This window comes from Parasteatoda tepidariorum, chromosome 4 (genome assembly GCF_043381705.1).
Source record: "Parasteatoda tepidariorum isolate YZ-2023 chromosome 4, CAS_Ptep_4.0, whole genome shotgun sequence".
Taxonomy (NCBI): domain Eukaryota; kingdom Metazoa; phylum Arthropoda; class Arachnida; order Araneae; family Theridiidae; genus Parasteatoda; species Parasteatoda tepidariorum.
The window spans coordinates 96,305,590-96,424,435 of NC_092207.1; the positions used below are offsets into that span (position 1 = coordinate 96,305,590).

The 118,846-nt window shown below is 28.9% G+C and overlaps 4 protein-coding genes across 4 annotated transcripts in view; 2 read left to right on the forward strand and 2 right to left on the reverse strand.

Moving 5' to 3' along the window:
- The window catches only part of LOC107437203 (nose resistant to fluoxetine protein 6), a 62,059-nt gene extending 19,395 nt beyond the window's left edge, over nt 1-42,664 (forward strand). Inside the window, exons 3-15 of the mRNA XM_043048748.2 lie at nt 6,454-6,568; nt 22,626-22,713; nt 23,409-23,518; nt 24,505-24,687; nt 27,766-27,859; nt 29,137-29,229; nt 31,752-31,917; nt 33,858-33,937; nt 35,557-35,679; nt 37,155-37,275; nt 38,741-38,927; nt 40,521-40,663; nt 42,310-42,664. Of these exons, the coding sequence (XP_042904682.1) occupies nt 6,454-6,568; nt 22,626-22,713; nt 23,409-23,518; nt 24,505-24,687; nt 27,766-27,859; nt 29,137-29,229; nt 31,752-31,917; nt 33,858-33,937; nt 35,557-35,679; nt 37,155-37,275; nt 38,741-38,927; nt 40,521-40,663; nt 42,310-42,579 (1,773 nt within the window). The 3' untranslated portion in view covers nt 42,580-42,664. The remainder of the gene's footprint in view (nt 1-6,453; nt 6,569-22,625; nt 22,714-23,408; nt 23,519-24,504; nt 24,688-27,765; nt 27,860-29,136; nt 29,230-31,751; nt 31,918-33,857; nt 33,938-35,556; nt 35,680-37,154; nt 37,276-38,740; nt 38,928-40,520; nt 40,664-42,309) is intronic.
- Nucleotides 42,665-50,664: 8,000 nt separating this feature from the next.
- On the reverse strand, nt 50,665-55,004 carry LOC107437204 (E3 SUMO-protein ligase PIAS2). The gene has a single exon (XM_016049126.3). It carries the CDS (start codon nt 54,837-54,839, stop codon nt 52,899-52,901), a length of 1,941 nt encoding a protein of 646 aa, XP_015904612.1. The 5' UTR covers nt 54,840-55,004; the 3' UTR covers nt 50,665-52,898.
- A 9,726-nt stretch (nt 55,005-64,730) lies between these two features.
- On the reverse strand, nt 64,731-111,262 carry LOC122268266 (adhesion G protein-coupled receptor B3). Its single transcript, XM_071180217.1, has 17 exons — nt 110,949-111,262; nt 103,909-104,696; nt 101,118-101,309; nt 99,656-99,727; nt 99,368-99,491; nt 99,139-99,234; nt 97,845-98,026; nt 96,060-96,112; nt 95,852-95,960; nt 93,614-93,723; nt 77,969-78,071; nt 76,458-76,675; nt 75,115-75,181; nt 73,587-73,672; nt 72,593-72,722; nt 71,395-71,436; nt 64,731-69,471 (listed from the first exon to the last, which is right to left on the reverse strand). Exons 2-17 carry the CDS (start codon nt 104,692-104,694, stop codon nt 69,253-69,255), a joined length of 2,589 nt encoding a protein of 862 aa, XP_071036318.1. The 5' UTR covers nt 104,695-104,696; nt 110,949-111,262; the 3' UTR covers nt 64,731-69,252.
- LOC107437206 (zinc finger CCCH domain-containing protein 14-like) lies at nt 81,519-86,133 on the forward strand. The gene is made up of 2 exons (XM_016049130.3): nt 81,519-81,727; nt 85,511-86,133. Exons 1-2 carry the CDS (start codon nt 81,705-81,707, stop codon nt 85,887-85,889), a joined length of 402 nt encoding a protein of 133 aa, XP_015904616.2. The 5' UTR covers nt 81,519-81,704; the 3' UTR covers nt 85,890-86,133.
- Nucleotides 111,263-118,846: the final 7,584 nt, after the last annotated feature.

Below are 118,846 nucleotides of genomic sequence, written 5' to 3' on the forward strand. Positions count from 1 at the left end.
AACTGCAGTTGGATTACAGCGTGACGTTAACCACAGAAGCAATGGCGGACAACATCCAACAGCACATTGAAATCAGCCAAGATTTTGATTTTGACATTAAACATAGCTTCTTCATTAAACATAGCACTCTTCATTTAGCTCAGCTATAATGTGTTTTTTCTTGGACAAAGTCATTATTTACTCTCTAAAACACTGGTCGACAATAACAAAATCAATACAAATTCAAAATAAATATTTGTTTACGTTATTAACGCATGCGCAATGAGAGATAATGTCTGCGTTGGACCGACTGCTCACGCTGAGCTAACAAAAAAGTATTTTTTTGGCGTCAGATCTACGTCAACTTTCCGCTGACGCCCAGATAAGGCGTTAGTTCTAAGAAACCAGGCCTTGAGCTAACAAACCAGTATTTTGTTGGCGTCAGCGTGACGTTGACGTCCCGCTGACGCCCAGATAAGGCGCTTGTCCTAAGAAACCAGACCTTTACACGTGTGGAAGAAAAATATTTGCGATTAAAATTGCTCATGCGCACCGAGATACAAAGTTTAGAAGTAGCAAAATAAATCATGTCTGGTTCTGGTTAAAAAAAAAAGTCATTATCTGATTACACACACAGGATAACTTTAAGATTTATCAAATGGTAATTCCTTGTGACATTTATAAATATTCCTCCATTAATTATTACGTGGACCTGTAACAACGAGCAATTTATCTTTGAGTAAATTAAATTTGGAGACTACTTTAATCTCTACTTTGTATTTTTAGTTGTAAACTTTGTGCCAAAATTGAGAAAGCAGGCATTAATGGACTTGGCCCTATATTGCGATGACAATCAGCTTTTTCGAAATAAAGATCAAAAATTGAGTTACAAATAATTAAATGAATAATTTTGAGTAGTCCGAAAAACAGCGATTATTTCATGATAGAAAAGTATTTTACAATCAACCGTGTTTGAGCTGCGATGGCTCAGGGGATAGAGCGTTCGCTCTCCAATGCGATGAACCAGGTTCGAATCCCAGCGATGTCTGGTCGTTACGAATTCCGCATTCGGCTTGCATCGACCACAAATATCCTTAGTGGTAGATGGATCAAGGGTTAGAGTCCCTTCCCGTCCGGATAACCGTTGGTTTTCGTGGTTTTCCACTACGTGTAACGCAAATGCTGGTGAGTTTTATCAATAAGTATTCCACGAAGTGAAATTTCTTCCAATACTTGATCCAGGAGTTCCATGTCTTCTGGATTTTGTTCAGAATTGCAAGGTTACGGAGTTGAACATTAATAGTCGTAAGCCCAAATATTGGGTCGGCAGTTAACGACTGTTATGAAATAAAATGTTATACGATTTGGGAGTATTTATACGATTTGAGAGTAATTTTGTTTCATTCTTATCAGTATTTATACGATTTGAAAGTAATTTTATGCATCATTCCTACAATGTTAAGATAGCAGCGATTTAGCAAGTTTTGACCTGCATACCTAAATTTCTGATTTCTTTAAAACATAAATGTGACTGAAAGAACTTTCATAAACTATGAACTTTTGTCAATTTAAATAAATCAAGGGTTCTTTTATTTAATTTGCAATTATTTCAAATCGTAAGCGTAGTGTTCCACAGTGGGCTGATCGTAAACAAACGGTTTTCAGTTGAACACTAAAGTCATGCATCACTGGCTGCGATCATTCAGGGGATGGGTGACCATTTAAAACAACCTGTGTATGGTCCTAGGGTACTGTCCACGTTAAACTGTTCTACCGTAAAGTGCTTGACATAGTAATTTGTCGGGTTTAATCTGCGTAATTTGTCGGGTTACCAAAGTGAAGGAGCCATCCCATCAACAAAGGATTTCAAAATTGTGATGGCATGTCTTCGGACCATCCTCAGGGATGTTTCCCAGACAGTTGCTGCTAGTCCATTATACAGCTCTAGTGCAACGCAATTAAAGTACCTACCTACCTAACCATCGTAATAAAGGTTATTACTATAATTAATTCTAAAAACTTATTTTTATAAATACTATCCGATATTGACTTTTTATGTATTTTAACAAATAATCAAAAAACTTTTGAAGTTGATACCGAATTTGAAACAGAATTCATTTTAGTTCACAATCGGTATTAAGAATGGAACCAAAAGTTATCGTTAACTTCTACACCTTGGAACTTTCTTTCCCTTTCGAAAAATTCAAAAATGACCAGATAATGCCATTATCAACTGAGATCTCCCAAATTTAATGACATGGCTAATAAAATAAATGTTGTATTCATAAATAAACTTATAAAAAGATCTTTCCCCGGGAAATCTCACCAGTTTCAAAAATGCCATTTAAATCTTCTTCCACTAATTTCTTCACTGTAAAATTAAAAATAAAAAAACAAAAACTCCATATCTAACTCTAACATCTAAAATCTATATCTTTTTTGAAAATTATAAATAGTTTTTTTTATGTTAAAAATAAACGTATCATTAAGGATAAGATATTCTAATCAACCATATGTAACTAGCCTATTTCTCTTAGTAACAAAATAAATCAGAGCTACCTGCTGCTTAGTACGTGCTCATAAAATAACGAATTTAGAATTAAAATATCCCACTTCATTCTTTAATGATTATACACTTAAAATTTAATTAGATAAAATGAGTAACGCACATTTACCGCAAAAATTTCAAGTCTCTAGCCAACCGCATGCACTGATACGAAACTCATAGATGCTCTTATTGAAAAAATTACCGCAAATCAGTGTGAGACTTTAAATGTCCATTCCCTTCTTAATGAAATCAGAACTGGGATACGAACCTCACCCACGATCTCTATTTCTGTGATAATTTCTTGCCAACGTGTTCCACACGTCATTGGCGGTTTCGTGGCAAAAGGTTTTGTTGTTTCTTTCAGATAGCAGGCAAACTTAAGACAAATGTTGCATTTTTATTTCAATTTGGTTGGCACAGAAATATGTACTAATAATTTTAAAAATTAATAATCACTTTTTAAATTTTATGGATTATAACGAGTTTGTCTCTTTAAAAAACTAAATAAAGGTATGCAAAACACTTCTCAAAAAAGTCTCATTTTTAAGCTTTTACTGTAAACCTTTTTCTCATTCTACCTTCGTCCAAGCTCTAAAGTGCAACATTTTGTTGGAGTTTGAATCATAATGATCAGGCCAACCTTTACTTTTGAAGTGCTAACAATCTATATATAAAAGCCAGCACATATAAACCTTTTTGCGGTGACGGTCATAAAATATAAACTGAACCCTGAGAAGGTGAAGTTATCCTCGGATTAAGAACGTTTTCTGCTCTTGCTTTGCAAACGAGGATTCATTCTCTATTTCAGAAAATTTTTCTAATCTTGTTTTGTAAAGGCAGATTCAATCTGATATAAAAAAGTTGTTTATACAAATTTAATGATTACCTCATAGCACTTAAACTAGCATAGTTAAATGTAACATAATTTCAAGCTCGAAGGATTTATTTACCAATCATTTATAAACTTTGTTAGTCTTTGAGATAAAGGTTGTTTCTGAAATAAAATCAAACTTACACAGCTATCTGGGATGTCATGCATGGTACGTCTTTCCTGCTCAAATGGTCAAAATAAACTTTAATTACAAAAGTTCAGTTAATATCAAAGACGCATAAAAGGTTATGAAAGTTCCGATTTTTCGTACAAAATAAATTTAAGTATGACAAATCTAATTTATCAAATGTAATGAATCAAAAAATTACACTAGTTCAGATTATAGAATTACATTAACGAACGAATAATTCAAAATAGTTCAAACTATAGAAATGTATTAAATACACATGATATTGACATTAAAACAGAGTGAAATGTGAAAAAGTGGTAATATTTGAGTCCATTAAATAACGGTGATATTTCAGACCTTAATTCCGAATAATAAACTGCTTACGAAAGAAAATCCTATTTTGTCAAAATCTTAAATGGAATATTTTTGATGAAGTATTTCTGATCAATTGCAAAAACAAGTGCCATTGATGCACATTGAAAATCTGAAATTCAATGAAAACATAAGTTTATTATTTTATTTTATTATTCCGTATTTATTCACTTACATTTGTTAGATGAATTAATCATTCATGCCCATAACATGATTCGAAAATATGAGTAACCAAACTCTTTTAATTAAGATTCGTTCGCTAATAATCCTAATTGTTCCCTAACATAAAAAACTTTTCATCGATAATATAAATTAATAATATCTGCTCGGTCAAAGTCATATGTCGGTAAACGCCCATTTCTATCAAAAAGACGAAGGCACCTTGAAAAATTCCTTGACTCTCCGAGATCAGTTTTCAAAGATTCGTGTGAATTCATAAAGAAAGGGTAACAGCCGAGTCCTTCATCTACAACACACCTGAGGAAATCTAGTCAATTAGTATGAGCTGACGTGTTTTCAAATGGCGAATCCTTCTCAAGGATTGACTTGAATCCATCGACTTTCACTGCTCAAAACGAGTTTTCCGGAAGTTGATTTATTCTTATTTTTTGTCATGTATTTTCGGTGAAGACCGCACAAAATTACCTTCATGAATTCTAACACTTTCTTCTCCTTCGATCGAATTTCTTAACATTTTTATTTTTGTTACCATATGCATTTTGCTCCAATATATGCATAGCGCTGCCTTCAATTTATATATTATTCTAAAAATTTGACTGATCATTTCACTACCATTTCATTTTGCCTGATTTTAGATCAGCTCCAATTTCTGCAAAACATTCCATACGGAAAAATAAAATTTGGAAAAATTCTGGAAAAAAATATATATAATTCTAGTAATAAAAAACAAAACATACTTCATTTAAATCTTAAACCATTCATTTGGTAATTTTCCGTTCATATGGCAACTGTTTACCGGAAATTCTGGTATTTGAAATTATAGTTCTTTCTACCACTCACTTTGTAAAAAATTCAAAACTCAAAGATAAATTTAGCCGAACTAATGGTTTTTATACCATAGTCTAAGTTATCATGATGAAATTACCAAGTCTTATCACAGATTATAAAATCATATTTCATTGATAATTTTACTAAAATATTTACCGAATTGCTTGGGTAAGAACTACCGAGCTTTGTGATCCATGTTTTTTTTTTCAGTGAGTGAAAGTGACATAAAAACTAAAACTTATAGAATTATGGTTAATTTTTCTATCACTTTAGAGACATACCATGAGATAAGTGCCCAATTAATATGAAATTTTGGATAATTTATATGTAGTCAAAGGTTAGATGGCATTGAATGAAATTTATTACATGAAGAATCATATATTAATTTATGTATTTTGCTGCAACTAGAAAGAATGCACCGATAAAATGGAATAAATTTGTATTTCTGTTTTCCTGCACAGGAAACTTCGGTTGAAAATTTTTGTCAGTCAGCACTTATCAGTCAGCAATCATAGGTAATTCAACTAAATAGAAAGGTATGATATACAATGCACAGGGAAAAATGAATCGCCATGAATAACTTTTAATCTAATAATACGTACTAGTACTAAAAATCGTGAAAAGCTCATAAAAATTGAAAACTCTTACGTACAATGATCCAAAGCGAAGCTGACAAAGAAAGAATAACTTTTGATTTAATGATCAGATTGTCACATTCTAAGACTCAATCTTAATGGCTCTAGGGTGTGACCTCAAATAAGCTAATAAAATTTGTGCACACTTTATTTTAAGTTTTGAAATCAGACACAAAAACTTACTTTCTCTGAATATCCATACTTTTTTCCCGGTGGATTTGAATTTCTTACCCTCTAAATGTAAAGAGGTAACCACAATTTTGGAAAATATGATCCTGATAGTTTGATCAAGAGAGCAGTACACAGTTTAGATATCTTAACATTTTTACTTTTTGTTTATTTCGCTATATCTCGAGAACCTTTTGAGCGCACAATTATAAAATTCGTTTATCCAAAGATAATTCCATGCAAAAAAAATTTATAAATAATCCTCATTTATTATTTTTTATAAATTTATTTAATATTAGCAGAAATAATTTTCGATTGTAAGGTACACAAATTTTTGCTTCATTTCAAAAAAAGATAATTTTGTATGATAAATATTTTTTCTTTTTTGCGGGGATGACGCAGGATTTTTGAATAACCGATTTTTTTNTTTTTTTGTGAGAAATTCTTAGGATAGGCGAATTTTATGATCGAGGGCAAAACGTTTAGCTTGAAAAATTCTCTGGTTACGGTGAAATGCGCGAAAAGGTCTGCGTGAACTAATTAGCCTTTTTAAGTTCTCCTCTTCAAATCATTAAGATTGAGTCCTAGCGTATGAAAATCCATTCATTCGATCAGAAGTACAAAGTTAAAAATATTGATTATACATATGATAGTTAACATACTGTTGACTAGAAACTTTTTTTGATAAGAAACTTTTTTTGATAATATATAATTTTTCATATTACTGTTTTTATTGTTTTAGTTTTTACGAAATCTGGTGAAAATAGCTCCAAGAGCAGATGTAGCTGAGCTTCGACTTGGTGTCTGCATTCCATCTGTCTGTGATACGAAAGATCTGCAAACCATTGTAAATGAAAGTAAGACTTCATAGATTTGATCCATAATTAAAAGTAAAAGAAGTAACTAAAATATTCATACTATACAATTTGTTTCACATTCACCACTTTTAATATATATTTTACATTAGTCAAAAATAAAGTAAACAAATATATACATTAGGGGCACTTAAAATAATGTATCAGTGGAGAAATTCAAACCATTATTAAAATATGAAGAATATTTTTTGTAGAAGGCGAAAGTAAAAATAACAAATAGTAATTGCTGTCGGTTGATTTTTGAAAATGCTCCTTAAAACCATCTTTCAAATTTTTTTAGGACAATCAAATAGAGTCTGGTGTTATTAATTTCGCATTCCTAGTTTTAAATTCTTCAAGTACTAGTAATATTTTTTCTGCATTGCTAAGTTATTAATTTATGCCCCTCAGCATGTACATATTTCGTACATATTTTATACATGTATACATTTTATGCAATATTTCGATATTTTTTATATTGTATTTTAAAAATAAATACCAAGGGGGAAATAATAAGACACCCTTAATATTCAGACTTATTCCCTTGAAGAAATTAGTGGAGAACAATATTCTGTATAAGTTATTCAATACTAATCAGAAATTTTGCATTTGTATATTAAGAAATATGTATGAATACATTTTTGGTTAAAAGTGCCCGATGCAAAATACTCGAGCATTTATATTCAAACATTTCTGAAAAGAAGAGTTTCTTAGTTTTTTTTTTCCTTGAAACTTCTTCTCATATGAAAAGTTTGAACGTGACCTTTGTATTTAGATCACTTTTTTATATAAATTATATGTGACCTTTGTATGTAAGTTATAATTACAGCTCTATTAATCGTAAAAAAATAATTATAGTTTTATTCATTCTCAAATGACGGAAAAATCAAATAATATCATTAATAAACAAAAAAAAGACTTTGGGTGACATCAGCATAAAATTAAAAGAATCTGTAACAAGCATTTACCTATAAAATATTTATTCATCATTCGTTTAGCAGTATTTACCAGTAATATTTATTTATTCACCCTTCTCAATGCTATTCTCTCTTATTATTTTTATTTTTAGTATGTTTCAAAACTACAGGTTTTTAACTAAAAGTAGTAATCTTCTAGTTTGTTATAAAGTCATCTTACTGTATTGCTGTATGACACTTTAGGATAAGCACATATAGTTACCGTTACACAGTTTTCAAACACTAAATAAGTTATATTTACCTTGTTAATAAGTTACATTTTATATGATAAAGTTTATATGAAACAGCATTCGGTCAAGGTTTGCAATAAAAATAATGAATACAAAATAACTATTTAAAATTATAAAGCAATATTTAGAAATAACATTCTGCACAACTGCTAAATAATCTCTTTTGCAAAAAACGCTTAATTTTGATAGTAGTAAACTAAAAATGAATTTGGAATTTAAGATACATGTACGGGGATGAATTTACAAGGGAAACCAAGCGAAATCTCTATGTTTAAATTTTTTCCCAATATTATCAAAAAATAAAAGTTTGGAAACAAATTTATGTTAATACAATAAAAAATTTTGGAATCTTTCAAACAAATTTTATCTCAAGCAAATAAACTTGAGATAAAATTTTGCTTAAACATCGGTAATGCATTAAATAAATTCAAGAAATCATGACGATTGAAAAGCAAAACAAGCAAGGATTGGATCCCGTAGTTGGGTTATAAATATATATAAAGATAAAGTATTATGTATTGAGATTATATGCTTGTGAAAACGCTTATGAATTTTTATTTCTCATTAGTTTTCATACAAAAACTTTCCGTACTTAAATTTGCTTTACAAAGCATATTAAAGAAATTAAATTTCTTAAGGATTTCTGTATAGGAACTGATCAGGTCTGTTACCAGAAATAGGATTAGATAAAGAGATATGCTGGAGGCCTTATGTGTCCGAAAGCACGATAAGGACAAGTAAAGGACTCCTCATATTTTAAACTAAGGGTTGTGAGGCACACGAAAAAAGTTTAGAAGCCCTAGAGAGAGACAGAGAGAGAGAGAGAGAGAGAGAGAGCTTCTCAATCGCCATGATTTCTTCCCTACTGCGCATTTTTTGTTTCTTACGTTGGACTACTAAAGTGGTCTGTGTGAAGGCCTTCTCTATTCTCGGAGGTATTGAGTCAAACTCCTTACCAGCCTTTTTTTTTCTTTGATCATTTCTTCACACTTTCTAACTCTGATGACTGTTCTACTCCATTATGCGGGTGCAAAACAATTGTTATAAAATTATTTATTTTTATTATATGAACTTAAGTCAAACTAAATTTTATGATAAACCGGGGATAATTGACTAAGCCAAAAAATTCTTTTAATTTTGAATACCAAAGCTTATTGATTTATTTCGCTCTAAACAATATAAAAAATTTTATGCCGTCATGCTTTTAATTTATATTCATAGCACTCAAACCTTTTAAGGAAGTAATAGATTTAGGAATATCAAAAAATCTTACCCTTTTTACCAATGATCACGTGTTTATTCACATGGTGAAGATTACGTAACAATACTAAGGCATAATTATAATTCAAGGCACGATTCTCTGCTTACAATTGACGCAAATTCTTAGGTACGATGGAGAAAAAATACATGTTATACGGAATATAAAGTAACTGGCGAATTCTTTCCGAATGTAAAATTCATATAGTAACAATAAAATTTCTCTGCATCGGTGCTCAGTTTCGATTGTATACAGCGTCAGTGAAAAAGCATGAAGCTTTGAATAATGTATACTAAACTGAAAAAGTTTAAATCGACTTTTCGGCGTTAGGCTTTTTCCAAGCATTTTCAATCAACAAACATCTTCTGCAGTGAAAGTTGGAAACACTATTAAATCGCCCACAGACATAATGTAAATTAGTGATAAATTTCCATCCAGTTACCTAACCTCCGTCAGTTGCAATGCGTGAATTAATTATTTACATTAGTAAGTCATATTTCTAATCGAAATTAACTTCTCTGATTTAAAATCAGCTTTTTTTCAGTAAATAAATAAGAATTCGTGTGTTGTTTTCTATCGATGAAATTTTCCAATTTTTAGTAAATCTCGTTTGTTTTTTCTTTAGTACCTATTTTTGAATGAGTTTACGTTATTTCCATAGTTCTTAAAATTTGATGAATAAAATTTTTTTAGATTATATAAAAGTCTAAGAAAAATAACTATGTTTGCTTAATGTTGTCGTAATTTTTAAAAGAAATCCTGAAGGCACAGATGTACTTTTCACTTATTTTTATCAGTATAGATAACGAGGGTCATTTTTTTCATTAGCGTATAATTTACACAAAATATATTATGAATATCCGTAATGCAATAATATCACAAACGCATAAGTTCCTTTAAATTGCAAAATAGCCACCATTGAAGATGAGTTTCCGCTTTGCAAAATACTTCTAGTGTTGCCAACGGACCCTACAAAATACTGCTCAATTTAAAGAACCACATAAGAGAAATATATTTACATACCATGTATTTAGAATTACGTATTTTATAAATTGGGTTTTATTAATATTAATTAGTATTAGGAATTTGACAAAGAGGAAAAGCAAAAATGGCAAAGAATTTGAGATTATGCCTTCATGTTTAAGATGGCATTATGCATAGGTTTATTTAAAAGTTTCCTGGAAAGCATGAATGCATATTTTAGCTTTAGAGATAGTTTTCTTAATGCTGGTTCAAACTACAATTGCATAGTTTGCAAAGTATTCCGTATTCATTTGGTTTAAAAATTATTACATCCTCATAAGACGTTAATTTCGATAACTGAATATTTTATCAGGTAGTTTGACATTCACTACAGTGCTTATCAAATGGAGCGAAATGAAAATATAATTTTTTTCATAACAACTGTGCTTTCATTCGTTCTAGGCCTAAATATACAATCATAAATGCAGTATATCTTCATCTCATAGAAATGAACTCTTCAATACGCTTTGGCATAGACTCTGTAGATATTAGAGTGCGTATTCTTGACTTTAATCATCATGATCAAAGCTTTTTTTAAATTTATAACATTATTATAATATGTTATAATAATAATATAATTACAATGTATAATTATAATATATAATAATAACACTGTATATAGTTATACTATATAACATTGTTTACAGTGCTACTATCATACAATTCATGCTACCTGTCTGACTCCACAAAATAGTTCAGAAGTTCTCATTTATAAATTTTGACTAGAGGCCAAGACGCATAGAAAATTCTTCGTTTTTTTTTTCATTTTTATACCGTCGTTGAGCAGTCGACACATTTTTTGAGTTTATGACTACTAATGTTCAACTCCGTACATTTGTAATTTCGGGCCCTATTCAGAAGACAAGGGAACTCCTGGATCAGGTATTGGGAAATATTTGTCCTCTCGAAAAAATTCTTTATAGAACTAACCAGTATTTGCGTTACATGGAGATGGAAAACACAAAAAGCACCTACGGTTAGCCTGATGGCAGTCTACCACTGAGGCTATTTTAAGTCGTAATCGATGCGAGCCGGGTGCGGAATTTGAAACGATCAATCATCGTTGGGATTCTAACTCGGTGCACCTTATTGGGAGTCGAATGCACTATCCCCTGATCCAGCAAGACTCTAAAATAGTGCTCGTTAGAAGTGAGTTTCGAACCCACACCCACATTCGTGGACCAAAAATTGGCGTTGTAATATTTCTCTATTGTTATATATTTACTCTGTTGTTAAGCATTATATATCATGCTTCACAGGAGACGTTAATATTACAGAGCCGTTTGCTAAGAAATTAGTACGAGCCAGTTTATTCTAAAGAGTTTTTTAAGGCATTCATTCTACACAGAATAATTTTTATTTAATTTCGTTGCATAATTTATTTTTTTATTTATATTAATTATTAATTTCATTTATTTATTCATTTCATTTATTTATTCGTTTCATTTATTTATTCATTTCATTTATTTATTCATTTCATTTATTGTTTGTTTGCTTATTATTGTTTAAGAAATTTTATAAGATTTTTAAAATATAAAAGGTAGTTTGAAAAGAGAGCTAATTTAAAATAATGCTAACTAAGAAACTAGTTCTACAAGGTCAGTGACTTAGCAAAGTAGTTACTGATTATTCCTTTTGAATTTTTCGCATAAATTTATCATTTTGTTCAAATTTAGGATTCAAAATGAACGAGGATAATATGCAAGTCATAAAATACTTTAAGTACAGCTAAAACTATGCATATAAAGTATGAAATTTTTTTAAGAGAAAATCAGCTAGAGCATATCTTTGAAACAATCTAGAATTAACAATTCCATCTGATAAGAGTGTTTTGGCTTCTTCATCATTTGAAATTTTAATTCCGCTTTAACTTTTGTTTCGTGTTTTCTTTCACAAAATTGAATAAATTTTCAACTAAATCATAAGTTTCTGTTTTTTATCTCTCTCATTATTAATCTCGAGAAATAGCTACTCTATTTGAAAAACATCACGTGATCAAATTTTTAAACTTGATTCATCATGTCATACACATTTTTTATTTGCATTATATAACTTCAAGTTATCCCCTTAGAAACGTGTAATGAAGAACAATATATCAAATTTGTTTTTCAAATATTTATAATATAATAGAGCATTTTATTTATAATATACTAGAGAATATAGGCATATCTGCTTTATTTTTTAAAAAAAATAATAATAAGTGTTTAAGAATATTTTTTTAACTTCTTGACAGAGAGCGTTTTTTTTTTCTCTGCCAAGGCATGATGCAGTCTAGTTATACACATTTGATTACTATTATTGATTACCATTATATATTACTGTTTCGATCAATATTTGAACACTTTTTTTTACCTAAAAAGCTAGAGTATCTAAAAAGATGGAAAATGGAAGGCAGCATACTATCCCTTCTTTTAGCTTTCTGGTTATTGCACTTGTATAAAGCCGCACTTCAGGTTGCCTTCTTCATTTCAAAGTTAGCATATTTCCATGCGTTATGTGTTTTTTAAGAAAAGTGTAAAGAACGACATTCTACCGAATATGATCATTAGCAAAATAAAAATACATTATGCGTGTCTTTGATAGAACTTAAATTCCGTGATTTTGCTGACTATTAACATCTACAAACGCAGCTCCGTGTGGTCGAGCGTCATCATGCAGTAAGGCGAATCGGGTCACTATCGATCATCAGAGTTGTCCCAAATAGTTATGATTACATGTAATCTTGATTATAGTCAGAGTAATTTACTACTAAATTCAATCGCATTTTGCCTTACTCAGCCCTACTTTGCTTTTAGTATGTCGGCTGAAAAACAATGAATTGTTCAGCGCTTGTCTAACATGACACCTTCCTCTGGTCGGTAGGGCGCTGGGCCCATATCCAAGAGATCGTGGGTTCGATCCTCGCCGGCCGAAGACACCCCGCGTAGTAAATGGTGACTGATGCACGTTAAATCTGTCGAGTCTCAAAGTCCTCCATGTTCCCACAACAAATCAATACCTCTGGGGGTACTGATCCAGGAGTTTCCTTGTCTTCTGGATTGGTTCAAAATTACAAGGCTACGGAGTTGAACATTAGTAGTCATAAACCCATGAAATTGGGTCGGCTGTTCAACGACGGTTATAAAATAAAATAACTGTCATTGAACAGCCGACCCAGTTTTGAGTTTACGACTGCCAATGTTCCGTCAATGTAAGACAACTCCGTAGCTTTGAATCCAATCCAGAAGATAAGAGAAATTCTGGATCAAGTATTGGTATAAGTTTTACCATCGTGGAGGACTTTTTTGATAAAACTAACCCGCATTCGAGTTACATTGAGAGGAAAACCGTGAAAACCTCCCACAGGGGGCTCTAACTCATGATCTTACTACTACTGAGAATATTTTACGTCAGCACTGAGGTCTGTGAGAGATGGGTGTGGAATTTATATCGACCACCCATCTCTGGGGTTGAACTTGGGTCACCTCATTGGGAGGCGAGTGGTCTATCGCCCTAGCCACCCTGACTTTGCTCGGGTTGGGTTTTTGCAGGTACTGGCGATCGCAAAAACTCTTTGAGAATGGCTTCATTGTAGCGTGGAATAGGGGTACCATGCTAGAAATAAACAACTGAATGTTTTCACATAACTCCTGAACGTTTTACTAAATCATCGCATGATAATTTTACCAGCTAAAGGTTTATTAAATAAGATTAAACACAACACTTATATGATTCTGTTTCTTGTGACAGCAACCAATAATAGAATATTTGATTCATTAAACACTTATTTGAACGTCCGATATTCCCCTGATTTTCGAGATGATTCAAAGATGAATCCTGAAGTTCTACTGTAGAATAATTGAACTTGTAAGCCATATGAATGTTTTTCATGACACTTTAACAATTCAAGTTCGCCTGCTATCGACCTTTGCGTATTAAGTCAGGAAGATGCAACTTTCATTTGACAAGAGAGAACCCCAAGGATGAAAGAACGTTTTAGCTCAAAACCTCACGGATAGATGGCAGCACCACTTATTCGTGAGACCACTTTCACAATTTTTACATAGATCTGAGGAGGAAGGAGATTTTCTTTAAATCCCTTAATTCATGGTACAGCAGTGACCGGCCACTGGACTTCCGATTCTACAGATTTTACAAACACGTATATCGCATGTACTCGGTGATCTTAGCAAAGTCGATGATCGAACCCTGACTGCTGCTAACCTCTGGGCTACCACGAACCCAGAAAACCATATTTTTACAGAACTCGATGTAAAAAATACTAATTAATTCGTTACGACTCTTTTTTCTACAATAATTCCTTTTATTAAAAATAAAGATTTATTTTTTTTAATTAACAAAACGGTAATTATTGTGAAAAATTTCGGAATAGATTCAAAAGGATAAAAATTAACTCGTTACCCAATAAATCACGCTATTTCCTTTATGAAATCAAGTTTAGTTAAACTTATTGTTTTCTCAAATGCGATAGCAAGTAGTAGATCAAGGACATCACAGTCAACTATTTTTTACAGATTTAAGGTCAGTCCACTTCGTATTTTTAAAACTCCCTTTACTACTTACTGCACAGTCATCTGACCTTTCTTTTATACACTACTTGAAAGTGACCTTTAAAAATTAAACTTTTTTATTTCACATTGCATTTTTTGACCATAGTTAGTTACATGAAATTTTAAATTATAACATTAAAAAATAAAAGCGAGGAATTGTTTAAAAATAATTAAAATTCGTTAAAAAAATTTCAATTAGTTTATTTAGGGGGAACTTTTGAATAATGATTTTTTTCTCTCATAAGTAGAACATTAGGCATTGTTTTAAATTTAACATTACATGAATCTGTTTTTTTTTCAAATATTTGTGATATATAATAGTTATCTCAAAATCACTGAATCACTCTTTTAAAATAAAAATTACTTAAAAAATTGCAGGATAATATATTTTAAAAAATTGCAGGATAATATATTTTAGTTATTTGGATTTTACGGTAAAATGGATTTTTCGGAAGATGAACCCAAAGTGTTGGTACTTAATTGCAAAATTTGATCTGGAATATTTTACAGTATGGTTGAATTCAGACTGTTTCGATCTACATTAAGCCTCTACTTTAAGCAGTAATTTGATTTGAAAATTTTTACATTTTATGTTTGCGTGAGAAAGGGAGAAGAGAATTTTCAATTTAAATTTTTTAATATATTCTTAGTTTGCATTTATTTCTCCCCATGAGTTTAAGGCGATACTTTAACCCTTATACCAGATGAGGTAGAGTACACTTTCGGAAGAGTATTTTCAACATTGAACCATAAATCAGCAAGATTACTGTAAACTCAATAATGTGCTAAATTGAACCATGTTTAAATAGAAGTTGAACCATATGTGCAGCCAAAATTAACATGGTTTCATATCCACGATAATACGATTCTTTCGGAGTAATTCTGTTACTCCGAAAGAAGATTGCAGTCAATTTGCTCTATATTATTGTTTAAAAGTTTTTAAATTTCTGAGAGTTTATTGAAGCACTCATTCCATAAAAAAATTATTTAAAAATCTCTTTTCCTCATATTTGCCATCTTTATTTTGAAAATCTCATAATATCGCGTTCGAATCTGAATTGAAATATTAAAAAAAAAAACATCTCATGAAAATTTTATGCAGTATCAAACTGTTTTATGTCCAAAATAGCATCTTTGAAAGCATTTTCTAAAACATATGAAAAATATAATACTTATAGAGGAAATTAAAATCATTTGTGAAATATAAAAGGAATATTTAATTTTATGTGAAATGCATTGCTATTCATCGCAACAAATTTTTCCGACAACGTTTCTTTTATAACCTTCTATTCAATGTTCTACGACAGCAGCACATACATATTAACTTAAATTTTCCCTGAGGCAGTTGGTTAGTTGCACCTGAGAGATGGTGAAAAGTTCTTTTTTAAACGGCTAGTTTCAGAAGTACATTTCATGTTTACATAATTTTTTCCTCCACGTATTCCAAGGTTTAGGACTAGTAGAAACTCTTAGCTCCTGGCATATATTTTTGAAAAATTAGCTGCCTTTTTCTTATTGCAAGATATATATCTATCGTCTTTAAACAGTAAACATTAGTAGGGTAGGCTCTGTTCTCTTTGTCTTTCTTTGATGTCCATTTTTCCAGTTTTTCTATCTTTTTAGATGTCGATTTGGTTGTGTGGTTTTTAAACTATGATTGACTCACTAATAAGAGATTCCACTAACTCATTACCTTGCAATATGATTAACAGGAGGGGAAGAATATGCCCCTTTGCAATTCTCACTTCGATTTAGTTGGCTGTTTATTTTTGACAAGGGTGAAGCTGACCCCAATTCATCTACTTTTTAGCAAGTAAAACTATAAAAACCTTTGCGAGATCTAAAAAAAAAAAAAGAAGAATGAAGTGATGAACCTTAGACCGCATGTACCTTGGACCAGTGTTGCTATTTGCTGCAGATAGTGGAGAAATTTTGCATTGAGTAGTTAGTACCTGTAACAACTAGTACTATAAGCTGTATTAGTGTATAAGGAGTTCCAAGAATGTGCTTCGGAGCTTTTTATTTTTATTTTTCAGTTGATTAGTAATTCTTTAATTAATTTTTTTTTTTGAAAATTAAGCCCTAAAATTTTTAGATTTTAAAACAGAAACGAAGTAGATCTGCATCAAAAAGATAAAATACTATTATTATTACTCTTTAAGCTAAATACCAATTATTTTCTGTTACTTTTGTTGGAAATAATAAAATAAATGAAGGTGTATTTTTATTTTACCTTAAACCAAGTATGTGCAACAGGTCCAATAAGCATAAATATATTTCGCTATGAGTCATAGCACTCATAATGGTACATATAAAAAAATTTATAATGTTAATAAAACTTTAAATTATTGAAATACCTTTCTGATATATAGTAATAAGCATGTAATCCAAAGAATAATATTCAAGGAACCAAGGTGCAACATCATGTTGTATCTTGATCTGATTTTCTTCGCTTAAAAAAAATCGGAAACAAAATTCTGAATTGTGCACTGTAAAAAATTCCAGATTACGATAAAGTGTCTAAAGTTCTTTAAGTGAATCATCCATTTTTACCGTAAATTCATTTCTGCCGTAAAATACTCTACCGTATTTTTTTCAGAAATAATTATTTAATAAGAGTAATTCAGTGATTTTACGGTAATTATTGTAAAAATTACGGTATATCAGATTTTTCATTCCGTAGCATATTCAGATAAAAACAAATTTTACGGTAAAATGTACCGGCACTCTGAATCCCAGTATTTTTTTACTGTAAAATCTGTAGTTTTTTACAGTGTAGGACAAAATTTGTTCATGAAAAAAATATATTAATAGACACCAGTAAAATGTCTTTCCCGCAATTGAGTTATTACTTTGATTTATTACTTATACATTAAAAAAAATATAGAAAAATAATTAGAATTATCCCAAGGTCTAATACTCTCCCCTGCAAATGATGAAAAATATATACTACAATAATGCCTCCAAAATACTACATACTATCAATAATATATACTGCAACATATGCTATAATATAGCAATATATACTATCAGTTACTGCGCATACAATATTTTAGCTTTTTCTTTTGTTAGTATAATGCTTAAAAGTCTGTACCTCATATGACCCCAACACGAAAAAAGAGCGTACTATGTGTCTATATATGATATTTTTTTTAAAAAACACATTATGACCTAACAAGTTGTTAAGTTTTTAAGAGATTTGAAACCCTTCACATACTTCAATTGCTTGAAACTGTATTTATATATTATTTCATGACTATAAAATTTTAAGTACCTTCAATAAAATAATTTAAAGAACAAGATGCTATAGTTTGGATCTTAAAATTCCGCACGATAAAAAAAATAACAACTGTCTACAAAAAGTATTAACAACTTTCTCTTTGAATGCGTCAGGCCTTAATATTGCTAAGTGACAATATCATTTTATACTTTTCAAATAAGTACGTGACGTTTCAATAGCAAAGTATTCTACAGCTTGCGTTTTATTGACCATTTGCAACAGTAAGAAAAACGTGAGTATTTTAATAACTTGATGCTTCTTAAGCCTAACCTTGAACCCCTTTGTCAACTATTAAATTTCAACAAGCATATCTCTAAAACGATCCGTTAAAACCCGTACCCCTATTGCCTGGTATGATATAACCAACTACGATATCAAAAACGATGAGCATGCGAATTTGGCGGCAACTGTACAGAAGAAATGTCAGAAGGTTACATTTTTGACAACGCTTTCATTCATTCGAAAGTGATCCATGGGTTAACATGGAAATTAATCAAAATTGCTTTTAAATTGATGAATTCTATTTAAAGTTGCTGAAATTCATTTTCCGGATGTTAAAACCTTGTCTGACACAAATAAATGATTTGTATTACCATATCACGAATTTAGCATTCCGAAATATTAGAAAATGTCCCCAACGATGACGTGTCAATCTTACGGGTCACGAGCCACCTTATAATTAGAAACTTATAAAATTATCATTATTAGCCACGTGAATATAAAAAAACGCTTATTTTCAAGACTTTGTAGAAAATGGGCGCCTATTTTTACACAATTGAAACATATCGACTGTTATTGCCCATTTGCATAGTTTTAAAGCTAGAAAAGTTTTTTAATCAAATAAGTAAATATAATGTTTATTGAAGTTATACTTCTTATGCGACTTCCAACAAGGTTGCGTTAAACGTTTAACGCTACATTTTTATTGGCCGGGAAATCACGTGGTAGGATCCAGTTTTCCCTCATTCATTTCCATATTGTTTTGGTTCTCACTAGCATAAAAATAATAAAAGTCATAAAAGTATTGTTTTTCTATAAATATTTTTTTAGTTTGTTTTGATACACATATAATTTAATAGGGTAGTATTTTTTATTTTCAAATTTAGTGGATAACAATTGTAAAAAATGAGTGAAAACAATCCCACGGACAATGCGACGGATTTAAGGTTATGTCAAGGTACGTCTCTTGTGAATATCAATTGATTGTTAGGTTTTCTCTTCTGAAATTACATTATGACGCATTCACATACATTATTAATACAAATACATTTTCCAGGGCGAGACGATGAGGCAACCACAAGCACTGGCTCAAGAGGGAAAAATGCACAATATTACCGTTATTACAGAGCACGGAAGAGAGCGAAGCAGGAAAAAGAGTCGTTGAATAGAACTAGTGATCCTTCTACGACTGCTGATTCTTCTACAATTAACGTCGCAGGTTACGAAGTTTAACTTCTTCCGTGCGGAGGGACTGCACGCACTGTTTTTTTTTTATTTATATAACTTTTAATTGATCCTAATTGCAGTTTAAAATTTTATTGCTCATTTTTTACACATTATATAAATTCTACACTTGCTACATCTTTTTACAACAAAAAAAAGAAATCGACGAAAGTATGTTTAGTAGATATATGATATAATATTGTTTAAGGAAAACAATTACAAGACGTTTACAAAAATAAAATAATTTTTTTCTGAAATTAAAAGGTATGAAGGAAGATTTTGAAAACTTTAATATTATTTTTTTTATCCTATACAACTTTTTCACGTTACAGAGTTTGTGACAAACAATCTCATAACAGAGATTGTGACAAACAATCTCATTTCAGAGATTGCGACGAACAATCTCATTAAAAAGATTATGACAAACGATCTCATTACTGACATTGGAACATACAATCTCATTGCTGAGATTGTGACATTTTCGGCTCACTCCAAAGATGATATTACTATCTGCGACAAAAAAAATTTTAAAAAACACTAATAATGAAGTTTTTAAACTTCTTCCAAAAATTTTAATTTTTTCAAGTTTATGCTTGTTTACATTTACTGTTTTTTTTAATAAAAACTTACCTCAACTATTAAAAACTCACATAATTCCTAAAATATAAAAGACGGCCAAAATCAAAAAATAAAACCAAAGTTCTCTTTTATGAGGAAATGAAGAAGATCATTTATTACCATGCAATGTCAAATTAAACATTTACTTGCTTTGTATTCATTTGCAACCATCTCATATCTAAATGGAAACGGAATAACAACAAAAACGTATTTAAAAGCAGCAAATAAATACATTATCCTTGAAATTTTAGAAGACTTAGCGTTTTGACCTTTCAATTAGAAATCAAGATAAAAACTCTGTAGTAAACATATTATATCAGCGATGCATTCTAATGTAGAAAAAGGGTACGCTTAAGCATTTAAATTTTAAAAAAATACCATCCATTCATCTTTTCCTTCGCATGCGTAAGAAATATTAAGATGTTATCTGTAAGACAGATGAGTCCTGCAAATTGAAATTCGTATCTTAAAATATTAAAATTAATCATGAAGTATATTGAAAATGGAATTTATTGAAAATTTATTGTAAATAGAAACAGAAAGATTTTCTTTTAATAAAAAAAAAATACATGTTATGACTTCTATTTGAATCGTTCTGATACCAGATATGAGACAATACTCAAAACACTTTTAAATTTACTGCAAAGTTATTGAAACCCCCTAAAAAAATTTCACCTTCATTGTTCTAGACAACAATTGTCTGCAGACTCAAGTATTTAGTTTAAAGTTCAAGATTTAATCCAGTTTTTCTCTATTCATATTCTTTTCCCTTGTCTTGGAAGATTACTCGACTTCTAATAAATCTATTAAAATGAAAATTGGTAACTATTTTGAGTCTAATATGTCGCTTAAATTTGTTCTACCACGGAAATATTACTAAATATTAAATATTTTATATAATTTTTGGTGTAAGAAATTCTAAATATCGAATGAATTAAGTTTTGTTTTGAACTGAAAAAGTACTTTTTGTATTTCATTTCATTTGAGCTAGCATGGTTTTCAAAGACACATATTTGGCTGTCCATTGAAACTTGTTACAAATCCTTAAAATGATTTTCATGACTATTTTCGAGCGAATCAGACGACATAGTAGTTTGTAGCGTTATATATATGTATATATATATATATATATATATAAATAAATAAATTTTTAAAAAAATACAGTAAAATTTAAGATTTGGAGTCATTTTAAGGTCTCTGGGACATGTGGGAAAATTTTTGAAATTATAAATGCTGTATAATATTATTGCTGTTTAAGTGATAAACCATTATACTTTTAATGATTGTGTGTTTGTCCAAAATAAGAGATGCTTCGTAAGAGTGTAGTAGTAAAGAGATATTCAGGAAAAAAGGAAAGGGCATTTTTTTTTAGTTTATTAAGTCCCCATGAGATGAATTTTGAATCTTTTGAATAACTTTTGCAATTTATTATAAACATAAAAACGTAAAAAAATGCATTTTCAATCTCCAATACACATATTATGATTGAATATTTAGAGAGTCGAAGTCTCTTAATCGTTAAATAAAAAATATCTAGATAACGAGCGACAAAATAAGCAAGCAAATTATAAAATGGAGAATCCTTGAGACTTGGGTGTCAGTATCTTCAGTTTTTATTCAGACATAAATTGTCTAATTAATATCGTCCTGAAGTGTTCTATTATATTTTATAATGCTAGAATGAAATGTACTCTTTTTTATATTATTAATTAAATGTTATTGTTTGCAATTTTAGTAATTACTTTAAAATGTTTTCTATGTCACATAACAAAGGGCTTTTTGCAATACAACACTCGGAAATAATAATACACATCTATATATATATATATGCATTTCTCTTACACGGCAACAAAAAAAAGCCTCATTACAACTCCCCGAATGGCACAGCTAGAAAATCGACTAATGATTGCAGCTAAAAATGTCACATGCCAAATCTAGCTGAGATGGCTATAATAGCGATATATAGCGCTTTTAAAAACGGAAACTGAAATAACCAGAGAGAGCATAAGCTAGGCAGAAGTGAGTAGTCTTTGTCGATAGATCTCTATTTTAGTATTTTGTCGAAAGCGCTTTTTTTCACGAATTTATTTGACGATTTTTGATTTATATCACGAATTTATTTGTTTTACTAGAATTTATTTGTTTATGCAGGTTTTTCCATTGCAATTCACTTATTTCAATTTTTAATAGACTTAATTATAGCCAAAATTTTAACCTTTTTAAAGAGATATCAGTTTTAGAAATTTTATCTTAAGATTTTATACTATAGCACATTTCTAATAGGTTTAACGAATTACATGTCATTTATTTGAATTCAAATTTATTTTAAAGACTTAGTATTTACTAAAAAGATGTAATTTTTTTTTTAAAAAAAAGTTGTTATATGGATTTGAATGATTGTTTTGAATTCTTAGAATTTTGTGCATTTGCAATGTACCTAAGTTAGTAGCGAGCGAAGCGAACTTGGTTTGCGAAGCAAACCATATAAAATTACGTAGCAATTTTGGGGGGTTGGCGAGCGTTAGCGATCAGGGGGCGCAGCCCACTAGTTTAATTTATTAAAGAAACCTACCATTCATGCACATTTTCTCTGTTAATTATTAGATTAATAACAATATTTTCCTTATCTGTTCTATTAATATCACTACTGAGCAATAATAATAATAATAATAAATTTTCAGTTTCAGCTATGGTTCGATTTTCAGCTACTGCATTGCGATGTGAAACAGACGAGCCAAGACCAATAAAACTGGAACAAGTTGCAGTTCTGTAAGTATATATGTGGATTAAGCCAATTTTATTTTATTTTTTATATGCTCCCGGAGTAAAAATAAGTCCTACCGAGAAAAATTAGAAATGACATAATTTAACACCATTTGACTCCACTTCTAAACGACTGGATTTGGTATAAAAGTGAATCCACCAGCTTTTGCAAATACGTCTCATCCAGTTGCTCTTTGAAGATTTGCGAATCTAGCAAATTGCGGGTGTGCTGGATTCAAAGTTTCACCCAATGCTGCAGTCATTTTCAAGGTTATCAGTATACAAGGCTTAAGAATCAGTATATTTAAGGTTAGGCCATCGAACCAATGAGATTTTATCTTACTACATGAAAATCTGATCATTGGATTGAAAGTTATTATGGTGTTCAGTTATTTTCTTACTTTGGGAACTGAGCAATAAGAATTTTAATGAAATTTTTTGTTTCTTAATTCTTTATTTCATCTCTTTTTTTTTCTAAAGTATATTTTGAAATCAGATATAAATTCAATGATGCTTTTGTACCACCTTAATATTCAATTTTNATTTTCTTACTTTGGGAACTGAGCAATAAGAATTTTAATGAAATTTTTTGTTTCTTAATTCTTTATTTCATCTCTTTTTTTTTCTAAAGTATATTTTGAAATCAGATATATATTCAATGATGCTTTTGTGCCACCTTAATATTCAATTTTTTTTTATAGTTGTGCGATTGGTTTCCTAGTGCTTCTTGTTATGGCTGGAACTTCGTTAGAAATTCTCCACCGCTTTCGAACAGGGGAAACAATGAACGATGCAATGTTACAAAATGAAAGTATGTATCTTGCGACATTTTTTTTATTTATTTAAGACAAATGAAATTTTATTATAAGTAAAAAGTAGTTTTTTTTATTTTTGTATATATATATATTTTTTTTTTTGGTTCAGTTGCTATTGGTTAATAAAATAATGCTATGGAAGTGAATTGAACTAGTCGTCTTTCTCAAGTAGCTTGGTCATCCTCACGAACTAGTCTCTTTGTGGCTCCTTACTGCTTGCATGATATAATATTTTAGTTATATAACATTTTAATGATTTATATGAAACAAAACCTTCATGTGCAACTGTATTCGATTTTAAACTAACTTACATAATATTCAGCGAGTAACCCATAATTCTGAAAAGTTTAAGGGAATTGGTCAGAGAATTCTCTGTTTAACGGCGCTCAAATTAATACTACTTGAGAAACGATATGTTGTATGATTTCGGCTGATCCTTTATTTTAGAAAATCTCAGAAGACGACAGTTCTTTGTTTAAAGAAAGAAGTTTTTAGCGTATAAAAAAAATTTATCTGAGTGAAGCGTTTTTCTGTAAGGAAATCTTTTGAAGAGAATGTTTGTAATGGGGTTGAGAAAGACGGAGAAGATGACCAGGAATGAAATTTTTACATTTGTGGTGATAATATTTTAACAGCCGAATTAAATTTGCGTGGACAATATAAATTAAAATGACGACGAAGAAGGTGACGTTGAAAATTACGTAATAAATTAGTCATCGTGGCTTTCTTATAATGATGCAACAACTGCTATTGACGTTGCAAGAAGATATATTATCTCACACAATCGAAATGAGATAAGTGCCCATCAATAATAAAGGTGGCTCATTATTGTTGGGTAGTTCATCAAACAACTAATATTGATATTAATTTGTATCATTTTACTTACTGAAATCTCTTAGCTTTACCTTATGTATGATATTATTAATTTATTTCTGATCATATTAATCATTGAAATATTGCTCAAGTAAATTTTGCTTTTTAGGTTTTTTCGCAAAATTTTTCCTAGCATTTTCTGTTGGAAAGAATACTCGAAAATTATTCTCTTTAGAACCGAGTGACACGCCTATGATAAGCAGCATAAGAGGAATAAAAGTTGTGTCTGCCTGCCTCTACATTGTCGTGTGGACATATGCCACTCCAAATGATTTCCATTTTTTCAAATACCGTAAGCAACAATTTTGGCATTTCAAATTTATTTTATATGCATTCTAAAATTAAACTATATTACCAACTCATTTTATCCGTAAATTTTCATCTTATATTTTTCGTTTGCATTACAACAAAATTCTTATCAATTCTCCAAAAATAACTCCGTGCGATAACATTTGCTCTCTAAACTTATTTTTTTCCAGGAATTTTTAAATTGTATTTGTTATTTTCATTACAGAAAAATTCTCCTTATTCAACAAAAAATAGCTCCAAGCGTAAAATCGGTTCTCTAAAATTAGCCAATGCGTTAAACTTATTTTTAAAGGCATTTGTTGTTTTCATTGCACCAAAATTCTCCTCCATTAACCAAATAACTCCACAAGTAAAATCAGCCCATTTGTAAAACTTATTTTTTCCTGCAATTTTTATCGTGCATTTGTTATATTGCATCTAAATTCTCCTCAATTTAACAAAGATAACATCACGCGTAAAATCAGTCCGTCAAAATTAGCCTATGTGTTAAACTTTTATTTACCGTGAATTTTTATCAAGCAGTTGGTTAAAATTCAATGGATACTTTTACATTACATCAAAATACTCTTCGATTCACTAAAAATAATTAAATAGACGAATTTATTAAAAAGACTAATTGACAATGGAGCCAAAAGTCTCTACTGCAACCGATTCTGCAAATAATTGGCGATTGAATAACGATTAAATAAATAAAAAAAATTGAAGAGAATAAAAAACCAGCGAGTGATGTAGTGTAGGTATATCGATCCTAATTGTTTGTTGAAACGTGGCATTTGTTTAAGTTAACAACCTTCTTTCCATTCTATTTCGAGTAAGACAAGCGCGTCAAGTATCAATTTTCTTAAGTGGCTCAAATTCTTTCACAAAGATTCTTTTTCAAAGATTCTTTTTCAAAGATTTCAATTCTTTCACTAGATATTTACACAGAGACGTAACACAAATACAGGTACGAAGCCTTGTAGAACATAAACAGACTAATTATGCGTTGCCAGTTCCGCAAAACAAAAATACATCATGGTTACAATAAAATGTCAATCAAGTAATAAATCTAAGTTAAGTAAAAGACGAGAAATAATTGTATTTCAACTCATTCGATGAGCGATAAGGCTCTGTATTTAATTAACTTATCGTTAATTAACATTCTAACTTATGTAAAGAAACTTAGCTCAACTTTAATACGCCATTTTGCTGATGAAGATTAGCTGGGGCTGACGTCATAGGTCAGAAGCGTGGATATAGAAGGTCTTTTTCTTATTCTTGGAGTGCAAGCACCCAATTGAATCAGCAAATCGACATATTAATAAAAGGGTGAATTACTTTTTAGTTAAGTAAAGAACTATATTAATCTACGATTTGAGATGCAGTAATTGGTGAGCACTAATTTTTAATCTTGTTGTTGACATGCCCCATCTGCTGTTTACTTACACAATCCCTAAATTCTGACAAATTTATAACATATTTTCTTTGCTTTAATAAAATTGTTTCCGAACATCAATAAATCTGATATTTTGAACTTAAAGTACCCAGTATTTTAAATAATGAAATGAACGATTGCATTTAAAATCAATCAAAATTTCTAAATATTAAGTTTAAACTTGTAAAAATTAATGAAAATTATCTAATATTTCTTCAAAATTTCCAACTACGGCAGTACCAAAAACATTTGTATTAATTATCAGCTACAAAATAAATCCTCCAATAATTCAACTCAAATAAATCATAAGTATTAAGTTTTGAATAGTACAGTCACTTTAAGAGATCAGTTTAAAATAACGAATACTTAGTTCAGAGTAACCAGATTCAAATGATTCATGATGCACTCATTATTTTTCAAACTCATTTATTTCGAACTTTTTCAAGGGTCTGATATATTTCAAGGGTTGACAAATGATGTTGATATCTATAATTTAATCTAATATCTCCTTACATAAATTTCATATACTTTATATTAAAATTTCAGCATTTATTAAATTAGTTCCATCATATTTCAAATTCTTTTAAACTTGCAAAATTATAAAATAATTAATGGAAATACTTATTGAAAACGAATTAATTTTCTTTTATGATTTGCATCCAATACAGTTTTTTTGAGGAAATTTTTTCTGAATAATTTGACAAAAGTTATAAATCATTTTGTCTGTTTCATATGAGAAATTAAAAATCAAAAATAGAAAGAAATTTATATTAAAATCGTTTAGATGATGTTTTAAAGCAATTTAGTAAAACAGTAAATTCAATTTCACTTCTAAAATATTTCACAGTTAGCAAAAATTTGCTTTCTTAAAAAATTGATAACATACCAGAAATAAAAATACCGAAATGTTTTGTTTAAAGTTAACTATAGTTTATTATTCATTTGTTCGATTTAGTTTAATATTAATTGGTATGATATTTCTCTGAATTTTGATGTACTTCATTAAACAACAGTTAGTAAAAAAAAAAAATTTAACGAATTACACTTAATAGCTTTTGATATAAATATTAATTAATAAGTGCAGACAATATTTAAGCTACGAAATCAGACACAAAAAACGTATTTTCTCTGAATAAACATACCTTTTTTTCAACGGATTCAGATTTTCGACCCACAAAATAATGGGGGTAGCTGCAATCTGGGAACCGAAATTTGGTCCCCATAACTTGGTCAGGAGGACGATCCAAAGTTTGGTCCCCCCTAATGTTAATTTTATTTTTTGCGTATTTCGCCATATCTCTAGAACTTTTAAAGCAAATTGAAAAATCTTTGCACAAATTATCAAAATAAGTGTGTGATAGTAAAATTTTTTCTGAAAACACGTGAAATCATGAATATGTAAACCAAAAAGCTTTAAATGTAAAAGATTCACATTTCATTGTTAGTAATATAAAAATATTTCATATTAGGTAAAATCCAAATAACATTTTTGTAAAAAATATGTTTAAAAAATATCTCCCTTTATATCCTTTAAGGCTATTTAGATTAGAGTTTGTTTTAATGCTAAAGTATATTGTAAAAAATGATTGGAGCAGTCATGATTGATGTAAATTATACTACAAATCAAACATTATTTTCATATTCCAGGAAGCGCTTTTCAATTTTTCAAGTTCTTTGAAGAATGGTGGTTTACAATCTTTGCGAACGCCTCAGCTGGAGTAGATTCCCTATTTTTTATTGCGTAAGTATTGTAAGAAGATATGATAAAAAATATTGAAAATGCCATAAGCATTACAACATTTAAACCGTGTAATTTTTTTTACTTTTCGTTCGTTTAAATAAACAGTTTTTTCAGTAAAGTAAATTTTGATAAAAATCAACATTCTACTCAAATCTTTCAAATATACGCATGGAAAAAGATATAAAAATAACAAGTTAACTTGTTCAATATAATAAAAGTCTTCTTTTAGTGTTACGAAATGTATGATACAATCATTAACAGTGCGCAAAAAGAAGCACCCTAAGTAAATTTTGACCAAATGATCCATATACTGACATGCAATCTCCATGTTAGACCGTGCCTTGTTAACCAATTAACTGTGAATTGTGAATAATTAACTATATTTAAATTTACGAAATCAAAAACATAAACATGTAATATTTGAACAAACACAACTTTTTTTTCTGTTTTTGTCCATGAAATATATTTTTCACCTAATTTATAATCAGGGAAGCGATGAAAAGCGTTCCTTAATGCTAATTTTTCTATAAGTTTATATTCGTCACCTGGAGCTAATTAAGCAAATTAAAAACTTCAGAGCATAATTATTAAATTTTATTATCCAAACAGATTGACATGCTAAACTATCAAATATCTATAAATTAACTACAGTCTTTCTCTAAACTGATACTGGAGTGAAACTACGTCGTCTCACTTTCAACATTTTGAAAATTTTGGAGAATAAGAAAAAGTGGTGGAAAAAAATTTCCCGTTTTTAATCAATTTTCAAAGAAAAAACATAATTCATCCTTTTATTTAATATTATTTAATTTAGTTTTCTTGAAATAATTATTTAAAAGTAAAGTACTTGACTTTGAAACATTTTGGATCAAATTACAGTGAAAAGTACCGGAAGTCAAGGTACTTTTTACCGTAAAATCCATTTTTACAGAAATATGTTACGGAACAATAAAAAATCTAATATGCCATCCTTTTTACAGAAATAATTATCTTAAAACCTCTAAACCACTCTAAATAACTCTAATTAAATAAATATTACTGCAAAAATGACGGTATAATATTTACGGTATATAATGGATTTTACGGATGATGCGCAAAAAACGCCGGTACTTTATACTGTCATTTTTATAAAAAATTTTAAACAGTGTATTACATTATCATACATTTCTAGCTGTTTTTCCTCCTTTAAATGTTTTGCTTATGTGACTTGTCATCGTTTTTTTAACAAACCATTTAATTAAAACAATCTTCTAAATCAAACTAATTTATATTTACAGAGGATTGCAAGTTACCTATAGATTATGGTGGAAAAGCCAGAACCGTAATATCAACATAAATATTCCGAAATTCATTTTGAAATGGTATATCAGGTAAAACGTGTATCTTTCACTCAAAGGTATATATCTTACATAAAATTAATAATATCAGCTGGAATATACGTCGTTATGCAGACATTTGTATACTTTTCAAAAACAGTTTGTAATTTTAGTTTCAAAACTTAATTCCTCATTAAATTCCTAATTTTTTTCACTGGGGAAAAAAATTTGTTACAATTATACAATTACTTGATGTTGCCTGATGGGCGTGCGATACAAATACTTTATCTTGACAAATCTAAAGTAAGGTTTGCTTTTAAAACTACACATTTTTTAAATGACATATTTAGTCTATTTTTTTATTGAAATGTATAAGTTTAGAAATTTTATATGTAACACGAGGTCGCATAAATGTTGCGACAAACTTTTAGGGGAGTTAAGGCCATAATCAGGATTAAAACTGTATAGGAAACCATGCCGGAAATGTCGTCATATGCCGCTAGGGGTGCTTCCTTATTATAAACTCTTTCTTCTTTTGCTTCTGAACATAACAAAATTAGGAAGCTCTCCTAGCCATAGACGATGGTTTTTCCAGGCATGGCTTCCGATGCAATTTTAATCCTAATGAGATATAATAATTCGTTTATGTGACCCACTGTTATATACGACGTTATTAAACTTGAACATTTCAGCCAAAAAAATACTATAAAAATGTCATTTAAAAAAATAATAAATAAAGACTGTAACTCAGAGTGAAATATGGAAACCGCATTTCCTGTTCCAATTCAGTTAAAATGAATTGAAGGTTAGAAATACAATAAATAAACAACAAAATATTGAAGGACATGAAATTCCCAGAAATAATAAGGATATATAAATACGATAACAAAAATCATAATAGCTGATTTTTTTTAAAATATACATATATATTAACGAACAATAAAAAACAAAGCGTAAACAATAATAAATAGACAATAGTTTGTTTATTTACGTGTAAAAGAAAGTTTTGCTTGATTAACAATGCTTTCATGCTTAAAGCGAAACTCATAGCTTTCTCCACAAAAAAAAGTGCAACAGCATGTACCTTATTAATGTCTCAGTCATTCTTGTCTGTATACTAAGATAAGCACACAAAGAAAAAAAATTCTGGTAAAATACCGTACTGCATAGTAATGACATTTCTGGTGAAAAACACCATTATTCCGGTTAATAAAACCAAAATATGCGGTATTTAAACCATTCATTCAATAATTTTTCCATTGATATGATAATTGTTCATTGATTGAAATTCTGGTTTTCAAAATTATAGTTTCTTTTAAAATTATAGTTCCTTCCGAAATTTAAATCACACATTTAGTAAAAAATGAAAAACTGAAAAGTAAACTTGACCGAATAAATGGCTTTTATGCCACGCATTAAGGTATCATGATAAAATAACCAAATTTTATCACATTTAATAAAACCAGATTTTATAATTAATTTTACCATTACTGAAGTGCTTCAGCAAAAATTAAAAAGCTTTTAGAGTTCCCATGCAATCAGAAACACTGTAAATTTAATCATATGCCTGAATTTTTTAACAAACTGTTTTTCCCTGTGCACGTTTAACCAAAGTATCGCACGTTATGCTGTTGCCTTAATACAGTGCCAACAGTTTTATCGTGGACCACAGTTAGACTGTGTTGTAAAATCTTTAGTCCGTAATCGTAAATTAAACCTTTTTTTAACTTAATCACATAATACTGCAATTCAATATGAACCGAAACATGGCTTAATTTAACATCTTATTAAAGACAGCAAATTAGCCAGTGACGACTGATTTTTATGAGAATGCATAATTCTAAGCCAACGAATCAAAGAAGAATGTTTTGAAACTAAACTTACATCATCAACTATTCAATAGAAAACAATAAATGCAATAAAAGCTACCAACATGTGCTGAAAATTACATTTTTATTTCATACAAATGAAATTCATAATGTATAAGTTATCAGTAAAAGTGTTTAATGCAAGTTTTATGCAACTGTAATGCAATGTTTATGGAAAACGAAACAGTAAAATTTTTGGTGACTTAATCTGAAATAAAATGTAGATCAGTTTAAACAGATAAGTCGATAGATTAAATATGTCATAATAGATCTTTCTCTTTTAGTGCAATTATTCTTAGGAAGAAGCAATAAATCAAAATCCATGTTGTTGTAATATATGTAAGCATACATTTTTCAAAACACATGTTTTTCAAAATGGAACCGAATTTGAAAATGTTTCCACGTCCAACAGAATATAAGATCGCAAATAAAAAAATTTCCAAAACTTTTTATCTTGGCCTTTCAAAATATTTGAACAAATTTTTATGATGAAAGTCAGTATATCAGTCAATAAGTCGAAGGTATATTAGTCTTCAAGATAAAAAAGAAAAATAATAATAACTGTACAATGTCAGTAAAACTAGTCCGAGAAAATATTAAAATACTATAAATTAAAACTAATTAATATTAATCAGATAAAATTTTAATGAAAACACATTAAATTAGTTATAAAAAAATTATGTTGATGGAAATTTTTTTCTCCTATAGATTTACATTGTCACAGGTGATAGTGATCGGATTACTTATGTGCTTACCTTTGTTGGGATATGGACCCATATGGGGAGATGTTGTGGCTCCCGTAATAGAAAACTGCAAGCAAAGATGGTGGATGAATATTCTAGCAATCAACAACTTCTTTTCATCAGATATAACAGTACGCAATGTTTACTTATTCACTGTAAATTGGAATAACAATAATTACGAAGTTTCAATTTTCATGAAAAAAAGAAAATTTAAACCCTATTTGTCTTTAAACAACAGTTAAATTTACCTCCAAACTTAAAAAAGAATAATAAATAAGTAAAAAGACGTGGATATTAAGCCCGGACTATATGGAAGAATTTACCCCGACCCGCCCTTAATTAGGGCATACGGGTAAATGTTTATTAAAATAAAAAAAAATCCAGAAAACAGTTCAAACATAAAATACACATCAGACATGGCAACAGCCCATGAACATGACGGGCGTAGAGCAGCTAAAATCATGTAAGGTGATAAACATTTAAAACAGCAAAATATTAAAAGTGTCAATTAAAAGAATAATTTAAAAGAACAATTTAAAAGATAAACGTGCAAAATTTACAAAAGAACAATATTGTAAAACATTTAAAAACAGTACTTTAAAACCAATTAAATAGTACAAAAGTAAATATCAATAAAATTGGAGCAAGTAAAAGAAGAAGAGTTTATAAAAGACGTAGTAAAAAAAAAATGAGACACCCAAGCTGGAAGGAACAAGTTCCGAAACATTGAAGACCGTCCCCCAATACATCCTCTAAAGTTTGTTTAATAATCTTTTTTATGATATTTCTACAAGTCAGGTTAGCATAGCATTGATGTTGGCCAATATTATTAAAGTTATTGCCCCGGATTGTCTGGAATTGAGAACAGTTCATTAACAAGTGATCAATAGATTGAGAAGCCCGGACTATAGATGGGAATTTGTCCATGTCTCAACGTTTTCCCATTGTACAATAGAGGAAAAACTGTTCCATTTTTACAAGTAGATTAACGAGCATTCAAATGAGTTTTAGCTTACTTACTCAACTTTGGAAAAGTAATGAAGCTTACTTCACCATATATTATTTAAGATTATTAACACGTCTTAATCTGAATTTTTTATATATATCTAATGTTTAATCCGATATCTAATATCGAGTATCTAAACGTAATACTTTCTTTCTTAGTGTATAATTATGAGGTTTTTTTTTCAACCATTAAATTGTAATTCATGAAAATTTTCATGAATAAGACAGTGCGAAATACCGAGACAGAGAAAAAGACTTAATTGGAAGAATTTTAGAGGGTCAATATCTTGTAATTTAGCTATGTTTTTCTACATATAAGCTTGCTCTTATGGAAATATCACGAGCAAAACTGGCGTATTCTAAACTTTTTTTATTATATTTGATAAGAAACCAAGCTATTGATTTATTACTTCTCAAATTTTTTTTAAGAAAAACCATTTTAATTTATTTCTAAATGGATTCTCATTGATCCCTCAATTCTGAAGGAATCAATTTTTAATTTGATTTTGATAAACACTTTCCTTTTTGAAAGAAAAGAATCCTTGTTTTTAGTAATTTATATATTGTTTTTTATTGATTCTACAATTCTCAAATTTAAGAATCAATGAATTAGATTCATTTTTAAATTGATCTTTCTGTGTTTGCAATTAAAAAACTAATACAGAATGATGATCCATTTCTAAATTAATCTTTTAATGAAAATAATTTATAATTAAAATATTACCTCGATTCATATCTCATAAAGTTTTTAATTCTCAAGAATGAAACCCAATCACCAGATCAATTTTTAGATTGTGTGTCAAGCACATTTTAAAGAGAATATGAAATGAAATTTTTAAGAAAAATTGACATAAAGAAAATTTAAGCGCTGAAACATGCAGCGAAAGGTAAATGTTAAACATATCTAAATAATTTTACATACTCATTTTGTAACACGCGTGTATTTAATTAAAGCAAATATGTGTTTTGAATTATTAATTTATTGTCTTGAAAAAATGCTTCTGCCAGATAATTATTACTGATAAGGCTGATTTTGAATGTGTTAAGAAGTTTCTTTTAATTTTAGTGTCTACCGCACACCTGGTTAATATGTTGCATGATGCACTTATTCATTGTAGCTCCTGTAATATTTTTAATTCTTAACAAGTAAGTATTACTTTCAAAAAATAAATTTGCTGTAATTTATGTTAAAAAATAATGCGAAATGCAGAAAGAAGCTTAAAATATTATGCCTATCATAAATAATTTTTAAATTGAAATTACAAAGCAATATAGGAAAAGAAATGTTTGTAGTAAATATCTCTGATTTTAGTAAACACATGATATGATTAAAATGAGATTAGATTGAGATGAGATTAAAATCACAAAAAATCAATTTCTCTTGGATAAAACTCAAAGACGTTACCTTTCATCAATCGGGCAAAATAGAGGGGGGGAACTAGGCTCTGATTATTTTAATACCATTTCTGTTCTGATTAACATCGTAAATGATTTGTCAGGTTTTTATAACATTTTTGTTTATCACTTAAATTTTTAGGTAAATCACTATAGTTATGACCTTTATGGGAAATAAAAAAATTATAATGTCTGTTAATAAGATCAAAATATATGATATTTAAACCATTCATATGGTAATTATTCTGTTCATACGGTAATGATTTACCGGAAATTCTTGTCTTGAAAATTACGGTTTTTATTACCACACATTTAGTAAAAAATATAAACTTAAAAGTAAATTTAGCCGAATAAATTTGAATGCTAAACTCTAATATGCCTCTGTCATACTCTAATTCTTCAAGATAAAATTACTAAATTTAACCATATTTAATAAATTTTATCACTTATTATAAAACCATATTTAAGTGTTAATTTTACAAAAATTGCTTCGATCAAAAATAAAGAGCTAAAATAAAGAGCAAAAATAAGAACTTTTATTTAATTTATTGCACCTATTAGAGCCATAAAATAGTTTTTGATATAGCTACCTTTGTTTAGAAGGTTAATTCTTTCTAATTTTTAATGATTAAAGTTTGATATAGAATTTAAAATATTGTGACTCAAGTTCCGCAACTTTTAATATTTATATTGATTTTACCATAAGATGTACAAAAAACAAAACATATAATTTTTAAGTTATTAAAATTTCTGTAAGTTTTTAAAAGTTCCTTTCTATAAGCGGAAATAAAACCTTTTATCTTTTATTCAACTTACTGCACCCATTTGTGCCATAAATTCATTTCGTAAAATGTGACTAACTTTGTTTAGAATGTTCTTAATATTTTTTTAATTATTAAAGTTTGATGCATAATTTAAAATATTGTGACTTAAGTCACACAACTTTTAACATTTATATTGATTTTATCATAAAATGGACTAAAAAGAATGCGAATAATATATAAGTTATTATTTCATTGATAGTATATGATGATATGTTAACGAAATATTTACCATATGATACGTGAATTAACCTTATAAAAGCAATATTTATGAACTATAAATTATTGTCAGATTACATTTTAAAATGAAAGTAGTTGTACATTATGATCATTTTAATTTTTATGTCGTTATATTCTTCTATTGTTTAGACTAATTTTATAACAATAGGAAATCTTTGCTCTTTGCCTTTATCATAAGTCGCCTTTCTAAAGTTTTTTTTTCCTGAAACACTAAAAATTAAAACTATTAAAATTTTGTTTTTAAAATCTGAAGTTTATATTTGGTTTTAAATTTAAATGATTATTACATTTTAATTTATTTTTAATTAGATCGACTCCTATTGGAATCTTCGTAAATGTGATGCTAATTTTGGGAAGCGGTGCTGCCATTGCCATAGTCACACTCATGAATGAATTTCCTCCAGCACCAGCCTTCTACTTCCTGAGTTTCATGTAAAATTTCATTTTTAATACCATACTATTAGTATATGATGCTCTACACCGTAAAAAATACCGGTTCAAATTACGGTAAAATCTTACGGAACAAAATATCTGATATAGCGTGATTTTTACAGAAATATTTAATGTAATACTGAGTAGCAGTAATATTTACTGTAAAATCACTGAATTACTGTAATTAATTAAATATTATTGTAAAAATTACGGTGTAATATTTTACGGTAGTCCTTTTAACAGTAATTTGATACGGAACTTTTTACAGTGCATTCAAAATGTGTTGTCATCTTACAAGTCAGCTACCTTTTAGTAAAATAAAATTCCGTTATTGAAGTGATATGAGCTTTCCAACTCTAGAGAAGGGATGCTGGTTGTATACGTGGTCAATAATGAAGAAGATTGTATTGTTGTGGCAACGTAAGTCAGAACTTCCGAGCTGCAAAGGAATGTATGTAAGTAAAGTAATGTAAGTCATTTTCTCGGCGAAAGGTGATTCGTAGCTTTGAAAGACTAGATTGTCTTATAAAGTGTCCCTATAAATGTTTCTTACCTTGGGTGCTAAAAACGAATTCTAAGGCCGGAATGAATCTATAAAACTTTCGAGGCGTCCTAATTGAATCTGTGATTTTAGGAACAAATACAATTCTGCTTCAAACACAATTTTTGAATATTCACAAGTAGACTATAAAAAATTCCGGATCAAATTACGGTAAAAAAGTACTGGCACCTTGAATGTAGCATTCATAAAATCCCTTTTACCATAAAATCCATATTTACTGTAAAATTTTACACCTTAATTTTTACAATTATATTTATTTAATTTCAGTAATTTTATTGTAAATACTACTGTAAAAAGTACAGGCACCTTGAGTACCGGTACTTTTAATCGTAATTTGATTCAGAAATTTTTACACTGTGAAACTTACTTCAAAGAGATCGATGATTTTAAAATTCAATAATAAATAGCCTCTATCTTCTAATCATCTTAAATACACTTATTTTCAATTTATTTTTATTTTTTGTACTTTTTTTATATATGTTCAAGCTCACCCTTTAAAGTTTAATGTTTCCCTTCTTCGTAAGGAGACGTTGTTAAGCTTATTTTTTTTTTAGCAGAAATGAGTCAGACTTGCTCCCACCATATGTAACAGATATGTGTCCGTCCAACTACTACGGTGTTTATTATGTTTTTCGTTATAAATTATTTGTTTTATACAAGCTGCTGCTACCTCATATTTTGGTCCTTCTTGCGAAACATATCGAACGTAATTTGTGGATAACGCAACTTACAATCAGCAAATAAAAAATTCACGCGATCAAAACAATCACATAACAACGCTCTCTTGCGGAGGAGGGGAACATTAAACTTTTAAGGGTGAGCTTGAACAATACAATTCATACAAAAATTTTCCAGCAATTTCTTTTTCTTAATAAAAATAAAACATGCGTATTTAATATAAATATTTTTACAGTAACATCAAAACAGTGTGGGAAAAATTATTCATCCAAGCATATGACCATGTAGGTTCCTTTTGCATAGGAATTCTTTTAGGATTTTTCTTCAACAAATATGAAAAGGTTCAGCTTAAAAAGGTAAATGCTTCATTTCATTTTAAATGCAATGTTATGTAAATAAATTATTAAAATAATATAACACATTATAATTTCTAAAAATATAATAGTTTATTTCACATATAGCATATTTAATAGCAAAAATTTCTCATTTAACCAATTCTTCATAAAGAAGTTCTTGCAGTTTCAGAAAAAAGTAAAACTGAATTCGAAAATAAAATAAAATCCAAGATAATAAATTACAAGATGAATAATAAATAAAATACGACATGAATGCAGAAAAAAAGTGGAGAATTGAAATGAAAAATGTCTAGTTATTTCCAAAAAAAACATGAATTATGCATAGAATTTGCTCTTTAATGCCGAATACCGTCTAAAAGTGAAGAAAAAAATGCGTTGCAATTAATAAAACATTTTCCATATGGCTTAGGGATTCTACACTTTTTTACATTCTGTAGAAAACCGGTAACAAATAGGTCTCCTTATGATAGTTTTTTGAATAAAAGCATTTGTATGTTTCTGGAATGAACTTCCTTTAAATAACAGCCTTATCATGATATTTTTTCATACTTTGACTAAAAAACATTAATCATTATATAAAATACTTACGTACTACATATAATGCTAAAGTATATAATAATTCTTATACATTTCATTCTAAAAACGTTTGGCAAGTACAGAAGTATTTATACAATGCAATGTATTTTGTAGAAAGCCGAATTTTCATACGTTACAATTAAAAAGATATTACGCTTTTTCTTTCTTTTTTTTAAAATAAAATTATACAATTTCAGTGTTTGCGCTTATTTATGAAGAAAAAATAATTACTGAAAAGTTAAAATAACAACTGAGTGACAATCTAAAAACAACTTAATCAATTTTCTTCTTTTTTTTCCCTGATGTTATGGTACACAATTTTCCTCGCGGGTTTTCTGAAATTTCTAATCAATGAGTTTCTTATGTATGTTTAAAGTCAAAATTGCACTAAAAGTCAATTTAAAAAAAAAATAATACATAATTTTAAATCTTACAAGTCAAATTTTTAAAATTCGCGAAAAAAATTTTTTTATTAAGTATGCTAGAAAAATAAAGGATTAAATTAAAAATCAGTTCACTAGTTTCACAGAAAAACAAGAAAGTTGAAATTCTACAAAACACATGAACTTTGTGACTATGTCCAATTTCATGCCATCAAAATGTGCTAGAGGCGTGTCCTATTGGTTTGATTTAGATAGTCAAATAAAAATTTTATTTAGAAATACAAACGCGAAAATTTTCATAGTTGCACCCAATTCAAAATAAATAAATATTCTAATAGTATATTAAACGTATTGATTATTAAAAATACTTTATATAATTAGCATGTATTAAAAATTAAATTATAAAAGCACTTGTTTGAAGATATAATTATTTTTTTATATGAAGTTTAAAACACCGGAACACAGTCTTGAGTCGGCCTAATATTTTTTTCTCCGCTACATTACAGAAATTAGTTGTTTTCGGCTGGTGCAGTGCCATCATTTGCAATTTGGCTGTCATGTGCGGTCTCTATGGATACAGACATGGAGAACCTATGGAAATCACTCTATCAGCCATCTATGCAGCTGTACATAGAGTTGTATGGTCTGTTGGAATTGCTTGGATCGTTTTTGCATGCGCTTATGGTTATGGAGGTAAAGTTATTAATATTTTCACTTGCATACATGTTTAAAAAAATATCGAATACGAAAGTCGTTTACAATCTACGAGAACAGCCGTTTTAAACGATTCGAGGAGGTTATAACCTCAAATATGCTAGCAGACGATATTTTAAGTTACGAAATCAGACACAAAAGCGTACTTTCGCTGAATAAACATACTTTTTTTATGCATTCAAATTTCTAACCCCTAAATAAGGGGCAATGCCGCAATCAGGGGAATATGGTCCCAATAGTTTGGTCAAGAGAAAGATTCAAAGTTTGGTTCTCTTAATATTATTTTACTTTTTGCTTCTTTCGCAATATCTTGAGAATTAAGTGAATCGGAAACTTTTGGCACACATTATAAAATTCGTTTATCTAAAGATAGAAAATAATTTTCAATAATTATTTAGTAATTTTGTCATTTTATTTAATATCAGTCGAAAGTATTTTGAATTATAAGGTATACAAGTTTCTACATTATTTAAAAGGGTACAATTTTATAAGACAGAATACAAAATTTAAACAATGCCGATTGAATAATTCGTAATAATTTTAAAGAAGTCGTATAGTTAAAATTTGATTTCTAAAGAATTATTCCACCGACTTCGTAGAAAATTTGTAAAGTTTCATCTTTTAAAATAATCCTTAACATCCCTTAAATAATCCATAAAATTGCATCCTTTAAAATGATGTAAAAATTTGTATATCTTACAGTTCAATATTTTATGACTATTAATAAATAAAATGATACAAAATACGAAAATAAAAATAGTTACTAAGAATTATTTTTTGCATGGAATTACTATTGGATAAACAAATTTTATAATTGTGTGCAAACATTTTTTAAATCTCTGAAAAATTTCTCAAATTATGGCGAAATACGCATAATGTAAAAGTAACATAAAAAGGTCCAAACTAAACTATTGGGACCATATTTCTCACATTGGGACCATATTTCTCACATGCACGTACACAATATTTGTTATTCTTGGTTAATCGTCAATTTTACGTAAGTTATCTCAATAAAAACAAATTGAAATGGTATGTTGGTGATTTTCTTCTAAAAACTGATGTAAAAAGTTTGAACACAAGGAACTTATTATTTTTTTCTTGACCAGAAGTGACTTCTGCTGTCTATTAACAGTATTTTTCATTCATTTTAACCTATAAAAAATCAGTTGATAGCTCAAAAATCAATTTTCTTTCACAAGATTAAATTTTNCTATTGGATAAACAAATTTTATAATTGTGTGCAAACATTTTTTAAATCTCTGAAAAATTTCTCAAATTATGGCGAAATACGCATAATGTAAAAGTAACATAAAAAGGTCCAAACTAAACTATTGGGAAAATATTTCTCACATTGGGGTTACCCCCTATATTTCGAGCGTCTGAAATCCAAATCCGTAGAAAAAAAAGGGTACGTTTTTGATCGTCAGGACAAATTAATTAGCATATTTGGGATCACGCCCCTCCAATAATTAAATCAAAAGTTATTCAAGGTGGTCCGTTTTTTTTCTTTCTTCTATACTGTGCATGTTTTTTGTATAATTATGCTTTACATTAAATTGATATTGTTTACAGGTTTTGTAAACAGTATTTTATCATGGAAATTGTTCATTCCCTTCGAAAGATTAGCTAATCTCATATACCTCCTCCACCCTCTCATCTTATTTCTGCATGAAGGACAACTCAGAGAAAGAATGTACATGGCTCATTTAGATCAGGCAAGTAGTACATTTTCATAAAAACAAACATATATTTAAGTTTAAAGTTTTATTGAAAAATAATGTCCTCAAAACTAAAAGTAGAATTTCACCTGGCAATAAAATCATGAGAGTGGCAACAGAACTTAAAGTTCAATTGTGTTAATTGTTTCCAAGACGCATTAGAGCACCCAATAGCAGAACAACTGCCGCCTCTTTAAAACAAATTTCTCGAAATCAAAAACAAGTAATTACGTTAAAAAATAAGTCAAAAGATGATGTAAACTAAAAAATCAATACAAGCAAATTTTCCACAGGAACTTCAATAGTGGGGATAAGCCGGAATCTAAGTATTCCATTATAAGAATTTGAAAAATTTTCAATTATAAGAACAATACATTGATCGTATTCAGTGGGATAATTCGGCAACGATTACTAAATGCTTTTATAAATAAGTACGTAAGTAATAAATGCAAAAATAAAATAGCTAAATTTAATATTATACTATTATGTTGTTATAAGGAAAATGTATAATTTTCTCGATTCTAATTAATGTCATTACCCACATCAGGATTCAATTATATGTTAAAACGATTAAAATTATTTATATTGCATTTCTAAATTATTGGTTTTAAGAGTTAGTTAAAAAATGAAATTGAAATTTAGAAGAACTGTGCACTAAAGTTTTAATTGAATGCGACACAGAGATTCGCATGCATTCAAATAGAAACATGATTTACAACAAAATACACACGCACACTTGACACGAAAGCTCTTTTTCAGAGAAAATGGCACATCACTATTTCATTAGAAAAATGTCGAAGAAACATTACAAAATTGGAATATATCAAGATATAGGGGGTATCGACTTTTCATGCTGCCAATGATGTTGTCACACACTGAAATGGGAAGCAAAGACTAGACATTAAATTGCCCTTTTTCTAGCTTATCACATATAACAAGCGGAGAGGAAAACTCAAAGCAGCTAATTATTTGCAAAAGTAATACGAATTATTTTAATACCGGATTTAAGTCTAGAGATATGGCTGGCTAAGTCGTTCAAGAAATCAAAGCAACTGAATCCTTTAAAAAGGGAAGACATGGTTCCAAAAGCACATGTTAAAAAACTCATGGTAGCAACAGAGCGTCTGCTAAAGACATCCACTTTATTCACACTTTTTTTTTTCAAATTGGAAAAATTTAACACTAAAAAGTAGGCTAAAATAGAGTAAGGAACTTATGGCTTCTTCAAAATTCTATGATTAGAATAAAAATAATCAACACAATATGGTATAACATATTTTTGGTATTGTAAATCCAAAACATTTTATAAAAATGTTCTGGCTCAAACATTAATTTGAAACCAAATAGATTGGAATAAATAAACAGAGCTAATTAAATACCACATTCTTGGGTATAATTCTGATTGCAGAGCTCTTTTCCTTTATTACTCCTACCTAAATAAAAATTAGGATAGCATTGAGATATAAAGATAGCAATGCAATTAACCACGGAAGTATATTCTTTTCAGAAATCCTCACATTCCAATCCACCTTATTGAAAAGCAACATATTTCAACAATAATTATTAAAGACTGTTATAATTCATCTTGTTTTTCACAAATATAATGTAAGAAACTTGATATTGCTTTCCCCATTCTCTTTCAGGCGATGTATGCTACAGCTTGTATCGTCTTCACAGTAGCCATAGCATGTATTTGCTATGTTACATGCGTTGCTCCATTTCTTTACTTTGAAAAATACATGTGGTACTACACTTCGAAACCAAAATGCAGCATTGAATCTAATGGAAAGCCTATCACAAAAATCAAAGAAGGTTTGCCATCCAATAATATTGATATCTGTCAAGAAAAATTTGAATATTTTAGGAACTCCATCAGAGTTCATGGAAGACAAGAAAAAATATTTAAGACTTAAAAGTAAATTGAAACAAACAATTTCTTTGTATATAGTGTACATATTCATGTATCATCCTTCGATTAAAAACAATTTACATCATTAACTGATTTGTTACATATTTCAATGCATGTTCATAAATTTCCTAACTTGTGTACTTAATATATGATGTTTGGTTTCAAAAGCAATTCAGTTTAATTTCAGAAGATGAAAAAAAATTTCTCTTTAAGACATCTTAACTAAAAGAAACAATGAAAAAATAGATTTTTAAAAATTAACTTCAGAGTTTCATACAGTAACTTCCCATTAAGGTGTGTCTTGGATTATTTTTTTTTAAACGTATCTCCATTAAACAAGAGCATGTTTTGGATATCTGCCATTACAAAATCGTAATTAATGTTAAGAGCAACGCCTAATACTCATCCTCTAATAAGTATGAATGATATCCATGATACGTTTATTAAAATCTAAGAGAGGAGGGAAGCTTTTTCTTTCATCCTAAGCAATTTTTGAGCTATTGCAGTTATATTTCCTCCAACAATCCCAATAAGAAACTTTATGAAAATGTTCATTGTATTATAAATGGCGCTTTCAAACTTATATATATATTAAAAAAAAAAGATTTTAAGAAAGAAGAAAAAAACAATTCCTACAACCTTAAGAAAATTTTGAACCATATCAGTTAGATTTTCACCTACAGTTGCAATAAGACATCTTATTAAAATGTTCGTTGCATTATGAATAGCATTGTGAATAACTTTTTTTAAAAAATAAAAAAATAGAAGCAAAAAAAAGCTTTAGAGGATTAAAAAAAAGCACATTTAATCTTTAAACATCATAAAATAGTACTCCTATTGTTATTGAAGCCCTTCTTAGTCAGAGAGTGTTAAATCCTCTTGCAGGAGATTATTGAGGAACATAACAACCACCCTTTTTGATAATATAATCATCAAATGCAATTTTTTTTTTTAAATGATTGCTTCTCTTCAGGTCTGAGTGCTTTTTGAAAATATTTAATTAATCGATAGCTCGACAAATGGCTTCTCACTCAAACCCTCTTATCTAATTTTACGTTCAAATAAGCCAACTTTATGCAAGGCCACTATTTTTTTTCCTTTTACAACTTTAAGTGATCGTTTTTTTACCAAATATGATAACTAAGCAACATTGCGTAGGGCTAAATCCGTTAAACAACTAATAATAAACAAGACAACGATATGTGTTTTTAACAATCGAATATATCAAATTGAACCGACAAACTAGATGATGAAACAGCCTGTACTAATAAAGGAATGTGATAAAATACGAAGCAAAAATATTTAAAATAAAAATTATAATTATCTTATCCTGAGAACAAATTAAATTTCTGTTCGTACTGATTGAAACCTTCGAAATAAATTTCCCCGCAAACAAGAATAGAATATTGAATATATAAAACAAGTGGAGATGTTAGTATGAGGTATGTAAATGAGGTCTGAAATTGAATGTATCAAAAGCAATTTAAAAATGAGATGATGAAACAGCCTGAGCTAATAACGAAATGTGTAAAATTACTGAAACAAAAAATATGCTTAAAATAAAAAACATAATTATCTTATTTAGACACCAAGCTAAATTTCTGTTAGAGAATTAATTGAAACATTCAAAATAAATTTTCCCACAAACGAGTTTCCAACAAAATAAATTTTCCAACAAACATTGAATATATAAAACAAGTGGAGATGTTAGTGTGAGGTGTGTAATAATAAGAGGAAATTTGAAACATTTGATACTTTAATAGCATATGACTTGCTACTGGCACTAATGCATAGTGTTCTCAAAGACAAAGTTAATGTAAGTAAGGCACAGATGCAAAAACTGATCAGCAAAGAAAAGAAAAATTTGTAAAATTAATCATTTTTTTATGTTTCTACTCAACTTCAATATGTACGTATGATTTTTCAATTTTTGAGTTTTTCGTGATTTGCAGTTCTGATTGTTACAGAGTTTTCTAACTTGCACCCTTAGTTAACAGGCTTTGCATTTGCATCTGTGCTATTCAAACAATATATTTACAGATTAAATAACGAAGACAATAACACTTAGCATTCATAACTAAAAAATTGATTTATAGTTATGAAAAATTAAAGAAAAATAAATATATTATATACATATACTATATATATATTTAAATAATAAAAATCAATATATTTTATGAACAATTCACCTCTAGGATATTTCCCGTTTGCACCAAGAGAGTAAGTACCAAAATAAGATTATTTTACTTTTGTAAAATTAAAAAAAATTATCTCTGCTACCTAGAGATTCCCTATGGAACAACATAGCAGGACTAATTTATTTCGAAGGAAAACAACCAGGTACTCTGAATTCAGTTTAAGATAGAACTTGGTAACCCTGCATGTTATACAAATAATATAAAATTTGCTGATAAAAAAAACTCTTCTGTTAAATGAAAAATTTATTAACAATTCCATCAATGGAAAGAAATGTGAAATATAAAAGCATTACTTCAATTCAATGTGAAAAGTCTCTTACCCAAATTAAAATAAAATTTCGAAAATGAATCATGGTCATAATTCAAAAATTTAAAACTGGTATGGGAATAAAAATAATCCAAGACTATATAAAAAGATAATTTCTTCACCAGAAATTTCTGCAATAAAAATTTCTTAGCCCTGATTTCGCCCCATCATTAGTCAGAAATCAAAGTCAACATTCAAATCAAAGTCAAGAATCACAGTATCATTTCTAAAGCAATGATAGCTGTCAGAAACTTACAAATCAGAAAGCACTTATTTTTACCATGATGATAACAAACATCGCTAAGATAGCACAAATATTTCACTTCAGTAATGAGACAAATAAGTTTTTTTTATGGAAAACCAAGACATAAAAGAATGAATACATCACATGGGACGTAAAAGATTAGATCACTCCTCTTACAACTCCAATTTGCCACATCATCAAACTTCCATCTTTTTCCTGAACTTAAGTCAACACCATGAAGGTGATACTTCCAAAACAATGAAGGATTGAAACAGGCTGGGAAGATAGTACATAAACTACCGAGCACCGGTTCTTACTAGAAAGATAAAAGTACCATTTTTACCAAGATCAGAAAAATCGGTATAAAAAATGTGTCAACTTTATTTTTAGCTTTGTGGAAAAATAGAAATATGTTATACCATTGCATAATCTAGTTTGCAGTTAACCCTTTTGAAAAAAACCATATTGAATCTCATTTTCAGAATGTCTCTTGCAAAAAAATAGTCTAATATGAATCAATGAGTTATTTTAACTTGACAGCTATAAGAGTAAAAAAATTTGAGACAGTCTCTAAACATAAATCCTGGTGACTTAGGACATAATGTCCTAGAGGTAAATTGCTGAATGTGATTTACCTAGATTTCTTAGATATCTACTGCCTAAGAAAAATGCCATATAGTCAATGAAACACAAGATTTAAAAAATGATATTTTCAAATTATTTTTGATACCATAAAATTATAACAACTCTCATTTAAAACTAAGAAACCTGTACACAACACAAAATTTAACACAAAATTTAAGGTAAAATAGTGCAGTATTTAGTAAAATTATGTCAACTGAACTATAATGCAATTAAAATGCACAAATTGTTTTGTAATATAAATTTTATATGCACAATCTTATATACAATATTAGTAAAAAAATTAAGTGAATGCTAAAATAAAAATTTACGAACAAAATTACTTTAAAAAATCAACTATGAGATGTAACAAAAACATAGGCTTTTTTAATTCCCAGTAGCATTAAAAACTTACAGAGCTTACTGAATATAAATGAGAAAAAAAATGTGTGGAAGAACAGATGAAAACAAGGACAGCAACATAGTTTGACTTAGTTAGAGCCATAACTTTTAACATTATAATACAAATATTTAAGTACAGACAAAAATTACTTTAAATACATATCAAGATATAAAACGGATATATACAGATATTACTTAAAAACAAATTTTGTAACTTATCTGCTTTTAGTGAAAACAAACATATATTAAAATAGGCTAGAAGGGTTTCACATAACTCTTAAAATAAATAGTATTAACAAAGTTTTAAATAAAATATATTTATGATAATATATCTTCTATATGTACACATCTAATCATTTTCAAACATCGAAGAATAGACAAAGAAATTTATTTTACAGAGAGGGAATACCATACTTTTATATTAAGTTATTTTTTTATGTTTGAACAATTAAAACATTACAAAAAAAAAAGCATAGCATTTATTTCTAGGTATAGGTAACTTTCAAAATTTTCTTCTTAATTAAAACACTGAAATAATTTCAAGTATAATTTAAGATTTATAAAAACTTAAAAAAACTGTATCCCTTTAATTTTTTTTCCCTCTAGCTGTTGCCATACAGAAATACCTTGATTTCAATTTTAACTATTTTCAAGAGATGCATAGTATCGTCAAAGTGATGAATTTTAACAACATTTTAAAATCTGTCTGGCAATTACAAAATCATACTAACCATTATAAGTAGGAGCTCATGACATTTCAGCATAATATACAGCATAAATGTTACAAATATTTCCATTTTTGTTGTCAGATAAGATAAACTCATCCCAATGCTCCGTTTAGTGCTGTACTACTATGTCACGTACCTCTCCAGCATTAATTTGAGTATATAATATATAAATATAATATTGTGCAAAAAGTAAGCTCCATCACCAATAATTTATATGATAGTTTGTAGTACCATTGCACAATTTATGTTTAAAATTTCTACAGCCATTTTAGAAAGGATAAACAAAAATATCTCAATAAATACTTCGCTTTTATATCCATAAAAATACAAAAAAAAAATTTTTTAAATACTTAGCCATTCTGTAACTACTTAAATTTTTACTGAAGATAATTTAACAAAATGAATAATAACTATAGTGCTGCAAAAAAATAGAGAAATACTAGAGTTGATGGTGCAACATAAGAGAAATGTATATATAGATAAATAAATAAATAAACAAATATAAAATGACAGCAAACCTTTTAAAATATATATATATGAATCTCATTCCACGATAAATACAGGAGAATAAAAATATTGCTTATTTACTGACAAAATTATTTCATTAAATTTAGCAAAAAAATGGAAACTAACTGAAAACAAATATGTAGTACTAAAACTTAAATCAATCCAAATTTAAAAATAATACACGAGTAATTCTAGTCATTATTTGGTAAATATCATAGAGCTGAAAAATAGTAACATGTAACCAAACGCAAATCATACAAGACATATTGTAAGCAACATTTTATAGGATAGAATCATGCAGAACAGACAAGTTATCTAGTACAGTGTAACCTGGGTTAAACGGACACTTTTGGGACCGAAGAGATGATCTTCTTCCAAGAGTTGTCCATTCACGGAAAGAGTACACTAATGAAGTTTAAAACCATAAAATGTTTCTGAAATGATTGCAATGATGAAGAAATAATTAAATAATCTACAATAACTATCTACAATGATATTTATTTAAACTTTAAAAAATACTTTTATCAATACAAGAACATATGAAAAATTCTGATATTTACATAATTTTAGATGTAGCTACAGAGAAATAAGTATGTTTCTCCTATTTGCACAAGCATTCGAGTTAGTCATATGATAGCAAATAAGTGCTTTCAGCTCTACATCACTTCCACAGATGGTTTAAATATTAGATTTACATTTTCTCTAACACCTCCCTATTACTAGATAAGAACACCTCCCTGAAAGTAACTATCCCAGAATTCACGGAAAATAAGAAAGGAGCAATGCATACCTGTAGGCAGGAGGCCTTATGGATTTGTTATATTCACAATTGATCTTCTTGTAAAATGTCTGAATAAATGTTTCATTTAAATGAGCAACTGAATGACTAGATTTCTGTTCTTCTCTTTTACCCAGCTGAGTTAAATAGTCTCCAAATTGATTAGAAGCAGAAAGGGGAATTGGGGGGGGAAAGGAATTGAGAGCATTTAGGGCATATCAGCAGTATCCTCCAGATGTAAAGATGCCGCTGTCCGAAATTTTTTACATGAGCAGTAGTATCATTTTCCCTCCTTTCTTTTTTTTCTTTGCAATGATAAAGGAAGGTGATAGGAGAATGATTGATTCTTTAGTAGTGAAATAGCTTAACAATACTCAAGTTGTGGATTAGGTACAAAAATTTATATGCTTTAAAAATCATGGAAAGTTGCATTTTTTTTTTCTTTGAATTTTAAGCAGAAATAGTTTCTTTTTTTTTTTCAAATTTAGAAAAATTGATGTTCAGTTTGAAGAGATAGAAAATAATGCTTCATGGTAGAAATATCTGCCCACCACGATGACTGACAGTGTCCACTTTGCGGGGAAAAGTACATACAGTTTTATTCATAGAAGACTCTCAAAGAATTAAAAATATGTCCGTTATGAGAGGCAACTGTTTTGTAGAAGCAGGGCTTAATCCAGGTTTTCAATCCTAGTACCTATTTTTGTAAAGAAAAAAATTATTTTCGTGAAAAAAAATTTTTTTTTGTGAAAATTTAGTATTGCTAAAAAAAAAACTACATATGTATACAAAAAGTACAATACTATAAAAAAACAGTCACATATTGCGCAAGGAATTGCTTATAAGACAGCTTGCAGATTAATTCCATTTATTAATTCAATGTAAATTATGCAGCCAGCCAGCATAGAAATTATGGAATNTGAAATAGCTTAACAATACTTCAAGTTGTGGATTAGGCATAAAAATTTATATGCTTTAAAAATCATGGAAAGTAGCATTTTTTTTTTCTTTGAATTTTAAGCAGAAATAGTTTTTTTTTTTTTTCAAATTTAGAAAAATTTATGTTCAGTTTGAAGATAGAAAATAATGCTCCATGGTAGAAATGTCTGCCCACCACAATGACTGACAGTGTCCACTTTGCGGGGGAAAGTACATACGGGTTTATTCACAGAAGACTCACAAAGAATTAAAAATATGTCCGTAATGAGAGGCGACTGTTTCGTAGAAGTGTCCATAACCTGAGGTTTTGTTGTATACAGATATTCTGATACTCTTTTGCTGATATAATTACAATCTGTAACTTATCAGCTTACAAATAAACAAAGAAATTCCCAGTGTCCGGAATTATTATCTACCTAATAAATACTTAGTACACCCCAATTATAGAGAACAACTTACAGAAAATTATACAACATAATTTTCGCACCAATCTAAACCAATATATAACAATTTGTATACAAAAGTATTTAACATTATAATTTTAATCAAATTAAAATACAAATTGCAAAACAAAAAAATAATGTACTTGAATTACTAATTAAAGTACAATTCAGCTAGCTAGTTCATAAAACAAAATTATTATATTCATAATTAACTCATTAATAAGTATAATTAATAATCACAAAACTGTACTTAACAGGCTTGAGAAAGAACAAAAAGGCTGAAAATAAATATCAACTCCAATCATGAAAAGCTAAAAAAAAACATGTGAAACTATTTGGTACAAAAAAATAATAAAAACATCTAAATTATTTACATACTTATTTACTATCTCATGCTTAACTTAATACCCTGGTCCTCATTTACATGAGGTCTGACATCAGGTGTAAAACGACACAACAGGACTGAAAACCTGATTTTTCACCTCCAATTCTCCTAACCTACATTCAGGCATGCATTGTCAGGCAAAAACAACTTTGAGTCAGGCCGGAATTCAGGCGTATGATGATTGGCTTGTTTCATCAAAGGTAATTCTTCACAGGCATTTTTAAAATCAAGAATGGTGTAAGTTTGAGAAGCCTTCTTTCAGGCTTGTGTTGTCCATTACATGACTGCTTTCAGGCACCCTTTTTTCAGCCATTGAATAAATATGGTGTTAGCCTTAAATCTGCAAACTGATGAGAAACATACCTATATAATAGTAAATACTTTTTAATGGTACAGCAATTTTGTCAAGTTACAGTACTGAACTTAATAGAATTTATCTTACTGTACTCGGCAAGGAGCTAATATACACAGGCAACAGGAAAAATATATAATTTTACATAAAAAAAAACACTTTACAATAAAAAACTAAAATAGGTATTTTGTGTAAAAATTATTTTAATTTAATTTCTTAGCATTAAATGCAGTTTTACAGTATATTAATTCAAAAAAAATGATAAAATTCAAATATCTGTAAATAAAGAGAAAAATAATTATTTTAAGCATCCAAAATCAATATAAACATGAGCTCTATGATGATTTTTACAATAATGGATAAAAGTACAAGGCTTTATGACACATCAACAAAGAAAAAAAAGTTTCAAATGATTGTGATACAAAATAAACATTTAAAGTTAATGAAAACTTTTTAACACTCACCAAATGGATAACAGAATCAGAAACTATTTTCACATGAAAATTCTTTTCTAATAAAATCTATTCATATATAGTATGAAAGAAAAGAATTCCAGTACTTCAGGAAAACATCAAACTTATTATATATTAAAGGCTACATTTATACAAGCAAATTCAAAAAATATAAATTGAAAATTACTTTATTCACAGTTTACAGGAGCACCTGCATCATCATTAGTGTTCCATCAAAGTGAATTATAATCTTTAAAATGCCAGTCAACTTTCATACAATACTTGAAATGTCAGAAGCCGGATTTGCTACTTAACCAATACTAAGTAATCATACAGAAAGAACAGAATTATAACTTCTCTAATCTGAATTTTAGAAAAGTCCAAATAAAAATGTTTTCAAAATCAAAAGAATTTTAAATATTCCTCATGTAATTACTTGGTTTAAATATATATATAGTTTTAAGTAAGTGAGGATCAAGCAAAATTCAATAAAAAGTAGAATTTCGCACAATTTCCTTCAGAACTGTTGTCCAAATAAATAATTCGAAAATCATACATATCTAATCAGCAGGGGAAAAAACATGGAATTCTGCCACTATCTAATTCTGAAAATATTATCATTAAAATAAGTCATTTACAATTCACGCAAATATGAATTATGATAAAACTATCATGAAAGGTGCTAATCTATTAATTATGCATTTTAATTTGTCGGTAACGAGAATAAGTCTCACAATATGATAGAATGAGATCATTTCTATTCGTATAGGTATCAATATAACATTGGAATAACATGCAAATGTATGACATATAACATTGGAATAACATGCATTGGAAAAACATGCAAATGCATTTTTATTCTTGTCACATTAGAAAAATTTAAAAAAAGAAATAAATTTTTGAAATTCTGATTTAATATAAGATGATTCGAAGGCACAGCTTTGAGGCAGATGAAAAATCGAACATACATCTATAACAACAAAGATCTCAGATAATTCGAACTGGCGAATATCCTTACTAGTTAATTTGGATTAATAAGTATATACTTGAATTTCAATTGTTCTTTAAATGAAAGTAATAAGACATTAAAAATATATACACTTAGTCTTCATAATAAAAAAAAATACTCTTATACAAAATTGTTCCTTGTCTCGAATGTTCATAATATAAAGACAATAAATACTTAGATTTACATGAAATACTTAAGGAAGGAATATTAACATTATACAATTGATCCTATAAAAAAATGAATAATAAATTTCAGCAAATGTTATTTAAGTATTTAAAAAAATTCTAAAAGCAAACCTAGAATGGGCTGACAAATACGGATATGTTTAGAACAGCAAGTTAAAAAAAAAAAATTTCCACCTTACAGGTGGTAAACAGGTTTGCATCATGCATATATACTTAAGAATGAAATTGTTACACAAAAATATAAAACAGTCTGTTTGAAACTGCATCTTAAAGAACTGAACAATAAAAGCACCTCAATTGAATTTATATTTGCAACACAACTATTTACGCATCAGTTTGTCAAAAAAATTTAGTCTAATAATCAGCTTGAAGAGAAATTTAACACGCTGATTATAATAATTAACAAAGATAATTTAAACTTTTGTCAATTAAAAGTTGTTTACAACATTAATTTGCTAAATAAACTATCCATTAGTAAAATATTTATATTAATTTAGCACAAAATAAATTAACTAATAAGTTATTAGCTTAATTTTGACAATAATCACTATATATTTATAGATATAATTCTGCCCCTTGGCCACGGAGAATACTTAAAAGCCGGTGAAATTTGATCTTAACAAAATATGTTGCTGTTCTGTTAATAATTAATTATTGGAATAAGAAGGAAAATTGAAATATAGTATATACACGAATAAGTAATAAAGTATTAAAGATCAGCACAAAAACACTTCCACATATCAATATAAAAAGCTACAATAAATGACTTTTTTTTAGTCATCGTCGTCATCGTCAAGATCAATAATTTCTGGTTCATCGTTATCAGTTATATCACTATAATGATTATCAAGTGAATCATCTGGATTCCTTATAAGGGAATAAAAGTCAAAATCTAATTGTCCAGAAGTAGAAACACCATCTCCTGTTATGGATTTCACAGCATTTTTCGTCTCTTGGAATGCAGAACTCGTAGTCGACACAGATGGCAGTGGAACAGTGTCCACAGCCGTTGATGGACCAGAATAGGTAATAGGAGGAAGGTTACTTATACAATCAATATCAACATCTATATCTAAAGTAACAGGTTCACGCTTTTCAACTGGAACGAATGACGGTAGTTCCGTTTTGGATGTAGAAGGTTTGAAAGGATCACATTCTTTTGCTCCAGTTCCTGTTGATGCAAATGGTCCATTATTGGAAGAAGATTCTATGATGATTGGCGAATCAGGATCAGACTGAATTCTGGGAGTTTTTGACTGAGGGGTTATTAAAGGCCATGAATCTTCAGTGTCACTATCAGAATCCAAATCAATAACTTCAATGGGTCGTTTAGGTTTAGGAGCACTAGAACTACTTGCCTTAGGAGTTGCATCAATAGTTTCACTGATTGGAGGAGTTTTCTTTACTATTGGCATAACAGGGGTCCAAGAACCATTTTCATGAAACTGTACTTCGTTACATTCTTCAGGGGCTCTGGATATAATATCCAGAAAAAGCCCATCTATGGCTAAATCTTTAAAATTTGCCGGTTTATCACAAACTGGACAAATCCACTTTGGCTTTTTCTCATTCATTTGCAAATAGAGAGTTGCATCAAAACATTGCAAATGGGCACAAGTAAGGGCCCGGCATGGAAGCCGCATCTTAATTTTGCCCAGAGGGCACATCAAAGAGCCCCTCAAACTCATTGTAGCAATTTCGGAGTCTCGATCCTGGCACAACTTTTCTTTTATTAAAGCAGTTGTGTGATCTGGATTACGCACTCCATTATCTTTTAAACGTTTGATTAGAGTTGTTGAAGATAATCTTTGAACTAAATTAATCGCAAACACATTGGGTTTGCCATTGCTTGCTGCCCAAGAAATATTAATTATGTTATTTTCAGTATCAGATCTCTTAATTAACGTAGTAATATCAATTGGCCTCTTTGGTCGTTTTGGTTCAACTCCGGGTCTATTAGTTGGAATAGGAGTAGGCAATGTAACTAATCTATTATTAACTCGAACACATATACTTGGCGGAATTTCATCATCCTGTTCAGAGGTTACATCTAAAGCACACATGCGCATTTGAACTTGAACATCAGGATTTCGATCTAGCTGGCTGAGCTGTATAGGAGTAAAACAGAACGAATATTCTCTTTCTCGATATTTTTCATGGTGTAAAACAATCAAACTAGTTGGTCTGATGAGATTAGCTAATATATCATAAAATGGTAATTCTTTGAATTTCAAGTCTGGACTTAGAGGATACTGATTGTACATATCCATGGCTCCACTAAGATTTGGAGGTAAGATTTTTGAAGGAGGCATCATGTCGGCCATGGGTGTAAGCATAGGTCCACGGCCTGACATAGGATTACGGTTTGAAATCATACCACTGCGACTAGACATAGACCGATTGTTCATAGGATAAGTAGATTGATGTCGAGAAACATAACTTGGAGCAGAAGACTCATTTACAGTGCCTAATGGGTGTATATCTAAGTCCGTATGTCCTCGAGGAGTGGAAAATTTATAAGCATGAATTTCTCTAATTTTAGCTAAAATTGATTCAGAACGCAGTTTGAGCAATTCAAGAGCTCGCTGTTGCAATTCATTTTTCTTTCCCATTTTATTTCGTCCAGCAAAATGTAAGAGAGTTTGTAGGTCTGAAACTCTTAGTGAACGGATCATTTTATCGTAATCCGCAAGAGTAAGCGAAGCCATAGCCATTTTAATTGTTAATCAAAAGTCAACGAAATATTTACAAAAACTTACAATACTACCCTCATTTGAAAGATAGTAGATAATGTGCGTTTAAAACACATAACTTATTGTTTTCCAAAAACTTAAAGCAAACAAACATACTAGACAACAGACAGAATTTGAGTACTTGGATGAATTGCCAACAAATAAAATATAAATATTTTATTAATGCATCTTTCAAAAATGACGTCAAAGAAATGAAAGGTTTATTTTTGCTATAAAGTTAGAAGTGAAAAATGCAACTGAGATTATCAAAAAATATTTTTTTTTTCACAAATGCCACCCAAGAGATACATAATACAAGACAAACCATTCAAGCCAAAATAGTTTCGAAAAGCTACGAGTTACGAGTCATTACTATACTCCATTGGTGGCTCCATTAGTTGGTGCAGTCCTAATTTTAGCGGGATTTTTCTTTTCTTAACACGGTAATGAAGAGCCTCGCACTCTTTAATTTTTTTAATTTAAATAATAAGTAAATAATATTCGAGATGATTATTATTATTATTTTTAAATATTGCCTAANTATTATACAATACTGAGTTATAAATTACACCACGACTTTTAATAGCTCAGATCACATGTTTTTTGTAAGCAAATGCATGCCCGCCACCTAAACACATTTTGCTATAACAGTCTAAATTATGATATCCGAAGATGCAACACAGAAGATTTATGTACCATAATATATTGCAGAAATGTAGTCATACATTATTTACTGAACTCTTACATTTATAGAAAAAATACATAATATTAACAAACAAGAGATTACAATATTTAACACTAATAAAGGTAACACGTGATAAAATAAATAGATGAATAGTATAGAATAGAGTATTTAAAATCCAAAACAATAAATGAAACTTTTGAAAATAATAAAACCCTACAACATACCATAACAGCAGATCTGATAACATGCTTGCGGAATTGAATATAATCACGGTTTCTTTATATTAGCTATACGTTTATTCAACATTTACACATTCATAGGGAGAAAAAAAACACTTAACTATATCAATAATCGAGCGATTATAATATTTCTAAATATAAGATTTAACACGTGATGTAATAACATACAACATAAAAATTGAATATTTTTTAAATTCAAAACTAATAAACTTACCATAAGAGATTATCCAAGTCTTAAAATCAAGTATTAATTACTAAAATTAATAAAATCAATGTATATCAATAGCAAATCTAACACACGTGCTACAATGACTACGAATATGGAGCCAAAGCACAAAGCAGGGAAAAAGCACTGACTGGCGACTAAAACAGCAAATAATGTAGCCACGAGAATTAAAATAGTAACCTTTTAATCGTTGCCACCACATAAAACAGACCTTCACTTCCTTTTAATCTTAGGCGAAAATCTACAAAAATCCAACAGACAGAATTTGAGTACTTGGATGAATTGCCAACAAATGAAATATAAATATTTTATTAATGCATCTCTTAAAAATGATGTCAAAGAAATTAAAGGTATAATTTTGCTATAAAGTTAGATGTGAAAAATGCAACTGAGATTATCCAAAAATATTTTTTGTTTTACAAATGCCACCCAAGAGATACATTATACACAAGGGCTCCCATCAATGCGCCCACTTAAAGCTTGGGGGGAATTTTTACACTAAATAAAACGAATAGTTTGGGAGGGGGAATTCAGAATTTGCCGAAGAATGCGCCCAAGAGCTTGGGGAGGATGGGGGCCACTTATACAAGACAAACCATTCAAGCCAAAATACTTTCGAAAAGCTACGAGTCATTACTATACTCCATTCGTGGCTCCATTAGTTGGTGCAGTCCTAATTTTAGAGGAATTTTTCTCTTCTTAACACGGTAATGAAGAGCCTCGCACTCTTTAATTTTTTTAATTTAAATAATAAGTAAATAATATTCAAGATGATTGTTATTATTTTTTTACTATTGCCTAATTTGAAATAAAAATCTTGCAACCATATCAAAAACTAATGTGGATTAAAGTGAAGGCAAAAACAATTCTGTTACTGTAAACTTACCCATATTGATGCAACCATGGTTTTATGTTAATGCATTTTATGTTATTTTCTCTCACTCACTATAATTTCTCTAAAAAATATCAGTTACCTGGTTCTTCCACTAAGTTTTTAAATTGTACGGGTATATGTCATTCAGTTTTGAGCTTAATTTCGCAGAATAATTTTCCTTACTGATTTAACGTTTCTTCTCTTTTTTATATTCACCCCGTGCGAAGAACGGGTATTCAGCTAGTCTATACATAAAAATGAATGTTTCTGCGTGTGTCCCTTATAGACTCCTAAATCACCCGACCAAAAGCAATGAAATTTGGAATTCAAATAGTTAAACTCACTGTTGACATTAGAACATTCTACGATGAACCGTTCGAGCGGGTTGAGTGAAACACGAAATCGAATTTTCTTATTGGTTAAGCATTAACCATTTATTTAAGTTTATAGATGATTCAATTTTTCAAATATTTTAGAGGTAATATCAGGAATATTTACTGGCTTATAATTCTATTTGATCAAAAAATATGTATATATAATTATTGCACTTATTTCAGTATTTAATTATTTTTTATTCAATGTGTCAGATAAATTTAATGAACAACATTAACGTGGTACCATTCATGGACAACGTCACCAAATGAATATTCCGAAAGTTATCTGATACCACGTGTTTATTTTGTTAATAGTAATTCTTTTATAATATGTTTCTATAAAAGTAAGTGATTAAAAGAATTAATAAAAGAAATAAAAATAACTAAGTATTTAAAGGTAAAATTAATGGGAAAGTAGTGCTGATTCGCTTAGGAGAAACGTTAAAAATCGCTGCGCTATTATTGATGCCAATGATTCTTAATTAATCTATCATGATTCCTAATTAATTCAGGTATTGAAACAATCTTTGTACTAAAAGACAAAATTAATGGAGTAAAGATACTTATTTGTTTAGGGGAGCCTCAAAAAATTGTCATACTATTATTGATGACGATGGTGACTAATTAATGTTGTTAAATTAAAATGAAAAATATAGCTTATGTACTAAAAAACGAAATTAATGGAAAAAAGATACTAATTCCTTTTGGGAACATTATTATTTGCCATATTATTGATACCAATACTTAATTATTATAAGTAATGTGTATTAATTGAAGTAAAAAGAATGTGCTAAAAGCAAAATTTATGGAGAAAAGATTATTTGGAAATTCATTTGGGGGAACCTTAGAAAATCGCCGTACACAGATTAATTTCGTTAACATGTACTACTGGTGTTATGGTAATTGGCGAATTTGAAATAATTTTATATTTTCATAAGATAAGTAATTTACTTATAAATAATTTGATACTTATCCATTTCGCCGGCGCAGGGGTTACAGTCACCAATGCTAAAGTCACTAAGTGCATTTAATTAAACTCTTCTTTTTTTATATATAATTTTTTTTTTTTGGCTTTTTAAAAAAAAAAATAAAAAAAAATAAATTTATACAATGTCTGACTTGTGCCGACGAAATGGAAAAATAACACTAATCTCAAGTAATTTAAGGGTAAGATAGAGAAATAGTCATGAACCAAAGTCCTTATCAAGGTCTAAGAATTCTACGTTTTCATTGTTTTGGTTTTCTTTTGCAGCCACTGATAAATATATTTCGAAACTAAAATGTTTAAGGGTTATGCAACAAGTACCAATTGGGTATAATATAGCCTACGTCACAGGTTGTGTTGTTCATACTAAATTTAACCCATGAACGGCATTTTCTGCGAGCCTAACTTCAAGCCACAAATAAACAAACGAAGTGTTCGATCGTTTAAATAGCTGCTCGCCAGATTTTATTGCATTATAAAGAAAAGTTATTGAAACTAAATACAACTAAATAAACAACAACAACTGCTAATAACAACAACTAAATAAACAACAACTAAATTCCATTCGTTTAGCATTGCGTCATATGTTGTTCCTACTAAATCGAAGTAGTTGTGTTTTTTTCATATTATACCCAATTATACTAATCTATGTGCAAAGTATTATATTCATATATTAGCTGATTATTAAAGCTTGCCAATTCTAAGCAGTTTTATTACTGATACTGCGTGTCTTACGGCAGCTTGAAACGGATATGTACGGGAGAAAATTACTTGATAATGGAAAATGTTGCCTTTATCTAGGATTAAAAAAAAGTAGTCTCGGTACTATTTTATTACCGATTTCTTAGAAGGTGGGACTAATAATTCCTTACCTTACTTTATTTACCATTTGCCTAATTTGAAAATAAAAGTCATGCAAGTAAACAAAAAACTTGAGGGAAAGACCATTACACAATGCCAACTTTCATCTATCAAAAGGTACCTCAAGATTGAATCAGGTTGGCATGTCTTATATGCTAGTGAATTCATGTTTATTAATCGTAGTGGTAGTTACTCCACAAACTAATGTGGAAAAAAACACTTTAAGATTAGAGCGAAAACAAAAGCAATTCTGCTACATTAAACATACCCATTGATACAAAACAATTCTGTTACATTAAACATACCCATATTGATGCAACCACTTTTTATTGATTCATGAATCCCCATAAAAATATCACTAACCTGTCTCTTCCACTAAGCAATTCAATTACGTTAGCATATGTCGTTTAGTTTTGTGCATGATTTCGTGTGTTGTCCAGTTCTGATTAAGTGATTTCTTTTATTCGGCCCATACAAAAAATGGGTATTCAACTAGTATTATAGAAATAATTATTATAAATAAATAATTATTATGTATAAATAATTATTATGTATGAATAATTATTACATATAAATAATTATTTTAAATAAATAACTAGTATAAATAAATAACTAGTGTAAATAAATAATTATTATAAATAAATAAATGATTATTATAAATAATTGAAGTTTCATCTGACATTCAAACAGGTTCTTATATTTTTTTTCTCTAGCTTCCTTCAATAGTGATTCTTTTCCTCTAATTTCTTTCAGTTGTGATTCTTTTCTTTTTTTCTTTATTCCTAACTTCACAGATTCATGAAAGCATATTGTCAAGAAGAATCAGAGTGTATAAGCAAATCGAAATCTTTGATTGCAATCGACATGCAAAAATTGAGTGAAATACCGATTTTGCTACTTGTGTTGCCATTTAGTTAAAATTATATGAAGTAAATTTGAAAAAAATGTGGTTTATAATTCCATTTTTAAATGCAACTAGAATGTTAAATTTTTCTAATTATTTTATGAGAAGACTCATAATTAAATAGAAAATTCATATATATATATATAAATATATATATGTATATATATGTGTCCTAAAAATTACTTATTTATTATCACTTATTGATGCTCTTGTTACTGTTATGCTTGGCTTCTTTCCTGGATATTGCATTTGATTCAATTTAAGAAAACTAAATATTCTACCATTAAATTAAGACTCTTTCTAATTAAAAGTAAATTTAATTTCGAACAATGTAAAGTACTTTTTCCGAAAATCTGCTGTTAGTGTATAAATATATTTATATAGCAATGTGTTTAAAAAAATTGGTCATGTAATTTAACAGAAAATCGTTTTTTTATCGTTTGAGATATTTCAGCAATTTCATTTCATTATTTTTTTCTAGTTTCTGCCAATCTTGCATATTATCGCATCTTTTCCCTCTCAGATAAATTAGAAGGAGAATATTTTGCCATAAGCAGGACTAGAAATCCGAAAAATAATTTATACAAAAAAGTAACGTATTTTTTCCCTTGAAATTGAGCCATTCGCTTAATTCTAACACGTTTTTTGAGTTGTAAGCGTTATTTCATGTGATGGACCTTTTTATTCATTTTTCTACGCTTTTCTTTTTACGAGAAAGCAATTCAGTCTGAGCACTTTTTGTTTAATAAATTTTTTTATGAACTGCAGGCAAGGATGGTATTCNGGTAGGGCGCTGGGCCCATATCCAAGAGGTCGTGGGTTCGATCCTCGCCGGCCGAAGACTCCCCGTGTAGTAAATGGTGACTGATGCACGTTAAATCTGTCGAGTCTCAAAGTCCTCCATGTTCCCATAACAAATCAATACCTCTGGGGGTACTGATCCAGGAGTTTCCTTGTCTTCTGGATTGGTTCAAAATTACAAGGCTACGGAGTTGAACATTAGTAGTCGTAAACCCATGAAATTGGGTCGGCTGTTCAACGACGGTTATAAAATAAAATAAAAGTCGGGATCTATATTTTGATTTTATGATATTCATTTAAAAAACAATGATTTGGACAAGTATGGGGAACCAAGAAACGACTTTATTTTAAGAATGGAATTTATTTCTTCAACTATATTCCAAAATTTCGCATCTGATATAATAGTTTTGAGGATAATGTCAATCTGAAGATCCACAATTTCTATCTCCACTTCTTCTCGCTTTACTTGAAGAAATTCTGAAATGTATGTTGCTATTACGGTTACGTTTATTTGGTTGGTAAAAGGATTAACAAAAAAGGATATTAAATTGTTTAAGCAATTGGAGGTTGATGACAAGTGTTGATAAATTAATTTCACTGTCACTTATCATTTTTTTCATGTTTGGAAAATGCAAAAGAGACTTCATTTTAAAATGTGATATCCACAAAACTAGCTTAGCTCTGAACGAGTTTATAGCCTCGATCATTTTTACTATATGTTTGTCTTTCCCTGCAGCTCCACTTTGTAAGTAAGTACTTTGCCTTCACTGAGCCAGCGTACTTCAGTATGTATTTGCATAGCATAAAATTTGCATAGCATTTAATGGGAAAATGCAAAACTGAAATATTTTATCGTAGGGCACAAGCAGTGAGCGCACCTAGACCGATCGACGGACGCCATGGTGCCCGCGGGCATAGGGTTGGGGACCCCTGTTTTAGAGTTTACATATCAACTCTCTTGTAAATATCACGTAGTATATATTGCTTTTGTTACTTCATATATATATTAATTAGTTAAAATTGTTTTTAGTTTGTATGTAGATAAACGTAATATATAAACGATATATATAAACATAATTTGCTCGCAATTTTAAATATAAAGAACTGAATACAATTTAAATTTTAATAATTCCCTTTTTAACTAAAAAAAATAGTTACAATTAGCTAATTAGTTGAAATTCCTAAATTTCAAAATTGTTATTTTTCTTGATTTCTTACAGATTTTGGGCAAAATTGATATTTTTTTTTTTAAATCAAAGAAGTTTAGTAAAACCTGACTAGAATTCTGCTGGAGAGCTGTTATACTTAAATTAGATCTTCCCTGGATTAAATGTGCATGTTTTATCAACGTTCACCGAGCGACCACGTGGACTTTCGTGGATGTTTGAAATCACGTCTCATGGGCATCCTATGAATAATTTTGCGCTATGTCAGTTACTTCTAAATCTTTTAGAGCAAAAAGAAAACAAGTTTTTTTTTCTTCATTTGATTAAGTAAAATTAAAAAAAAGACGCTTCCTATCAATATGCAAAGTTAAAACTTTTCATTAGTACATACTAATTTATAAAAGTTTAAAAATGCTTAACGTAAAAAGTGGTTAATTATTTTTTTTCGTTGTCAAAATTCTAGTTAAAATTATATTAAAAATATTCAAATTTAAAATAGGTGATTAGTACTTTATTTATAATCTTAAAATGTTTTAAAAGATGGTACGAAATAAATTATCCCGTGTCACAGTCGATCATTGAATCCCCGATCTCTAGAATTAATTAATTAATTCTAGAGAATTAATTAATATCGAGCCTACAAACGTTTGTAGGCTCGATATTAATTAATTTTAAATTTCTTTCATTGCCTGAAAAATCAAATATTTATATTGTATTTTCAGAAAAGACACACTATTGGTAGTATAAATTTTAAACTATTCACTTCGAATATTATTTACTAACTAATTGGGTATAATATGAAAAAAGCACTACTACTTCCACTTACTAGGAATAACATTTACCTTTTAGTTTAATTAATAAACTGAGTTTTAAATATGCTTACTAAATTCATAAACTTCGGTAAAACAACAATATAAATTATTTCCAAAGGAACTAGACTAATGCAATTCCAACCTGGCGAGTAGCGACTTATAACAAGACACTTCGTTTGATGCTTTTACTTGTTGCTAGAAATCAGGTTCGCAGAAAATGCTGTTTACTAGTTAAATTTAGTAGGAATAACACGATCTGTGACGTAGGCTATAGTATACCCAATTAAATGATGAAATTAAGGAGTGAGAGTCTTTGGTTGCCATTTTAAGAATAGAAAAATTACGCCAAAAATCAGACTATTCCTACTACTAGCGCCACTATGAATTGTAGTAATGGCAGGTCGCTTTTCGAAACTATTTTGGCGCGAGTCATTTGTTTTGTACAAAATGTCTCTGGTAGCAAATTTTGCCTTGAACATTTGCGGATTACTGTATTCGGTCTGTCTGTCATTTAATTTTTCAATAACTCAATGAAAGTGAATTAAAATTTCGCCGTTTTTTGGAGTTGTCAAAATTCGTTTTCAGCTAAAGTTAAACGGATCAAGCCAACGCTAAAATGAAAGAACGCGTAAAACTCTGTAAACAATATAAGTATATTGATATTGAATGGTGCACTTTTTAAAACTTAGATAAAAAAAAAAGTTGTAACTTGGAAGTCTAACGACAAATATTAATTGTCAAGCTACCTCAGTGCTTAGCTTTATACGCTTATACATTCATAAGTAAAAGTAATACGAGGAAATATATTGGAAGAGCAGAAATTGTGGGACTTAAGAGGTAATAAAAATGTAAATTAGTGTTAGAGAAGAATCGAAATTAAATATTGGTGATAAATGTATTATTATTATTTTTCTTTTCTTTTAAAGGCATTTTTATGCTACTAGATTGTTTAGAAAAAGTCTTATAAGTAATTTTTTGAAAAAATAAAATTTATAAGAACATGGCATGCCTGAAATTTTATGCTTATAATGTATATAGAATATTATATAATATGCTATATATAATGTACTGAATGCGAAAATATGTATTATAGAAAGTTGTTTGCGACTTGATAGCTTTCTGCAGGATTTTGGCAAGTTGTTTGTCTTTTCATTGTACTACATTGTAAAGGCTTTCATTGAAAAGGCCGAAGACAGCTGGTGGGGGAGGGGGGTTGAAATCGTTGATAAGCAAGCAATAACTCCAAAAAGGTGGCACATGAATATCGAAAAAAAGAATATATATACCAATTTAAAATTTTGAACATATAATTAAAGTTTTAATGTATCTTTCTATTTGTTTTTTTTCTTATAAAATTCCGCTACAGTAATGAAGAAATTGATTTGATTATTATCTCTATAATTTTATTCAAATTTCCATCGTTTTTTCTTCACTTTTTTTTTTTTTTGTAACTAGCAAACCTTTTTTTTTCTCTTTAACCATCGACTTCACCAATGTAAAAAGTGCATTCAAACATTTCAAGTCAGTGAAACTTGCAGATTTGCTGATAGGTATAAATCTATATCAATCTAAAATTTTATGCGCAACTGGGAGTTTCATTATGATTGCCTTCAATGGGAAATTTAAAGAACTAAAATATGAGAGAGAAAAAGTAAACACATTGGCTCTTACAAATCTATATTTTAGCGAAGAAAGAACAAAAATGCCATTAAAATTACAGTCGAGGAAAGCGTATTTAAAAACCTGCATATTTCAAGTGGGTTAAAGTGTAGAAAATATTTCTTGTTCGTATCACTTTCGAAATACATGAAGGAGATTTCGGTGATGGAAAGACGAGATAAACGGAAATATTTTTTTTCCATTTAATCCCCTTAAAATGCATAGTTGTGAAAATGTTTATGTTATTGTGTATTTTAACAACATATAACGAAATGAAGAAATACATATTTATCCACAATTTCAACTTTATTCATATAGAATGTCAGATTCAATTGCAAATAAGTTTCAGTCAATAACATTGAATAAGATATAACAATTTAAAAAGATACACGTCATTTTAACTACATCAACGAGCCTAATTTAAGTAATTTCATACATACAATTATATATTTTTTTAATGGCTGGCGCTTATACATTCAAGTAAATTAAAGTGGCATGATTTTTTTTTCTTCCTATTTACAACGTTTCTTAAAGTCATCTTTAAATTACCCTTCAATTAATCAGCCCTGATCATTGAAATTTACCGAAATACAATAGAAAAATGGACGAAACTTTACATCTCACTGATTTGACAAGTCAGTTGTTTTGTTTTTTCAGCACATATGGGAGGCAAATTTACAGCTAGATAGATTTATATACATTTTTAACTCACTTCTAAATTGTAGGTTTAAAAAAAAAATCAAAATAAGTCTAATGCATATAAATATTTTCTTATATTTTCACAAGTTGATTTAAAGTAGGTTCCTTTATCGTGCACCCCAGGGGCACTATAGTGGACATCCGACGATATTTCATCGTCCCTCTTAATTATTTTATTCAGTTTAAAATAATAGTTCGATAAGAGCCGAGGTGGCTTAGTGGACAGAGATTTCGCCTCCCAATGAGGTGACCAGAGGTTCCATCCCAGAGGCTGTTGGTTCATACGAATTTTGCTCCTGACTCACATTGACCACGGAACTGACGTAAAATGTCCTCAGTGGTAGACGGATCATGGGTTAGAATATCATTGTAGTCAGGCTAATCATGAGAGGTTTGGGGGGTTTACCTCTCCATGCAAGGCAAATTCTAGTTAGTTCCATCAAAAAGTCCACTATAAATGTTAGTTTGACCCAATATTTGATCCAGGATGCAACCCATCCTGGATGAAATATTGGGTTTCAAAATTACATGGGTACGGAGTTGAACACTGATGGTCGTAAACTCAGAATTGGATCGGCTGTTCTACGTTGATCCAAAATAAAATAGTTCGATATGAAATCCGAAGAGTGACATTTATTTCAGCTGATTATTAGTAGTGAAAAAAATTGAATGACTAATTAATAAGCCTGCCAATAAGTGTTTTAATAAAAACTGAAATATAAAACACTAAACAGACTTGTTTATTAAAGGCTTCAAAATCAAAAATAAGAACACATTTATCAGATCAACGTTCAGAGGATTCTTTAAGATTAGCAATTACCAATATTTCACGTGATATTGATGCTTTAATTGGTTAAGTAAAAACAACGGTAAACTTCTCATAAAATCTGAAAATGACTTGTCCACTTCAATCAGTAACATTTTGGATAAAATAAATTGATTCTACTATAATTTTATTGTATTTTTTCATTAACCATCACGTTATAAATTGTAAAACATTGCAATTTACGCTAAAGTTAACTGCAGCTAATACATTTTTTCCGACTATTATCTAATTTTTTCTAACGTGTGGCCATGGAATATCCCTAATTCATTGGTGTGGCCCTCTGGTACAGAATTTTGATTATCCCTAATCTAACGTAAATAGATTTCATGCAACATAAATGCAGATTTTTTTTTCTAAGCATTCTAAAGCATTAGGTTTCCAAATGCTGAGTTTAGAAAAATTCAAATAAGTCAAAACTTTGGAAGGTCAAGTATTAGTTAGACAACACTTTTATCAATTTCTACTATACTAATTTAATAACTACTGTTATGGCATAATTCTACCATTTTACACTGCGTATCACTTTTCTGTTTAAAAAACATTTAGTATACTGAAATTTTGATTCAAAATATTTGAATTGCTGTTACAAGGTTTTAAATACTTTTCTTATTATTTAAAAAAATATGAGATAGATTCAACAATTACTTTTTTAAAGGGGCCAACTAGTATGATACAGTTATGACATTTTATATTTTGTTTGAATAACATTATAAGCGTTTTTCTTAATATCAAAGAGATGAATTTAAGTTACTATCTTGAATAATTATGAATGTACATTTAAGTACATTTATGAGGGAGTTATTTTTATTATACAATTATGTCGCTATGTATTCACCACATTCTAATTTGAAATTTTCCTAAGGGTACATTTGAGAATAAAAATGAATCTAAATTCATAGGTTAAGTTCTGAGATTTTAACTGACATTAGAAAAAAGCATTTTTTCATAAAATTAAAACCTCGATCAAATTGATTAGATTTTACCAGCAAAGCAGATATTTAAAATTTCAATACTTTCTAGTGTTAAAATTTTTTTTCTAAATACAAAAATAGCAAAAAGAGATTTAATATTGAAATTGACTTAATGAAAAAATTAGCTGAATGTGTGCAAAAATTAATTTTTAAGCTGAGACTGCAGTTGGAACCATTTACTGTGATATGTCTAATAAAACTCTCTTTTTTTTCCGAGAATACTTTTTTTGGTAACATCGTTATCCAACAAGAAACTAATAAACTCCGAGTCGCAGAAAAACATTTTCATTAATTGTCTAAGTTAAAAATGATTACATTTGATTAATAAATTACGTAAAAAGAAAGCATATTTCGTCACATAATGCTGTTTGATATTTTATTCTATAGAAATTTTCTTTAAAAAAATTGTTTTCTTTATTCAATTCATCGTCTGTGAGTTTTTAAATTTGGACATGGCCCGAAATGCGTGTTTTCAAAAATAGACAAACATCAAAACGAGTGTTTACGAAAGTGGGCACGGCAAAAAAATGAGCCTTTTTCAGTTTTCAACCCAAATATAACAGCTGAAACTAGGAATTATGTGTTCATTTCTCCTCACTCATTTAAATACGGAGCATAATCATTACGATTAAATTTCCCGTACTTCGGGATTGGGGTGGCAAAGCCTATTACAGATGTAACGTTTCAAGCGATGTCTTTGAAATGTGTGTTTTGTATTCGTGTATTTCGTCTTCGTATTCTGAGCTTTAAGCGATAAAGTGAGTTTTAAAACCCTAAATTCCTACAACGTAAATTTACTACCACTCTATTATAAATTTATATCACTCGCGGCAACTTTGCAAAAACAGCTGATGACTTTAAAAAAAAAAGACTAATTTATAGAAGTGGGTGTGTGATATCATATTACAAATTTAATTGGATGCATTAGTTTATTCTTTTAAAAAAAGCAATACTCATATAAAAAGTTTGGAAAACGGAATCAAATTATTTGTCCATTCGCTTAAATAATTATGTCCATTTTCATAAATACACATTTTGAGCTGTGCCCAGATTTAATAACTCACTGATATTATACTTAGCTTACATCTGGAAAAAGCATTTAAAATCTCATTTTATGCAATTTTTAATAACTTTTATTGATTATTTGTTTTATTAAAATGATTATATCTTTCGTTGCAACAACTTATTATACCCCGGTTTGCACAAACCAGTAAAATGTACTTATGTCTAGTAGTCTTAAACATCGTTCTCCTTGGTTTAGCCACATGTCTAACAAGGAATCATATTCTTTGGTGTTATAGGAAAATGTTGTTAAAGAATAAAAAAAAAGTTATCAAATTCCTCTAAGCAATAGGAAAAAATAAGCAGAATTCTTAGATTTTCCTCATATGGATGCACCAAATATCTCTCATTGCTAAATCTTAGCGTGTTTCTTCCGCATTAAAAATCAACGGAGCAAACATGTATGAGTATATAATGTAGGTCAATAGAAAAATCGAGCTCCCTATAAATGTCGGAAGTATTTTGTAATGCGCTAGGCTACTTGGAAATTCATCATTGTTTTTTAATGTCGACAGTGTTTTTTGTTCCACCAGACTATTTAGACAACTATTCAGTAATTTCTAATTTTCCTGATATTCTGAAGACTTATTTTAATCAGCACATATGCCTTTAAGAAAATAAAGAAATGTGCGAAAAATAATTAACCTGACTGAATTTGTTCTGGTTTATTTCGGTAAACCTTTTCAGGTTTGATGAATCTTTAACAAGGCTATTTACAAAAAGCCTTACCTATACTGGGCTTATTACAAAATGTTTGTGATAAATGAGACTAATTGAACATTGAATATAGTTTCTAATTGACCCTAGGGTATATGGGCTCAAAGCAATAAGCCTAGAAAGTGTCAGGCTGATCAGAAAGTACTGGAAAGTTTCCCAAAATAGCCTAACGCAATGCAAATGTCAATGGCTTGTTGGCAAGTATCTGGATCATTCTATTAGCCAACCACAAACATAATTCCATTGTCACTAATTTTTTTTATATATAAAGCGACGCCCTGTTGATTGCGTTCAATCATTTCAAACTGCAATTTTGCTCTATTTAAAATCGGAAGATATTTGATAAACCATAAACTGCATTTACTTGTAGTTTTCTTAAATTCATAGTAAACTATAAAATGTATTTGTATAAGTTAAGATGAGAAAAAAAAATCATGCCATTTTATTTTTCCAATAACAATGTTTTGAGTAAAACTCGAACATTATCAGATTTTCAAATTCACATCGTTAAACAAATAAGAATTTTTTTTGCTGTTAAACCCGAATATTTGAACAGCAAGGATCCTCAACAGAATCGTGGTAAGACATTCGATTGGCCAATAGAGGGGTGCAGTCTGTTCTCCTGTTATCTTCAGACAGAGAAAGAAGGGGTCTTTCAAAAATCGGAAATGATCCACTTTTCTTCAATTTCATAGCAGATACTTTCGGTTTTTTAGACACCACAGCCAGTTTTAGTCGGAATGTAAGCTGGATCTATAGAAAAAAAAATCATATAAATCTTTAAGAGCGTTTGCTAGAGCAATTGATTGTATGCAGCTTTCGAAATATTTCGAACTTTTTTTACGAAGTACATAATTGAATGAAATTTTTACATGACCTGACATTAATTTTTACATGACATGACATTAATTTTTACATCTTCATAGTATGTATTAAAAAAAAAAGAAATACAGAAAATGAGCAAAGTTTCTATATCAATTTAATGAAAATCAATAAACTAGTAATAAACTTATTTCTGAAATCTTCCCAACTTTCCGGAAAAAAAAGGATGAAAAAAAAAAACGTAACAGCAAAAAGAAATAAGAATATTAATTAGGAACACATTTTAAAACGACCTCTAATAGAAAAAAATTACTTGTTCCAACATAGTTAAATTTCATAAAAGATTTTAAGGTAATCTCAAGTACGAGTTAAAGAGATCTATGTCGTCTTCTTTCACACGGCATAGCGTCGATGGCATTGCATTGCATCTTTCGTTGATTTTTGTCAACATTTGAGTAGGCGTTCCTTCGGTATTTCCGTTTAAATATTTTCATGCCCGGAATGAAGTCCCGGTTGTAATGTTTACATGTCCGGTAATGTCGAGAAATATAATTCTCGAGCCCTGGTACGTACACATCAATTAAATCCATATTGATAATTGAAATTTCGGAAGAATATTATAAATAAATGAAAAACTGTAGGCAAATTTTAAAGGGATATCCAAATTAGTATTCATTTTGAGACGTAACGAAGTGAAGATCTCGCCTTTAATAGAAGGGAAAAGGGGGAAACATGTAGCGTCTAGATTTGGAATAAAAACAGCTGTCAACGTTTCGTCTCCGCAACGCTGAATCAGCTAAACTATACATAATTTATTTATTATTAGTTTCAAACTACGGATTTTTTATAAGAAATTAAATTATGCTACAATAACAAAAGAAGAGTGTTATAAAAATGCTATATATAATTCTAAAGTCTTATTAGTAATTAATTACTTTATTTATTCTTTAAAAAAAAGCTTTAATGTGTTTTCAATTGTCTAATTTCTCGTTAGACTAAATTTCTTGTTTGGAGCGTAGTAATGTATAATTAAGTGATATTAAGAAAACTTGAGAACTAAATTAAATTTTACGTGCATATTGAATAAATATATGCATTCAAAATCATATTAAGGCTCTTCAAATTTGTCACTTTTAAAATATTTTATTGCGTGCAGAGAGTTTGAATTTTCTGAAAATTGTTTAATACAATACGTCCGAGATAAAACGTTACAACCGAAAAACGAGGAAATATCGCCATCCAAGAAAGAGACATTGCCTGTGCAATATTTCTGTGCTCAGATAAAAAGATCGATGGCATTGGTTTCAACAGGATAGAGCCATTGTCCATGCATCTCGATCATCCATGTCTTTCCTTAAAAAGCTTTTTGGGAAGGCTTGATTTCCAACAGACTGTGATCTCCGGGAAGTCAGGACTTGTCACCCCCCCCCCCTAACATCTAAGTCGAATTAAAGGTACGGAAATTAAACAAAAGATCAAAAACGTTTTCTCCCAAATGCTGATTCACTATTTCGATAATCTTGTACAGCGTACTTGATTTGTCATTTGACAGATTACAAGAATTCAACATTCATTATAATTTGTGCTCAATAAAAATTCCTTTTTCCTTTGTCCATGCTTGCTTCGCTGGATGCACTTTATTTTGGTCACACTGTATTTAATGAGTAAAAATTTATGCACAAACAAGAGTAATAAGAAATGGGTTGGTCCTATCATTTATTTATTGAATTTATTTAATTCACTGAAATATATAAAATGGTTTATTTTGTCAAGTATTCTTAACATGAATCTACACCGTTTTTTTTATTAATAGGTGAACAGTAAAGCCATTAAAATTTGTCTTCTCATACTTACATTGTTATCCATTATGCAGAAGAAAATGAATGTCATGATGCCCTGAAACAAAAGTATACTTATAAATAAAAATAATTCTATTTGCCGTAAAAAAACTTTTATAAATAATTGTAGTTTTTAAAAATTCAATGCTTCATGCTAAAGTGTTAATGCTTCTGTAAATATATTACTTATTTTTTTAGAGGAAAAGCTTACAAATGGAACCTCCATTTTTTATTCAATCGTTTAACTAGTTTCGTAGCTTATTCAAAGTAGCATATGAAAGGCATTGGGGTCATGCAGTGATAAGGCACACTTTTAACAAAGGTGACATTATTTTACTCCAAACTGTTTTCTGGTATTGTTTCCTTATAGATACTTTGAAAGTTTCCAAATTCTCCTCTAGATGGGAACACAATACACAGAATTATCTTTTTGCCATCATGGAAATCGCGTTGTTTTTTCTTTTTCCCAAAAATGCTCTTCTGGAAAATAAGAAACGTATAGCCTGCTATTATATTTTCTCAAGCATTTCGTATCACAAAATAGATAATTTTTCTGCTTTGCACAAAACAGCTATATGTATCTAATTTTTTAATTTGTGCTTCCTGCATTGTAGTTTTGGTCTGCATTGTTAAGTGATTATGAAAGAGAAACATTTACATAATGCATTAAAGAACTATGATGACTCGGGGATAGAGCGTTTGCCTTCTAACGAGGTGAACCGGGTTCGAATCCCAAGGATGGTTGGTCGATACGAATTCCACATCCGGCGTGTACCGACCTCCGTGCTAAGAAAAAATGTTTTGAGTGCTAGACGGATCATGGGTTAGAGTCCCCTTTCCGTCAGGTTAACCATGGGAAGTTTTCGTGGTTTTCCTCACCATGTAACGCAAGTGCTAGTTAGTTCCATCAAAAAGTCTTCCATTAAAAGAAAGTTTCTCCCCATTCTTGATACAGGAATTCCCCTGTCTTCTGGACTGGGTTCAAAATTACAAGGCTACGGAGTTGAATATTAGTAGTTGTGAACCCGAAAAATTGAGTAGGCTATTCAACAACGGTTATAAAATAGAAAATAAAATAACATGCTAAAAAAAGAAAGCAAGAAAAGATGAATAAAAGTTGCTAAATGATTATCAAACAATTACGTTAAACAATGTTTTTTCTCAAAGTATACTGTAAAATTGTCTACTAATTAAATATTGAATAGTTAACTAACTTGGATAGAGTTTGTCAAGGAGAAAATAATTTGTAGTCCAACATTCATGGAATCTTCTACGGCGAGTAAACCAAAGAACCAATTGATGGCGAATACGGGAAGGAGAGTAATTCCAGCTCTCAACGAATTTCTAAAAAGAGAAATATGAAATAAAAACCATATTTCAAAGGAAAAACAACGTGCAGCAAATAGAAACTAACATTAATCTTATGTCTTATAAAATTGTCACTTGATGTTTGTGGTTAATTAGCTACAAGCAGAATTTTCTTCAGTTATTTATAGAATTACAAAATTTCCCGTTTAAAACCACTTCAATATGTATTTATTCATAATTTTGGAGGAAGAAAACATAAAATTTTAATATAAATTATTTAACTTTCTCTCGCAAAAATTTTGCAGAGAATTTAGTTAAATTTGAAATCAATCGAAATACTTACAAAATTGCTTTGAAAATTTTAATGAAGCATAATTTTCAGGTGTAATTTGGAATTTGACTTGAATACAAGGAAAAGTCAATGAAAAATAAAAAATAAACAAGTTAGTTCAAATTAAAAAATATAAAGAAAATAAGAAATTAATGAAAATTTATTCATGATATCATCATTAAAAGCATTATTAAAATGATATAATCATAAAAAATGGCATTTCAAAGAAACCTATACAATTGTTTCTCACATAAACAGCTTTTTTCTTCAAAATTTGGTTTAAAAAATTTCTTAATTTATTTGGTTAGTTTCGTTGAAGTGAACTGTTATAATTTATATTATTTATTCATTAAGTCTTAAGGAAGTCTGAAGTCAAGTCTAAAGCAAGCCTTATTTAAGTCTAAAAAAATGTACGGTGTGTCAAGAAAAAAATTTTTTTTTTACTAATGCTAATGGCGTAATGAGATTTTTCCTCCTTTTTTCAATAAAATGTTAAAGTAAATTGATTAAAAATTGGTTATATAACGAACAAAAAGCTTTATACATTCAAAAATAAAAGCAAATTTCACCTGATTCTATAAATTTCTGTCCTGTGAGTCATTGACATTTGCTCATTGAAGGTTTTCAAGGATACAATCATGATGCTTGTATTGACCTTTAAAGTAAATTTTCATGATGACTTTTTGTAGTGTCAAGAAACAGTTTACAACTAAAATATTTTTAGCGTGTAATTTTCATTATTTAGTTAATTTTAAGCCAGCAATGCATGAGCGATATCGGTTATTCACAAGTTATCCAACTAAATAAATGAATTGATTTTTAAAAGAAGTATTTCGGTTGAAAAGGTATATCGGTTAAAAAAAAAGTAAGATCCATAATATTAGCTTGCTTATTGAGACAGTTTATTACTGTTGCTTGTTTCGTGGGAAATTTGATAAAGTTTTCTTTTAAAGCGTTATTTGAGAGATTTCGTATATCGTTACGAATTTCTCCACGAAACGCTATCGCAACTGTAGCGCAAAACTTTCCCAACAAATCTCAGATATCGCATAAGGTTAGTGTTAAGGTAATAGTGAAAAAAAAAACACGTTACTCAAAATCTCTCTATTTAAAGTACAGGATTACACATTAATTTTTTTAACAAATGGATATTTGCCTCATATCATTAATTAACGAATAATTTACACATAATGTGCAATCAAATTCTTTCAGTTACAAATGTTTGCCATTGAAAACATGTGTGATTTGTGATTGTAAAACTAAAATAGGGCAAATAGTCGCCGCCAACAGAGACTCTAAAATACATCACATTTTCTCGTAAAAAAATATATTTCAGGATAATATAATTTAGAATGATCTTCTTTATTAGGATAATGAAATATTTGTGGGTCGTGGAACGGGAAGCCCAGAAATTAGAGGATCGGACTCCGGTCTGTCGGGGTCAAGGTTCGATCCTCGTCTCCGCTAAGAACCACCGAGTACATGTGATGTACTTGCTCGTAAAATCAAAAGTCCTATGGTTGGTTGCTGAACTGTACCTTACAGAAATCTGAATTTTTTTTTTTATTTCTTCTTCAGATCTATATCTAAATTGATGAAGTGGTCTCGAGAATGAGTGGTGTTGTCCTCTATCCGTAGAGTTTTGAGCTAAGACATACTTTCAACCTTGCAGTGCTCTCTTGTTAAACGAAAGGAGCACTTCACAGACTTTATTCGCAAAAGGCAAATGGCTGGCGAGATTGCATTGTCAGAGTGTCAGAGGGTCATTAGAAACAACAATAACATGATATATTAGCAAAAAGCAAAAAAAAGAAAAGTATTGGAAGAATTTTACGAGATGATTCCATATTAACACTAAAAGTGAATAACGATCTATTAAAAATAAATATGGTTTCCGTAGCTTGCTGATATTAGTTAAATATTATTAGTGAAACAATAACTCTTTTGCTAAAAAAATATCAAAATCAATGCTTAAGTCATGCAATTAGTATAAAATAATTATTCAGAACAAATTTAAGTAAATTATCATTTAATTCAAATCAATTATATAATTAATTTATATAGTTAATTTAGATTATAATAAAAAAGCAAAGGTACCTTAATTAATCCGGTAACGGGTAGAACAAAAGACCAGAAAATTCCACGCCTGATGTTCAGCCAACAGCTATAGGGGGAAAGAAGCTAATATTACAAGTCGTATTTTCTGGCATCAATTAAAGTTGACAAAAATATTGACGGAATGTGGAGTTAAAACAAAAACTTATAGCTAATAGAATAGTCGAATATTTAATCAGAAAAATCAAGTTTCCATTTTATGAATCTTTTATCAAGTGAGATCTAAAAATTTTTACAAATAGTCTCGATAACTATTTAATACTTTTCCTTAATTCGATGAACGATAGAGATTATGGGGGATTTTATTTAAATTAACGACAATTGAAATATTAGTAAGACATAATTTAAATAATTCAATTACGTATATAGGTACATATTTTTGCTTTTTATAAGCTTTAGTATATCGAAAATAAAAAAAATTAAATAAAAAAATATTTTTTTAAATTATTTTTTCAAATATTTACTAATGCTACAATTTTTATTAAATTTGCCCTAGCCTTCTTTTAACAAAATACTGAATTATTTTTCTTTGATCAAAAATAATCCCTTCTTTATATGATTCAATTTTTTTATTATTACTATTTTAAGTAAAATACAGACTACAAAGTGAGAATAAGATGATTATTTTTTAAATTAAAGAATCAAAACTGATTGTTATCAGAACCAGCTAGCTCTAAATAAGTTTTCAGTTTACATAACAACTAACAATTTAAATCAATAATATTTTTTATAAGCACTTACTCCGATTAAAATACTTTATTGAGAGTTGTACAGCGCACTTTATTAACTTTTGAGCTTGTCATCGTAAGTCTTACTACAGTGAAATCTTAATATTTAGGACTTTAACGAAGGTTATTAAGCTTTTTGTACACAATTATATAACTCGTTTATCTAAAACAATTTTAAAAATACTAATTTTTCATTTAGTTTACTAATGATCGATAAACTTTCAAATTTTAAGATATAACTAGTCTGTACTACATGTTTGACAATTTTATTTTAAAAGACAAAAAGTAAAATTTGAATTTAATTGATTGCTGAGTTTTTGAGTGATTAAGTTTTTTAAAAAAAATCATATTTTTAAACTTTAGTTTTACAAAAAACTATGGGACTAAGTTTATTTCAATTTTGAATTTTTTCATTTAAAATTATAGTCAAAAATGGTGTAAAAATTAGTATGCATAACGTGGGAAAAACCTATCATTAGATCAAAAATCGTACAGCTCTTTCTTTTTTTATTTTTCGTAATTTTTCCCACTCATAAAATGTCTAAACATTGGTGAAGCTGATTATAAAGTAAAGGCTTCAATTAAGTATTCACTCACTATTGTCTTGCTTCGTAGCCTTCGGGATTAGCAACAAATGATATAATCAACAGAAGTAGAGGACAAATCCAGCAAACAGCGCAATAATCTCTGAAGTTTCCGATATATTCAGCAGATGAGCGCAATCTTCGAAGTAAGTAAAACCCATACGAAACAACCCAAAAGCATAGTACCAGGAAGAGATAGTGCAAAAATAAAGCAATACTCATACAAATTTCCTGCAAATATAAAAAAACATTTTTTAGAAGCATCTCATTTAATAAAATTTTATTTCGCAATCTCAATTCTCAAACTTATAACAGTTTAAAAATTACTCAATCAGGTAAACACACAGCGTCAGTTTTCACAGCGTCCAATCTCTACCATCAGAAGAACAGAGGAAGAAGAAAACGTTAAATATGCTTTTAATCATCTTCACTAAAATTTCACTATTAAAGGTGGTAATTGATGAATTTAATTGGGAAATACTGTATTTTGCGCAGCAGTAGATACGCACTCTAAACGTTCAAAATAAGCCCAGACCTGTCAACTATTTAGAATGGTATCGAAATTTCTGTCTTAACATTTTAAAAAGATTTTGACCAATGCAATACAAAGATAATTAAAAGACATACGTAAAATATTCCAAAAAGCAAGCAGTGCTGTCTTTCGGTGTTGGCGAATTTTTAAGAACGTTAGCTTACTTGTTTTTTAACTGTTCTTTTAAATAATGTGGAGAGCTATAACTTCCAGGTGGCAGCTAATTATAAGGTCGTCACCCATTAGGTACGACAGTAATTTTGCATGACTTATTCAAAAATTGCAGAAAATTTCTGCCAACTAAAATATGGAGGAAATAACATAAAATGTATATCAACAATCAGAAAATTTAGGAAAGGTAATTTATTGAATAATAGGCTTTGTTTTTTTATATTTAGATTTTGAAGAAACATTTTTTTTCATTATTTAAAGAAGAATTTCTCATCCTTTACAATTTAAACATAAAAAAGTTAATTAAAAAAAATTCTGTAAACAGACGAACAGAATTCATTACCGATTAAAAAATATTTGTGGTATAATTTTACCGCTGCCTCAATTTTTTGAGAAAAAATTCGCAAAATTTCACCAAAATAAATAATGTGCCAATTTCGTTAATTTTCTGCTTTTTCGTTAAAATACCTCATTCTTTTCATGTATAAATTATTCAGTATCTAAAATATAACTTTAAATTATTATCTAACCTGCATAAACTAATAATAGTAATTAAGACAAAAATATATTTATGTTTGTATACATAAACAGATTGCCTTCACATTCCTTCCACCCAGTTTCTCTCAGCTCTTCATTGCTAATGCTAACAGACATATCAATGCTCTGTGTAATATAGATATGAATTCCATTAACTTAACACGTCGCTTTCACTTATGCTTCAGACATAGAGAAGAAAGGTTAAAATGATAATGTTGTTTTCATACGAGACGCAATGAAATGGGAAAAAGCTAACTTATGTGAGTAATTAAACATCGACTTACAAAGTGCGTTGTGCTGTTCACTCCCAATAGAAAAAATAGTTGAATAGCACCCATACAAACTAATATATTGATGAGGATGAAAACAGATAAGTTGTGTTCTCCCCTGTAAAAAATACAAAAACGCGTTATTCAATAAAAAAAATATAATTAATTTATGTGGTAAAAAAATTTTACTTTCAAAACATTTACTTACTGATAATAAATGTTAGTATTCGATTTTATTAAATCAAACTATCTGATTTTGATAAACACAGTGAAGAAGTGAGTTCTAAAATTACACTATCTTTTCTTTTTCGACATTTTAAATTTGCCATTGCTCCCCATGTATTTACAATGGTGTTCAAAATTAAGAGAATTCGCACATTTTGTTGAATTTCCTGAAAACAACTGAGCGAAATGTAAAATTACTGCTTCGAAACAAAGATGTACATATTATGTGACTAATACGTAAGAGCATACGTGTGTCAGGATGAAGCTAGTAGATGATTAGACGTTATAAGTCTGCATACAAAATCTGCATTTTGTTCTCTGGCTCATCTTGACAATTTTTTTTTTTTGCAGCAATATTTACCGATTCTTTAATTTAACATCACCAACGAATAAGATGGAGAATTGTAGGGAGATTTGAAGCACGCCAGTCAGAGTGTAATAACTAATTGAGTGCAAAACGTTTTGATTATTTTAAAGGTGCGATGAAATAAGCAAAAAGTTTCCCACTCTCTTATGTTTGGTACGACAGAAATCAGTCGGAAAAAAATTAAATAAAAATATATCATAAAGGAAAATAAGAGATCACGAAAAAATCTAATTGATTTTACCCCTGATACTATATTAGTTAATAAAATACATTCAATAAAATACTAATACAATAAAAAAAATTCAATATAAAAAATTCAATAGTACAATACATTTTTTACAATGTATTCGCAATCATTTCAATCAAAGAATGTATAGTGGTACATTGAGTTAAAGAAGAAAAATATATTACACTAAATAACTTTATTTCTAATAATTGGATTTTCAAGAACTGAATACCAATAATACATAATAATTTGAAAAGATAACCTAAAGTTATGTAGACTCTATATTAAGTTACGCCGTTAAGTGCAAAGTTAAACTTTTAGGTACTAGTAAAGCGAACATATGTTTAGTGTAAACTAAAGTGAATTCAAATTTCATACTTGGAAAGAATTTACTAAAAAGGGACAGGACATTTTTTTCTGCCCTGATAGGTAAGGAAACAGATGATTCATAATTCTACCTAAAGAAAAATATGTATTTGTAATAGTGTTCATGAATTCACTCTTACAATTTTTGAATGGAAAAGATGATTTGAATAAGTCAGAGAGGGGATTTGACTAAATCATCTTTCTCATTTATAAATACTGGAAACTGTCTTTTGTACTTTTAATATGAATAGAAACTCTTCTTTGAACCCAAGTATGATAAGAGATGAAATATGAGAACAATGTAAAGAAGAATGCTTTATCAAAATACTCTATAGGGGTATCTATATTTATTCTCAGGTGTTGTTCTGAGAAATTTTTGTTTAGATTACCTCCCTTTTAAAGATGAAAATTGAAATACATGTGATCCATGAGACAAGTGAAAATGAATCTGGATAAAACAAATTGAATATTTCAAAAGAATCTTCATTCGAAAGGGAGAATAGATAATCCTTTGTGACAAACTGTGACTGACGCAGCTAATTCAATACTATTGTGATTAAGCTGGGGTGGGTTTGAATGATTGGCAAAAAAATAATAGCACAACTATCTTGTTTGTTAAAAATTGCTTTTAATGTATTTCTATTTACTAAATTCAAACAAATTTAAGCCGTTCCTTATTAGATTCATGTGGGCAGAAGATAAAATCTAAGGAAGAAGGAAAATAATAAAAGATTTTATAAATGAAATTTTTGTCCTCAATAGATAGAAAGATAAAGTATGGCACCTGGCATATTTTTGCTGCAATGATATTTTTGCCGAAGGCTGAACATCAACCGAAATAAATAGGAAAATGAAGTTTTATTTCAATTTAAACAACTTTTATTTAAATATAACTAAGCATAATAGCAAAGTTTGAATAAATAAAAATATATACTTGCAAGAGCTTTAAATTAACAGATTTTTGGAGAGTTTAAAATAGTAAGTAAAGGAGGATGTAAAATTTTAAAATTTAAGCTTTTAAGACAATTATCTCCGCATCTAAATGCAATAAATATAAAATAATATGTTGAAATGGCTTAAAATACATATTTTTGAGAACGTAAATAGCTTTGTCAAGCGAAATTAATAAAATTAGGCTATTGATAAAAGAATATCATCTGTCGCAACCTTTATTAGTTTTGATAACAAAATAACTTCATTTTAAACGGAGTTATTTAAATGGAGAGAAAAAGATGGTATTGCAGCAGCATTTTTGGAAAAGATTTTATAAAGGAAATTTTTTTCCCCATCTGAACCAAACCGTTACCATTTTATACTTACAAAGTTAAACTACACGTTTAAATGAAAATAAATAAAGGAAGAAGGAGGATAAATACAGAAAAATTCTAGAAACTTGCGTAACTAACAACTAACGTAACTTCTAATAAACAACTTGATGTTGGAAAAAATAGAGTTTGTTAAATAAAAAAAAATTTCCTTTGAATCACACATAAAAAGAAGTAATTTAAAATGTTACTGTAAAAAATAGTTCACTCAAAATTTTTTTTACAATAAATTGAAAAGAATGAATTTAGCAATATTTTTCAGAAATTTTTATTTTTTTTTTCATCATACTACTAGTTTTAAGCACTAGTTTACTTTTCCAAATTAACTTTTTTGATTAAACAAAACTTTTTTTTGCTGAAGTTCTACCGTTTGCTATAATTTATGACAGTATTTTAAGAATAGTAATTGTCCCTTTCAGCATATCTGGTAACAATTACATTTAAATATCTGATCACTTGGAAATTTATTTGTAGAACTTTTCTAACTATTCCATTAAATAATGAAGTCAATTTAAGGAGATATAAAAGTCTCCTCTATTATTTCTTGCTAACACATTTCCATTATCAAACTTTAAAGTTATAAGAAATAAAGTTGGAGCGTAGAACTAGAAAATAAAAGTTGGGTTTCAGTTATTATTTTCTCATACGAAAATAATAATATTAATAATAAGAATATTAATAATACATAAATATTTAAACTAGCTTAACAGATATCTGATAACAACTGTTTACTAAAGTTCGAAATTAATTGATGTATGATTTTAACAAACTATTTGAGTCATTTAAAACTTTCACTTTCGAACAAGTTGTGTATCATGAATAACCCTAACGACTCACCATTCATTCAAGGAATAATTGTCATTGATAAGAGCTTCAAAATATATAATGCCCTGCATGATCTTTAAAGTTTGATGTTCCTTGAATTGAATCTCAAAGGGGGGGGGGGAGCGACTTGGTTATAATCCGACATGAGGGATAATAGTTATGATACAGTGTCCAGATTTGACCAATGGGAGGTTGTTTCTCAAGTACATCTATTGTTATGGCAAAAGTACATAACTGTTAGTTAAATCTTAAATTGTTATATCTCAGTGTAGTTTGGAGAGTGCTCTACAACGAGTTTCAGTGTAACGTTTCTTGAAAGTTATCTTCGTAGAAAAGTGTGTTACTATTGAATTTTGATAAAGTATAGTGTTGCGATTTTTTTAACGATAGCTGTTGGAATACCTACTATTATTAATAATGTCACTGCCCAAGGATAATAAGTAAGTTTCTCTTCTTGATTCATTTATTGACTGATTAATTACATTTATAATTTATTCTTTTCCAAACTTTTTTTCTAATTTAAGATTTGATTTTAGTTTAAAAGCGTCTGCAGACTTTTATAACTTAATTTTAGCGAAACGATTGTTTTAATTCGTTTAAAAATGTAAAATTTAACCAGGAATTTAATTGAAAATGGAAACACCTTCTTTGAATGAAAAAAATGGAAAATTTTAATTATTGTTGATTAAATAATTTAATTAATGTTTCAGTACGTGTAGTTAATTGAAAATTTTAAGTAATTTTAAAATTCAGTTGGAATAGAAGTAAAAAAAGATTTTACAATTGTTTAGAAGATAGATTTTCTGTGACTCAATTTTAAGATAATTTAAAAACATATTTCATTATTTTGTTATGAAATTGCCAAATTATGTCATTTTCAATTAAATTATGTAGTCATCACTGTAAGTGTAAACGTAATTATGTATTGAAATAACATTTTAAAAAATTAGGGAAAAAAAGAGAATTATGGGTTATAATAAATCTCTTCTCATACCCGTGCCCTAAAAAGGCCTTTTATACATATTAAAAGAACAAAAGTCTGCTTCCTGCTTCACTGAGAGAAATTGATAAGAGAAACTAGTAATAAAATATTACGTAATAAAAAATAATTGCTAGAAAAATTAATCAACTCATTCAACAGTAAATGATTTAATTTAAATAAATGGAGGATACTAGCGATTAAATAATATTTTCTATTTAAATAACTTCGTTTTATATAAAGTTATTATGATATTAAAGTTAATAAGAGTTGCGCTTGCTATATTTTATTTTTATAATAACATAGTTTTATTGATTTCGTTTGATATATGTAAAAAAATCACATTCTCAAAAACCTGACTTTTGAACATTTTAATTTATTTTAAATTTTATTACATTTATAAATAAAGATTATCATCTTAAAAGTTAACAAAAGTCTCTCTTTCTTAGATCGTGATTTTAAACCCTTTAAAAATATGCTCCTAGTAGCATATTTTTTTTATTTATTTAAATTTAGCTATTACCCTTGCTTATGGAGAGTTGTCTAGATTTATGTTACAGTTGGTTTTCCTATTTATGCTTACTTTAATGTGCAAACATATTACATCCGCGAAAATTTATCAGGCATTATATTTTACATTTCGTAAAGTGTTTGAAATCTATTTCAGATTAATTTCTTAATCCATCTTCGGCCGTTTCCATAAATATTTTTTATTAACATTGTGACATATTTTTACCTTGTTTTTCTGTTATTGTCAAAGGTTCTGAAGATATTGTTAAAATATTAGTAATTCAATTGGAGAAAACGCTCTCTTTAAAGAAATTTTTAAACAACGCTATTTTTATTTATTTATTTTTTGTTTTTAACTTTATCGACTAATTCAAGTTTTTGATAATGTATAATTACTCCATTTGAGATTAATCATATGCTTTTATGATTGGGAAATACAGGGATTGGACAAAATTATGGAAACACTTCAATACTAACTCATTTTCTCATGTTTATCGAAAAATACTCAGAAAATTATTTTGTAATTTTAGAGGTGTTCAGGTCATGTGATTTCTCTTACATATCAATAAAATTCAAAATTATTGTAGATTTGAGGGACCGGCAATGAATTTACGAACGAAAAATAGCGTTTTTGAGCTTGTATTATTTGCTTTGGTTAATAAATGCAACAACTGAGCGAAATTTCGCAAACCTAGCTTAAATATGGACATTTTTTGAAAAACTGACTTTTTTGTCTTACTTTTTCTTACTTTCATTGCAAAAACATTCAATAAAATTAAACGAAATTTCTGGCGTAATTTTTAAATAGCAACAAAAAGCATTGTTTTAAAATTTGAAGAAATTTTTTTTTTAAAAATTGCGCAAGATATTAGCATCGGAAGTCAACCTCTCATATTTTGCATGTTCGATTGACATAATTTTTTTTCTCTTCATAATTTTATTCTGAATCGTATTTGGTAACTCATGAAGAAAAAAAAACAATTTAAATATCTTCATATTTTAGACTTAAATATTTTTAGACTGCCTAAAGAAGAGAATCCAATTTGGAAGCAAATTAAAATTTTTTTCAACAACTGACATATTTTTTTCTTTTTCTTTTTTTCGAAAGTGCAGATTTGTAACATATCCCCTTTTAACGCTTCAATTACCAAATAAAGAGCAAAACAAAATTATAATAAAAGAGAAATTCAATGTTTTTCGCCCAGCACAATATGATAGGATTTCTTAAATACTCATACCTTGCTAATTTTTTCAATTTTTAAAATGATATTTTTATTATTAATAATTTAATTGAATATTTCTGCAGTTGTAATAAGATAACGTAAAGCACAGAAGATAGGTTTTTTGTAAGAATTCCATGAATATTTAAGGTAGGTAAGGATTTAAGAATATTTAAGGTAGGAATATTTCCATGAATATTAAAGGTAAGTAAGCACAGAGAGCGCTACCCATATAACACTGTAACAAGAATGCGACAGTCACGGAGACTCACTTGTGAAGTCACCTGTGACATTTGCAACGTCATTCAGATGTCAACATGAGACCACATTGAGTCATAAACTGTCGCAGTGACGTCTCTATGTGAGAAAAATGTGACATATTCGCTTTTCAGCCTAATCACATGGTGACCCTATTGGGACATAAATGTCACATCTTTGTCCCATGGTGACCCAGTTGAGACTTTAATATGCCACATCTTCGTCCCACTTTGACTCTGTTGAGACGTAAATGTGTCATAGTTTCATTACGCCGTGACTATGTTGAGACATGAATAGGTTACATTTTTGTCATATGGTGAGATCATTGCAACAACAGTCTCAATGTGGTCTCATGTTGACGTCTAGCTGATGTCATCAAAGCCGGACACGGTGACCTTCAATACCTACATCTAGTAACCGCATTCTGCCGCTTCTGGTAACGGTGATATCTGGGGTGGGGGGCAGTATTTTGGTCGATTACAGAATATTCGACGAACAATAAGTAATTCTATTTAAACCTTGATTTTTTCGATGTATTCATATAGTTCGTATTAAAACAAACTCAGCTAATAATACATAATGATGACAAATTTTATTTTTTTTTTAGATTTTTTTGTAAAACTTCACAAAAATATCCAGTGATGCTTAAGATGCTTTTAGATATAATAATTTGATAAGCTCTACTATTTTATTTGTAAATTAGAGCATTATGCATATTATTAGCATATTATATAGAAATAGCATATTATTCGAAAAAAAAGTTTCATTTCATATGACGATGAAAACTTCGAAGAACAGTCTCGCTTATAATAATCACCTACAGCCCCCGTGTTCCAAAATGATCCGTGCTTGGACGTTAAATAGCCCGAATCATTTGGGACACCAGGTGCTATAATTAATTCTTATGTGAAAAATTTAAATTTTTGAAATGCTTCTGAAATTTTTATTACCAAAGGGTAATTAAAAATTAATATAGAGTCTATTAAGTTCCTGCACTGCAAATGCTCAATAACTTGAAACTATCATTGTTGCCACTATATTGATTTTTTAAATAAAATTTATTTACATGTTTTCATTGAGCTAATGATGCATTTCTGGAGTCATCCTAATTGTATGCTTTGCTGAGTTAAAGAAGAATTCGATATCAAAGCAACTTAGTTCTTGAACTCACAAAACTTTGAAATCTATAATCATCATTGATAAATTCCTATTTTTCTCAAAAGTTAAGGTTTATTCTATTTTGTTTATATTTTCAGAATCTTAGCAGCTATTAAACCACTGCAACAGACAAAGAGAAAAGCTGTTGCAGACAACTCTAGCAGGAGCAAAAGTATGAAAGCTGATCCTGAAACAGAGAAAATTCAGCAAGCTCCCAGGTGCCGATTCTTTCCTAAGTGCCGCATGGGACAAAAGTGCCACTTTCAGCATCCAACCTGTAAGTATAATGCCGCATGCAGGAATCCGAAATGCATCTACCGACACATTGGCCCAAGAAAAATAGAACTCTTTGATAACAAGGAAAACGTGCGACCCAACAGTTTCCAATTGCTGCTTGAAAAATTGGAAAAGCAGAAGCCAAATCCATACAAATGGGTAAAACCTAAAGATGATGCCGTTAAGAACGATGTACCATAGACGCAGAGAGTTGAAGGAAGAGTAGGAATTTTATTGATTGCGGTTCGATTATCATAGGATATACCAAATCCATCTGCGCATAATGAAGGTAAGAATGAGGAAACGCGATGTCTGTAATGGACATGGAATGTAATATAATAAGGAATATTATATGAGTAATGTTATGTGAAATATTCAAGATGATAGCTGTTTTCTATAGTAAGTTAGATTTTTTTCAAAATTTCAATAAATTTTTTAAATTTTATTTTGTTTTGTTCTGTAGTTATTTATAACATTTTGTTTTTGATTTGTAATTTATTTATACACTTTTTAGGGAGTATTAGGGCGTAAGATGTAGGGGGTAGTCTCAATCTAGAAATCATGGTCCTAATAGTATGGTCAGGTGACCGGTTAAAAGTTTGGACCTCTTAATGTTAACCTTACATTTTCGGTATTACGCTATACTTCGAGAACCTTTTAAGCGAACTGTAAATTTTTCGCAAGCAATTCTAATTTTTTTATTCAAAGATAATTTTATGCGAAAAAAATGATTTATAATAATTAATCATTATTTTTGCTATTTTAAAAAATTTAGGCGAAAAAATTTTGAATTGTAGGGTGGACAATTGCTTTCACCGTTTCAAGGAATGTAATTTTGTATGGCGAAATGCACTATTAAATCGAAATTGGCCCAAAAGTTCCTGATTAAAAAAAATGTATTATTTAAAATTTGATTTCTCAGGAACTATTGGGTCGATTTCGCTCAAATTTTGTATTTTGAAATATAAAGTTACATTCCTTAAAATGATGTAAAAATTTGTATACCTTATAATTCAAAATTTTCAATATAATGATTATGTCAACATGGTAGCTCTTCTCAATCAAGCTGGAAGTAGGTAAACGTAAAGTTTAAAAGTAAAAGGCTTTTTTTTTCTTTGCTTGCAGTATATTATCAGTGTTAAAAAAGAGACACATCTGAAATAATTTTTAACGAACAAAAGATAGTTCAGTGAATTATCAAAGTGTATTTAAAAAAAAAAACCTTTAGCTTGCATAGTTTTACATAATTTCTTTTAATATTTCTCTTTTGAAGTTTATTACACGAGTCTTATATTTAAATTATATAGTTTTTATTTCAGTACAAGTCCCCTAAATTTTATAGTGATTAAGTTTTACTAAGAACAAGATTAATAATGCATTGATTAAAAACATTAGTTATTTTCACTTTATCTGCTTTGTATTAAAATAGCCGAAAATTGAGAATTCTACAAAATACGTAATCAAGAGATTGTGCGTAAAAAACTGACATTACAATAAAAATTATATCTAATAAATCACTTAACTTATAGAAATTTAGGATAATGATGTTTACTTATTTATTACTCAGACACAATATTACAAAATACGAATAGAAAGTTCCAATAAAAACAATTTTCATAATTATAATTTATTTTAAGCTTAAGATCTTCAGTACCTAAAGCATCAGATAAGATAAGAATTAACAAAAAATCATGCGTTCACTTTTTATTCTAATGAATTAAGATAAAAGTATGTACATTTACATTTGTTTTATATGAACTGCATGTATGCTTACTTTTCCCATGATTCCTCTGGAATAAAAATAAAGTTATGAAAATCCTTACTTTTTTATTTTTATAATTAATTTTCTGTTCAATTGCTATAGAAAGTGAATTATACATAATATTAAAACGACTCTTAATGCACTCATTCTAACCTTTTGCAAAATCATCTAAGGAATAAAATAAGTGTTCTGTAAGTAAATTAATTTCCAGTAGAATTAGGATATTGAAATTGGATACTTGCACTTTAAGATGGAGAAAATCACGGATATTCACACATGTCACCTACAACGTCAGTGATAGCTGATCGTTTGTAAGCAAAATGGCGTGTAAGAGTTGAGCTAAGTTAAAATGTTCATTAACGTGAAGTTAATTAAATAAAGCACCGTATCGCACATCTCAATTGCTGAAGTATAATTCTTTCTCATCTTCTGTTTAACTTAGTTTATTATTTGTTTATATATTTTATTGTAAATGTCATACATTTTTGTTTTGTGCACCTGGCAACTTAGAAGCATAATTAATTTATTTATGTTCTACATGGAACAGAATTGAGATATTTGTGAAACAGAATTGCTACAGAATTGAGATATTTGTGAAAGAATTATCGTGAAAGGTGTCACTTAAGAGAATTGATACCTGACGGGCTTGGTACTCGGCATAGAATGGAACAGTTGCTAACGTAAACAAATGCCACGTTTCAAGAATCAATCAGGATTGAGATACCTACACTACGTCACTTCCCTTTATAAAATGTATCTCTCAAAAATATCTGTGGTTTCAAGATTCGAACCGGGAGCTCATTTCTTTCTTACTCCTCACTTTTTTCTTACTCCTTTGATGCGGAATTTTTATTTAACCTTTTTATAGTTATTTCCTTATTTTGTATTGATTTAGGTACAAATAAATGAAAAAATTTGAATTACATTTAGCATTTAAATAATTTATGGTTATGAAATGCAGAATGAAATGCTGGTGTCTTTTTCTGCGTTAAAGGTAAAATCTTAAGAAACACGGCCTTCTTCCAAACAATAATTTTTTCTAATTTTCACTTATTTGGATCTAAGAGAAACAGTTATTCTTCATTTAAATTTCTTTTATTTACAAAATCTATTGTTGATAAATTTTTGAAATGAGTGCAAAAGAAAAAAACAAAATCAAATTACTTTTTTTGATTTTACATTTTAGAGCAAATATATTTCCTACAATCTAGCAGATTTTTCTTAGTTACTATTATACTGTATTTTATCTGCAAAAAAATACCGAAATATATTTTTGCTTGTAACTAGAGCTTGTAGTGACCGAAATCACGAGAATGTCGAGTGTCACCGGTGAATGTCGACAATCACATACATTCGCTTTGGTGAATGTCCGAAATATTTGTTATATCCGATTTTATATTAATTTATTTGTTGATATTATAATATTTATTCGATATTTTAATATCTTTTGAGGATAGATTAGGAGAAACATCAGTATTCAGACTACCGGTTAAATGCATACTGGGCACTTGACCTTAGAAAAACATTGGTGTAAGGCATATCGGACAAATGTATATTGGGCTGTACAGATGTATAATTACCAAAGTGACTATGTGATTGTCAACATTCGCCGGTAGAAGTCAACAACCTCCAATTTCGGTCATTCACTGCAACATGTATAAAAGGGACACCAGTGTCCCAACTGTATCACAGGGTTAAGAGCTAATAGAGAATAGAGTATTGGTATATTTAGTCGGAAAAGGAAAACTTTACTCAATTCAAGCAGAAAACTAGTAATTTGAAGGCAAAATTTAAATTGCACTACTGTTTGATGAAATACTACATGTTGAAAGAAACTTACTTTTTTAAGAGAAAATTTACAACGAATGTTAGAAGGATGAGGCAGAGTGAAGTTATGCAACTAATAGTTATCATTGTTCCCATTGGACTCTCTGATGCCAATCGCCTACCCTGAAAGAAAAAACAGAATCATTCATTTTAACATTATCTGTATTTATTAACACTTTATTAAAATTCTCCACAAAATCTTCCTTCGATAGCTCTATGATGAAGAAATATAAAACTGGATTTCTTTTGACTCCAATAATCCAAAATTTTTATTTATTTATTTTTTTAAAAAATAATACTGTTATAATGTGTTGTATTACATAATAAAATCTGGCCGGGAGAGTCTGGTTGGTAGGGCGTTGGGCCCATGTCTAAGTTCGTTCCCCGCCGGCCGAAGAAGGTGACTAGTGCACGTTAAATTTATCGGGTCACAAAGACCTCCATGTTCCTATGACAAATCAATGCCTCTGGGGTACTGAATTGGAGATTGATCGTTCTCTAGTTCAGGTCAAAATTAATATTTGTGGATTAATGAATGGATGTAAGAATGGGTCAGCGTTATAAATGGGCTGTGACGTGTGTGTGGCTGAAGTCGTATTAATTGCCATAGATAACGCCCCTGAACAAAATAAACAAGAAAAGCACCCTCTGCCTTAAATTCGCTTGGTTTCATCAGGCAGGCTTGCTAGTATTGGCGAGTAGCATTAGAAATAGCAACGCATAATGAATCTGCATAATATAATTTCCATATTGCAAGCAACCTTGAGGCAAACGTATTTGCAGTTTCCTTTGATAGACGCTTAAAGGTTGACTGGTTATTCATTATACTTAAGAAGAAAAAAATGTTTTGTCCATATTATTATTTTTAAGATTGAATAAAAGCGTGCAGCATATACCTGTACAAAAAGATATAATTCCTTAGTTTTTAGTGCCAACCTTGTTTTTTAACTGTTTTTTCCGTATGTTAAAGTTCTGAAGCACAAAATTTTTTAATGATGACATGTAATGTGTTTAGATTAAATTTCGATATAAGAGGGCTGTTTAAGCAAGCTTAATGCGAACCTCATTGCACGTAAATTAGCATAGGTGAATTTAATATAATTTCAACTTGCATGCTTAATTTGCTTATCATTTATAAACCTTATTTTAGGGTTTTATGATAAAGGTTACTGCTGATATTAAAATCAAGTATATCTGGGATAGATTCTATGATATATAATGAGAACTAAACCCATAAATTAAAATCGGTAGCTTTTACTAAATCGCTAGAACCTTAAATTAATTTTTCTTTTCCGTATCTCATTATTTTTTTCACTTGATTTTTTTCACACAAAAAAATGGTTCATGTTTGAGTGAAAATTTTAAAATGAAGTTTTTTGAATCAATCATTAGACTAATGTTAAAAAACTCAAATGGATTACTTATTTGATTATATCATTTAGTTCTTTTCCATTTATATAATTATGTCCACAAAAAACATAAATTTTTAAAACTTTTAAATTTTTACCAGAGTTCTAAAGAAAATCATAAAACTTAACAATAATTGCTTCTATAGATTAGATACGATGGCACATGTGTGCTTGTTTTTTAACTCCTTTTTTAATTGGATTTTAATGATTTATTTCAAAATTAATACTTTTAAAATAATCATTAATTATCTAGTTTATTATAAACGCAAACAAGTTGTAGATTGCCTTTTGCTTTGGGTACGTATATATCTCACTGTTACAAAAGTGAAAGCATTGATTAAAAAGGAAAACTCGGTTTAAAAGCGACGTTGAGAACAAAATTACAAAAATTTAATTAAGAGTCTTGTTTTTATGGAAAGTTATTAAATGGAATGAAGAAGTGAGAAAAAACGAGAAAAATTCCAGACAAAATTACTCAAAAAGTGAAGGAGAAATAAATATTTTAAAATAATTATATAGAAGAACATTTATATAAATATTATTCTTTATTAAAAATTCTGTGAAGAAACTAAAACTAGCAACGCCTCCTGGCGAGAAACTAGAAAAAAACTCAGAGACAGAGGAGAGTGGTAGTGAACGAATGGTAGAAAGCCTGCCATGCAGAGCTCCTTATTTTCTTCTTCTTCATATATGTTTTATGTGTTGTGTCTGTGAATGTGCTGTGTACTTAAATATAATCATGTTGTTTAAAATAAAATAACGATATTATAAAAAAGTGAGCTAGTCATTGCCTTTTATTCCCCCCCCCTTTATGCACACCACTTCACTTTCTTCATTAAAAAATTAAAAGATAAGCTGGTATTTTAAAATTTGAAAACTTACAACTCCGATTTCTTCTAGCAGTAAAGCAATGCTACCCAAATTACGACAACGGCAGGTCACCATATCNGTTATTTCAATTTCCGTTTTTAAAAGCGCTATATGTTGAGCCACCTCAGCTAGATTTGGCACGCGACATTTTTAGCGGCAATCATTGGTCGATTCGCCGTGTAAGAGAAATAGTAACGGAAACAAAACAACGCAAACGTTGTCACCGGCGGAAAAGAAATACAGCCAAAATTTGGGAGATACGTAAGAGAATTATATATATTAGATATTAAAACGACTCCTAATGCACTCATTCTAACCTTTTTCAAAATCATCTAAGGAATAAAATAAGTGCACTGTAAGTAAATTAATTTTCAGAAGAATTAGGATATTGAAATTGGATACTTGCACTTTAAGATGGAGAAAATCACGGATATTCACACATGTCACCTACAACGTCAGTAATAGCTAATTGTTTAATAGCAAAATGGCGCGTAAAAGTTGAGCTAAGTTAAAATGTTCATTAAAGTGAAGTTAATTAAATAAAGCACAGTATCGCACATCTCAATTGCTGAAATATAATTCTTTCTCGTCTTTTGTTTAACTTAGTTTATGATTTGTTTATATATTTTATTGTAAACGTCATACATTTTTGTTTTGTGCACCTGGCAACTTAGAAGCATAATTAGTTTATTTACGTACTACATGGCTTCGTGCCTGTCTTTGTGTCAAGTAAGAAATGCATAATGAAAGAATTGAGATATTTGGGAAAGAATTATCGTGAAAGAATATACGTGTCACTTAAGAGAATTGATACCTGACGGGCTTGGTTCTCGGCAGAGAATGGAACAGTTGCTAAGTAAACAAATGCCACCTTTCAGCAATCAATCAGGATTGAGATACCCACACTACGTCACTTCCCTTTATAAAATGTATCTCTCAAAAATATCTGTGGTTTCAAGATTCGAACCGGGAGCTCATTTCTTTCTTACTCCTCACTTTTTTCTCACTCCTTTGACGCGGAATTTTTATTTAACCTTTTTATACTTATTTCCTTATTTTGTATTGATTTAGGTAAAAATAAATGAAAAAATTAGAATTACATTTAGCATTTAAATAATTTATGTTTATGAAATACCGGTGTCTTTTCCTGCGTTAAGGGTAAAATCTTAAGAAACACGGCCTTCTTCCAAACAATAATTTTTTCTAATTTTTACTTATTTGAAGTTATTTGGATCTAAGAGAAGCAGTTATTCCTTATTGAAATTTCTTTTATTTACAAAATCTATTATTGATAAATTTTTGAAAATGAGTGCAAAAGAAAAAACAAAATCAAATTACTTTTTTTGATTTTATATTTCAGAACAAATATATTTCCTACAATCTAGCAGATTATTTTTTAGTTACTATCATACTGTATTTTATCGGTAAAAAATACCGAAATATATTTTTGCTTGTAACTAGAAACTAGCGTCAGAAAAAGTATGAATGTTACCGTGAGTGATCGAAATCAAGAGAATGTCGAGTGTCACTGGTGAATGTGGACAATCATATATATTCGCTTTGGTGATTGTCCGAAATATTTGTTATATCCGATTTTATAATAATTTATTCGTTGATATTATTATATTTATTCGATATTTTAATATCTGTTGAGGATATTAAAATATCGAAGGCGAAACATTAGTGTTCAGAGTACCGGTTAAATGCATACTGTCCAGGGGTAAAAAAGCATTGATGTAAGGCATATCGGACAAATATATATTGGGCTGTGGCACTTAACTCACATACATAGACCTAGTATATATTTCGGACATTTACCAAAACAACTATGTGATTGTCAACAGCTTCCAATTTCGGTCATTCACTGTAACGTATGTAAAAGAGACACCAGTGTCCCATTTGAGTCACAGGATTAAGAGCTATTAGAGAATAGAGTATTAGTATATTTAGTTGAAAAAGAAAACTTAATTCAATTTAAGCAGAAAACTAGTAATTTGAAGGTAAAATTTGAATTGCACTACTATTTGATGAAATACTACATATTAAAAGAAACTTACTTTTTTAAGAGAAAATTTACAACGAATGTTAGAAGGATGAGGCAGAGTGAAGTTATGCAACTAATAGTTATCATTGTTCCCATTGGACTCTCTGATGCCAATCGCCTACCCTGAAGGAAAAACAGAATCATTCATTTTAACATTATCTATATTTCTTAACACTTTACTAAAATTATCCACAAAATCTTCCGTCGACAGCTCTATGATAAAGAAATAAAAAACTTGATTTCTTTTGACTCCAAGAATCCAAGATTTTTATTTATTTATTTAAAAAAAAATAATAATACTGTTATAATATGTTGTATTACATAATAAAATCTGGCAGGGAGAGCCTGGTTGGTAGGGAATTGAGCCCATGTCTAAGTTCGATCCCCGCCGATAAAGAGTTAGTTTGATCCTTGCCGGCCGAAGAAGGTGACTAGTGCACGTTAAATTTGTCGGGTCACAAAGACCTCCGTGTTCCTATGACAAATCAATACCTCTGGTGTACTGAATTGGAGATTGATCGTTCTCTAGTTCAGGTCAAAATTACTATCTGTGGATTAATGAATGGATGTAAGAATGGGTCCGCGTTATAAATGGGCTGTGACGTGCGTGTGGCTGAAGTCGTATTCTTGGTCATAGATAGCTCCCCTGAAAAAAATAAACAAGAAAAGCACCCTGAGTCTTAAATTCACTTGGTTTCACCAGACAGACTTGCTAGTATAGACGAGTGACATTAGAAATAACAACAAATAATGAATCGGCATAATATAATTTCCATATTGCAAGCAACCTTAAGGCAAACGTATTTGCAGTTTCCTTTGATAGACGCTTAAAAGTTGACTGGTTATTCATTATACTTAAGAAGAAAAAAATTTTACGTCCATATTATTACTTTTAGGATTGAATAAAAGCGTGCTGCATATGCCTGTACAAAAAGATGTAATTCGTTAGTTTTTAGTGCTAACCTTGTTTTTTAACTGTTTTTTCAGTATGTTAAAGTTCTGAAGCACAACATTTTTTAATGATGACATGTAATGTGTTTAGAATAAATTTCGATATAAGAGGGCTGTTTAAGTAAGCTTAATGCAAACATCATTGCGTGTAAATGAGCATAGTTGAATTTAATATAATTTCAACTTGCATGCTTAATTTGCTAACCATTTACAAACTTTATTTTAGGGATTTATGATAAGGGTTACTGCTGATATTAAAATCAAGCATATCTGGGATAGATTCAATGATATATAAGGAAAACTAAACCCTTAAATTAAAATCGTTAGCTTTTACTTAATCGCTAGAACCTTACATTATTTTTTCCTTTCCATATCTCATTATTTTTTTCACTTTAAAAAAAAAATTTCATGTTTGAGTGAAAATTTTAAAAGGAAGTTTTTTGAATCAATCATAAGACTAATATTAAAAAACTCAAATGGATTATTTATTTGATTATATCATTTAGCTCTTTTCCATTTATATAATTAATTACGCAGAAAATTACATAAATTTTTAAAACTTTTAAATTTTTATCCGAGTTCTAAAGAAAATCATAAAACTTAATAATTGCATTTATACATTAAATACTATGGCACATGTGTGTTTGTTTTTTAACTCCTTTTTTAATTGGATTTTAACGATTTATTTCCAAATTAATACTTTTAAAATAATCATTAATTATCTAGTTTATTATAAAAGCATACAAGTTGTAGATTGCCTTTTGCTTTGGATACATATATATCTCACTGTTTCAAAAGTGTAAGCATTGATTAAATTGTCTTGTTTTTATGGAAAGTTATTAAATGGAATGAAGAAGCGAGAAAAAAACGATAAAAATTCCAGACAAAATTACTCAAAAAGTGAAGTAGAAATAAATCTTTTCAAGTAATTATGTAGAAGAACATTTATATAAATATTATTCTTTATTAAAAAGTCTATGAAGAAACTAAAACCAGCAACGCCTCCTAGCGAGAAACTAGAAAAAAACTCAGAGACAGAGGAGAGTGGTAGTGAACGAATGGTAGAAAGCCTGCCATACAGAGCTCCTTATTTTCTTCTTCTTCATATATGTTTTATATGTTGTGTCTGTGAATGTGCTGTGTGCTTAAATATAATCATGTTGTTTAAAATAAAATAACGATATTATAAAAAAGTGAGCTAGTCATTGCCTTTTATTCCCCCCCCCTTTATGCACACCACTTCACTTTCTTCATTAAAAAATTAAAAGATAAGCTGGTATTTTAAAATTTGAAAACTTACAACTCCGATTTCTTCTAGCAGTAAAGCAATGCTACCCAAATTACGACAACGGCAGGTCACCATATCACCTTTCACAGAAAACGCTGAACAATCATTCACATTCCATAAGCTATAAAATGAAATATTATAAAATTAGTAAAATAAAGCATTTTAAATATGAATATTAAAAGTTAAATGAATAAGATAGTAAAAATAAATCTCAACTTACTGCGACATATTCCACAGTTGACCACATCTCATAATGTATCCTTCAGGGATATCCTTAATAAAAAAAAAGTGTAATTAAACAACAAGTTTGGTTTTAAATATAGGGTGCGTACTCACCTCAAATATTTATTTATATTTAAAAATCCTTATCCAAAATAAGTAAATAAATATACACACTAGGGGTGACAAATTAATACTTAAGCAAGGGAGAAACAGAATGGAATCAAAATTTGTTAAATAACATGAGTGAGAGGCAGATTAAAAAGATCAAAACCGGTTTGATTGCATGCTGAAATGTCTAAGTATTATTAATGATCACCTTTCATTCTTTTCTGTTATTTGCTCTCTAATACTTCTCAATTATGATGCTTCTAGTTCCGTTTTCTTCATTAGTGAGTGAATAACTGGATTTTGGAATAGTTTTCGTTTTATGGTTGCTTAAAGTATTCGAGTTGAGAAAAATCAGATATTTCGACGAAAATTTCGATGTTTTTTATTATCTTTATTAGAAAATTAGTTCATTAGCTTTCGAAAACCCTTCAAATTTTTTATCTCCGACTTTTAGAAATAAAGTTTTAGCAGTTTTTTTTTTCATTATATTGATATATGTAAGCGAAACCAGAAGTAAACTCCCGAAAGCGAAACTAAAAGGTCTTTTGTTAAACTTTGAGTATTTTAACTTTTTTATTTGTATAATTATAATTTTAAAACGATAAAATTCACTCTCAGAAATTAATATTCGAATTATAAATTTTTTTGTTCTCAGAATTTTTCAGCTTTCCAAATGCATTTTCTGAAGAACATTGATTTTGAGAAAAAAGTCCTAATACTAACACACATGAAAAAAAAAAGAAGTTCATTAGCTTATTGAAGTCATAAAAGCTTTGAAATTTCGTTTGTAGATTCCGTTTTATGTTAGTGATGTTTTGAAAGCTAAATTTTAACTTTGAGTTTGTTATACTTTTATCAAGCTTTAAGTAAAGTTATTTAAGTAAGAATTTGAAGCTTTAGTCAGAATTTTAGGAATTTTCTTCAAAAATTCAATATTAAACAATATATTTAATTCTATTTCGTATCTTTTAAGCTCAAATTCACCCTTATTTTTAAAATTATTTTACAAATTTTTAAATTTTACTTTTAATTTATTACCAAATATTTACAATTACCCTGCTTACCAAACATAAAATTAAAATTTCAAGAAAGCCTTTATTTAAAAAAAATTGCGCCAAAACCAGTAGGATTCCTGAAATGTAATAATTTGCCATCGATAAGGAAGACCCGGTTTATTTATTATATTTTAAAGTATAGCAAGACATAATAATACTAATCAAGCAACTACTCATTTCTCTCAAGGCAGGATTTAAGATGCGATGCAGATTATTCGATTCAATTAAATGTATAGTAATTCGAATAGACTATCAAAATAGACTAATTTCCAAAATGAAATTTTTTTTGTTGCTTAAGTGGTTAACTATTAACTTACTTGAAGTGCAAAGCAGATTATAGTTTCCTACTTAGCCTATTTTAAAATTGTGAATTAAAAGAAAGTAATATGTGAGGTAAAATGACCTAATAAAATTCAAAAATAAATTAATTAATTAAATAACATGTAAGTCTACACAAGGTTGCTTAGATTAAGATACACTATGCTTAGTCTATGCAAACAAACCTATAAACACCACAGAAAACATCAAAAATTGATTTATGAAACTTTTAACAAAAAAGAGGAAGATTAAGAAATTTGTTCACATTTTTTTTTAAAGAATTATTAAAAAATGTTGTTTACTTTTTCCATTTGTAATCCTACATCATATGTGGGAGGATGCTGCATGTGATTCAAGGTATTTAATGGCGAAACTATAGTTGTCACTCCTACGTCACTGATTACTAAATACTTGTTAGTTGACAGTATATCTCTCAGACCTTTTATTCCTATCAATGCATATGCACTCCGTTCCAGAGTGTTTTCTAAAAAGAATATGAAAGTTATCTCGCTTTAACAGCAGTGAATTAAGCAGTTTTAAAATCATAAAAGTATAGAATGTCAAGTAGTAAAGGAAAAAAATATGTAATGGTATTGTAACTTGTTAGACAGCTTTACTAAAACGGTTCTAAACACGAATCAAATCTAAATTGTTTACATTTTTCTGTTTTAGATATTTTCACACACTTTGAAAAACTACAATCTTCCTGAGGACTTCACTGTAAAAAAGTTTCGGATCAAATTACTATAAAAAGTACCGACACTTAGCGTGCCGGTACTTTCTTACCGTAAAATCCATTTTTACCGAAACTAGTTGCGGAACAATAAATATGATATATATTCTAATTTTTATAGTAATAATTACCGGTAAAATCACTGAAACACTTTAATTAGATAAATATTATTGCAAAAGTTACGGCATAATATTTTGCGATAAAAATGGATTTTAGGGAAGATGCACCCAAAGTGCCGGTATTTAATACCTAAATTTGATCTGGAATATTTTACAGTATGGCTGAATTCAGACCACCAACCACTATCGGGGTTTAAGGGATTTTCGTCTCCATATGACTCCAATGAAGGCTAGCTATACCCAAAGTCTGCCATGAAGGCGAGTTTCTGCCAATACTTTATTCGTTAGTTTCCTTACCTCTTAAGTCTCTCTCTTATCTCTTGAGTTACCACATCTCTACAATCGGGCTATCTATGAGATATTTTCGTATATTTTTTCTGCGTGAAAAGCTGATGCAAACTGTTTTCAGTACTCCTCAAAAAAATCTTCACTTTGTTGACTTTGAAACTTCTTAGATCTAGTTTAAAATTATAAGATTTTTGTTTTGAAGAGCGAGCATAGTACAAATATTAGATAAATTGGCGATTAAGCGGTAGTGGTAAAATAAATAAATTATATTTTAACTGATGAAGAGACTTAATAAAATTTAACAAGTCACTTTAGTAGAAAAAATTAGGTGAAAAGATAAAAATAGAATGCGTAGATAATTTAAGACATTATATTAAAACTCGATATTGTTATATTTATTAATTGAACACAGTTCATTAATTGAACACAATGAAATGAAAATGATGAATATTTTACCTAAGCTTGAATAAGGAGATTCGGCGCCATAATGATCATCTGAAATATTTGCCAATGCTAACTGACCACTAAGTTTACCTCTGTATAAATACATAGCTAGTTCAAAAAGACAAAACGTACATTTAAATGTTAGAAGAATTAATTTAGAAAAATTCATTGTTAAATCAAAATACTTATTAAATATAGATTCAAAAGGGAAATTAGTGACTTCTTTTATTGTCAGACTTACCTACGTTAGGAGTGGACTTGAAAATAATATGCTTTTTTTGAGTTTTCAGTAAACCTCTGAGAGCTCTTTCAGCAAAAGAAGTCAAATGGTGTATCATTTCAACAACTTTTTGAGTAATTAATTGCTGTAAAATTATGAAAGTACACATAAGCCAAATATGCATAAAATATAGTGCATACAAATGAGATGCAAGTATGCATAAGCCGATTCATTGAAATTTGATCGAAAACTATGTTAAAAATTTAATAATAAATTTTTTTTAAGAAATGTAATAAGTTATAGACTTACATTTTTTTGAGATCCTGGGGCAAACGATACAGTTTTCTTTCTTATAAGCTCGTTGGAAGCATGTAACAAAGTCTGAAATATAATTAAAATTCACGAAATGAGTATAAACATATCAATTTGATTAGTTTTGTGAGGGTAAATCAAAAAAAAAATTAAGTATAGTATTGAGTTATATATTATAGGTGATGCAGTTGTAGAAATATCCATCAATTTTTCATCTGTCAAGTGTCCCTAAGTAATGCTAACAGCAAATGCTATTTTTATGGTTCGAAATAAGCACAAACCTTGTGAAAATTGGGCTAGGACAAATTGTCTGAAATTTTGATATTATTCAATATTTTTATTCAATGCTAACCAGAAGTCTTCATGGGTACGACATTAAAATCTGAGCAGGTTTCGACGAGTCCATGCGTGTAGCGAAAAGAGGTTACCTTTCTTACTTTACATAACTTAATTACGTAAAGTTCAATAAATTATCTGGACACATTACTTTTTAAAAGCACTGCATTAAAGTTCCTTATTATGTTGGTTACAATTTAGTAAACGTTTTTATAATCAGGGCACGATTTACAGATCTCGGGGCCCTGGGCACAAAGCCTCTTGGGGGTGCTCTAAGGAAGTCGACAAGGTTCAGTTAACAATGCATGGTTTTTAGCCACACTATCAAAAGATAATTTTTTAGACAACAGCAAATTTTAAAGTCTTATTAAGCAGTGCATCAAATAGAAATGTAAAGCTTAAATAAGCTTAACTAAAGAAAACCCTAAAATTTAATTGATAGAGTAAGTATTGTTTTTGAGAATAGGAAAATTACGTAGGAAACAAGGTCTTTGCCTAGAAAGTTACTGGCTAAACTAGTTGAAAAATTTCATACATAATTTGGTATGGGAGTCCTGGGAGCATGCCTCGAAATTTCCCCTGTAAATCAGTCCCTATTTATATTATTAAATGCTTTTTCGCATCAGTTGACAATAAGATTATGCAATGAATTTCATAAATCATTCACACGTTGGTACGCACATTGTTCGAAATAAGGAGTATATTGAGCAGTAATATCTTTCAGGACTTCTGCTGTTTTTATATGGTGCTAAATTGAACCTAAATATATTGCAGCAAAGGTGCACTGTATTATAGCTTGAGGTATCTACAATGTGATTCAACGTCGAATTGATGGCAGGCGCAACTCGAATTTGAAATGGCTTTTAAATGGGATTAAAAAAACCATTATGTATCGAAAACTATCCATTTTTGAGTTTCATACCCAACTAGTCTTTCTATCAGCATTGAATAAACTACAACATATCAAAATTTCAGACGGTTTGTGGAAAACTAATTTCTGTAAGGTTTGTGCGAAGTTCTTCATACTATTTTAATTACTTTAATAATTTGGGATGCTTGTTTTTTTAATAGTAAAGCTAACATAATTAAAATGTATAGGTGAAATAAGTTTTCTATGCCTTACTTGTATGTATTTGGTATCCTTGGATTTGTCCAGTTTCAAGTTCATGTCCAGTTTCAGGAATGTGTTCAAAATTTCAAATGCTTCCAATCTGTCCATCGGACTTTTCATGTCAACAGAAGATATGTATCTCGAGAACTCGTCCACAAGTATGTACATATTTCCCATCATGCCTTTCTGAACTTGGTGAAAAATCTATAATCGGAGTTTTAATGAATTAAATTTAAAGTCTAAGTTAGGTAAGGAATAGAATTCTACTAGAAAAAGTGTCTATTAAGAGCTATTTTCAAATGTGGAAGAGGCAGTAATGAAACATTTAATTTATATAAAACATTTCTAAAACAATTGAAAAAAAATATCTTTTATCTTGAGCAAGTGCAATTAAATATTACAGGTGATTTGCGTTTATTTTGAAGTTACATTTTTTTAAAAATTTCTTGTTGTACATTTCACCTTTCTCTCTTTGAACACTTGAGCCAGAATATTTCGTCGTTAAATGAACAAAATTTTTTTCTTCGTAAGAAACAAGCTTTTTCCTTGTTTTGGCCAAGCACGAAATATTTTAATTGTAAAATAGTGAACTGAGCGTAAAACAATTGCAAATATGTCTTTTCAAGAGCTTAACTCTCGAAAAGAAAGAAAAAACCTACGAAATTTCGAATTTTCCAACAAGGAACCATATATTTATGACATTTTATGTTTATTTTCAATATTATTTATTAGTTAGAGCATTAATAGTTATTTGAAGCAAATGTTAGAAAAATAATAATATTTTAACTTAAAAAACCAGATGATTTGTTTGAATTATTCTGTGATAATCCAAGAATCTATAATTCAGTAAAAATCAAAATTATTTAACTATGATAATGATATAGATCTGGAACTGGATGTAAACAATAACTAGCCTGTAAAAGCTTGAAGAAACTCTTGAAACTTCCGGGGAATCCCTCCGTTTATGCTATGTCTACGAGGCCACTTTTGAACAGACTTTAAATTCTAGGAGGTTTTATTGTGATTTTTGTTTAAATTTACACGTACTTTTAGCATTCATAAGAGCTTTCTGCAATTTATAAATTATAAGAAATGGTGAGTCTTAAATTAATTTCAAAAATTTAATTTCACGACATAAATAATGGATAAGTACTGCCATGTTTTGAGTGTTGGGTCATTTGAAGAACAATAATTTAATAACGAAGAAATTATCCGGTAGGAATTGGATAAGCCTAGAACAATAAAAGCAAAAAACTATCATACTTGGGACATTAAAAATGAAATTAAGACATTTTTTGTTTGAGCATACATTAAAACTTATCAATGTTAATATTTAATTACAAATAAATACCAAACTCAAATAAGGATATTTACATTTATATTTAATTATTAAAAATAACAACCTTAAAAAACGATTTTTTCTGCAAAAACTGAATGGAACAAAATTAAGTTAAATTGAAAGAACGCGTTATATTGTGAACATTCAGGCATAAAAATAAATCGAGAGTGGCGATCCGAAAGTCTTACAATGAACTTTTATCCCTAGCATCACCTGCGCTTAGCCTTATATGGCAGTTTATCCATATTATATTGTTTAGCTGATCTTCTCAATGGAAAAACTCATTGGAAAAATATTTTTATGCTGAAGACAAAATGCGTTGTTTAAGAAATATATATGATTGATTCGCAACATAGAAGTCAAATTCCTTTTCTTAAGAAATGTGAGCAAAATTGCAAAGTAAGTCTACACTTTCTGGTTCATCAATTGTAAGACCTATTAACATACGACCTGCTTAAACTGCATATTTCCATGAGTATAATTTTCCAAAATTTTACAATTGAAATCTACCATTATCTATGGTTTTCTCAAATTAAATTAGACACAAAAGTATTATAGTATTAAGACCAAAACAGTTCTTAAGCAATTCGAGTATTTTGAAATAAATGAAATGCAGGTAAAAGTCTAGCAAAACCTAGCGAGACCTGGAAATTTTCGTTTAGATATGGCTTTGGAAGAAGTTTATTTTGTCAGTTGTATGTAATATGCGTAGGAGATTTTGAGTCTATGCAATAAAATGGTATTAACTCTACTACCAACAAGGAACGAATTATATCAAAAACTGTAATAAGCAAAGCAAAAAAAAAAAAATGTTTAACGGAACGTAATAAGCAATCATAATGAGCAAAGTAAAAGTAAACTTTTACTGAGCATAATAAAGAACCATAATGTGTTAAATAAAGACAATATTTTAGCTTAACGTTATAAGCACCCGTAATGAACAATACCAGATTAAACTTTAAGCTGAGATTAATAAACAGCCATAATGAGCAAAGTTAAAGTAAATTTAAAGTTGAATTTGATAAGCACACATTGACTTTTTGGGGATGACCGGTACAACAATTTTACCATAAGTCATATTTTTTCTAAAATATTCGATAAACGAGATGTAAACAGAAATTTTTGGTTTGAAGACATTTGTCTTGCCTTCAACATGGTTGCAACATGGTCAACTTAGTTGCAGTGGAATCTATTTTTAAAAAAAAAATATAGATGGAACTAATTTATAACTACAAAATAGGAACCGAGACATTTCGCTTGTCTGACAACTGTTGTACCAGCAGTCCCCAAGAGGTTAAATTTAAAAACACATATGTAGCTGTTCTGATGCTAGAAAAAAAGGATTTCTAAGATTAAAAATAGATTCTCAACATAAGTTTTGAACTCACAATGAGTGGTAAATAATAAAAAATTGTTAAATTTTATAAATATAATTGCAAAAATAATAAAAATAACTCCACATACCATGTGTCGCATTCGTCCTAAGTGTTCCAATCTGCATTCGCTGAAATCAACCTTTCCCCACTTTCCATTTGTGAAACAAGGACGATACATGTTTCCCTGGTAACCAGTTGGGCAAGATTTGAGAGCTAGCATGCCTCCATCAGTTTCATTCCAGAGAAACGAATCTTGAAAAAGTCTTGTACATTTGCGTCCTACAACAATGTCCAAATTCTTATCTGTACTGGTATCACCAAGTTCAGTTGTAACAATAGCATTTTGCTCAACTGATTCTTCAACAACTGTCACATTTACGGCAGCTAATACAGCCTGTGACGTCGGTTGACTCGTCTGAAGAGTTCCATCGGTGCTGCTAATCTCTAATGGAACTGATTCATCTTCCTGAGGTATTGATAAGATTTCTGACTGATTCACATACAGCAGCGTTGGTAATACTGACACATCTTTTTCTATTGCATATGGTTTCAAATCACTAATGTTGATTGAATTGTTTATCACTAATTGGGCCTCAGTGATAGTGGCATTTGTTGGGGTGACAACTATGATTTCTTTGGGTTTAAATGTTAAGGAATTGCTTGTCCAAGAAGTTGATTCTTGTTGAGTGTTATTTAGGTAATTAGATTCCTGAGTTGAAGAAATTGTTGCGTTGATTTCAAGGTAAAAATTTGGCTTTGTAAATTCGAATGGAGCAGAAGTGCTTAAGTTTAAAGAGTCATAAGTATCAGTATCATTTATAGTTGTTGACTGGACTAGCAGGAGAGAGCCGACAAAGGTGAAGATGAGCAACATTTCTATAAAAAAGTTTTTAAATTTGTAAAGTAATTATTAATTTTCAGTTTAATTCAAAAATATGTATAAGATAATTTTTTTTGTTGAATTTGAGAGTGTGTGTTTAAAAGTAACAGTCTTTTTAAGGCATATAAAAATCTTTAAACTTAAGATATTTTTTTTCATCGCTTCCCTAACAACAATTTTATCTTGACTCAGTTTGGCTCAAAATCAACTCAATATCAGTCCTATATGAACATGCACCGAGGGACCAATATTAAAATGTCCAGATTTTTCAATATTGGTTCTATATAGGGCCAATATCGACCTTTATGGGGTCAATATAGAGCCTATATAGGCTAATAAATGAATATAAAATGCCGGGTGAATCTGACAATTCTATATGGGACCACTATCGGGGGAAAAAACGGCACTTTGAACCCTTATAGGGCAATATTCGTGAATATTGGTTCAATGAAGGCCCAAGCTATTTGGTTCCTAGGGGTTATTTCAAAAATATAATAACCTATGTGAAGCGGCACAAAGAAATTCGGACAGGGTTCATACTTAAAAGAAATTTTTTTCCAGACTTTTCTAGGTAAAATTACTTAAAATTCTTGGATATTTAAAAAAATTCAGCAAAATTTATATTCAATAAAAATGTAATTTAAAATTATAAATTAAATCGCAACTATAAGAAACCATTAAAGAATAATTTACATTTAATAAAAATCAGGAAATTTAAATAATGTCATCTCGAATCAGAAACAATAAATTGTCAGAACCATAAAAATGACTGAAAGAGAAATTAAGGCTAAGGAAATTTACTGCGCAATATAAGAAAACGAGATTTTTTTTTTCAAGTGCGAGATGGTTACACTAATAATAATAATAATGAAATTATGTAAATAACCTGTGTATAATTGAACGTAAAAACATTTTCGAGAACATAAACGCAATAAACAATTAAAACTCAATATATCAGCATCGATTAAAAAATTATTTAATGGAAAGACAATCGTTGATAGGATTACAAAACTTAATTGAGCGATACTAATTAAAAAAATATAATTAAAAAAACAAATTTTTAACACTAATTATCAAACTACATTAAAAAAAATACTAGAAATTAAATGTATAAAAATTCTATATTTAGTTAAAATTAATCCATGTTTATTAAATTAAGTCAAATAGAATAAAAAAAACTTAAAAAAAATAATGCTTTTATCAATTATCAAACTATCCTTAAGTATGAAACTAAGCTGCAAGATAACAAAAAGTAAAAGCATAAAATAAAATTTTTCAGCAACTAACTCATCTTAAAAAAAAATATTAATAAAAATGTTATGCAAATAATCTGTATTTAATTGAAATTAAATTGTATTTAATCAACTGACGAACGTTTATGAGAATAGAAGAAGAAAAACACTAAAAAAAATATATATAATATAAAAATGCAATATGTTAAGATTTTCTATTTTTTTAAAAAAAAGTGAATCATATATAAGTTGGATAAATAAATAGAAAATATAAATTACAATTGTAAAACCCCGAGATTAATAAAAATGCATTAAAAAATTACATTAAAAAATATATTAAAAAATCTTATTTTAATTATAAATACCAAACCAACACAAAAACAAACTAAAAAATATACATAATTAATTTATATTATTCAGTCATAAAGTTAAACCAAATTATAATAAACTAAAGATTTATTAAAGTTGCGACTAATATAAAACAAACTTAATGACGACTAATATAAAAAATTCAATATATTCATGAATAATTATATCAATTAGACTAATTTTCATGTTTCATTTATATTTTAAATTATTTTTTTATTGATATTAATTATTATTTATTTGCAGATCTTTTTTTAGGTTTTGCAATAGCTTTAAGATATATATTATTTAAATTTTGCAATTATATTTTGCTAGTATCTTTCACCAAAATTTTAAGTGGATTAGGTAATTAATAAAAAAAACAATTAATAAGTAATTAATAATTAATAAGAAAATTGTAAAATTATTTCTACAAAATAGTTAAAAATTAGATGAAAATTGTATTCGCGTAAAATCTAATCTTTTACTATGGTTACTTAATAGTACAATAGGTTATGTCACGTTCCACCACAATAAAACAGTTCACCTTATTTTTATTATCTTGTTAGAAAAAGATGCAACAAACAAATACAGATTCCATTGATAAGAATTGTAAAATTAATAGAGAATTTAATCAGATAAATATGAAAATATTCTTAATTTACAACCAGACTTACTGATATGAATTACTTCCAGTAAATGTGGCTATAATTTTTTTGAAATTTTGTGGCAAACCTTGTTCTATATTTCTGTTGTTTTTCTTTCTTCTTTTTTTTTTTTGTTCAGATCATACTTTTTATGTATATACTCAGTGAAGATGCAGTAAGAAAACTTTTTTTAAGTTCATAGTTCATAAATAAAAATTGCCCTATCAACACTTCAAATTCCAATTCTGCGTCTATTCATTACGTTGCAAATCGTCCAATATGGTATTATTTAATCCACCTCTTATCATATTTGTTTCATCTTCTATTTTAGTGACACCTTTGCTTACTGTATAGAAGATGGAAAAAAACTTAAAAAAAGCTTTTAAATGCTTTTTAGCATACCAACATGTTTTTAGAAATTTTGACACTTATCCTATGACTTGATATAAAGTTCTTTTTTGAACCAAAAAATTATGAATAATCATTAAAGTGTCAACCAAATGGCCCCCTCAAACGCAGTTATTAATGACAATTAGAAAACAAAAGAAGGTAAAGGATATACCCGGAAAAAAATTCTATATATTAAATGTATGCTACACGGAATTTTTTGATCTTCCTCGTATCATATTTGCATTATCATTGATTTTAGTGACATCTGCTCTTACTATAGAGTACAAAATAAAACTTTTTATAAAAATGATTTTTAAATTTTTTTTAGTATATTCATATGTTTTTAGAAATTTTGACACCTATCCTTTGACGTGATTGTAATATCAAAGTTCTTTTCAGAATCAAATAATTATAAAAAATTATTAAAGTGCCCACCAAATCACGCCCTTAAACGCAGCTATTATTAATAATTAGTAAACAAGGGAGAGCAATGCCTTAACCAAAACAGAAAATAGTAGACTACCCAGAATTTTTAACCCACTTCAAGTCATTATTGCATCATCATCTAATTTAGCGACACCTGTGCTAACTATATAGAGTAACAAGGACAAAAAAAAAATTTTCTATAAATATTTTTCAACTTACGTATATGTTTTTAAAAATTTTGACAACTATTTTTTGATTTGATATGAGTATCAAAGATTCCCTTTAAACAAAAAAATTATAAAAAGCTTTAAAAAAGTTCGCTGAATGACCCCTTCAAAAGCAGCTATTAGTAATGATTCGAAAACATGCAATGCCTATTACCAAAACAGTAAATTTTAAACATTAGGCTACACAGAATATTTTTAACCCACTTCGTATCATATTTGCATCATCATCGATTTTAGCGACACCTGTAGTACTACATAGAGTGAAGAGTGCAAGATAATTTATTTTTAAAAAATGATTTATAAATGTTTTTTTTAGTATATGTTTTCCTTTGAACCAAAAAATTTTAAAAGATCATTAAATTGTCAGCCAAATAATCTCCTCAAACGGAATTATTAGTAATATGTAATTTATTATAAGCATGAAATTTATTTGCTACAATAAAAAAAAAAATTATTTTGGTGATAATGATTTCACAACATGTCAGTTTTTTCCACCTATGTATTTCTGATACAAAGATTTTATGTATAACTATTCTAGTCAATAAATAAAACAATTAATGAATTATTTGATAAATAAATATGAAAAAGAAACAAATTAGTTCGAAGCTAGCTTGAAGATGCAATATTTCATTATCCCCTCAACCAAATAACAAATACTTTAAGATCGGTAAATCTCATTGCATACAACCTTTCAGAAATGTATATGAAATACCAAAATTTCTAAAATTTAAATATTTCGAAACTAATGTGAAATTTTAAAAAAAAGAGTCAACTGTCTTTTATTTCTTTGGTGATCGGCAAATCTTGTCGAATACCGAATAGAAATAAAATAAATCGAGCCCCCTCGCTTAAATAATTCCATTTTTTTTAATTGAAGGATAATACTTGATAAATGCATCATTGTGTCAAAACAATGTAGAATGGTTAAATGGATACTTGAAATGATACGTGTGCTAATATTTTTTCACTGCTATTTATTAAAGTTAAATAAAGGTGTAATTTTCAATAATTTCAGTTGTAATATCTAAATGGAAGAGAGGGAAAATGATACTTTGAAAATATGTCGAATGGCCAGACAAAATTTGTCGAATTGTGAAAATATTTGGGAGGGCACAGTGACCTCCCGTGACCTCCCATCCCAGCACCCCTGATTATGCTATTTAATTATGCATTTACCACTAGCTTGTGATTATTGTGAAATAATGGTAACCAGTTACAATCGTTAATGTTAAGAAAAGAAGTTCATATTAAAATAATATAATGAGTTGTTCTAGTTGCCCAAGTACAAAAAAACTAGTAAAAATGTTTTTTAGCATTTCAGGTGATTAAAGTGTGTTTTAAATATGTCCCCTTGTGGAAAAATAAATGCTATATTTGTTTTATATGAGCGACATTATTTATTTCTGATTAAAAAACATTATTTATTTCAAGTTTCGAAAATGATTTAATATATAATAGCGATATAATAAAATAAAGTAAGAAGTCTAGGATTACGAAGGTAAAATGGCTTACTATAAATGATGGGAAACCAATAGATACATAGCATGGTAAATTGAAAAACATTATGAATAATTAAATAAAATCAAAGACTAATTGGCAGATATTTTAAAACGGTACTGTTAAAACTTTTGCTAACAACTTTGAGAACTTAAATTGAAGAAGAGTCTTTATTTCATAAATAAATAAGTATCAATACAAAAGTGTTATGATAATTAGATGGAAAAAATGTATAGCTTTAAAATAATGTTATATATAACTAAATTTATAAAACGATCTAAGAGGCGTCATGTTTTCAATATGCATTATTTCGCTTCTGAATATCGTCTGCTTAGGATGAAAAGATGGTAGAACAGGAGGTGTTTGAAATAAAATTATAAAATACATAATTCTAATTATAATTGCAGGTGAAAATTGACATTATTTTTTTTTATATATATCCGCTAGCAATTACTGTTACCTTATTTAAAAGGTGATCACGGTATTTCAAAGTTATATTTCAGACATTTTTGATGCAACAATTTATGTTACTAATATTAAAATTATTAATATTAAAATATGTATCTAAAAAATACCATTTATGTAAATTAATCTAATAAAAATTAAACTATTATTAACACTAAAAAGCTGTTTAAAGCTTATGTCATAAAATAAAATTTTGTAAAAGTGCTCATTTTTAATTAATTTTTTGACACATTTAATTTCAAATTCAATACTTTTTCATTCATTTATAAGAAATAATTATTGTGGAGTTAGCAACATCTTATACATTTTTCTGTTACTTGGGAAATTATATAACTTCACCTTATCATAAAAAGAAAAAATTATGCTAGTAAATATAATACCAATAAAAAAATATGAATTTAAAGAAAAATAAGTTTCATTCATTTTCAATAAAATATCATAAAAAGTATTCTGTTCTGTAAAAAAATAATAATAAACAGTTAAAATTGAATTTTATAATCAGTAATATAAGAATGTATTACTTAATAAAATATTTATTTCTTAAATAAAAATTGCACTTTCGTAACCATGTTGATGATGATAATTTTGCTTTTTAAAACGCTTTTCATTACATTTTTTAATAAGAATTGTTATTCACTGTAATATACTTATTAATTTGTGTTGTTTTAAGGATTTTTTTATTTTAATGAATAAAAAGAAATAAGTATATTTTTTATTCTAATGAATAAAAATGCCGTTAAAAAGTCATTAATAAAAAATGAATAAATTATTCTAATGAATTTTTTTTTTAATTTCCTTTAAAATGACACATTCATGCTTTTCAATTATTCTTTTTTAAATAATCGATATTCAGAGTAAATGATATTTTTCTGATGAAAAAAATTAATTATCTGACAGTTAAATTTAATTTCTTATTCCAACCACATTAAATCAAAATATCAATTACAAAATTAATTAATAACAATTTATTTTTTTTCTTTGCCCTTGCCAATAAGCTATTGTAATTATGTTTCACATACCTGATATCCAATATTCGATCCTTTAATCAAATCATTTCATGAAATATGTTTCAAACTCAATTCCCACTCAATTTTTACATTAACTTCAATCATCAATTTACAAATAGAAAGAAAGCGCTGTTATAATTTGACAGCTCAAAAATCATATTACAAATAGCGTGTAATGTTTTCAGCTTGTAAAAATAAAGTGGTCTAAAATATCTTTACAAAAATCGAAACTCTTTCATAAAACATTTTATTTCCGGATTCCGTTTTGCGATTCCTTCCTCCAAATTCCGGAGCATCCGATGAAGTCTCCATATCGGTTTGTGCACAAAATGATCTGCGCATACAGGAGAATCCCATTTCCAGGAAAGGTAAATCTCAGCTGTCTTCGATGTGTGTTGGTATTCCTGAATGAATGTTTAACATTTAAAAATAGAATTTCACCCTCTTAATAGAAAATTCGAATTCTCAATGAACTAAATATTTTAAAGAAACATTTTAAATTCATGGAAATAAGGACAATGTTAAGTTAATTATGGTTATAATTTATAGACTAAAATAATAATAATATAATAATAAGGAAATCATAATAATAATAAGGAAATTAATAATAATAATAAGGAAATTAATAATAATAATGAAATTACTAATAATAAGGAAATTAATAATAATAATGAAATTATTACTAACTTATGGATTATTTTTGAACATTTATAAAATCTGTTTACTTTGTTTATAAATTTTAAGTCATATTTTCAAATGAATGAGTAAATGATTTAAAAGAACACATGTGAATATTGTCATGAAAAATTTAAATTTAAATAATAATTGCTGATTTAAATAATGAACCTTTTCATTTCAAATACTCAGTAATGCCTCACAACTGATTTAAATGGGATTTTGAATTAAAAGTAAGAAATAAAATAGTGTTTTAAAATGTAATTTTTCAGAAAAAAAAACTTCACAGTTATTGAAGTGCATTGCCTAAGTACAAGGAGAGAAAAAAATCTGGTAAAATTACCGTACTGTAAGGATATTCCTAGTATAAAAAAAATTATATAGTTTTGGTAATCAAGGTCAAAATATACAGCATTTAAACTATTCATTTGTTCATTTTTCCGGTCATTTTGATAATTTTTCTTATTATCAAGCATTTAGTAAAAAATACGAAACTGAGAAGTAAGTTTTACAGAATAAATGGTTTTAATGCTATGCTCTGCCAAGGTATCATGATAAAATTACCAAATTTTATCAAATTTAACAATTTATCATTTATAAAGCAATATTTAATTGTTAATTTTATCAAAATCATTTCCAAAGCATTTCGGTAAAAATTTTGGAGCTTTTCGGTGTTTCCATAAAGCTAAAAACAAGCCAAATTTTATTATAATCTATTAGTTTTGGAAATATTCTTTTGTCTCTAATAAGCACTAATTTTAATAAAACAATGAAATCATTAATTTATTAAGAAAAACAAATTAAATTTACAAATAAGTAAATTAGCAAACAAAGAAATTAAATTTTTTTTTAGTTTGTTAACAAAGCAAAACTTTCTAAAAATTATAATCCAATTATTTAAATGTTTTTTGCCAATATTGCAGTAAATAATTATTTATTTAAAAATGTAAGTGTTCCGTTAGAATTTAAGTATATTGTTAGCCGTTTTTTTATATAAATCATTTGCAAAAAATTGAATGCTAGTATATTTTACTAAAAATATTATAAAATTTCGAAAATTTTACGATACTTTGGATACAAGTTAGTTTTGACTATATTTAATACTCTTTCCCTTTAAATCAAAAATGAAACTTTAGCCACTTTTAAAAATTTGAAATATTTTTTTTATAATTTTATTGAAATAATGAAAAAAAATTTAAAATTATGATTTTCATTATTTAAACATAAGAAAAAACAACTTATCATCTGTATATAATGAGTAAAACATTTCAGATCACTTTATTTATATTTTTTGTGAAATATTCCACTAATTAAATATTTAAAACAAAGCAATGTAATTTTTATCTGAAAATATTATGTCCCCCTGCTTGCAGTATATTCAATTTTATACCGCAGCAATTATCATATTGTTGTTACATTATAATTTAAACTATTTAATTATAANATTGGTCGATTTTCTAGCGTTGCCATTCGGGGAGTTGTGATGAGGCTTTTTTTGTCGCCGTGTAAGAGAAATATATATATAGATTTTTATTTCTATTATTATTGATGCTACATTATTGTGTTTATTGAAGCACGTTTCAAAAACTTCACTATGAATAAAACCAAACACGTGGTATAAATAACATATAAAATACTAATTCCTGTTAATCGAGTTGATTCTAATTGCGCTTTAACAGACATAATGAATCAAGGATCAACATTTATTAATGAATGTTCATTGGACTCTTAAGTGAAACTCGTTTTTTGATTAAACATGGTTGTTAACTCCGCAAACATCACTGATATTATCTTTTGAGAAAATTAGTTTTTCGCACATACCGGTCAAACTATTCTAACTGGTAAACGAATTATTTTAGAAACATATTAATATTCGAAGAAAATTACATTTAATTTTAATTACTAATCTAACTAGGAGGCTTCGCTTCCTGCTCGCCAACCACGAAACTGCTTTCGCAGTTCATTTCCGATTGCTTCGCAATCCGATGCTCGCTTTGCTCGCTCATTGGATACGTTCTTAACGTCTAGCTTTTGTATACTTTTTTGAACACTGAAGTTCCGAAAACTTTTCACTGTAGAAAATTCTAAACTTAAGCATTTCAATATTAATTTAAAATCGAAAAAAGTTCGCATATTTTTCTTAATCACACTATTCTTAATTTCAGTTGTTGTAACTGTTGTAAGTTTTGTTTTAAAGTCTTTCCCACCAGAGGGCTAAAACCATGTGTTGTAAAACAATATGAAATAGTACTGAACGCCGGATGTAAAGGAACTTCGATGAAGATAATTTTGTGAGAATTTTTTTGATAATTCGGTGAGAATTCACCCGATTAGACATATGATGCTCACTACGTGCTCTTGCGTGCCGAATCCTATCAATTAAAAATGAAAACTGTTGCCAACGCGAGAAAAGAAATATGATCGGTTTTATTGATACATACGTATTAGCGTTTTATATAATATAGATTGTTGGGTTGTGTTACATTAATGAAGGGAACGCACGAGATAACGACCCCAATCATCCAAACACGCATTTTAAAAGTGAGATGGGTGTGCAAAAATTTGGCAAACATCAACTATTTAAACAAATTCGATATTTTGGCAGAATTAATGTTGAAATGAAGTAAAAAAGTATTTTGGTAACTCTATTGTGTGAATAACGACTACTTCTTTAATGTTTTTGTCATCCTTTTTCTTACTAATAAGTTAGACCCCAATCTTTATTCCCCCCCCCCTCACTATAGGTACTCATTGATCGAAATACTTGAACTAAAAAGTTGTTTTTGCGGATTTATGAAAATTTCTGGAAATTATATTATAGAATTACATAGCAGATTACGCCAACAAGTTAAACATTGGACAATTTTGTGGCATTAGAAACTGTAAAAGTTGTCCAAATTGCATTGCAGCTAACACAACGTTCTACACAATATTTAAATTCGTAGTGAAAAGTGAATAACTGAATTTACTATATACAATCAAAATTTTGTCAGCACTTAAAAGCGTCACACGGTACTAATAAGTTCTTTTATACAGATTACTGAATTATTTAAATAACGTAACAATATCAGTTTAATTCAAATGTGAAATCGCTAAATTTGCTTCCATTTTAACTGTTTGCACTCAAGGCGCTTTTTACTGTTATAAAACGGACCTAACCACTAGGAGTTAGCGAGACAAATCCTACTGCCTGCACAATTATCATATAAGACCTTGAGACCATTAAATAAAGTGGTTACTAAACATTAAAGTGTAAAAATTTAATTTTCAGAGTGGTAGATAATTTAAGAACGGATCCAGATAGGAGTCTTCGAGTGCGAAGGGTTAAAAATTTTAGAGAAAAAAAGATTGATTAAAGCCAAAAACATCAAAATAAATTTAATTTTTACGGGGGAAAAGGTGCTTCAAAAAGTAAAGAATATTATTGAGTACAGTAAAAAAAAATTCTATTTCAATCGTTTAATTGGCTTTTAACATTGTGAAAAAAAACATTTATTTTCTTCTAAATACAATCCTCCATCATCCTTGATTTCTTATATTTTATTTTATAACAGTAGTTGAACAGCCGACCCAATTTTTCGGTTTTACGACTGCTAATGTTCAACTCCATAGCCTTGTAATTTTGAACCCAACCCAGAAGAAAAGGAAACTCCTGGATTAAGTATTGAGAGAAATTTGCCTTCGTGGAGAAGCTTTAGATGGAACTAACCCACATTTGCGTTACATAGAGAGAAGAAACCACGAAAACATCCTACGGTTAGCCTGACGTCAAGGGGGTTCTAACCCATGATCCGTCTACCACTGAGAAAATTTTACGTCAGCGCTGTGATCGGTGCTAGCCGGAGGTGGAATTCGAACCCAGTTCATCTAATTGGAAAGCGAACGCTTTATCCCCTGAGCAGTCACGTCTCTCATCATCCTTGATTGTATTTTCTTCATCACTCGTCCAAGATGTCTAAATTATCATAACCATCATCTTCACTAACATTTGTATCATCCTCAGCAAAAGCATCTATGCATGAATGTTTTTAACAATTTTCAGCACAAATTGTAGAGCATTTTATAACTGATTTTCGGCAACTGCAAGCAACCTTTTATGCAATCATTTAAAGGATAAATTCACAATCTGAGAATTTTTTTCAAGGAAAACAACAAAATTATCAATCATGTTTATTTTGTTTGAAAATTCTATTTTCTCCTTTTTCTAAAGTCCTCATTTTCTTGTGCAATTTATTATCCAGTTGAAACTAGCAGTATTCACAGGATTTTGTACGCGTCTCTTAATATGTCCTCTTTTTCTCTTATAATCCAAATGGTGTTTTTATGTAAAAATTACCATTTCAGTTAATTAAAAAAATCATGTGGTTTTTAGAAATCATTCTTGCAGCATCTTAATTCTTTTTCGAGTACTGCATGATTTGTCAAAATGAGTTCAGTACTTATTAGTTATATAAAAATATTTGCCATATGTTTGCACACACATCTTACGTTATAACATCCGTTTGGATGATTGGGGAGCGTTGTATCGAGCTTCTTGAGGATGATTTTCAAACCATCTGTTTTTGTAAAGCCAAACCTAACTTAATAACAGAGACTTTTGCGTGTGTGTGTTTTTCTATATAAACTCAAAATTCTGTAAAATTATACCATCTTACTTGACTTTTGTGAAAATTCCTAATTTTTGGAGATCTTCAAAAGCATTAAATTTTATTTGAATATCAAATGAGTGCATAAAATGACGATTTAGTTAGAGTGTCCATTTACAGTGGTCATTTTGACCACAAATGAACGTAAAGGTTTGAGTGTATTAGTTGGATTTAGCACACTGTTTCCCCTTCATTGCTTATCTTTATTTTATTTGAGGACGCGCATAACTAGATAAACACTTAACAAGTTTTTTTTTTCATCAAGAAAAAAAATCCTACTACAGCTCGCCGCTTCTCTCCAATCCCTCGTAATTTGTTTACGCAATTGCTCAGATCGTTTCAACATACGAGTTCCCAAACGGCTTAGAAAAGACATTACTTGTCTAATCATCTGAAAAAGGGTAAATTTTTGTGATAAATTCTTTGTATTTTATATAGGGCGAAACTAATAAAATTCAATAAACAGTTCTAGCAGTTAAAAATTATGTACGTTAAGAATTTATCCAGTACATGGGAGAAAAAAACTATGAAATTTGGATTAAGTCTCTGGCTGGCTGAGGAGCTTAAGATCAAATAATATTTGAACAGTTGTATAAATCTAAAAAAAGACGATAGAAGTAGCTTGGTGAAAATGCCGTTATGTTCCTTTGTTGAAAAGAAATATCCAAATGGGCATCTTTTTACATCCTGAAAACTTGCTATCTCTTTGAGGGCAAAAGAAATTTCAATAGTTGTTACAATACGCGTAAATTATAGAGAAACCAAGGTAGATTACACTTAAATATAAAAAAATAAGATTGCGGGTGGATACTCTTTATATTTTGGGCTTCAGAAATCCGAATCCGTTGGACAAAGGATATGTTTATTCAGAGAAAATATGTTTTGTGTCTGATTTCGTAACTTAAAATTTCATATAACCCCAATTAATTAGCATATTTGAAGTCATCCTTTTGAATTATCAAGAATACAATCCTAGAACTTAAAGACCCAATCACGAGATCAAAAGTTGTGCGTTTTTTTTAAAAAACATTCTAATACAGAATCAAAAAGCCATTATTACATATCAATATAAACTGAAAAAGAATTGACTGCATATTTAGTACTATATGTAACAGTGGAAGTTTTTTACTAACATAATTCAAAAAATCTCCCTGAAAATGTTAACTTTTTAATGCATAAGTTTTTTTTTAACGTGGATTTATTCAATCAAAGAAACAAATAGTAAACAACACGTGTGATATTTAGAGTATGGCCAAATTTAGTTTTGTGAATTTTAACTTTGCTAAGTAAAACAATTTTCCTGATTTTTTTTTAAAGCCTGCAACTCTTCAAAAGTCATTTTGAGCTTGGTCAGCGAATTGAGATTGCTATATTGTTTTGTAAGGAAATTACCCCTCCCCCCCCTGAGCAGACACAAAACAAGAATGTTTGTCATGCCTATAACCTTTGACCTTGACAGAGAATATGCATAACTTATTAGAAAAAAAAAACGGTCGTCAAAAAAACATCAAGGAAGTGGCCTTTATTCAAATAAGAATGTTATCAAAACATATCTTCAGCATTAATTTTGACAAAGTTGACAATTTAGGTCAACTTTAACCATAGGTTAAGTAAGCATATTTGAAACAAAATACATCATAATGGAACTCATTTTATGTGAAATGTACAACTTAAATATTAACACTTTTGTCAATTGCAGAATGTTTGTGGACACAAACAGAACCAAAGACTAATATTCGTATAGGTATTACCTTTGTATTCGTATAGATATTTAAAAAAAAAAGCCAAAACATCCAATTTTAGGTCAATTCATTTGACATAGGAGCCGATGCTCATTAAAATCATGACACTTATTATAATTAAGATTTTTAATTGACAGTTATTAATTTATTTTACTGTATCTTAATGTATATTTATACTCATAGTGCAGCAAAAGCAAAGAAAATACTCTTATTTCTAGGGAGAAGTAGATATTCCGTTTAAGCATTAAAAAGCAGGCATTGTATTTGCAGCAATTTAAAACTTACTAAAAACAAATTAAAAACGTGTTTTCAAACAGTTTTAAAATTCGTATTACTAATTCAGTGAAGTCGTCCTCATATGACATCTACTTTTATTTCATTTGACTTAATAAATCAAAAATAAATAATTATTTAAGAATGTTCAATAAAGCTCATTTTTGATTCAACAGGAGACGACAAATTTCACTGTTGAAAAAAACAGTGTAATTTGCAACAATGAATAAAGCTGTGCATTTTACGTTATCTAGACCTCTAGCTGCGCTAAGAGAAAAATCGTTTTTCCCTCATCTTGCTCGAGTGATACCAATCAAAATTTCTGAAAGAAATTACATGCTGAATTTGCTATTAAAGGCCATCGTCTAAAATCAGGGCCCAGGTTCTGAAGTTATAAGATTGAAATACACAAACTCGTCCTTTCTTATTCGAGGATGAAATGTTTAAGGAATTAAAAATATAAGTTATAACTTACAATTTTTAATGGATGTTTGGAAGAATCTAATCATTATAAAGAAGGTAAAAAAAATCTTTTGTTATTGAATTGAGTGAAATTGCTGTTTTATTTGATTCT

Excerpts from the sequence above, each read along its gene's own strand:
- LOC107437206 (XM_016049130.3), top strand. The coding sequence starts at position 81,705 with ATGTCACTGCCCAAGGATAATAA. Across the intron at positions 81,728-85,510 it reads TCACTGCCCAAGGATAATAA|AATCTTAGCAGCTATTAAAC; the intron begins GTAAGTTTCTCT and ends TTATATTTTCAG.
- LOC122268266 (XM_071180217.1), bottom strand. The coding sequence starts at position 104,694 with ATGTTGCTCATCTTCACCTTTGTCGGCTCTCTCCTGCTAGTCCAGTCA. Across the intron at positions 99,235-99,367 it reads CAAGTCCACTCCTAACGTAG|CTATGTATTTATACAGAGGT; the intron begins GTAAGTCTGACA and ends TTTTTGAACTAG. Across the intron at positions 73,673-75,114 it reads CCGTTACCGGATTAATTAAG|GTCAATACAAGCATCATGAT; the intron begins GTACCTTTGCTT and ends TTTACTTTAAAG.
- LOC107437204 (XM_016049126.3), bottom strand. The coding sequence starts at position 54,839 with ATGGCTATGGCTTCGCTTACTCTTGCGGATTACGATAAAATGATCCGT.